Raw genomic sequence first — 137,480 nt, forward strand, 5'->3', positions numbered from 1 at the left:
GACAGGGGTCAGAGTGCAGCATGAATAAGATGGCTCATTAAGATTTGTTCTCCTGGTGACCCACCTGTGTTATATTGATAGTGGTCTCTGGATAATTAGCTTTAAGGATAAAAATGCTATGATGCAAAAATTCAGTCATTAATAAGTGATTTAGATCATTTTCAACCCCATCAAAAAGTACAAATAGTACAAATTGTACTTTGCTAAAACACTGATCACAAAAGAAACATTCAAAAGGTGCAAGATGAATATATTTAAGTTTTGTATGTTCCCTATTATACATTTGCATGAACCATGAACTTATTTTTCCTGAGCTGAACTTCAATACTCAATTAGACTCAACACTAATTTCTTGCAGCTCCTGGTGAGGCTCATCCTGTTGTTTTGTAATCAGATAATGAGAGTCTTCAACACATATGCACATCCCGTCACTGAAACATAATCTACTTTTGAGGAAACCAGCCATGAAAAGGCTCCAGATAGACGGCCAGCCAAACACACCGTCTTTAATTCTCAACTGATACTATTAAGGAATACATGACATCGATGAATCATTGCGCAAGGTCTTATTTCTGGGGTTCGTGTCAGACATGTCTGAGTGTGTTAGAGCCGCACCGGGGCCAGTCTGTCCCAGTTCTGTTCACTTCAATCAGAGGGATTTACTCGCAGTGTCTGAGCATCAAGCTGCAAGAGATCTCCCTGGCTAATCCCACCCTTGGCACGATGAAACTGCCCAGCATGAGCATTAGATGTATTAGAGCTTAAAAGTGCGCTACATCTCACTGTTTGGAAGATAAGCAATACTAAAGTACAAGGATAACATTTTGTATTCTGCACGGGGAGGTCAGATGTCACAGTGTCACTGAGAGGAATTTTGCTCAAAAATACATCAGCATGGTCCGATGCCTCCTGTGACCGCACATACTGCGTCTCTAATTTACACATACGGGCCTGAAGTAACAAATTACATTCACATTTCTTCGTGTATTAGTTTTCAAATCGGTTTAATATACAACAGTTACACATACACAGCACTGCAACACACCAAAGAGTTGTGGCCTTAAAATAAAAAAAAAAAAAAAAAAGTTATTTTGTTCAAGGTCCAATACTTACTTTTTAGTAGGAAGAAAAAACACATGTTGTTTTGACTAAGCGGGCTGTTTGCAGGAGGAACATGTAACTTGGTGAGAACCTGTTAAATGAGAAAAAAAAATCATCAGGATTAACTTTAGACTTGTGTTTTTTGTTATTCAGTGTACAAATTAGTGAAATACATTTGTTTTTAGAAGAACACATAATGTTGCAATTGATGTCATTTCTGTTGCTTTTGTAAATGTGTTATCAAAAGATGCAGATATTAAAATGATGTCCAGCCTTGCCTTGTAATCTTGTTTGGGATGGGCCAAAATGTCTGGCAGGAATCTAAAATTAAAAAACAACTGAACTAATATAGCATAGAACTATATATATATAAACTGGTTTAAGTATATTACTTCAGTACAGTCCAATTTCACCTGTTGTAGGTACAGATTTTGTACCAAAAGCAGAGCAATTCTAAACTTAAATAGGGTCAAATCAATTACAGAAATTTGTTTGTACATGTCCTTAATAAAAAGTCTGAGTGACACTTTTTAAAGTATATTCACTTGTATTTCATAGAAAATATCATATGTGTGTGTATATTTGAAATAATTTTTGAGTTTAGGTTTTATATCTCCTGCAGTGGATATAAAATAAGAAGTGGTTCTACTTCAGTAGGATGTCTGGCCTCCCTTTCCACCCCCCAAACCAGTGTTTGAATTTCCAGAAGTTCAAGGTCTTCTAAAAGCACTTCATCAATAGAATTCCAGTTATTCCCCCGATCCCGGAGCCTTGTTTGAACAACTAACTAATCAGAACAGTGAATGGCCTGCTTGTGCACACTTCCTGTGGCAGGACCACCTCTCTTTAATTAGCTTCAATTCTTTCAATGCAGAACAAACAGCAACATATGCCACTTGGTGACAGGCGTCAGTGTGCACAAGAACAGGAGAGCGCTGCACCCATAAACACCTGCCGCATCCAAAATAGACGTGTTACACTGTACACAATGTAAAAAAAAACAAAACATGACTATAGTATCATGAATATCCTTCTGAAACCTTTTTGAACAAGTTCTGATTATTTATTAGTTTACCTGATCATTTTAGAATACATCTGCATATGTTGCACTTGGTGTACTATTCCAATATGTTGTATCTCCAAATACCACATTAAAAAATAAAGGAAGCTATTTTACACAGGAGTTCTTTAAAAAAAAAAAACTAATTCATTTATTTAGTATTATTGTTTTTGTTAAACTATTAAATAGTAATCCTTCCACGACTGGGTTTTGTGTAATGCCTTCATATATAAAAGAGACATTTCATAGGTTATCTACCTAACAGGAAGCACTTCACATACAATAGACATTAAAGTATATTTATTCATTTTATATCATATATATATGTTTTATTACTAGTATTTTCTGTCTGTGGCCCTTTGTTACATTTGCTCTGTGAAAGGTGCTATAGGCTACTAAATGAACTTTAAATACTTACTCAAAAACAAATAAATATAAATCTATATTTAGCTATCCAGCCTTTGAAACATTGTTTAGAGGAAAAACTACATGCATTTGTGTAGATAAAATTCTGACTTTTAGATGTTGTTAAAGAAGTGACACTGTACATGTCTCATTGAACAAGTTTCTTGATGATTCACAACCTTTCTGCCTCTACATAAATGAGCTTGTGTTGGTGACATTGTGAAAAAAAATATGATTTCACTGCCATTGACGTAGACCACACAATGCATAGCATCCGTGCACTTTATCATGATGATATCCTCACAGAGAAGCTTGTTAAAGACGCACAGCAAGCTGTGAAGGCAAATGCAAATATCAGTGTCACCACATCATTTTTTGCGAGCAGGAGAAATGTCAGTGTCTTTGATATTTGCGGGATCATGTAAGGGGAACATTGTGATTCTGTTGACAGGAGATAGAAAGCCAGGGAACTCAGGAAATGAATTGAAGGGGGCTTTGATTGCACCCACGAGCATCATGTGTCCTTATTAACACGCCTTGACCAGGTGCTTGTGAATAGGCCGGGCCTTGGAATCAAAGGAGGGAGAACGTGACGCTGCACACGCATTCTTCATCCCTTCATTATCGCTCCTGCTCGCCCGGTAACAACCAGGCCTACTGCAGCGGGGTCGGGGCCATTTCGCACATTCACAGGGGCTTAATTTTGATAATCCAGGTTTGCCATTATTCTACATGTAAACAACGTTTGTTGTGTTTTAAACCCAATATAAAAGGTCGGTCCACATCTTGCGCCATAACGCAGGAACACATCAGAGCAAATAATGTGATTTCTGCTGATGTTGAATGGCAGACTCCTAGAAGGGGAGTTCAGCCTCCTGTTTCCGTTCACTGAGGTAAAATGCCTTTTGATCCAATTTAGCCACAGTATTCTTTTTTTAGAAGATACAATCACCTTATGAACCTTAAGAAAAAGTTCAAATGTAATTTTTTTTTAATTAACCTTGGTGGTGTGTCATGGGAAAAGTACTTTTTTTTTTTTTTTTTCCTTCCAAGGTTATTAAAGGACTTTAATTGGATGTTATTTTTACACAAATGTGTGACAAAAATAGAACCCACTTCCTGCTGGGGCAAAATGTCAGGTCATTTAAAAGAAGAGCAAATTGTGTGGGCAGTTAAACAGAAAAATAAATGACATCCAGCATCAGCATCATACAGACCTGACGTGCCTCGGCGCCAGTGATGTGTATAATCCACCGACCACAGAGCGAACAGCCTGCTGTGTTGTGTTCATGGAGTCAGATCATATCAAGCGGCTGTGAAGACTGGCAGACTGACAATTAAGTTTGGCAGGGCAGCAGGAAACATCTGGGCTTCACCCTCATCTCTGTGACATGACACGCCTGGCAGCGGCGCCTGCGGACAGAGCAGCCAGCAAAGTGCAAGTCACTGGCCACAAGCGATCTTGAAAGGCCAAGCATGATTACGATGTAGCCATTTTGCAACATAAACAAGACACGATTCGCAGATCAAGGCATCGGTCATCTATGTGCATACTGTGTCCCGGCGAGGCTCACATTGTGTCTCGAGATAGCACGCTTTGGAAGACAGCATTTTATTCCCATAGGGTGATCTCTGTCTCGCGTACACTCTGACCGTCTCGGGATTTCCATTAGAAAGAGTGTTCTACATATCAATCCAAGCTTTAATTAAAAAGCTGCTATATTCACAGAGCCTTCCTAGGCTTTCTGGAAATGCGCAGGTTGTCCTGCTCTTCTCCATGAGTGGGCGAAATGCCGCATTTGGAAACCAAATGAGTTCATTGTTGCCAGGCTCAGGCCTTTCATCTAATTTTATTGTCCTTACCGAGTGACTGTCACCCTCTGGTAAACACTTGATGTTGTCATCAGCATTAGCATCATTACTCATATGCTTGAAAAGGTGACTCAATACACACTTTGTGCATTTTTTTTTATTATGCAGAAACAAATCAGGGAATTAATAATAAAAAAATTACCTTGAGTGTGTTTAATGTGGTAACAAATAAACATGCAAACAGCTTTGTTAACTTTTGGTTATAAATGGCTTTTTTTTTTTTTTTTCTGGATACACGTATGAGACACTTGCCCACACGTGGCCAAAAAGTTAAAAAAAAAAAAAATTACAGCCAAAGCCAATGTAATTTCACAAGACAACAGAATTAAAGCTTTTTTTGTCCCACAAATTAAAACACATGGACCATTTACACCGAATTAAAATCTGTTTTTAAAATTTTGCTAGTGACATGCTAGTGCATGTTACTTATTCATAAATGTAGCACCCTGCTAATTTGTTTACATGTCATTTCTTGTTAATTCTGTAAAACAATGCATTTGCATTTGAATTCACAAGTAGAAAGATATAGTTTGGAAAGTTCTGAAGTGTACTTCGGTTTTCAGTTGCCCACGAACGTCTCGTTTCCTTACTGTATGTATATCGGTTAGTCAGGGGTCAATGAGCCAATCAGGACAAGCAGAGAGAACTTCTGCAACCTACCGGGTTTTCGCAGGAGCGGGACAAAGCGGAAAGGAGCGCGCAAAGCAGAGAAAGAAGCAAAAGGGGCCGATGGAAAGCGAGTGAAAATACAGAAATATATAGCGATAGTAGTAAGTTCCAGAAAAGTGTGTTTTATTATTGTTTTTCGGTCAAGTTAGAACTGGAGTATTTTGTACCGGTGCATGGTCCAAAAATACGAGAAGGTGAGGCGCGTTGGAAGCAGTTTCGGTCGGTCATTGCCACCTGTGGACTTTTTCTGCTAATAAGCCAGCGGCTTTGCTCCCCGGCCAGCCGGAGTGCCTGTGGCTTTGTTTTGCGTTTCTGAGTGAGTGTGGTAAATAAAAATGTAGTGACATGAGCATTTATAGTAACAACATAAGAAACTCGTAAGTGTTTCTGAATTTCTGGCTAGTGTGTGTTGAGTGATGCCACAAGCTGCTGCAGTAGATGTGCTCAGGACTGCGCTGCATGCTGAGGGACAGAGGGACAGAGGGACAGATACTCAGGACGGTTTTCCTCTTATCGCACAGCCGACCGCTGGGCACAGGGTTGGTAAAGACTTACCTACAGCTTTCTGAGTAACCGAGGAATATTGACTACCGACCGCATCTTTCCCTGAGGATTTCATTGAGCTCCAACAAGCGCGCCAACATTATGGTATCACCAAACTGACTAATTAAATCTACATAAATGAGGCTGTTGTTACACTTAAAATATGTAGACACTTCTCAAAATGTACAAGTGTATGAATTTCACCTCTATTTAGCCTGAGGGACATCCCTCTTTATCGTCCAGCAGATGTCTACCAACGCAGAGGAGCTTTCCTTGGAACGACTTATCCGGGTCCACTTAAGTGTACTGGAACAAAAAGACTATGAGAGATTGGAAAATTCTGAAAACATATTCGGATTCAGTGTGCACAAAATATGTAACAAACAGGTATGTTTTGTTTGTATGAGAGAAAAAAAATCTTTAACCAGGGTTATCAAAAGGAATGTATATATTAAACTGTAATAAGTTCAATAGAAAAAAAAATCCTCATAGTACCTGAATTGTATTTACCTAAAAAGAAATTGTTACATATTATTGAGTTTTGTGTTAATGCGAATGCCAAGACAGATGAAGATCATTAATACCGTGTTTTCTGTCCAGAGTTTTTCCGTCTGAATATGTAAATCACCTCCTTATGAATTGTTTGACATCAGTGTGTCTAACGAGGACATTAATGATTCAATATAGCCTTAAAAAGGACAAATAATTTTTTTAATAAAAGTCTGTCAATCACTAAATACAAAAATAGTCTTCTGGGAACAATTACAAACCTTAAACATCAGCACAACTTTAATGTTACACACTTTAGTTAAGAGTGGCTCACAGTATCAAAAAAAACAAAGGGTACAGTCTGAGATTAGTGATGCTCTGCAGTGGAAAGACAAACAGTCTAACTTGAAGCAGGAACTTTGGAGAGGAAACACTGACCGCTATAAAAAGCAGTGGTGAGTCTGATTGAGAGGCCGACCACGGATCTGCAGGGTGCCTCAGACAGTAAACTGTCTCTTCACCACATCTGCCAGTTGGGGATCAGTCTCGGACAACACGGCCTGCAGGTGCTGAAACTGCACAAGAGGAGGAAGAGTGGGGTGGAAAAATCTTGTTTATTTTCCACAGAAGCTGGTGGTGTGTGGCAGCAGTCCATCACACTTTCTCATTGGACGCAAGCTCTAAAATAAATCCTCAACACTTTGCTGTATCAACAGCATCACTGGCAGCAGTTTCCATACATGACAATTACACTACTCATAAAACCCGGACAATAAATTTAGAGACAATTCAAGGTTTGATGAAATTGAATCTATACAAAAACATACATGACATTTTAAAATGGGTAATTCTGTCCAAAAAAAAACCCAGGTATTGCACTTTACACATTTTTTTTTAAACTTAGAAAAGCTGCAAAATTTAAGAAGTGTTACCAACCATCTCTTATTTATACCCAATGAAGAACTTGAATCAACTACAATCGTATTATTTGCTGTAAATAAAGTTTTTTTTCCCTCAACTAATAATTTCAAAAGGTAAAAATAAAAATAATAAAGTAGCATTTGTTTTCAGATGAGAAGTGGAAACTATTAGCATTTGACAATGAACTTTGATTTTACAGTAAAAAGCAGATAGGATGAAGTTCAATCATTTTAAATCTCAGTTGTCATTAGACTGTGGTTGTACCATTTTGGCCACAATAAAAGATGACTTACGTAACATATATTACACTTTTACACTAGTCCTGTTTGGAGAGTCAACCACAGAGTCCTCATCATTGAAGCCTATTCTCTTAACTTTTCTATCAGTCGTATACTAAACGCTCGTCAGGCTCTTGAAGCAGTCAGAGAGATTTACTCCTTCACTTTTCAGACTGTTTGAGCTCCTGATTAGAACATTCAGTCAGTAATTCTTGGTGGGTTGACAAATGATTTTTGTTTGTTTGTGACCATCAGACACTCCTCTAGGTTAAACTTGGCTTCCTAAAAAAAAATAGAGGTCAATATTGTAGTTGCACCTTCTTTGACAAGCACCGACTCAGTAAATCGTCTGCTTATGTGTTTGTGTGTGTGTGATTTATTAAGTGTAGGTGATTACAGACTATAAAAGGAAAGGGATTAAAGCCTCACTCATCCGGCTCATACATATAAGTCTTTGATTCCATAGTTGAGCAATGTTTCACAATACTGAAACCATTTTGGAGAGAGCACTCACCGAAGTCTTAAATTTGGGAAGTAAACTGGCTCCAGCTGTGACGCAGGATTTCTCTGTGAGGTAACCTTTCTTTACCAAATCTGCAACTGTATCCTACAATGAAAAAAGTACATAATTATAATGCTATACAAGTTTCATGAAGGAAATCTGATGAAACAATCTGACTGGTCTGTGAAAAGTGTGAGGCAATTCTCTAAAAACGTTACCTTGGGAATGTTTGTGAAAAGGTCAGCTAGAAACTCAGCTGTGATCTCTGCAAGAGTCTGGAGCTGTTCATCGTTTCTGTCTTTTTTGTCTGTACTGCCATCTTTGCACTCGCTGTGGTACTGGCACACCCGCAAGATGCTACCAATCAGGGGCAGACCTACAGACAAAGACACGGGGTATTTAAACACACTATTTTTTAAATGGCAAAATCAAAATCAAAATTGATGACTGCACAGTCTGAGCAGGTTGTGTCCTTGTGTGTTTTGTTTTATTCTTGCATCCATGTGTAATGCAGCTGCACAGTAAACATATGTCCAACAGGTCTGCATTAAGAACTTCTCTATCGACGACACTCGTCTGCGCTCCATCTATTTGAACAGCCTCTCTTCAAGTATTCAACCAACAGCAGCTCTTTAGCTCTGCAAAACACTGATGAAATGGCTATCATTTTATATACAAGTGTCTCTGGCTGCATCATTTGCTGGGTGGAATTAATGAGGGCTGATAAGGGACATTCAGTGACCACAGCCATCTCTGAGGTCAAATGTGGACCCGAGTAACAGTGGAGCCTTAAGAGAACTTACTTATGTCACTTCTACTGCACCACTGATCCTGGCATCTGTAAAGTGCCTGCAGCACAGCAAATGCTTGAACCAAAATGCTCTTCTGCTCGTGCAGGACCACGGGAGGATCATTTGGCTGGCAGAGGTCCTCACAGACAATGTCACCGACAAAGTCCCAAATCGATTTGCCCGGTCCATTAGGGGCAGCTAGAAGAAACAAATGCTACTTGTTATGAACTCACTTCTTCCTCCTCTCATCTTGTGTCACACTTTATTGAGTTCACAACTGTGGTAAGCTTCTTTAAATACTGTAAAGATGAGCCAACAGCTAATAACTGAGACTGTAATGACCGTCTCTTACCAAAAACCTGAATGCCGTCATCTGTAGTGGTGAGGAGTTGGAGGATGTGAAGGTAAACCTCTACGCCATTCAGATTCTCTGATCTGTGAAGATAATTCAATACTGTTGAATGCTTAGGGACATATCATTCTCATCATCATCATCCTAAGTACCATGTATTTAGTAAACATAAACAACAGGTCTGTTAATATCATCATTGTGTATCATTCTCTCTCATTCAGTTTCAGATTCTCACCTCAGCTGCTTGGCTGCCTCAAGAACACACGATGTCACCTCCATACTGCTTTCATCTTCATCATCATCATCATCCCCCTTCTCCCCACTTGGCTGCGCTGTTATCCAACTCTTCATCAGCTCTTCATCGAGGTCAAACAGTTTGTCCACCAGCTCTCCCACCTTCTCAAGCAGGTCCGCTGTAAAACACGTTAAGTATTTACTTACAATGACAATTGTATAATGCAGGCATGTTGCTGAGAGTTGAACTAAGCAGCAAAGGGGCTTTGAGTAAATCTAAGTAATCTAGGAATGTCAAACAGTCATTTCGTATGCATTTAATCAGCTTATTATTGGAAAGAAATGAGTAAAAGCAAAGTACTGTTGGTGGAGCTGCACATGATGAAACAAAGGTTGGCGCACACGGATGTCTGCTGTCGTATTCGCTGAAGCCACAGAGAACAGACATCTTTCTGAGATACGCAGGTCAGCAGCAATCTGCAAACATCATCACAAAAGATGAATATTTCTCTCTCAGGCTCACCCCCTCACACGTCTGCAGGAAATGCAAATGTCACCTGCTTGTTTCCAGAAGGGTTGGAGAATCTGTATCTCCGAGAAGAAGCAACAGCACAGCACTGTGGACAGCAGGGATTTGCATTAATAAGATGGAATCAATCATGTATAAGATCAATTAAAGAATAATTACAGATGGTGAGTTTTACCCACCCCAAGTCTTCATTTTGGCTGAGAGTCATACAAGTGTCAGGAAAACAAGCAATGTTCCCGAGGATTCCTACACCGATTTCCTAGAGTTAAAGAAAAGCATGAAAATTCTCAAAGCTCACAAATATTGTCTCAAAAGTTAAACATAAAGGACTATATACTGGCACAGAATACATGAACTTAAAAGGATTTCACTCACCGTGAGACGTGGACAACGAGATTTGGCAATCACTCCAAGAAGGATATCTGTAGCTTTGAATTCCTGCAGAAAACCTGCCACATCCTACACACAATTGGGAAATGAAAAGTCAGTTAGTAAATATGTACGGCAATAAGTGGTTTAATTAATTAGAAAAAGTAATATGAATATAAGACAGGAAGAGAACAGCACCTTACTTCCTCATACATGGTTAAATATCCTAAATCTAAAGGAGGTAGTGCTTCTTCTTCTGCCTGTATCGTGTTTACTTTCCAATTTCTTGATGTAAATTTTGTAAAGGTTTACTACAAAGTAAACAACCAAGTATCAGAATACAGAATGCACATTTTATCATTATTTTCCAACAGTATTTTGACTATACAGCTCGACTCCAAACTGACAAATTTGTCTTTTTTGTTGGCAAGTAGTTATTTTCATGGATGTCATTCATTTAATGGAAACTATTCACCTTTAACAGGGAAAACACAGCAGAGCAGGGCCAAATAAACAATGTGGCGCCTGTGTGATACACATGAGAAACTCTACCTTATCCATTGCCATATCCCAGACTCTGCACAGAGCCTCCTCATCATCGTCAGAGAGCTGCATCGGACCTTCAGAGCTCTCTTCCGAATGCTCCGTCACCATCTGCAAGACAAGACGATTTTACAGACGTTAAGAAATGTCAGCTGTAACCGTGTGCAGCAGAGGATAGTGTGTACTCCAGCAGGAACGCTCCCAGCAACTGAGCAACAACTGGGTTTGAAAGACGTTTCATTCCAGTTGACTTATATACACATATATATATATATATATGTGCTGCTCAGAAAAGGCTGTTGTCAAGTAGGTCAAGAAAACTGAGTCGACTCAGATTGTGATGTCACTGCTTCATCTCCACAAAATCTGCATTTGAAACAGTTTAAGCAGCAAATGTCTCCGTTTAGAATTTGCACACTTCACACTGTTTTTCCAAACAGTTCAAATTATACGTAGCTGTTATTTTCCCATTGAATCTATGAACTACGAATGACTGAAGTTGAAATTTGACGTCAGCATAGATCGACTGCCTACGTGGATGAGACGAGTCAGGGTGTTGAAAAGCCAGTGCTTGCTGTAAACGGTGTCCCCTATGGCATCCACATCTCCATCCTCCGCTCCATCAGCTGTGTCTGGGGGTGGTGATGGGTTACGGTCCATCACAGGAGAAGGTGGACCAGCTGGAGATGAGGATGTCTCTTTCTCCACTTGCTCAGCACCATCAATACCACCGTCTGGGGGAATAAACAGAGGCACACTTTAGAGTTAGACCAGGAGATGATAAGAGATTGTCAGCAAAAAGAAAGTTTGCTACATTGTAGGTCCGGGTGAAATTTTATCCTGATATTTCATCATTTTGTGAAAAAAAAGACTATATATATATCGTCTCAGATTTTGGATATCGTAATATGATGATATGGCACAAGTCTGGGCTTTTCCTGGTTTTAAAAGCTGCATCATGGTAAAGTTATGTAATTGTCTTAACTTACCAGACTTTTCAAGCTACGCCTGTAACACTCAGTCGTTTGCTCAAAAATATTGACATTTGATGTTGTCCACATCGCCCTGCCCTACTGCATTGTTTCTATGAGAGTAGCCAACATTTCTGATAGCGCTAGACCATCGATGAGCAGGATTAATTTATGGAAGCATTTGATGGATTTAGACAATAACAGGTGTTTAAATCACTCGACTGGCATTGGCAGAAATCCTATCCATCTGTTCTTTTATCATCGGGGTAGCTTTAAATTAGGACCAGTAAATGTACAGTACCAGGGTTTTGCATTCAGTTGCCAGCTTGTTACACATATATGAAACCAACAGCAACAAATCTCACCTTCACGAGGGTTATAATATTCAGGTATTGTTGCAGCAGTTTTAGGAAGGGGCTGAGTAAACTTCATTGTCACCGTTCAATTGTAAACAGTTATACCGAGTGATATTCCGTTAACTCCATTCACACTATATCGATAAGGGTGAGCTACAAATGAGAACCAACTGTTTAAGGTGTAAATTGTTCGATATCAAGATCTGTCAGGTCAGAACTTCTTTCAGAACAGAAAACTGGGCTTTCTAAAAAACTAAAGAAGCCCCGAAAATTTAGCACACAAGATAGATAGATAGATAGATAGATAGATAGATAGATAGATAGATAGATAGATAGATAGATAATTAGATAGTTAGTTAGATAGACAGTTAGTTAGATAGACAGTTAGTTAGATAATTAGATAGATAGTTAGATAATTAGATATATAGTTAGTTAGATAATTAGCTAGATAGTAAGATAGATAATTAGATAGTTAGTTAGATAATTAGCTAGATAGATAGTTAGATAATTAGATAGATAGTTAGTTAGATAATTAGATAGATAGTTAGTTAGATAATTAGATAGATAGTTAGTTAGATAATTAGATAGATAGTTAGTTAGATAATTAGATAGTTAGTTAGATAGATAATTAGATAGTTAGTTAGTTAGATAATTAGATAGATAGTTAGATAGATAATTAGATAGATAGTTAGTTAGATAGATAATTAGATAGTTAGTTAGTTAGATAGTTAGTTAGATAGATAATTAGATAGATAGTTAGTTAGATAGATAGTTAGTTAGATAATTAGACAGATAGTTAGTTAGATAATTAGATAGATAGTTAGTTAGATAATTAGATAGTTAGTTAGATAGATAATTAGATAGTTAGTTAGTTAGATAATTAGATAGATAGTTAGATAGATAATTAGATAGATAGTTAGTTAGATAATTAGATAGTTAGTTAGATAGATAATTAGATAGTTAGTTAGTTAGTTAGATAATTAGATAGATAGTTAGTTAGTTAGATAATTAGATAGATAGTTAGTTAAACAGACAGACAGACAGACAGAAAGACAGACAGACATGTGTATAACTACGATCCCAACTGTAGCATCGTCAGTTCAACACTTTAGCTAGCAGCTGCACATCGCTGTGTCACCAACTCGCATTAGCTGTCAGACATCTTGTTATAAATCAACTCACCCATCGTGACCGCCCTCGACAAACGTAACGACCTTGTAAATTCCAAACGCAATAACGTGGACTGCTTTTAACTTTTTAACCACAGCCACAGCAGAGCTACAATTCAAACAGCCTCCATTTAGAATAAGTGTTTGGCTGCGCATGCGCGAACCGAATACACGCTGTTCAGTCTCTCTCTCGTGCGGTCGACCAACTGAAGTCAAAATGAACACCGCCATCTGCAGGGCGCAGGCAGGTTGACAGGTTTATCCGACAAATGAATGAAGCATACATCTAATCTATGACAAAAACCATAACAATTATTTAACTGTGTTTATGTGGAATATCTTAATCTGGAGTCTTGCTAGTAAACATCAATCCAGAATCAGAACCATAGTTTTACTTTAATCTATTAGTCAATCCACAGAAATTTAATCTACAACAATTCTGATAATTAACTGTCAAGGCATTTTTTTTCAGTAAAAATGTCAAAAATTCACTCTTTACAGCTCAATGGTATGTAAATAGTAGGGAGGCTGTGGCTCAGTTGGTAGAGTGGGATGTACACTCATCAGAAGGTTGGTGGTCCAATCCCCAGCTCCTCCTATCCACATGCCCAAGTGTCCTTGAGCAAGACACTGAACCCTAAGTTGCTCCTGATGGTGAACCATCAGTGTGTGAATGTGCTCCTGATGGCCGCACCTTGCATGGTGATCTGTCTCGTGAATGGGAAAACCATGTTAAAGCGCTTTGAGACCGAAAGGTGATAAAGCACTATACACGTACAGACCATTTAAATAAATTTATATTTTGGACTGTTAGTCACCATGAGCTTTGGGAATTTAGACTAAATATTCACAAATGTGTGACACTTTAAAAAGACCATTGTGCTTACTGTTTAATTTAGAAGACTCATTTAGTTGGCCCTGTGATAGACTGGCAACCTGTCCAGGGTGTACCCTGCCTTCGCCTAATGTGAGCTGGAGAGATTCCAGCCCCCCTATGACCCTGTTCAGGATAAAGCGGGTATAGATAATGGATGGGTGGATCGGACAATCATTCAATTAATTCAATAATGTTTGTAGTTGCAAGCAAGTTGTTTGGCTTGTCTTTGTATTTATGTTTTACGGGAAATGATTACAAGTGTCGTTAAATAAACGTTAAATAGTATCATGTCAAACAGGATTAAAACCTTTTGAATTGTCCCACCTCTAATCAAAATTGTCTTGAAATCATTTGTAGAGTGTGCTGTCCTCCCTGAATCAACACAGTGTGCAGTCCTGGACAGGAATAACCTTCCTCATCATGCAGCTGTTCTCCTGTGGGAGTGGTACAAAGCCCTGTTTGCACTTGGAGGAGTTTCGACTGTATAGCTGAGAATGTACATATGAACTTTATATTTGTTTCTAAGATCTACCTGATATTACAAATGAGTAAACAGCTTTCATCAGGCTGAACGAGTGCATGGGACATGAAAGGATGACTCTTCCAGCTCTAGTAATTCATAATCCCTGAACCCCTGTTGTGTAACTGCAGTTTAAAGGGCTTCTAACTGTTCCATAGGACTTAAATACCCATGGGCACAACACATACCTGCTGTCACGACTGTGGGCTGGGAAGTTCCTCTCGTGTATGTTAACGTGACGCTACAGGTAGAGCATGACAGTAATTAAGGGCGTAGCACAGTTACTCAAGTGCACATCCTGTGCTATTCATAATACAGATGCAATTTAGATAATGCAGCATACACTCATACCACATTAAAACAAATATTAACCGTGAGGCATATCATTTTATGATATTCTTTAAGACGTTTAATTATTTGTTGAGCGTTTCCACTTTTATTATTGTTGCAATTTAGGCGATATACTTTTTTATAAGATTTTAGATTTTCAACATATGAACATAACAAAAAAAATTACTATCACTGACAATGACAACAAATAAACAAAATGAAACAAAACCAGAGCTCAAAAACAGCTTTAAGTATGGTCAGAAGTCTTGTGCCAATCTCTAGCCTATATTATATAATGTCCCACTTTCAAAAAACCCACTAAAACGCCCCCAAAACCTCAAATTAGAAAAAAACACACGCAACAAACAAGTTCAGCATTAGTATCTTGTTTGCATCTAAAACACATTAACATTTGTTCAACCTAAATCTTCTCGTGCAGTTCATGTCTATTGAGTGGATATCAATTTCAATTTCAATATTTTGATCAGGGCAAAATGATTGTGGCCTTCATATTAAACATGCGCTGTAGATTCTGGACTCATTATCATTATCTTGTAATTCATCCTAAAGATTTACATTTCTAGTTTACAATCTGGGATTTTAAGTACTCCAACCTTCTAAAATATATGGTCTTGAATTTGGTCAGCTTATTTATATCTATTTTATATTCAAGAGTGATAGTTTCCTTCTTCCAGTATTTTTTTCACAATTATTCCTAATGTCACATGGTTTGTTCATTTTTGGTGTTTCAAGTTACATTTCTAAAACAGTTGATGTTTTCATCCAAAACAAACAGAAAAAAAAATGTCCTACCTTACTGTATCGCACAGGCTCTGAAATCTATAAACTCATGGATTTTTCATCATCAAAATCTACATTATTATGACCAGTTTTCAATGTCAAACTGAATATTTTTCCTCAGGAACCAGTAAAGCTGGTTTAATTGCCCTTTGCGAGTACTCCAGTTTGTTTCCTGGGGATCATCAAGATATCAAGTAGCCTGAATGATAAAGACTGTTGCCCCAAAGTTACAAAGGATTCACAAAACACGTTTAGACTGATTCTGTTATTCATCAGGTTGCTTGTTAATTTGCAACATTCCTCACAATGAGCTATAAGAGACCGACATATGAAGAGACTAGTAAAAAGCTTCCCTGATAGAAATTATTTGACAAAACTTATATCAGTAAACACATAATTATCAGTTCACAGTATTATCACACTGTCTAGCTCTCTTGGACTGAATTGCCCTGAAAAGAATAAGATCCCTCGTATAAACTCTGATGTTTGTTAATGATCTACCTGTCTGCCAGATGTAAAGCAGCTGGCAGACAAGGTGACGCAGGTTTTGTGTAAAGCATTGCTTCTGAACACGCAAGTTTGAGGTCACTGTTGGATGACACCTGTGTTAACGTCATACTCACTCATGAGATTTTTAATTTCCGTGGAGTTTTGTAACTTCAACATCATGATCCCGGTGCCTTAAGTTTTTGTATTTATGCTGAACAATTGTGTTAGTCGCATCAGCATTTCTAAAGTAATGTAAATGCAACATTGAGTCATTTTGTATTGTAGATATGACTGCATATATCAACAATCTATGCCTAATTATCCAGTTTCTCCCTGTGACACTGATTCAGAAGACGTTTCATTCAGATGTTACCACTAATTAGTAAATAAAAGTTTCGAACTGAGGTGCAGGAGAACTGTTTTATTGTTGCAGACTCTTCCAGAAATAAAATTATTCATTGAAGTGCAAACATATTTGTTCAATCAAGAGATAAGGAGGATGTGAGAATAATTTATATGGGACTTGTGGAAGGCGTCGGACATCCATTAAACACATGTTTGCCATGTCTTGGCACGAAAATGTCAGGTCCCCTTCTGAAAGAGGGTGTGAGCAAAAACTTGTGCAATCTGAATATAAGGGGCTGTCAAGTGCAGTGTGACTAGTATACCTGCTTTGGTGACCACAAGGCCACAGTGGCAAAGATGAGTTGGAGATCTACATGGTTGTGTTTTCTCGCTTTGTCTATTGCCAGTGTCATTGAGGTCCAAGGCAGACTGGGTGAGGCTCAGATAGTAACCTTAATGCTATAAATGGATTATTCTGCTTAATTAATGCATTAGAATGAAAAATGTGCAGCATACATTGATCATTTACTGACTCAAATTTTTCTTTTCCAGTTCGCAACCATGTCAGCAGCATCTGTAGCACATGGGGCAGAGAGCACTTCAAGACGTTTGATGGTGATGTGTACCAGTTTTCTGGTATGTGCGAGTACAACCTGGCCTCCGACTGCCACGAGACCTACCAGGAGTTCGCCGTGCACATGAAGAGGGAGGACGATGATGGAAACCCTACAGTCAGCTATGTGGTGGTCAACATCAACGACCTTTCATTCCACCTCAGCAAGAGTCTGGTCACTGTGAACGATGTCCCGTAAGTAAAAAAACCAAAACAACAACAACAACAACAACAAAACATAAAAGCCTGAGAAATAAACTCTGATATTTGAACATTATAATAAAAAAACCATTATTGTTTCTAGTGTCACAATGCCATACTACCAGGCAGGAGTAACAGTGGAGAAAAATGCTGTTTACATCAAGCTCCAGTCCAAAGTCGGCATCACTGTTATGTGGAACAGTGATGATGCAGTCATGGTAAAAACTGAAAGGCACCTCCAATGGATGTTATGATACAGAGAAAATTTTGACTTCTTTCAAATTATTTTCACTTGAATCGAAGATTTTAACATTTTTTTTTTTAAATTAATGTGGTACAGACTAATACAGTTACAGTATAGACATATTTTTTTGTATTGTCGATGATATTTGAATAGATTCTCATAAATAAATAGCTTTTCAGTCAATTTTCTGTTTTGATAAAGAACAAACAGAACAATGGTTATTAGATTAGGTCACCATTATGCCTATTTTATGTATTGTGTTTTTCTTTTATATACTGTATTTTGAAAAGTGTTAAAAATACTTTCAAAATAGTTGTAAAAATTGTTTTAACCTTTTATTGTGCGTTTTAAGGTGGAAATTGATAATGAATATGCTAATCGTACTTGTGGACTTTGTGGAGACTTCAATGGTGTTCCAGTCTACAATGAGTTCATTCTTCATGGTATTTAATGTTAATCACTTTGTATTAATTTATTTCATCAGTAATCTGCTAAACTATAGTGACACTATGAATGTAATTATATGTAGGTCGCAAAATCAACCCCATTGAGTTTGGCAACAAACAGAAAGTCCATCGACCTAATGATGACTGTGAGGACCCCTATGAAGAGGAAGAGGGATCCCTGGAGGCTGTGAATGTGCCAGATTCATGCAAGGAGTTTGTGAGTTTATTATCCAGCTAGCTTTAACAAATAGAGATGATACTTTGTACCAGAGTAACTTTTTCACTGTTATCCTTCTCTTTTGTCCTTTTTAGCAAACCACCTGTAATCAGATGCTGCGTTCAGAGTCCTGGAGCTCCTGCACCAAACTGATTAATCCAGAGCCTTACATCCAGGCCTGTGTGCAGGACATGTGTGGCTGCACCAACAGTACAAATGACTTCTGTATCTGCAGCACGCTGTCTGAGTTTTCTCGACAGTGTTCCCACGCAGGAGGAAATCCTCCCAGCTGGAGGACACCTCAGTTCTGTGGTAAAGTTTTGTGTTTTCTTTCCGTTTGGTTATCATTTCTATATTTTATATATTATGGAGTGGAGAGGGAACCAAAGCCCTGAAATCAGTTCAGTGAAAACCAACTCAATTGTTCTTTTAATAAAAAATAGTTTTTCATCAAAATTGTTACTGAAATGGAAAAGAAGACATTTAAAATTGCATAACAAAATGCCACAAATGTGTATCTGTCAGTGTCGCTCGTGATTTAAAATGTAGCATAGAAAAATTGTGAATAAAATAAATACAGAAAAAAAATCTACAATTGTTACATTCAGAGAAAAAAAAATCAAATTACTTCCTCACTTGATTTACCATTAAATAGTTCATTTAAATTCCCACCTCTTCCTCCTTCCATCAATCCAAACTGTACTTTATATCTCCACAGCTAAACAGTGCCCGTTCAACATGGTTTATGAAGAGAGTGGTTCCCCTTGCTTGGATAGTTGCACACATCAAGACACGAGTTCACTGTGTGAGGACCACACGATAGACGGCTGCTTCTGTCCTCCTGGTTAGTGCTCTTCATATTTGAGTTTCCGTCTACACACAACACTATTTATAGTTTCACTTCTAATGACCCTCGAATGTGACTTGTCTACTTCAGGAACTGTGTTTGATGATATTTCCATGAGGGGGTGTGTTGCTCAGTCCGATTGTCAGTGCAAGCATGACAAAATTTATAACTCTGGAGAGATTTACAGACAGGAACGAGAGGAATGGTGAGTCACACATTGAATAGCAGAATGTTCTATTGCAGTGCAGTGATTTGTTCTGTTGTTGTAAATTATATGTTTTTTTTTTCAGTACATGTTTCAAAGGTAGATGGGCTTGTGAAAGTCTTCAAACACCGGCTACATGTGCAGTTGAAGAAGGTTCACATGTAACTACCTTTGATGCGAAAACCTACACCTTCCATGGAGACTGTTACTACACCCTGGTGAAGGTGGAGAGCAAGGTGAATGAGTTGTAGCTTTGTACGATTGAATAGCAAAACACATACAGTATAATTATCTGATTTAAGAAAATAAATCTAGTATCTATTATTAATCCATTAATCTATTATTATTACTCACACTGTTTATATTTCAGGATGATGCAAGCCCAAAGTTTACCATCCTGGCCCAGTTGGTGCCGTGTGCAAACCAAGAGCTAGACACTTGTCTGAAGACCCTTAAAATTCTGCTGAACAATGACAGAAACAATGTGAGTTGAATACTGCAATTACCTTTTAGACTTCACACAGATATCTGCAACACTAATGGCCACTTCTAATTCTATTCAGGTGTTAATGTTCACCTCTGATGGCACAGTAAAGCAGAACACGCAGACCATCAGTTTGCCTTACTACTCAGGTGAGTTGCTCAATAAGAAACTCTGAATGAAACATGTTACTATTAACTTTCTTTTATGTTATAACATCAGAAGATCTTACTGATTTTGTGTTCCTCTTCATTCAAAGGAGACATCAGCATATTCCATGCTTCATCCTTTCACATTTTGCTCCAGACCAGTTTTGGTTTGCGAATTCAGATTCAGCATGTTCCAATCATGCAAGTCTACATCAGCCTGGAGCAGAGCTACAGAGCAAAGACACGAGGTAAATTTTACTTTTGTCTTAACATTTGGCTTTGACATAAATAATGTGTCAGGATTAATATGTATACATTGAATTACTAGTCACTGTAAGTCCTAAATGATGAAGATGATCACAGTGATTTTTACTTCAAATGAAACAAATGAACAGATTATGTAGAAAATGCTCAAAACTGCAGGAAAATTCATAAATGCTGTCTTCCTTGTTCAACGATGAAAAACCTTAAGGCTTGCTGGCCTTGATTTTTGGGAATACTTTTTATTGTCAGTCTTTGATTCCAACAACTGACAACTGACTCAGACAACTGAAGGGATGTCAGAGCAGCATTGCTGCTCTTTTAGATTAAAAGCAACCAGTTAAGGTGTTTTGTGCATCTCATCAGGATGGGTGACTTCCATTGTAGATTCTCCTGGCATATCCAACCGGAGTAAATCCAGAACATGTTTGAGAGATTAAATGTTTAATCTGAACTAGGAATGGCTCCTCCATGAGGCTGCTGCAAAATGTAGCTGTGGAGAGCGTCATCTGGACTAAGTTGGTTAGCCTTCTGCTGATACTTAACTGGACTTTTTAGTTAATAGGCATTTACTGATTACGGTAATTACTGCCCATCAAAAAATTTACCCCCATCATCTTTGCTCACCCCTGAATCCCACTCAGTAAACAAATAGAAAACAAATCTATTTGTGGTTTCAGCCGTATTTGGTATTTCCGTTAGTACTGTCATAATTACTCCAATTTTAAACTTTTAACTTAATTTTGAAGTATTTGGTGTCTTCAGGTTTATGTGGGAACTACAACATGGTTCTGTCTGATGACATGAAGACTCCTCAGGGTATCGTGGAGGGAACTTCTGCCACTTTTAGTAACTCCTGGAAGGCTAACCTCATGTGCCAAAACAGAGAAGAAAGACTTGATGACCCATGTTCTCTCAGTGTGGAAAATGGTAAACAGCAGTGGTTGCTTTCTTTGATTTAAACACTTATTTATATTGCTGAAGTGTTGTATTTAAGGCAACTGGATATAAATGGCTTGCTGTTTCTTATTTCTCAGAGAGGTACGCCAAACACTGGTGCGCCTTGCTGTTAAGTCCAAACAGTACCTTCACGCAGTGCCGTTCAGTGGTGGATCCTGAACTCTACTACAAGGTACAGTAAAACCTCTCTGTTTGTCTGTTAGTAAATTTTATGGGACTGTAATTCTCAAAAAGTGTCTGCTGTCCTCTGCAGCGATGTACTTATGCCAGCTGTAACTGTGAGAAGAGCGAGGCCTGCCTGTGTGCTGTCTTCTCCTCCTACGCACGAGCTTGTGCATCAAAGGGAGTGTTTTTGACTGACTGGAGAGAAAATGTGTGCGGTAATGGTCTCTTTCATTATGTTTTGCTACAGTTTAATAATGATTTCTGGAGTTTGATTAACATCATCCCTTTAATATATTATAAAACTATTAAGTATCGATCTTCACATTGTGCACAATACAGATAAATACACCAAGAACTGCCCAGCCTCTCAGACCTTCTCTTACAAGCACCAGAGATGCCAGTTAACTTGCGGATCACTGGGCTCAAAGCAGCAGAGCTGTACCTCTGATTTCTTGCCTGTGGATGGCTGCTCCTGCTCTGAAGGCCTCTACCTAAATGAAAAAGGCACCTGTGTCTCCATGGCAAAATGTCCCTGTTACCATAACGAAGTTTACATTAAGCCTGGAAAGTCCATCAACATCAAAGACGAGCACTGGTGAGTCAGTTCAGGACTTAAATGAGTCCTGAAGACCAAGGATTAACCATAATTACAACGCATGCAGCATTTAAGATTTACAGAAACTACATGTCTAAATAATTTTGTGTTGCATTGTATATCTTTGGTGTCATTTTCTAGTGTATGCACTAATGGAGTGCTTCACTGCCATTCTTGGAGATCCCGCTCATCAGGTCAGTTTTTTTATTGTCTCATCCTTTTCCACAACACAAGCCTTTGGCTGACAAAATGCATATTAAAGCAGTTTCAACTTTTGTTGCAGCATGCCCTTTTCCAAAAGTATTCTTCGACTGCTCCACTGCGGGCACAGGAGAGCTCGGACTGCAGTGTGCTCGAACTTGTTTAAATCTGGACAGCGATGATTGTGTGAGCTGATTTTGCTGCTGTGTCATAATTGGCCTTTTAGTTTCAAATAACTGGGTCTAATTATTTTTTTTCTGAATTTAATGGTGGCAGTTTGTTACACTGATGACAAAACACACAGTACACATTCATACAGTAGTTTCTAGTCTGTTTTGGACAGTAATTAATGACACTTTCAGAAATGATATCTCTTCTTCTAACCTTCCCAGGACTCCACAGAGTGTGAATCTGGCTGCCGGTGTCCTAATGGCCTCCTTGATGATGGCAAAGGTTCCTGTGTGAAAGAAAATGAATGTCCATGTCAGCACGGCGGCCATGTCTTTGCCCCCGGAACACAAATTCCCAACCAGTGCAACACCTGGTAAAACCGTATTTTAATCAATGATTATTATATTTTCCTGCATATGTTCAACCTGCAGAATTCAAAAAGCTGTATTAAATTGAACCATTTCTGATTTAGTACCTGCAAAAGTGGAAAATGGAAGTGCACAGAAAAAACATGTCCAGGAACTTGCATTATTTATGGAAGTGGTCACTACAATACATTTGACCAGCAAAGATACGGGTTTCAAGGACATTGTGCCTACGTTGCTGTCCAGGTAAATACTGTCAAAGTCATATAAATTACAGGCTGTGACAAAAATCAGCCTTTCACTCATCCACTACCCCCTTTTAAAATGGAAGATCATGACTTCACAGTGAGCAGTAAACTGAGATTTTGGACTTGACTAATCATTATCAGTTTGTGTCATCACTGACAGCGATTGAGTCACGCATCTGTAATTTTCTTATCTATAAAAGGTGGCACATTGCATTGTGGGATTGTTGAAAGTAAGCATAAATGAAACGGCAAACAGTGAATGTAGTGCATGATATTGAAAATAGTGGAATGATTTCAGACACAGTGGACATGTGTGATTAACTTTTGTTTTGTCAGGGTCCATCTCAGAAATGAATATGGTCAAGGTTAAAACACTATAGTCAATATATTGTATGATGCTTGAAAAATGTCACTTCAAGATGACTAATTGTTATAGTGAAGAATATAAATGGCACATGCAGATAACTACATGATCTTTACACGTTTATTTATGTTATAGCTTTTCTGCAACAGTCCTAAAATATTAGTAATGGTCAAGCTTAAGTTTGATTTGATTGATGGTCTTTACGATAGAACATACACACAAAATGTTTAATGAATTTATCTCTTTTAAGAACAAATGTGGCAACAAAACCGTACAGGACAACTTTGGAGTTTCCACAGAAAATGTACCATGTGGATCTACTGGCACCACATGCTCCAAGTCAGTCAGAATTCAGCTTGGGGTAAGACCTCACTTGAACATCTGAAAAGTTTTCAGTGCCTAAAATATTCAATATATTTCTTAGTTTTTTAACATTGCAATGCAAACCACAGAAATCTCATTTACATTACAGAAAATGGAAATTAAACTGTCAAAGGGTACATATAACGTAGAGGATCTGGGAGATGGCCCTGAGATTCAGTACAAAATAAGGAAGGTTGGCTTGTATGTGGTCGTAGAGTCTGCCATTGGTCTGGCAGTGATGTGGGATCGCAAAACAACTGTTCGCATCCTTCTGGAACCACAACACAGCGTGAGTCATAGATGAATGAAATTTTTTACATTGAGAGTTAGAGAGAGTGTATGATTTTGTCTCATCTGTTCTCGACAGTTGTCTCTTCTGATCCTTTTCTTATACCACATATAAATATATTCAGACAAGAATGTACAGTAACATTGCAACAAAAAAAAAGTATTTGAGGCACTTACAATACTCATAAAATATGGAGTTCATTTAATATAATAATGTGTTTATTGACATGATGAGAGTTGTGCCACTGACTGAGTGACTCTTTTGTGTGGCTGTAAAGGGAGAGGTATGTGGCCTGTGTGGAAATTTTGATGGTGATGGGCAAAATGACTTCACCACACGGAGTCAGCTAGTAGTGAGCAGCCCATTAGAATTCGCAAACAGCTGGAAAGTCTCCAGTACTTGCCCAGATGTGGAGACGAATGTTGACCCCTGTGAAGCAACACCCAATCGACATCACTGGGCAAAAATGATGTGTAGCATCATAACTGGACATACGTTCCAAGAGTGCCACAGTAAGGTAATGACAGTAGTTTTTGATTTCAAGTCCCGTGGCTGAAAGTATAAAACACATTGTTAAAACTCTGTCATCAACTTTGAATGACTAAACAGGTTGACCCACGTCCATTTCATGAAAACTGCGTGAAAGACTCGTGTGCCTGTGACACAGGAGGAGACTGCGAGTGTTTCTGCACAGCAGTGGCAGCTTATGCTCAAGCTTGTAATGAGGCCGGTGTCTGTGTTGCATGGAGAACTCCAGAAATCTGTCGTAAGTAAACTATTTTACTCTAATTAGAATTTGCTTTTTTATTTAAATTTTAAACTTGGAGAGTGCAAACCTCTATGTAGGCCAGTGGTCCACTCTTCTATGATATGAAAATCTGCACCCATAGTATGTCTGGATATATTTCCAAAACTATTCAAACACAAGTAATCTCATGGCACTTTACATACAAAGGTCAAAACCTCACAATATATTGGAGAAAGGCCCAACAGCTGAACAGTTCTCTTTTGAACAGCATTTGGCGTCAGAGAGAGGAAAAACTCCCTTTTAACAGGAATAAGCCATCTGCCTTGTCCAGTTCCTACAGGTTTCTGTTTAGGTATGGGCGTGGAAGGCCTGGGGCTAGAAAGAGAAACTGGGGAATTGTTGTTGGTTGAGGGAGTGACATAGGGAAGAATGAATAACTGAAAAGTAGAAAGAATGACTGTGACAATGACAAGCATCTGTAAACGGCCATCTTTGGCCATCTTCAGCTCCCTCCACAAATTTCCATGGTTTGGAGTCTGTTTGGACAATAACAAAGACTTGTCCTGAGGCCAGTCCAGTGTTGACTTGGTTGTATGCTTCAGGTCATTGTCATGGTGAAATGTGAGTCATCAACCCAGTGTCAGGTCATTGTACTTTGGAGCAGGTTTTCTTCAAGGACTTCTCTTTATTTGACTTCAGTCATTCTCCGTTAATTTTGACCAGACTCCCTTCTGCTTAGAAGTGCCCACATAGCATGAAACTGCCATCACCGTAGCCATGGTAATAACCAGGTGGTAAGCAGTGTCTGCGGTTTATCAGGAAACTTTAATGCTTGGTCTTTCATTCATCAGATCAGAGAATCTTTTTCCTCATGCTCTTGGAATCCTTTAAATACTGTTTAGCAAACTCCAAGTAGGCTGTCATACATCTTTTACTCAGAGTGGCTTTCATTTAGCTGTTCTAAAGGCCTGATTGCTGCAGAGCTACTTCTGGCACTTTCTCCTATTTCTGCAGAGGATTTCTGAAGCTCTCTGTTAAAGAGACCGGTGGCTTCTTGGTCATCTCCCTGACCAAGTCACTTGTTGCTTGGTTACTCAATTTGGCTGAACAGCCTACTATATCAGTTCTTGCGGTTTCAAACTTTTTCTGTTTCATTATTATTGAGTCCAGTGTGAGTGAGTGTTTCCAGGAGCACAGTATAATATTTAGAGTTTTGTACCCTTGCCCTAACCTATGCCTAACCTCAGTTATAACATCAACGTTTACAGAGACTTCATTCATTAATCCATTCAGATTGCCATATGTAGGCTCAAATCAAGTTTTAGTCACAACAAGGATTCATATAGCAAAAGAATTCTCCTGACAATGGTTCAGAGTGCCACATGCAATATGTTTTCATTTTGTCAATATGAGTTATTAGGTGTACACTGATAAGGAACATTGCCAATTTTCCATTTGAAATTAAATTTACAGTGCAATAAAATGTGCAATAATTAAAGTTATCTATATATGTGTAGTTTACATATAATGTATAATGTGTAATGTAAATGTACACACTGTCATTATAATTATTTTTACACAGACTCTCATCAATGCATTCATTTAGATATTAGTTCAACATACTTAATTCTTCAAAAAACTTGAATTTATCTTATATACTTATAAACATTTTTTAAATTAAAATGTATTTCCCTTTATAATTATCGATAAATGTTTTCAGTCAAGTTATTAATTTCCAAAAATAGGGAAAACTAAATGTTCAGTCAGGCCTGTGAGAATGCATTGGGGTTTGAGTTTGAGTTCACATTATACAGAGAATATTGTCAATATCTAAATATATGATATATTTTAAATCATTTCTTCCTAGCTGTCTTTTGTGATTACTACAACAGCCCAGATGAATGTGACTGGCATTACAACCCTTGCCACACACCTTGCTACAAGACCTGTTTGAATCCACTGGGAATTTGTAGCAACCCTTTACCTACCCTGGAAGGTAAGAGGTTCATTCATGGCAGACAGCTCTGTTTGACTATACATCTGAGGAATGTGCAGTCAAAAACGTTGTATAATATTTAATGTGGTTTTTACAGGATGTTATCCTATATGCCCAGAAGATAAGCCCATATTTGATGAGCGGAACAACACATGTGTGGAGATATGTGATGGTTGCTTATACAACGGGACTTTATATAATGAATATGATGTTATTTACAATGTGACTGACAACTTGGGAATGTGCTACTATGCAATCTGCATTAATGCAACAGTAATAAATGGAAATGAACCTTGCTCCGTGACAACCACCCCATCACCGACACCAACAACTGCAGAGCCAACCACAACAACAAAGATTACAACGCCAACACCTAGGCCTCCCACCACAACTGCAGAGCCAACCACAACGCCAACACCTCCTCAGCCTCCCACTACAACTGCAGAGCCAACCACAACCACCAAAGTTACAACGCCAACAACTAAGCCTCCCACTACAACTGCAGAGCCAACGACAACTCCAACACCTGAGCCTCCCACTACAACTACAGAGCCAACCACAACCACCAAAGTTACAACGCCAACACCTCAGCCTCCCACTACAACTGCAGAGCCAACCACAACTCCAACACCTGAGCCTCCTACTACAACTGCAGAGCCAACCACAACCACAAAGGTTCCAACACCAACAACTAAGCCTCCCACTACAACTGCAGTGCCAACCGCAACCACAAAGGTTACAACACCAACAACTAAGCCGTCTCATACAACTGCAGAGCCAAGCACAACTCCAACACCTGAGCCTCCTACTACAACTGCAGAACCAACCACAACCACAAAGGTTACAACACCAACAACTATGCCGTCTCATACAACTGCAGAGCCAACCACAACCACTAAGGTTACAACACCAACAACTAAGCCTCCCACTACAACTGCAGAGCCAACCACAACCACAAAGGTTACAACACCAACAACTAAGCCTCCCACTACAACTGCAGAGCCAACCACAACTCCAACACCTGAGCCTCCTACTACAACTGCAGAGCCAACCACAACCACAAAGGTTACAACACCAACAACTAAGCCTCCCACTACAACTGCAGAGCCAACCACAACTCCAACACCTGAGCCTCCTACTACAACTGCAGAGCCAACCACAACCACAAAGGTTACAACACCAACAACTATGCCGTCTCATACAACTGCAGAGCCAACCACAACCACAAAGGTTACAACACCAACAACTAAGCCTCCCACTACAACTGCAGAGCCAACCACAACCACAAAGGTTACAACACCAACAACTAAGCCTCCCACTACAACTGCAGAGCCAACCACAACTCCAACACCTGAGCCTCCTACTACAACTGCAGAGCCAACCACAACCACAAAGGTTACAACACTATCAACTAAGCCTCCTATTACAACTGCAGAGCCAACCACAACCACAAAGGTTACAACACCAACAACTAAGCCTCCCACTACAACTGCAGAGCCAACCACAACCACAAAGGTTACAACACCAACAACTAAGCCTCCCACTACAACTGCAGAGCCAACCACAACTCCAACACCTGAGCCTCCTACTACAACTGCAGAGCCAACCACAACCACAAAGGTTACAACACTATCAACTAAGCCTCCTATTACAACTGCAGAGCTAACCACAACCACAAAGGTTACAACACCAACAACTAAGCCTCCCACTACAACTGCAGAGTCAACCACAACTCCAACACCTGAGCCTCCAACTACAACTGCAGAGCCAACCACAACCACAAAGGTTACAACACTATCAACTAAGCCTCCTATTACAACTGCAGAGCCAACCACAACCACAAAGGTTACAACACCAACAACTATGCCGTCTCATACAACTGCAGAGCCAACCACAACCACAAAGGTTACAACACCAACAACTAAGCCTCCCACTACAACTGCAGAGCCAACCACAACTCCAACGCCTAAGCCTCCCACTACAACTGCAGAGCCAACCACAACCACAAAAGCTATGACCACAACAACTTCTGTTACCACTCCATGTATTCCAACGTGTGAGTGGTCAGATTGGTATGATGTGCATGATCCAAAAAAAGACCAAAATGACTGGGAAACATATAAGAACATCACGAACAGTGGTAAAGAAATATGTGAAAATCCTCTGGAGATTGATTGTAGATCAGCCGATTATCCGAACAAAACCTTAAATGACTTTGTGAGTGAAACCGGCCAAGTTGTGACTTGTGATGTGGAATATGGTTTCATATGTAAAAAAGAGGATCAGTTAAGACCTCCAAAAAAGTGCTTCAATTACAAGATCCGAGTATGTTGTGACATATGTTCACCAACAACCCCAACAACATCTCCCACTACAACTGCAGAGCCAACCACAACTCCAACACCTAAGCCTCCCACCACAACTGCAGAGCCAACCACAACCACCAAAGTTACAACGCCAACAACTAAGCCTCCCACCACAACTGCAGAGCCAACCACAACCACTAAGGTTACAACACCAACAACTAAGCCTCCCACTACAACTGCAGAGCCAACCACAACTCCAACATCTGAGCCTCCTACTACAACTGCAGAGCCAACCACAACCACAAAGGTTACAACACCAACAACTAAGGCTCCCACTACAACTGCAGAGCCAACCACAACTCCAACACCTGAGCCTCCTACTACAACTGCAGAGCCAACCACAACCACAAAGGTTACAACTCCAACACCTGAGCCTCCTACTACAACTGCAGAGCCAACCACAACCACAAAGGTTACAACACCAACAAACACTACAACTGCAGAGCCAACCACAACAAAGGTTACAACACCAACAACTAAGCCTCCCACTACAACTGCAGAGCCAACCACAACTCCAACACCTGAGCCTCCTACTACAACTGCAGAGCCAACCACAACCACAAAGGTTACAACACAACATCCATTACAACTGCAGAGCCAACCACAACTCCAACACCTGAGTCTCCACTACAACTGCAGAGCCAACCACAACCACAAAGGTTACAACACCAACAACTAAGCCAACCACAACTCCAACAACTAAGCCTCCCACTACAACTGCAGAGCCAACCACCCACTACAACTGCAGAGCCAACCACAACTCCAACACCTGAGCCTCCTACTACAACTGCAGAGCCAACCACAACCACAAAGGTTACAACACCAACAACTAAGCCTCCCACTACAACTGCAGAGCCAACCACAACTCCAACACCTGAGCCTCCTACTACAACTGCAGAGCCAACCACAACCACCAACCACAACCACAAAGGTTACAACACCAACAACTAAGCCAGAGCCAACCACAACTCCAACAACTAAGCCTCCCACTACAACTGCAGAGCCAACCACAACTCCAACACCTGAGCCTCCTACTACAACTGCAGAACCAACCACAACCACAAAGGTTACAACACCAACAACTATGCCGTCTCATACAACTGCAGAGCCAACCACAACCACAAAGGTTACAACACCAACAACTAAGCCTCCCACTACAACTGCAAAGCCAACCACAACTCCAACACCTGAGCCTCCTACTACAACTACAACTGCAGAGCCAACTGCAGAGCACAACTAGCCTCCACTGCCTCCTATTACAACCACAACCAACAAAAGGTTACAACACCAACAACTAAGCCTCCCACTACAACTGCATTGCCAACCACAACCACAAAGGTTACAACACCAACAACTAAGTCGTCTCATACAACTGCAGAGCCAACCACTAAGGTTACAACACCAACAACTAAGCCTCCCACTACAACTGCAGAGCCAACCACAACCACAAAGTTTACAACACCAACAACTAAACCTCCCACTACAACCGCAGAGCCAACCACAACTCCAACACCTGAGCCTCCTACTACAACTGCGGAGCCAACCACAACCACAAAGGTTACAACACCAACAACTAAGCCTCCTATTACAACTGCAGAGCCAACCACAACCACAAAGGTTACAACACCAACAACTAAGCCTCCCACTACAACTGCAGAGCCAACCACAACTCCAACACCTGAGCCTCCTACTACAACTGCAGAACCAACCACAACCACAAAGGTTACAACACCAACAACTATGCCGTCTCATACAACTGCAGAGCCAACCACAACCACAAAGGTTACAACACCAACAACTAAGCCTCCCACTACAACTGCAGTGCCAACCACAACCACAAAGGTTACAGCACCAACAACTGAACCTAGTATCACTGGTCACACAGTACCTCCAGTCTCTGAAGCAACTGGCCCCCAAATAAGCGTAACATCTAAATCACCATTAACAACGCCAGCTGCCACTACAGAATGCATCTGTTACGTTAATGGCACTCATTATAAACCAGGTAAGCAACAACATACAGCAATTTTGTCTATAGTTGTGGTATAATATGATGTCCTGATGTAAAAAAAAAATGCATTACTCTTCACGTATTCTTTGTTTTATTTCATTCATCAAGGGGATGTAATATTTGATATGCACTACATTGGAGCAGGCGTATGTCTCACAATGATATGTTCTGATATTTGTGAAATTCAAAACAAGACTGAAACTTGCCCGACCACGCCCACGCCTAAACCCACACCTAAACCCACACCTCCTGTACCTACTTGCCCTGAATGGGATGTCTCGGTAAGACTTTTACTGTATCTAACACATTAAAATCAGTACCATTTACACTGTGTAACACTTACAGAGTTACATGCATATGATCGATAATAATGTACATTTGCACTTCAATTACAATCTTTCTTGTTTTGCAAAAAATCTCAATATCCTACTAATTTTTTCTCTTTTTTTCCCTTTTCTTTTTCTTTAAGGCAAATGAGACCTTCTTCTTGTGCAACTGCACCATGGCCAGATGCATTGAGAACAATACAATTGAAATAGTTCCATATGAATGTCCACCCATTCAGAATATAACTTGCACTAATGGAAAGAAACCAGTTCTTGTGTATGATGAGTATTACTGCTGCCAACATTATGCTTGTGACTGTAAGTGTTTCTGTAGATATTTGATATTTGTATTGACTTGTATACTTCTCTTCCAAATACATTTGAGATTTTTAACCTTTTTTGTTTCTTTTCAGGTGTATGTGAAGGATGGGGAGATCCTCATTACATCACTTTTGATGGATTCTACTACAGTTATCAAGGGAACTGCACTTATGTGTTGATGGAAGAGATTACAACAACACATAACTTGAAGATTTATATTGACAATGTCTTTTGCGATCCTACTGAGGATGTTTCATGTCCACGATCAATAATAATATCATACAACTCGCAAGTTGTCACACTCAAGAATCATAACCTTATTGGAGCTGCACAGTTGGAGGTAAAACTACACTTACAATATGCTGTCTGAAAATACTGTATGTTCTGAGAAACTCACCAAACTCACACAGATTACCACTAGCGTCGATAGAATAGCAATACTGGATCCTTTTTGCATGGTACCTTTCTTTATGTTCCTTGTCAAATGGTGTTTTTTTCTTGTAGGCATTGAAAGGTGGAGTAAGTCTGAAACTACCTTATTCACAACAAGGTGTTAAGATCATTAATTCTGGCCTTAACTTGGTTTTGGAGATCCTTCGCTTGGAAGTGGTCATTACATTTGGAATAACTGGCTTTAGTGTCACCCTTCCATTTCAATACTTTGGCAGAAACACACAGGGTCATTGTGGTAAGAACTCTCCCTCTCTCTGCTGAAAACATTGGTAAATCCTTTGTTAGACTGCAATATGAACTGTTGTGTGACCACTGTCAGGAACATGCAACAATAACCAGGCTGATGACTGCATGTTGCCTGGAGGCGAGCTGGTGGAAAGTTGTGCAGTGATGGCTGACTACTGGCCTGCAAACGACATTTCCCAACCCAACTGCCCGATACCACCTGTACTACCCACCAATGTACCTGAACCACCACCAACCTTAACTCCCTGCAACCCAGATTCCTTATGCAGCCTGCTGTATAGCAGGTACACATTCTCTGATAAAATATAGAAGTTCACATTCACCCCCATGATGGTGACATAGTGCAGTTAAAAAACAATATCTTGAACTTTGGTTTTGCTTTTTTTCACAGTCTCTTTGCAGTGTGTCATCCCTTTGTCTCTCCGGAAAATTTCTACAAAGGCTGTGCTTTTGATAGCTGCCATGTTTCCAACCCAGCAGTAGAGTGCACGAGTTTGCAGACTTACGCTGCTGCCTGTGCTCAGGCTGGAGTTTGCATTCATTGGAGGAACCACACCACACTTTGTGGTAAGCAACTTGTCATTATTCTATTGTAAATGCTGGGATTGTTGGAATCAGGAGAGGCAATTTGTTTTCTGTTTCTTTTGAGGCATTTAGCCCAAACTGAACAAACTGCTGTACCTTTTATTAAATAGAGTATAGGTTGGCAGTATGTATTTATAAAGAACTAATTGAGGTCTTTTCTTCACCAACAGCAAGTGAGTGCCCATCAAACAAAGTTTACAAACCTTGTGGTCCTACAGACCAGGCAACCTGTGAAGACAAGTAAGTTTCCATTAAAAATTAAGCATGTTAATTTTGCATTTTATTGTGCAAGTTAGCATTTTCCAAGATTATGATCATAACGGAAAGTGGCAATAAAAATGCGTTGGAAACACCATTGTGAAAATAAGAGACAAAAGCAGTGTATCAAATTAAATGTGTTTTAGAGCTCTGAAGGAAATTAAGTACACAACACGTTCTTTCTTTGTGATTTTATTTTACAGTCCAAACGATCCAACTATGAACTTCACCACAGAGGGCTGCTTCTGTCCTGATGGAATGAAACTCTTTAACAAAGACTCTGAAATATGTGTTGAAAAGTGCGGTAAGTGTAGTGTATATCCTCAAGTGTGACAATTGAACTGAATATATCATGTCAATCCTAAAGTCCTTCTGGATTATTACTTTTCCAACAGGATGTCTGGATCCTGAGGGCATTCCTCGTGAGGTGAGCCAAGTAATTTATTCATGATTCAAACCTAACCTGTATTGTTTACTTGCTAGAGACAATTAAATTAATTAATTCACTGTGGTTTATTCTTTTAGTTTAATGAGAGGTTTGAGTACAAATGCCAGGACTGCATCTGTGACAAGTCCACCAAGACTGTGATTTGCAAACCTAGAGTGTGCCCGGCACCACCTATAGCAAACTGCACTGGTGACGGGTTTGTCCTTGTCAACCAAAGTAATCCATCGGATCCCTGCTGTTCTGCCTTTGTTTGCCGTAAGACGCACAGCATCTATGCACATTTGTGGTTTAACATTTTCTGATTTGTATTTGCAGATGGCAATTCATCAACGTGACCCTGAATAATAACTATTTTATTATCTCTGCAGAATGTCAAATCAGCAGTTGCCCAGTCTTTAACATGAACTGTCCAGTTGGATATAAGTCAGTTATCCGAGTTCCTGAGGGAAAATGTTGTCCAGAACATACATGTGGTGAGCTCATGAATTCAATTTGAATTTCTATAAACCCTAATAACCACAGTAACACTTTAAATCATTTGACTTTGCTCCTGTCTTACTCTTTCCTAGAGCCCAAAAGAGTTTGTGTCCACAAAAATGTTGAATACCAGGTAAATAGGAAATGGATGATTTATCACATCATTTGTTATTACATCATCTTTTACTTCTAATGATTTCTTCTAAATGTGGCTAAAAGCACAAGTATTAACACATTTCCTCTTTATTTGCTAGCCCGCTTCTTCAGTTCCTGTTCAGGAATGTCAGGAGTGTACCTGCACCAATGAGGTTGACCCAAAATCTGGTCTGTTCAAAATAACTTGCCAGTTCCAGCAATGTGACGAAAATTGTGAAATGGTAAGACAAACGACAGCAACTATGCTCACATACACAACACACTGCAACTTGATTTTCTCAAGTGTGCTCAGTGTCACTTCTAAGATTTAACTTGGCAGCCTAACTTCCCCTCTCTCTCTCTCAGGGATATGAATATGTGGAAGGTGATTATGATGAATGCTGTGGGAAGTGTGTGCAGACACATTGTGTCCTCAATGTTAACGGTACCAAGCAGCTCTTGATGGTAAGTTGGATCATATCCATCGGCTGTTAGTCCACGTTAATGTTCTTTCACCTAAAGAGACTTGGTGTTTTAATATCTGTATGTACTCCTACTGTTGTGTGTGTGTGTGTGTGTGTGTGTGTGTGTGTGTGTGTGTGTGTGTGTGTGTGTACATCCAATTCACTGCTCTCCAGCAAGGAGAAACCTGGTCACCGCCTGGGAATAAGTGTGAGCATTACTCCTGTGTTAAGAGTGGTGAGACTTTAACAATGGCCAGTTCACAGATTGTCTGCCCACCATTCCAACAGAGCAACTGTCAACGTGTAAGTATTACTTTCAATTAATTAATTTTGATTGATTGTGTCTGTGTGAACAGAAGTGTAAAGACATTATATTGAAGTTGTGTATTTTCCTCTTTAGGATACAATTCAGACTGCAGCAAATGGCTGCTGTAAAATTTGTGAGTATGACTTTTTCATTTCTTTTGAGTAGAAGGTACACAAATGAAAAGCTAATTGTGTGTATTCTTTGAAAAGGTGTGGAGAAGGAGAAGGCATGCAAGTTAGTGCCCATGAAAACCCACGTGATATACAAAACCTGTCAGTCTGACCGTGAGGTAGATATGCCATATTGTGAAGGATCCTGCAACACTTTCACCAAGTAAGGATAATATTGCAACTATTTCTCATTCTTCTGGAAAGTTACGAAAATATTTTGCTGTGGTTCTGCCGATTTTGTGTTTACCAATAAACCCTGCCTCTGCTTTCAGGTACTCCCAAGTAGCAGCTGCCATGCAGCATTCTTGCTCCTGCTGCAAAGAGACACGCTTCACCAATCGCACCGTTGAATTGCTCTGCCTGAATGGAGACCTGGTGCCCTACACATACATGCATGTGGAGGAGTGTGGATGTGGCCACACAGACTGCACCAGAGATCCTGGTCAACCTGCTCGCAGGAAGCGAAGCTTCAAACTGCTGTGATAAAACAATCATTATAAAACAACATTAAGGGATGTGTGATGCAAATGTCTCCTCCTGTATTCTTCTAACAATCATACCATCTCTTACAAAGTAATTGACATTACAGAGAGAGTATTTATCAACTGATCAAATAAAAAGATGCAACTCAGTTTAGGTCTCATCTCTTTAAATGTCCTGTTTGTGCTAATACAACTTTTATAAAAAAAAAATAATAATAACAATTTGACTTATGAAGACTTTCACAAAAACCCAAAAGATGATTTTGTTTTTTTTGTGGTCCTTTACAGTGGAAGTAAGGTATATTTTCAATTTTGGTGGGAATCAGGTCGTACACATATTGTCAAACTACAATAAGAACACTTACAGTAAAGTGCTACTGTAGACACTGCAAATTTGATAGATTCTGGACTTTTCATTTCTATCGTCCCATTACAGTTCAAGCCTTACTTACACAATTTGTATCACTGAATATAGAGAAAAAATTTTGAAAAATATTTCTATGCTCTGCTACCACTGACTAAGTATCTTCTCGCAAATAACCCAGTGACTCTGGGGGCTTTTAAGACATTGCACCTGAGGTTTCATTTTAATTCAAGACAAGCCTTTAACGGGGCAACCTGTCTAATTCAATGCTCTGTTTCCTGCCGAAACACACCCAGACAGGGTTTGGCTTCTGTGAGGGGACTTTTCCAAAAAGCTATTCGTATTTCCGTCTGACATTTAGAAACTGAATTTCATATCCCTCAATCTAATTCGTATTGATACTTGCAAATACAAAGGTTTGCCAAAACAGATTTTTTTTTTTTTTTTGCAGTCTGTTTAGACCCACAGAGCAGTTGGATAGAGGAAAGTCTGAGCGTTGCAGCTATTAGAAATAGGAGCACTGTCTATGTTATAAGAGACAGTACATGTAGCAGCATATGTGTCATGGACTATGGATAAACTGAGGATCACTTTTAATTGCTTTGACACATTCAGTGACACCATCTTTCAACTGTTACTCAAACTCAACCGCCACCAAAACTAAGTGTATTAACAGTGACATGAAGTTAAAGGTATACAGCACAATCTATGAAACGGAGAAATGCCTGTGGTTTAATGTTGATAAATACTTCAAAGACAATGTTGATACACATGGTACTTCTCATTGTTTTAGGTCATTGTGTAATGTGAGACAAATTTACTGTTGGTAGACCCTGAGATGTGTATCAAATGTTATGGTTTCGTGAGTACATTTTTAATGTAAGATTAACTGTTGCCCTGTCCAAGTCCCAAAGTTATCAGGATAAAGCAGTTATATATATAATGGTATATAACGGTAATTAACTACACTGAGCTGCATATCAGTGAGACCTGTCTGAACAGTTATTAAAAAGTAAAGCTTTTTTCAATTCAACTTTATATATATCTCTCTCAAGTACAAACTACAGGAAGAAGACAAGTTAATAAGATCCAATCTTATGGCATAAAAATGCATAGAGAATGAAAGAGAGAAGAGGAGAGAGGTGCTAGGTGCATAATGGGGGGCCACCCAGCAGCCTAGACTTCTTGCGTAACTAAGGGATGACTCAAGGTCACCTGTGTCAGCCCTAACTATGAGCGTTATCCAAAAGCAAAGTTTCAAGCCTTATCTTAAAAGTAGAGAGAGTTTCTGCGTCCTGAACCAAAACTAGGAGCTTTGGAGAGAGACTTGAGAACTGAAGGTCCTGCCTCTAATTCTACTTTTTGAAACTGTAGGAACCACAAGTATACATTCTGAGAGCGGAGTGCTCTATTAGAATAATACGGTACAAGATATGATTTGATTAGTAAGATATGATGGAGCTTATTCATTCTGGGCTTTTTATGTAAGGAGAAGGGTTGTAAATTGATTTTAAAAGGAGCCAATGAAAAGAATCTCATAATAGAAGAAATAAGATATCTCTTGTCGGTACTCTCACAGCAGAATTTTGGATGAACTGAAGGCTTTTTTCAGAGAGTAACTGGGACATCCTGATGATAAGGAATTACAATAGTCCAGAAGTAACAGGTGCATGAACTGCTCAACTCAGTGAAGAAGACAAATGTGTGACCAAATGGCAGATATATAGTACTGATGTATAATAGAGGTATAAATCTCTCAGTACAGCAATAAAACAACAAACTGAAGGCAGATAAATATACCACTCACATTTTGCAAATTTAACCTACGTTGTACTTATCTCCTCACTCTGAGGAGGTGCCACACACTTGAAACTCCAACTTAGCAGGAACCAACCTTAGAAATGTTTGAAAGATCCCCTCCCTCCCCATCTCCACCCGAAAAAGTTTGTCTACAATACTGATATTTAATTAGAGGACTCAGTCAAAAACAGCAGTGAAACAGTTTCGGAGGTTCATAATCACTCGAACTGGTGGGATGATCATATTGCCTGTCTTCACGGTACAGTTAGCTCTATTAAAGCTTGAAATGCTGTTTTCTTCTTATTATTAATAACTATTATTATAGTAATTTTACTAGTTCTCAAATAGTTGCTTAGGTGGGAGCTCCTCCAAAGGCAAACATGCTTTATGATGAGGAAGGAAGATCTATTTATCAGTAAGAGCATGCAATGTGTTTATTCAGGGAGGACAGATGGTTTAGCCAAATTAGCGAGACAGTTTTGATTAGAGGCAGGATGGACTGTTCAAAATGTAATCTCTATTGACATAATACTATTTGTCTTCCAACACCTGCTATCATTTCACAAATAAACTTTAGGACTGTCACTGAGGACGTTGAACAGCAGTGTGTCAGAATGCAGCCCAGGTTTTAGGATTAAAGCTCAACAGAAATGTGACAAAAGGCCAAACAAGCTTTGGTTAAATACATGCCTAAATATTCCCAAAGTATGACTTCATACTCCATCGTCAAGCAAAAATTCAAAGACTAAAACAACCTTTGCATTGGAATATATTTTAATCAACACCTAGAGGTTTTATAGTGTTTATGTGGAATAACTAGTACTGAGTTATGATGCTACAGCCCCAAAACCTAACAGTTTATCTGTTTTAAACAGTGCAGGGAAAAGTATTTAACCCCCTCTTAATTTCTTCTGTTTTTGTAGATACATCATACTAAGTTGTGTCAATGTGGTTTGGATGAGGCCAATCCTAAACTTAAAATTTAGTCATTTTGAGGTGGACTTTATCTGTTGTACCCTATGTGTTTATATACAGGGAAATGGTCCCTCCAGATGCATGTGGAGAAATATACCATGTCTAAACAGGCAAAGCTGTCCGCTTGTGATCGGTTCACCCAGGTTGCATGTTAATGCCAGGTATGAGACAGTGTTAACAAGCCTTTCTGTTTGCTATGTGGGGTTTCTGTTTGCATTAAAGTATGCAAAGACAACACTGCATGTGCTGTTGTAACCCAGGTCAATTTACCCTTCACCTAAATATTAAATAAATTAATCTAGAAAGGTAAATAACATAACATTAAATATTAGGATAATAAAGTATATGAAAGTATTTCTGTCTTTATTATGCAAGCAAAAAAAAAATGTTTTAAAAGCAAATTTCTACTAGTTTATATATTTTTACTTACAAACTGGATTTCTTTTTAAAAAATTTTTTATTGCAGTACAAGAAATTTGCTTTTAAAACTTTTTTTTTCTTTGCTTGCATAATAAAGAGACAAAAACACCTTTATAAATTAACAGCCATAATATTAATTCTGTTTAACTTTTGGTGCTGTTCCTTTCATGAGTACAGCACTGCTGTAAACGACTGTCTCATGTTTACTGTTTGCATTAGAGATGTGTCCCCTCAGGGTTGCCGTAGAGGTCAAGAGCGGAGAAAGAAAAATAAAGACAGAAGCCGTGGGCTGAACGATGTCTCCTCTCGGACTCCACTTATTATATTGTCGTAATTGCCCCGTTAAGCGAACCCAGGCCGCTCGGTTACATCGGTGGCAGCCGTGTTTCTTATTCACCGACTATCTGTGAGTGTGCACTTTCTTAGCTTAGCTCGCAGGCTAACTCCGCAGCACTTCAGCGAGACACGCGCCGCCGGTTCAAGTACGACACGTGGTTTGGAGACGAAGGAAAAAAACAACAACAACAAAAAGCGAGGGAGAGAAGGAGCAGGAGATCGTTAAGCAATAGAAACTTCACGAGTCAGAGAAGAAAGAAAAACAGGAGAAAAGCAGTAAGTTTTGGATAGTTTAACAATTGTTTTTCCAAAATTCTTGAGTGAAGCTCAGTTTATGTCGCTGGATTCGCTTTTTTATTTTTTTGTGGTTAATTTGAACGAGTGTTTCGCCAGGTTTTTGTCTTTGGTTAGAAAAGTCTTTGGTGTTTGCAAACCTGAGACCCTGGAGTGGAGATGGCAAGCAAGACATCTCCTTTGATGAAGGACACAGATTCACACCTCTAAGCCGCGGTCGGATAAGTTCATACTCACCCGGTGTTTGCTGCAACACGCAGAGGAACTCACTTGGACTTTTGAGCACCCTAACTCGAGGACTGATTATATACCGAGCTGGAAAATATATATTTTGATCTGTGAAAACTGTTTTTTGTTTCGATACTGTGATTCAATTGTCTTTTTTCTTTCTGAATTGGTAATGCAATTTGATGTATTACTGTGAATTACTAATTCACTGGTTAAAATACTGGTTATTTAGCTAAGAAAAGTGAACACAACTCATAAATAGAATAAGAGAGAATCTAAACTTCAATTTAAGAGATAGGAGTAACTAAACTAAAATTTAAAGGAACCTAGTTTGAGAAAAAATAGTTTAACTCAAATAGGGTGAAACAAACTTTAGAAAAGAAGTGAACCAGACAAAAGGGAAATTGTCACTGGGTTAAAAGGTAATTTTCATTTCCTTTAAAGAAATTTGGTATTTACATTTTATGTGTGTTATGTGAATTTTGGTACCAGCTTTTGTATATAGTTTCTAACTTTCTACATAAATAAGACAGCAAGTTTACATCATCTGTGGTCTTTTACTTTAAAGTTCCTAGTTATTAACAGCTCCTCTGAACCTAGTCTCTGGTCCGAGCTATCTGCTATTAGCTGCAGGCGTTACACTGTTACAACACACAAAAGCCGGTGTATACTTTGACATGTTTTGTGGGAAGGTTTTGTATACAAAGCTAACATCTCATTTGTTCTGCTACTACTTGCAGCTGACATCACAGTATCCAAAAGGTACAATTTTTCTTCACTCGCCCACTTGGCCAGTAGGTCAGAGGTTTACTACAATTTACTCATGTTCCCCAAATGCCTCACATGCTTGTTATACATAATCTATGCTCACATGCAAGCTACCGGTGGATGTTACAATTTACTGGTGTTCCCTGAGCGCCTCACATGCAGGCTGTAGATGGACAAGCCGGCTGTGCGAAGAAAAGTACTCCAATCCCCAGGCAATCCTCGAATCCCAAGTTAATGCAGCACACACAACGCAGACAGGTATGCGGCCAAAGATGAGTTTTAAAAAGTGAAACTTAAGGTGTTCTAATAAAGATTAACCCTGGCTGAAACGTAGTATTTTTTTTCTTTACGGGCAAGCAGATACCACAACAAATGGCGTTTAGCAAGAATAGTGTGCTTTCAAGCACCTTCATGGAAGATAGCTGGATGAAAATCTCCTTTAAAAGATTTTAAAATCTGTGACAAGCAGTGAATATCGCTAATCTATTTGGTCATTGCAAATAATGATACCTGCAAACAGAAACTGCTGCAAGTGTTGACCAGTAATAGTTTGGTGACGAGGGGTCAACATGACTGATTTTGGTGTAAAACAAACTTTAGAGACACTAGATGTGTCAGACACTGCCAGTATAGTTCGATTCCAGTTATCCTGCATTGGCACTTATTAAAGAAAAAAAAAATAATAATCAACTTTGTGTTAATGATAAATGAGGTGCTTTACTGATGAAAAACCTGGATTTCGCAGATGCGAATTTATCGAGAAAGTTATAAAAGGGATGAGAGTTACGGCGCATGATGTGTCTGAGCAGCATCCTTCTCTCCAATACCTGTGATCCTGTTGGTGGATTGAAAAGGATAAAATACAAAAGAGTGATAACATTTCCTATTATATTCTGACGTTTGTTCAGCTTGTTGGTGTTTGCTCAGCTCAGTTTGGGAATTTCCCTGATACCTTGTGCGTAAGATGTTACGCACAAGACGAGGAAAAACTTTAGTGCTCCACCTTGATTTTATCAAGGTGCATTCAAGCTCATCACTCAAACTCTGGAGCTCCTTAACACTGAAAAATATAAAATGCAAAGTCATCCTCAAGTTTTTCCTTCCTCCTTAAAATATACCTTCATAGATAAGATTATACAATTTGTTTATAAACCTGGTCGTATAATGGTCAGATGACTGAATTCAGGAAGAATTTATTTTATTTATTAACACATTATCAATACCCATTGTTGATCTTTGAGCGAAGGCAGGGTACACCCAGTCTATCACAGAGCCAACATAGAGAGGCGGAAGCCGTAGTAGCCGGAGAGAACCCATGCAGGCACAGAGAGAACATGCAAACTGTCTTGAAAAAAAATTCACCATTTTTTTTATCAAGTCAAAAATTGTATAGTAATTTATGTCATAGAAATGCAGGCAGGAGAGAGGAAGCATCTATAAACATGACAGACTCTGCATCCATGCAGATATCTTTGAGAGGCTCTTTACAGAGGTGCATTGAGCTAACTGCTAACGTTAGCCTGCTAACATGCTCCCAATGGTAATATTAACATGCAAACATTTAGTATGTATACAGACACCACAGTTCTGTCAATCAAACAGACACGCCCCAAAAATTAGGCTTTTCGAGGCCTAATGTGTAATTAATGATGGTATTATTTTTAGACCACCAGATAACTAATAAGGACTTTATCAAATTACACTATAATGACTAGTGGAAAACAATTTTGATGCTGTATTTCATGAGAAAAGTTGATTGGGAGTCGATAAAGCCAGAACCTTTTTGGAGCCAACCCCTTGCGGCCTTTGGTGACATTGCGCTTTAAGGGACTTCCGCACTGTCATATTTTTTTCTGACCCAGAAACTATGTCAACATTTATATACAATCTCTGGTATACACATCATAATGGAAAGCAAGCCTCAAAAATGACATGAGTCTGACCAACCCCACTTTTCCACTCCGTGTTGTAAGTTTATGAAGACGGTCTAATCCAAAAGACACATCGTTACATTAGATCATCTGTATTGGCAAATATTAAGGTTCACTGTGCATAAACAATGCTGTCTGGTCAGGAAAAGCAGACATGCTAGATTCCGAAACATCTCAGGTCTGTGAGTCTTTAGCAAATGTTTGGTCAATGTTCGGTCTAATTATTTTTGGATTTACTTTACATTATCTCGTGTCCTTAGTACATATGGAGGCACAACCCACAGCTCAAAACGCTCTGCTTCAGTGAGAAAAGTAAGCAATTCATGTTTGAATAGGCATCTTCCTCTCATAAAAACCAGGACCTGAATAAAAGTATCCAATAATTAAAACATGCCATAAAATTACTCATCAACTGCAACTGTATTGCAGTTCAATTAAAAAAAGACATTCTTGATGTTTAAAAGATTAACATGAAAATGGATGGAGCTTTGAAACCTGAGAGAGAGAGGGAGAGTAACAGGAAGCTTCATGACAGAGACACTGATAAATTGTAAATTAAGTGTTGTCATAAGAACCCTTATCATGGGTGTGATCTTCATGGAGACAAAAATTACAAAGGTTGACACCCAGAATGACACTTTTGCTCCTCCTAAACTGCAAACATCCAGCACACTATATTACATGATGTTGATTCTGTGATACCAGTTGGCTCAACTAACCCCCTCAGGGACTACTCAAGGATCATGGAAGCAGTCAGGATGCTGCTTGGACGGGTGATACCATGGCTCATCCTCTGTCTTGGACTATCTGCAGCTTCAATTGGTACGTACATTAATGGGACACAATGAGAGCTGCAGACATGACAGTGCTAAGACTGTAATCCCTGAAACAACATTTAATCAAATTAATGAAGTCTTTGCTTTTTCTTTGTGAAATATTGGTTTCTTACTGGGTACAACATTGTCTGCTTTTGTCTAACATTATGTTCAGTTCTAATGTAAATGCTTTTCTTCTTTTTTTAAGTCATGTCCAAAATGCCAGTAATTACAGGTAATAATTTGTTTTTTTTTCAGACATGAAAGACAACAATCTAAACATCATTTACAATTTGAACTTTGAGTAATGAATGTTTCTTTCTCCACAAACTACAAGTGAGATCCTCTCACAACAACCAGTTCTGCAGCACATGGGGAAACTACCACTTCAAGACTTTTGATGGAGATTTCTTCAATCTTCCCTCCCCTTGCAACTTCGTCCTTACATCCCAGTGTAAGAGCAGCTACGAGGATTTTAATATCCAGCTGCAGCGACAGGAGATAGATGGAGTTACCACCATTAAGAAAATCATGATGAAACTGGAGGGAGTTGTGTTGGAGTTAGCCAACACTTCCATCAAAGTCAGTGATCAACTGTGAGTCTGTTTTGATAATGGGAGTTTTCATTACCAGCTGATGTACTGTTTACACTGATGGTTAATGTTATCTGTGGTGATTTATTTGTTCCCTATAGTGTCACTTTACCATTCAGCCAGGCTGGCATTTCTATAGAAAGAACTGTGTCCCATGTTAAAATCGAGGCAAAGCTCGGTTTGGTCATCATGTGGAATGAAGAAGACTCCCTCTGGGTATGTGTGTTCACATTTTCTTTGTTATATACTATGTATGACCTGAAAGAACTTATCTATAATAAATAAATTATATTGACCACCGTGTGAGATAAAAAAAAAAACAACAACAAAAAAAAACCCATATATTGGCAACATGATGTTGAAACCTATCCTGATGCATTGTGCCATTGAAATTTCAATAAAGTATCAGTACCAGTGAAACGCTGGTGTGTTAAGCAATGCCTTTCGTATGCTAGAAATGTAAAAATGTTACTGAGAAGAATTTCCTCAATTCTCTGACTCACAAAAGTCCAGTTGCTCGAAACTGAAACAAATCATCAGATGATGTTTGCCAAGTTGTGTTGTGGATGTTCAAACTTTTTGTTCTCGTCCAACATAGTTGAACACAAAAGGAGAGGCAGTTTCACCAGACTACTGTGCTCAAGTGGTGCCGGGCAAAATTGTACACGTCATTTTTATTTCTACAAATGATTAAAACCCAGTTTTTTTTCTGGTTTTAAGGTTGAGCTGGATGCAAAATTCAAGAATCAAACCTGTGGCCTGTGTGGCGACTTCAATGAAATCCAAATGTATGATGAGTTCATCCAATCAGGTAAATACGCGAGGCTAAAGCTTAAAATAATTTGAAGTGCACAAATCGGCCTTCAAACTGGCTGCAATATCCGTTTTCTCTTGAAACAGGAAATTCTGTGAGTCCTGAAGAATATGCGGAGGAATGGAAGATCAATGGTCTCACTGAAAATTGTGAAGCAGTTTCCTCTCCAGCCACGCAGACTTGTGTAAACCAGGTGTGTGGAAATGGCAATATTAAGAAGGATTTGAAATGACATTATAATTTAAACACAGGACATTGAATACTGTGCCCCACAGGTGGAGATGTGTGAGAACCTGCTGACTGGACCTGCATTCCTCAGCTGTCAAGACCTGATTGATACCGACTCCTTCATTAAAGCCTGTGTGAAAGACCTGTGTTACTGTAACAGCAGCAGTACTTGCTTATGTTCAACCATATCAGAGTACTCCCGTCAGTGTGCTCATGTAGGCGGCACACCACAGCAATGGAAGACCAACCAACTCTGTGGTAAGAACAGGAACAAGGATTGTGCATTTTCAATGCTTTTTGTTGTAGATACATCAGAAAACGTGTTTCTAATTTAAATTGCGATTTTTGTGTTTTGAATAGCAAAAACGTGCCCTTTTAACATGGAGTATAAGGAATGTGGTAGTCCCTGCACGGACACCTGCAGCGATCTCCAGAGAAGCCAAATATGCGATGAGCACTGCATAGATGGATGCTTCTGTCCATTTGGTGAGTGTCTGGGTTTTAAAACATACACCAGTAATTTGTGCTATTAAAATACAGTTTAAGGAATAGTTTCACATTCCTTCACATTCAATAACATTATATTTTTACAGGGAATTATGTGCTGAAATTAATTATTGGCAAAGCCCCTGCTTTTGGGGTTATTATGTAATGGCTATATAATCAATATACTGAGGTCATTTTACCATGTTAACATTGTTAGATTAGCACTTTTATACATGCATCATTGTTGTCTCGACTTGACACTCTTTGTTGTACATTATAGTTTCAGTAATTATGGGCAGCTTTAGCCACAATCAGGTGCACATTTTCCAATGATCTGTGCAAATGAATAATGAAAGTTGTTAGGTAACTGATAATGAAATCTGACCAAAATCCTTGAATTTAATGCAGTTTTGATTTTGGGCAGTAATAAGTAGATATATTCAAGAGTTTGCCTGTTGAGTTATATATATTTTTATGACATCCAGTGAAGTAGCCTCTTGGAGGCTACCTTTAATGTCTAGGTTCGCACGTGCACACGTATGTCTTGTGAGCAATGAAGAACGATTTTCTGATTCATGAAGGGGGAGGAGGGAGGGTTCTACTAAAGTTACCAACACTACACCACTATAAAACTTTGACTAGCCTATTTGCGTCATAACAGTAGTGTGTGGATAAAAATTTCCCCTCGGGGATTAATAAAGTATATACCTACCTACCTACCTACCTACCTTAAGGCTGAAATCTTCTATTTTCACAATTTTATTTTCAAGATAAAAGATTAAGATTAAAAAAAAAGAATAAAATCATACCAATAAATGTATGCACAATGTGTACAGGTATCACCGATCCCATACACATTGAATAATGCATCAAAAACATTGTTAGAAATGATCTGTTAATTTGTGTGTACTCTGCACCACCCACACATGTATGACTCTTACAGGGTTTGCGTTGTGTGTATTTACTGTTGGCCAAAGACTAATTACATCATTACATTTCCTCCCAGGAACTGTCTTTGATGACATCACTCAAAGTGGGTGTGTTGCTGTTGACCGGTGCTCCTGCTTACACAATGGCAAGACCTACAACCCTGGGGAATCATATTCAAGTCCATGTCGAGAATGGTAATTTTTTTATATCATGTTCACATTCACAACATGTGTTTTAATAAAGTTTGTCCAGTTGAACTGACTGACCTCTCTTGATAGCAACTGTACCCTGGGTCAGTGGAGCTGTAAGGCTAACGACTGTCCTGGTGTCTGCTCCATCCTGGGTGGCTCTCACATCTCCACCTACGACGATAAAGTGTATACTTTCCACGGAGACTGTTCATATGTTCTCTCCAAGGTGAGCCATTCAGACTTAAATTAATTCATTCTTTAATTCAAAAGCAAAATTACAATAAATGTAAGAAAATAGTTTGTAATTAGGTGTATTTGTCTTCTCTTGGCTTTAGGAAACTAATGGGACTTTCAGTGTCCTTGGCGACTTGGTCAAATGTGAAAAATCGGATAAATCAACTTGCCTGACTGCACTCACTCTACTACTGCCGAAACACATGGTAAAATACATGAATGAAAGCATATTTACATTGTTCTCTCCATGTAATATCTGCAGGAAAGGGTTCACAATTTTGAGTTCATATACCAACTCACTTTGTCCTGCAGATGATTGTCATTGAAGCCAATGGACACATCTTTTACAACAAAATGGTCTCCCAGCTTCCGCTTTTCATGGGTGAGTGGTTGTTTCTTTTTGGTATGTCTTCTTTTTTAAAATCACAAAGTATACTGTCAGTTAGTTTGCTCAAATCGCTTTGGATAAAAACGTCAGCTAAATGAAATGTAATGTAATATAAAAATTAAAACTCTTTAGTCTTGTTAATGTGAATTTTCTTTCATTACAGATGACGTCACAATCTTCAGCCCATCTACGTTCTTTATTGTAATCCAAACCACATACGGGCTTGAGCTTGAGATTCAGCTGACGCCTATTATGCAGGTCTACATCAAAGCCAGTGTTTCCAATAAAGGAAAGCTCAGCGGTACGTTTTAAATCTTGAGAGGTTTTGATTAAAGTGTAAGGTATAAACCTTTTGCAGTATTTTAACGACAATTGAGTCAACATATCAAAATCTTTACGCAGGTCTTTGTGGAGATTTTAATGATGTTGAAGTTGATGACTTCAGAACCACAAATGGATTGGTTGAGGGAACGGCTGGGACTTTTGCCAACACATGGAAGACCAAAACAAACTGCCCTGATGTGACAAACATACTAAGTGACCCTTGTGCTTCAAGTGTAGACAAGGGTAGGTCACAGACTTCGTGCTGTATATTTTAATATCACTCCTCACAAAGCCCTAACATCAAACATGTTTATTTCTTTTTGTAGAGAAATATGCCAATCACTGGTGCTCCTTGGTATCAGACCCAAAAGGGATTTTTGCACAGTGCCATCCTGAAATAAACCCAGAAATCTATGAAACTGTAAGCAATCTTCTTCACGCTCTAATCTGTGTGTATATATTTATTTTAATTTACATATTCATCAAGTGCGTAATTCATCTATTTGTTTATCTTGTTGCTGTTTCTGTCTGCAGTCTTGTATTTATGACACCTGCACCTGTGAAAACAGTGAGGAGTGTATGTGTGCTGCCATATCCGCCTATGTCCATGCATGTGCCGCTGAAGGTGTTTTCCTGAATGGATGGAGGAACAACATGTGCCGTAAATTTAACCCAAATTAACAAATTTCTTTATACATTCAATTTGTATTTATTTGATTGTGTTGATTCACCGGGTGATCCTTACTTCTTTCAACAGAGAAATACACAACTGGCTGCCCTTCTACTTTTGTGTATGACTACCAGATGACAAGCTGCGGTCGCACTTGCCGATCTCTTAGTCAGTCAGACTTAACATGTGAGGCTAACTTTACCCCGCTTGATGGCTGCGGCTGTGCTGAAGGAACCTATCTCAATGAGAAGGGAGAGTGTGTGTCAGCCTCACAATGCTCCTGTCATGTAGGAGACAGTCTGGCGCACTCTGGGCAGAGGATCAAGGTCCATGGACAAACTTGGTGAGGATTTCAATATTTCCAGTAAAATTAAACCAGAACAATGTTTTTATGATTATTGTTGGACATTTTAAACTGCTTAACAAAGGTACCACAAAGAATACTAATTGTGGTTTTATGTCAAATTAGGAATAACTAGAAAATGCTATTATGCACTAAAATATTGCTTTAAGTTTAGCTGGTAAACAACTTTATTGTAGTGATAGTTGTGAAACTATATGCAAGAAATAAATTTGTACATAAAGCCGGAAATGTGCAAAGAAATTTAATTTTGTAAGAGATGTGTAAAAGGATCCACAAATATTTGTACACTCCCCACTAAAAGTATGTTAACAGTGGTGAAATTGTTTTTGCTACAGTTTGTAAGCAAATAGTGTATATATTTATCTATATCTAATGGGAAAAAAAAACCTGCAATGATGAAATTCATATCTCTTCTCTGTCTTGTGTGTCTTTCTATGCACCTCAGCTTCTGCCATGGTGGAAAATTAAGCTGTACAGGAAACCACATAAGTGAATGTAGGTACAAAGCGCTCAGTTCATCTTACTGTTTACTCTGAAGTAAAGCATATTATTAGTAAGACCAATCATACATTGGTGTAACATTCTGTCTTTGTTATTAGCATGTACCCATCCAATGGTTTTCTTCAACTGCTCAAGTGCAAAGCCAAGTGACAAGGGATCCGAATGCCAAAACAGCTGCCAGACACTGAACACAGAATGTGTAAGACTGAGACACTGGCTCATGACTGCTGTTAAATACTCTACACATTTATACTAAAGCTACAGAATTACATGTTAAATAAATTGCTATTATGCTGCATAGGGGAGTAAACACTGCATCTCAGGCTGTGTGTGTCCTGATGGGCTGCTGTCAGATGGTAAAGGAGGCTGTATAAAGGAGGAGGACTGCCCCTGCCCATATAATGGAGAATCCTACAGTCCTGGAGAATCTGTCACTGTGGACTGCAATACATGGTGAGCTTTCTTATGATGTGTTATAGCACTGTGTCGTTCACATTTTGCAGGGACCTTTTGATATTGGGAACATCTAACTTAAAATAACTTTATTATTTCAAATCTCAGCACATGCAAGAGCAGAAAATGGAAGTGTACAAATCACGACTGTGATGGAACCTGTACTATATATGGAGAAGGGCATTACATCACTTTTGATGAAAAGAAATTTGCATTTAATGGGGGCTGTGGCTACATCTTCACTCAGGTATCGTCTCAAGTTCTATTGAGTCTTTTTGACTTGTCAAAGTCAATCTTGTGATACTGACATCCGAGTCTTGCAGGATTACTGTGGGGATGATATGGAGGGCACCTTCAGGGTCCTGACTGAGAGCATCCCCTGTGGAACATCTGAAAACATCTGCTCCACTGCGATCAAGCTCTACTTAGGGGTACATAAGTATGGTAGCACAATACATTCACAATAGATGAAAAAAACAAGAGACCTTTTCACATGATTATGAGTTATTCCTTAGTTATGAGAAAAGACTAAGGGTGGTCAGAAAGGTGGAGAACAGGGGTGATGGCGCCGCTGTTTCAATGTACTCATTATGAGCTTAAACGTCAATATAAGAGTTTTGTTATTCAACAAATTATTATTTGGAAATGTCTTTTTACAAACAGGACATATAATGTGGCCATGGATACAGTGAGCTGCACTGAGTGCCGCAACATGAAGCCCTGTTTTAGATTTGTTTTAGAAAATTAAGTACGCCACATTAGCTATTAACGGTTACCTTTGGCTGTGGACCATTGAAAGTAATAGCAACTATCAGTGAACAACTTTGATACTGAATAAATCTTATAAACTTGAGGATTCCCAGGCAGTTTCTGAGGCATTTCTGTTCCCGTCCCAGTAAACAGTGAGTAGCACTGCCTTGTCGTTTTTTTTGGCCTATATTTGTTTGCATTTTGGAAAGTAAAGTTTGGCTCGTAACCTGTTAATAGTAACAGTCATATAAAATCCTGATCTTGTAATTATGAGATAATAAGTCACAAGATATGGTCTAATTTTTATTTTCTGTGAATGTAATGTACTTCCGCACATACACTATTTTGTTCAATTAAGGTCATCTTTAAATGACTATGCAAGATGACAAATGAGCCTGTTTTGCTTCTTCCAGAACAATGAAATAGTTCTGTCAGAGGAAAATGTCAAAGTCATCAAACAGAAAAAAGGGGTGGACATCCCCTATCAAGTCCACACTATGGGTATATATGTTGTCATTGAGGCAAAGAATGGTCTCGTTCTGATTTGGAATAAGAAGACAACACTCAAGATCAAACTCAGCTCCAAATTCAAGGTGGGTGAGCACATATTTATTTGTTGAATAAATCTTAATGCGGTTGTCATTTTACAAATAACTTAGTTCTCATTTTATCCCAGGGCAAGGTCTGTGGTCTATGTGGGAATTATGATGGGAACATCAAGAACGATTTCACCACCAGAAACAAGGAAGTTGTGGTCAAAGCCGTGGAGTTTGGAAATAGCTGGAAAGTGTCATCTACCTGCCCAAATGCCGACAGTCAAAAGAATCTTTGCAGTCTGTACTCACACAGGCAGGCATGGGCATTAAAACACTGCAGCATAATCAACAGTAAAGTATTTGCTGCCTGCCATTCAAAGGTAAGAAAATTGTCAAACAATGTGACATGACATACAAACAAAGTCATTCCTAAACCTGTGATTTTCTGTACAATTAGCTATAGAATAACAATCCTCCCTAAAACTTTTTACGATGACAATGACTTGTTTCTACAAGGTGAATCCCCAAAACTATCATGACGCTTGTGTGAGCGACACGTGTGCCTGCAATACAGGAGGAGATTGTGAGTGTTTCTGCTCAGCTGTGGCAGCCTATGCAGCAGCCTGTAATGAGGCTGGAGCCTGTGTGAAATGGAGAACTCCCACCATTTGCCGTGAGTGCTTTTGTCTTTCTGAGACCTTCACAAAAAATACATAATCCACATATATAATCATTATCATTATCTGTTTACAAATAAAGAATGACTCACATTTTCTTATGCAACTTGCATACAAGACTGCGTAGTCTTTGTCTTAATAATATTCCTTTTTTTTCCTTCATTAGCTCTATTCTGTGATTTTTACAACCCTGATGGAGAGTGTGAATGGCACTATGAGCCTTGTGGAAGATCATGCATGAAGACATGCAGGAATCCCTCTGGATTATGCTACAATCAACTTCCAGCATTAGAAGGTATAGATGACAAAAAAAAGGGACAGTGTATGCATTGTTAAGACTAAAGTTATGAATGTTTTTTTCAAGTGAAGCCCATGATGCAATCAGGATTGTGTTTTCAGGTCGACTGTATTGACTGACATACTATTGAATTTTCATTGACCCTCAAAGTTACTCACAGGCTTTAAACTCTATTTCCTGCCTGCACTTCTTCTGTGCCAGTTTTGAAATTTACAATAATATTACATTTTTTAAGGTTGCTATCCAACTTGCCCACCTGAACGATCTTATTTGGAAGAAATTACCATGAAATGTGTGTCAAAGGAGGAATGTGGCTGCAATGATAATGACGGGAAGTATTATAAAGAAGGAGAAGTTATGCCGCGAAAGAAAAACTGCCACAACTGGTAGGACACTTACTGTGATACTGATTTTGCAGTTGGTCTGAAAGAAAGCAATAACTTTGATTTTGTTTCTTAAAAAACAAATTTACTTTCCTCAATTGCCTTTCAGTTATTGTTCATCAACAAAGATGGAGTGCAGCTATAATGTCAAAGGTAAGTAGGACAAACATTATCATGCAGTTGCTGTGATTGGTTGTTGTGAATGAGAAAATAAAAGATAGAGATTAACTGTAGAGACAGTACAAAAATATTAAACCAAAGATTTTTAAAGGGCACTATCTTTTTTTTCCAGCTTGCACTTGTACATATAAAGGTCAAATATATGAGTATGGACAAAAAGTCTATGAAACACACGATGGAGATGGAACCTGTATTACTGGTTATTGTGGAGTAAATGGAACTATTACTGTAATCCTGAAGGCTTGTACAACTACACCCACTCCGACAACAACAACACCCTTCACTTTTAAGCCTGGTAAGAATAAGACTAAGTGAGAAAGATTTCTTCATATCCAATGTTCTGATCCTTGTGAAAGAAGCTAAAAGCTTTACTCTTGTATTGTTTTGACGGTCACAGAAACAACAACAACCCCAGAAACACCCACCACAACAACAACCACAGAAAAAACCATCTCAACAACCACCACAGAACAACCTACCACAACAACCACAGAAAAAACCATCCCAACAACCACCACAGAAAAACCCACCACAACAACAACCACAGAAAAACCCACCACAACCACCACACCAACAACAACTGTTGATTGTTGTAAATGGTCAGGTTGGATCAACAATCATTACCCTAGCTTTACAAATGGTGGAGATTATGAAACCATAGAAAACATCACTGATATAGACATGAGTGTTTGCAGAAAACCTCTGGAAGTACAATGTAGAGCCAAATATTTCAAAGATTTATCTTTGAAGGAAGTTGGTCAAAAAGTAGAATGTAGCGCACAAAATGGACTGATCTGTAATAACAAAGACCAGGGTTTACCTCCTATTTGTTATGACTATGAAATACAAGTCAAGTGCTGCCAAAACAATTGTGAAATTACCACAACAACCACAGAACAACCTACCACAACAACCACAGAAAAAACCATCCCAATAACAACCACAGAAAAACCTACCACAACAACAACCACAGAAGAACACACCACAACCACCACAGAGGAACCTACCACAACAACAACCACAGAAAAAACCACCCCAACAATCACCACAGAACAACCTACCACAACAACCACAGAAAAACCCACCACAACAACAACCACAGAAAAACCCACCACAACAACAACCACAGAAAAATACACCACAACAACCACAGAACAACCTACCACAACAACAACCACAGAAAAAACCATCCCAACAACCACCACAGAACAACCTACCACAACAACCACAGAAAAAACCATCCCAACAACCACCACAGAAAAACCCACCACAACAACAACCACAGAAAAACCTACCACAACAACAACCACAGAAAAAACCACCCCAACAATCACCACAGAACAACCTACCACAACAACCACAGAAAAACCCACCACAACAACAACCACAGAAAAACCCACCACAACAACAACCACAGAAGAATACACCACAACATCCACAGAACAACCTACCACAACAACAACCACAGAAAAAACCATCCCAACAACCACCACAGAACAACCTACCACAACAACCACAGAAAAAACCATCCCAACAACCACCACAGAAAAACCCACCACAACAACAACCACAGAAAAACCCACCACAACAACAACCACAGAAAAACCTACCACAACAACAACCACAGAAGAACACACCACAACCACCACAGAGGAACCTACCACAACAACAACCACAGAAAAAACCATCCCAACAACCACCACAGAACAACCTACCACAACAACCACAGAACAACCTACCACAACAACAACCACACCACAACAACCACAGAGAAATCCTACACAAATACCATTACAAGTACAGCAGTATCAACACAATCGCATGCAGTTATTACAAACACAACAACCACAGAAAAACCCACAACAGCAACCACAGAGAAACCCACCACAACAACAACCACAGAAAAACACAAAACAACAACCACAGAAAAACCCACCACAACAAGCACCTCAGAAAAACCTACCACAACAACAACCACAGAAAAAACCATCCCAACAACCACCACAGAACAACCTACCACAACAACCACAGAAAAAACCATCCCAACAACCACCACAGAAAAACCCACCACAACAACAACCACAGAAAAACCTACCACAACAACCACCACAGAAACACACACCACAACCACCACACCAACAACAACTGTTGGTTGTTGTAAATGGTCAGGTTGGATCAACAATTATTACCCTAGCTTTACAAATGGTGGAGATTATGAAACCATAGAAAACATCACTGATATAGACATGAGTGGTTGCAGAAAACCTCTGGAAGTACAATGTAGAGCCAAATATTTCAAAGATTTATCTTTGAAGGAAGTTGGTCAAAAAGTAGAATGTAGCGCACAAAATGGACTGATCTGTAATAACAAAGACCAGGGTTCACCTCCTATTTGTTATGACTATGAAATACGAGTCAAGTGCTGCCAAAACTATTGTGAAATTACCACAACAACCACAGAACAACCTACCACAACAACCACAGAAAAAACCATCCCAACAACCACCACAGAAAAACCCACCACAACAACAACCACAGAAAAACCTACCACAACAACCACCACAGAACACACCACAACCACCACACCAACCACAACAACTGTTGGTTGTTGTAAATGGTCAACCATCAACAATTATTACCCAGCTTTACAACCACCACAGATTATGAAACCATAGAAAACATCACTGATATAGACAACAGCCAAATATTTCAAAGATTTATCTTTGAAGGAACCACAGATCTGTAATAAAACCAGGGTTCACTCCTATTTGTTATGACTATGAACAACAAGTGCTGCCAAAACTATTGTGAAATTACCACAACAACCACAGAACAACCTACCACAACAACCACAGAAAAAACCATCCCAACAACAACCACAGAAAAACCCACCACAACAACAACCACAGAAAAACACCACAGAAAAACCCACAACAACCACCACAGAAAAACCCACCACAACAACCACCACAGAAAAACCTACCACAACAACAACCACAGAAAAAACCATCCCAACAACCACCACAGAACAATCTACCACAACAACCACAGAAAAAACCATCCCAACAACCACCACAGAAAAACACAAGACAACAACCACAGAAAAATCCACCACAACAACAACCACAGAAAAACCCACAACAACAACCACAGAAAAACACACCACAACAACCACAGAACAACCTACCACAACAACAACCACAGAAAAAACTACCACAACAACAACCACAGAAAAATCCCCCACAACAACCCCAGAAAAACCCACCACAACAACAACCACAGAAAAATACACCACAACAACCACAGAACAACCTACCACAACAACAACCACAGAAAAAACCATCCCAACAACCACCACAGAACAACCTACCACAACAACCACAGAAAAAACCATCCCAACAACCACCACAGAAAAACCCACCACAACAACAACCACAGAAAAACCCACCACAACAACCACAGGAAAACCCACCACAACAACCACCACAGAAAAACCTACCACAACAACAACCACAGAAGAACACACCACAACCACCACAGAGGAACCTACCACAACAACAACCACAGAAAAAACCATCCCAACAACCACCACAGAACAACCTACCACAACAACCACAGAAAAAACCATCCCAACAACAACCACAGAAAAACACACCACAACAACCACAGAAAAACCCACCACAACAACAACCACAGAAAAACACACCACAACAACAACCACAGAAACACACAAAACAACAACCAAAGAAAAACCTACCACAACAACAACCACAGAAAAACACACCACAACAACCACCACAGAAAAACCTACCACAACAACAACCACAGAAAAACCCACCACAACAACAACCACAGAAAAAACCATCCCAACAACCACCACAGAAAAACCCACCACAACAACAACCACAGAAAAACCCACCACAACAACCACCAGAGAAACACACAAAACAACAACCACAGAAAAACCCACAACAACCACCACAGAAAAACCCACCACAATAACCACCACAGAAGAAACCACAGAAAAACCCACAACAACACACCAATACCACCACAAAAACCCACCACAACAACCACCACAAACACAACCACCACAGAAAAACCCACCACAACAACCACCACAGAGAAACCCACCACAACAACAACCACAGGAAAACTCATCTCAACAACAACCACAGGAAAACCCATTTCAACAACAACCACAGAACAACCCACCACAACAACAACAACCAAAAAGTCTACTCTTGAAACTACTACTGTGACATCATCTCTACAGTCTTCAACATCTGGGAGAACAACTTTATGTTCCTGCAAATACATGAATCAGATTTTCTATCCTGGTAAGCAATGTGCTCTTGTTATCAAATGCTGTTCATCCTTTCACTGTTTTATTTTAGTCATAGTTACACCATTTTTAACAATGCAACCTGGCAAATCTTAACATAAAAGAGCAGAGCTTTGAAACTATAAGGTGTTGATGCATTCAAGTCCTGTTTATATTCAGAATTTGCCCTTTAAGGTAGCTTGTATTTCTTTTAGATCTACGACCAGGCAAAATGTAGTCCACCAACAAACACAATTGGCTTTATTTAGTGCAGGAAATATCTTTTATCCACATTCATGTTGTCGTGACTTACTGGCTGGCTGGCTGGATCAATTGAATTATAATGTAAGTGACCACAGGCAAAGTTGGTCATCACCATATCCCTATTGGGACTATAGCCGAAACAAAACAGCACTCAGAGTGCTATTTATTCTGGGTTTATTTTGTATACAGTAGAGTAATGTCAAGTTGTCATTAAATAACACCCCAATTATAAACCTTTATATTTATGACAGGTGTCATGTCAGTGTTATTTACACCCTTTTAAATAAATTGTTACCAAAGACACTGTAACTGGCTGCAATGTTGTTATGTCAGTTGTTGTTTTTTGTAATTGAACTGCTTTGGATTTATTCTCATGTAGGTAGCTTCATTTACAACAAGACTGATGGAGCGGGCTCGTGTTTCACTGCATATTGCAATTCAGCTTGCAATGTTGAAAAGCATGCCAGACCATGTCACTCTACTCCTCCACCTCACATAACGACGACTCCTCCACTGAAACCTCCCCCAGACTGCTCGTATCTCAATCCACCTAGAAAGGTATTTGAATTTATATGTATACTTTCAAGAAAAGAAAATCAATAGGAATATAGAAGGAGAAAATGTTTGAAGTGTTGTCTTCCCTAGTTTATTTCAAGGCTGAAACAAGGTCTGTTAAATGCCTTGAACAAAGTGAATGTACTTTTAATGCTTGTTTTGCATAATATCATTGGTCTTTTGAGTTGTCGGTAATAAGATCTATCAATGGTAAAGTTCAACAACACTAAATTCAATATACAATTTCTGTGAAATCAGTCATTTTTGCAAGCTAAACATTAATCCTTTGAATTTTGGGCAACATGAATCGGTCTTCTGTAGCTTGCCTAGAATGGCTCTGATTCTCATCAGAGCTACAGAAAGTTTATACAAAAACAATTCTTCAAACAGCTTGTGCAAACCTTGTGGTCAAAGAAGTACTTAATGTGTTCTATAAATTTGATAAAGTTATACATGTATATGCTTTAAAATTTGCCTGTATGCACCTTGGGGGCTTACATATAAAAGGGTAAAACTATCCTTAACAGAACAGATGCCTAAAAGTACTACTATGCCCTTTACAGAATGGTGAAACCTGGACTTCAAATAACTGCTCCACAGAAACATGTGACGAGGGTAAGGTGATCAAAGAACATGTACCATGTAAATCAGTACTGATCCCTACCTGTGAAAATGGGCTTCCACCAGTGAAGGTCTATGATGAAACGGGTTGCTGTTTCCACTACGACTGCAAATGTAAGTTCAAATGAAAGCATTTTAAAATTTCACAAAACTGTTGCACATATCGGCAAAATACAAAATATACAGTGTTTTTCCTTGATGTTATACTTAATGCAATCTCAATCTGATATTTGCAGGTGTTTGTTCTGGATGGGGAGATCCACATTATTTAACATTTGATGGGCAATATTACAGCTTCCAAGAAAACTGCACATATGTCCTGATCAAAGAGATTAATCCCCGACACAATTTTCGTGTTCTGATCGACAATGTAAACTGCGACGCGTCTGGACTTGTGACCTGTGTTAAAGCCTTGATCGTGTATTATAAAGACTACGAAATCATTCTTACACAGGAGAGAACACCAAAGACTGTGAACTTGGTAAATATTGCTTTAAAAAACTTTACCTGAATTACTTAAATATATTAAATAATATGTCAAGACAATGGCTATTAAGATGTTTCACTAACAGTAAATAATGTTACAATTGTTTAGGTGTACATTAATGGCAAGCGAGTCCTCCCAACATACTCTAACAAAGACTTCATTATCACAAGTACAGCAATTGAGATGCTTTTGAAAATCCCGGAAATCGAAGCTGTGGTGATGTTCAAAGGGCTTTTATTCAGCATTGATTTGCCGTTTTCACTTTTCCACCACAACACCGAGGGACAGTGTGGTAAGATGATAATCAATTACCTGTTAACCCTCCCGCTGTCCTCGGGTCAAATTGACCTGCAGCTGTGTTCAACCAAGTTCTATTTTATTTTTATATTTTTTGGGATCATTGATGACAAGTATATATATAAAATATAAAAATAAAATAGAACTTAGTTGAACACAGCTGCGAGTCAATTTGACCCGAGGACAGCGGGAGGGTTAAAATGATCATGTTGAAAGAAACATGGGATTCCATGTTGCTTTCATAAATTAATCTCACCTCCATAATTTCTGATTCAGTATGTTTAACAGCCACATGTCTGGTCAGAGACCAGGAAATAAATTATGTGCTGGTACTATTATTGAATAATGTCACTACATCATTCAACAAACAACACAAGACAAGAATATTCAAGTCTACGTAAATAAACACATTCTCTCATCTACACAGGTGGTTTGATATACTGTACATTATCACCAGCAAAACAACTTACATTTTTCACTTTTCAACATGTGATGGCTCAAACCTGCTCTTCAACACATACTTCACACAAATAACTTATTTAAACTAAGTAACTAAACTGGAAGTGATAGTCTGCATAGCATTTAAAGCCCACTAAAAACTATCAAGAAAACATATTGCTAATAGAAATCTTTGGCACTTACAAATAGCTGCACACACACACACACACACACACACACACACACACACACACACACACACACACACACACACACACACACACACACACACACACACACACACACACACACACATCAGGAACAGCAAAACCCCATCACAACCGTTTCTCCAACTGCAGAACCAGAGCAACTAAAAGACCTCCACTAAGTGAGCTGAGAGTCCATAAATACTCCAGCCTGATTTATTATCACTGACTGAGAGAGGCTCGTGGCCAGTAAATGTTCATATCAGTGTGTTCAGGAGCTTTTTCCACTTGTAAGCTTGTAATATCTGTCATTTTAATATCTTCCTTTCACAAGGTACATGTGACAACAACAGGAAAAATGACTGCAGATTACCAAATGGTGAGATTCATCCATCATGCTCTGAAATGGGATATGATTGGCATGTATCTGACAAGAATAAGACAGATTGTAAGAAGCTGCCTACTTCACCGCCACCAACGGCAACAACCACAGAAACACCGTCTCCTATTTGTGAGATTTTGATCAGCGAGTAAGAATTTACAAAATAAACATGAACACAATATGTCATCATTTCACAGTATCACTGGAGTAACCTACTTTCTTTTAATTTATGTGTGAAGGGTGTTTAAGAAATGCCACTCAGTACTCCCACCACATCCGTTTTATGAGGCCTGTAAATATGATGATCGCAACATGCAAAATTCCACCGTGGGCTGTTCCAGTCTGGAGGTGTACAACACAATGTGTGCTGAATCATCTATCTGTGTGGACTGGAGGGGTGCTACAAATGGACTGTGTGGTAGGAGAGATTTATTTTAGTAAAAGACAACCTATTGTTTTCTTAACATTAAAATGTTAAATCCATTTTCTCTTTTGTAGAATATAAATGTCCAGAAAGTAACGTCTACAACCCTTGTGGGCCAACTGTTGTAACAACCTGCAATGCAAGGTACTCAATCATTTCTATTTATACAGTAAAGAAAATTGAATAATGCCAGGAGGTTTTAATGTAACAAGTATACAGCCATGCAAGTGAGAGGATGTACTTTTTGTTCAGTTGAATGCAGATGTTTTCATATTAACAAGCTCTGTCTCACTCACATTAAATTGTTACCATTTAATTTGTTTAACTAGCACTAAACACAAAGTCTTGGTAAAGGTAATGGCAATATAATTATTTCTATTGTTATTTGGTATTTCTTTAGACAAGTAGACATTTCTACATTCTGATGGCACTATAAATGAAAATGAAAAGTCATAAAATGACTGAAGTAGTTACAGTCTATCCTGAGGGGGATATTAATGTTTGTTGCAATTGTCATAACATCCTTAAAACTAGAAATGTCCCTTTTATTTGTTCTAAAAAAATTAAAGAGGATCTCCAAAGTCATTCAAATTCATTATCTGGTATCCATAAATATCAGTAAAAAATGTCATGACCAATGACCCAACTTTATGAGAATCCATCAGATAGTTCCTGAGATTTTTCAATCTGAACCAACAAGGTGGACTGACCATAACTGCTATCTCTAGAGTCATGTCGCTGGTATGGGCAAAAGAAAAGGCCTATATATTAGCTACTCTAGCCTGCAGTACATTGTGTCTGTGTTGCATAAACACAATTTATCATTTTATTTCTGAAATAATAATACCTGTTTATTATCATTTGTCTTCATATTTAGAGCCAATGAAAAGAACACACAGCTGTGCCAGAGAAAAGGAGAGGACCAGTCCTCGCCTTGTGATGGAATCATAGAGGGATGTTTCTGTCCAGAGGGAACGATTTTGTTCAGTTTAACCTCTACCATCTGTGTCTCCTCTTGTAAGACTGTCTTCAGGTCTCTGTTGTTGAATCTAATGTTTATGATTGAGTGAATATAAAAATAAACTGTGTGTTCTTATTGTTTAAGGTTGCACTGGACCTGATGGCCAACCTATAGAGGTCAATTCTACAATACATACCGTGCACAGTTTTCATTATTCATTGTATTTGTTGCTTTTATGACATTCATTCTTTTCCATCAAACAGCCTGGTGTTCCGTGGCAGAGTGGCTGTCAGCAGTGTGTTTGTAATGAGGACACTGTTACGTGTGAGCCTCTCGCGTGCCCCACTCAAGAACCAATAACCTGTACCGAGGAAGGTGAAGTGTTGGTGAACCGCACAGTGGACTGCTGTCAGAAACTGACATGTGGTGAGTGATTTTAGGTACCGCTCCTACATCTGCAACACAATGTTCAGGGTTTTCCCTACCATTATAATTATATATATTTTCACAGTACCTAAGGCACTAAAGCTTCACTTTAAGCTTTGTTTTACCAATGTTTGGTAACGAATGTTTTTCAAAACTATGTAAAAATGCAAAGTTTTTAGTCAAATAACTGCCCCCCACCTGCTACAACAGCACCTAATCCCTCCACAAACCTAAGGAAACCCAGATGATTTAACAGATACAGGTATGGTAGAAATGCCAATAGTACTTAAAATAATGATTAAAGGGTCACTCCTCTGATTTTAAAATCAAATATCAGTTTACTCATTCCGGCGTGTGTTACTCTGCATCATGGGAAGTGTAGGGTCTAGCAGTTTTGGAACCTGACCTGTGTTATGGCTTAAAAGGAGGGACATCTTGGCCTGTACTATAACAGTTTTCAATTGGTTTGAAGTTTTTATTTTCTTAAATTAGTAAGTCCCCAACTCAGCAGCAGACAGATACTAAATTTGAACAAATAAAAATCAAGTGCTTAACCTGTGATGAAGAAATATCACCATCAAATGACAATCTATTAAGCCCGAGTTTTATAACTGGTAAAAGCAGCAACGTGTGGCTCTTTATAAAGTCAAAAGACTTAGAGATGGGTTTTATCAAGTTTTTTTTTTTTTTTTTTTTTTTTTAAATCTACTTTTAAAATAAAAGTAATTTTTTTACATTTTAGAAATCACCTTTTATCAAGTGTTGCCTGTTGTCTAGTTTAATTTACTCCACCTGACAATTTTTGGTCTTCTTGGTTTGGTTAATGTTATACTCACTGACTTTTCAACCCACAGAATGTGATAAGAACAGATGTCCACCGCTAACACAGAAGTGCAAACTTGGATTTGAGTTGGAGACCCACATTTCCAATGATAGTTGCTGCCTTGTTCACCGCTGTGGTAAGCTCAGCGTATAGGTATCATTTATTTATTGTATGTATGTAAAAGACTTGAAAACTAAACTCAACCTGAATGTGATTTTATCCGTCAACATTATTTTTCTAGTGCCCAAAGGCGTCTGTGTCTTCAATGACACTGAGTACAAGGTAAGGCTTAACATACTTTGTATATTTTAGATATGTGTGACATGGAGATTATACTCATATTTCATATGAACTTGGCTCAGACTTTGCATTTTATTGTATACAGCCCGGTACAGATTTCTCCAAAAAACCCTGTGAGTCATGCAGCTGCACTGAAACTCAGGATCCCAGCAGCATGCTGAACAAGATTGAGTGTAATCGGATAGTGTGTTCTGATTACTGTGCAGAGGTACTTCTACATAAAATATTTACATTTTTGAATTTTGAAGCCATTAAAGTTATGTATTGCACAGAAATAGTTCAAATGACAGATCGTGCTAAATCTACATCACTTCATCACATACTTTATTTTCAGAAACGTAAATGTATATATTTAATTGTTTGAAGATCCTATTGATTTTTGCATTTTTCAAATACAGGGCTATGTGCTTGTACATCAACCTGAACAATGTTGTGGATCATGTATTCAAAAAAGTTGTATTTTGGAGATCCCAGACTTTACTTCTTCGATAATTATTGAGGTAAGTGCAAAGTAATGGAACCGCCCTAAGAATCAAATTGTATTATTGGTGAGAATGTATCTTCACTAATTGACCTACCTCTCCTCTACACTTCTGACAGCCATCTCAGTCCTGGTCCCCACCAAATGACAACTGTACAAAGTATAATTGCCATAAGGTCAAAGATGACTTTATTGTCTATATAAACCAAACAACATGTCCTGAATTTGATTCAGAAAACTGCGTTCCAGTGAGTATGATCCAGTCCTGAAAGGAGCATGAGATTGTATTTCTGACAGCTAAATATCTATTAATAAGACTCAGAATTTGTATTGAATGACAAGAATGAGGGGTTAGTTTTTTTCTGTCAAAATGTTGTTTTAGGGTAATTGCAATTACAACGCCTTTCCGAAATGTGACTTTTAGTTGATGGGAAAGGGGGCACTCTGAGGTTTTAAAATAGAGGCCAAAAACAGGAAGTGCAAGGCAAAATTTAAATAAACAGTTCTGTAAATGGGATCAAATTATAAATACTCTGGTTTAATGTATATGGTTAAATAACAATAAGGGAAACACCAACACACAAAATAAATTGTGAAGTCAAAATAGCTTTGTATTGCATTTATTTATCCATTTATTAATTGTAATGTAATGAGATTTAACGTTGTCTTTTTGCATATTTTTAATCCATATCATCTGTATTACAGGGAACTGAGAAAAACGACAAGAATGGTTGTTGCAAAACTTGTAAGTATAAGTCTATAAAATACATTCAGATTACATAATTACATAATTTCTTTTTTTTTAAACGCAGTTATGCATATAGACCATAAATCTAATCCACACCTTTTAAAAGTAACATTTTGTTTTTTAATTTCCGAGTCAGAAACTATGTGTTCAAGTTTTTACTTCAAACGACAGCATTCAACAACAAAAAAAGAGATACAAATACATTTTCCATCAACCCACCAAGCAACTAATGCTTTCAGCACTAAATGTGTTAAAGTCTGAGTCTTACAAAATCTACCCATCCAGTCACTCAGTGGTCAAGGTGGCCACTGAAATGATGATTTACCAGCAGCTGTGTTCTCCATGTAAAGATATTAATATGTCATTCACAGGTACTCCTCGTTACAACTGTCAAATGAACAGGAACACCACATATCTGCAGACCAAGAACTGCAAGTCGGTTGAGTCAGTGGAGCTCACAGCCTGTGCGGGATCCTGTGGAGCGTCTTCATCAATGTGAGATTTATGACAACATATCTGAGGAATATGCTGTACAAACTACTTACTCAATCATGCTAAGAATCACCTGTACAATTTGAATGTGAAGACCAATTTTTAAATATGTGTTTGCTTTTTAACAGCAACTGTCTGACTTTTTATTTGCAGGTACTCGGCCGAGAGCAACAGTTTGATGCATTCGTGTTCCTGCTGTCAAGAAATGGCCACCAGTAAGAAGGAAGTGGAGATGCTCTGCAAGGATGGCTCCAGAAAAAAACACACCTACATTTCAGTTGACAAATGTGGATGCCAAGTTGCTAAATGTACAAAGTACTAGAAAGGCAAAAAAAAAAAAGGCATGAAAGGCTAAATTTAAAACCAAGCTTTATTAAAGGGAAAATCTGACCCATATATCTTTAAAAAAATCCTCTCCAAAAACTGTTAGACAAACAAAACTTCATATGTGCTGACCACCAAAGACACACCTCTGTGCTCAAGCTTTTAAACAGAGGCAGCTCTACATGATGTCAAATGATGACAGCACGTATTTGTGTGAATGTGGGTCTTTTAATTTTTGAAGAAAAGTAACTGCATGGTGTGGTGTTTCAGGCTTAGAAGGTGTTCTTTCCTCCTTTTACTGTAAATGGTAGACAGATAGGAATTCAGATATTCATTACACTGTAGCAAAAATTAAAAAAATACATTAAACTTGACTAAATGTGAAAAATGTAAAACATGGATTTTAATTTTAAATTGTTGTTAGCCATTTTTCCTAACAAAACACTTACGTAATAATCCGTTAGATATATAAAAAGAAGAGCATGATGAATGTCGAAACTATCTTTGTCTAATATCTGATTTTTCAAACTTTTGTCTTCAGTTTCATTAAAACTCAGGTTTACTGATGATTGTGTGTTGTCTGTTTTTATTTCCTGGGTGTTTTTTCTGTGGATTTGAATTTGCATGATGCATCATTGGTAGGGATAAGATTATTTTTCATTTTTTGCCTTTGACAAAAAATGATCTACACATTATTCCATAGATGTTATGAAGTATTACTTGATATGTATAGGCTATCGTCAATTGTTGACAATCATATATATATATATATATATATACAGTATACACTGTATATTGAGTCCACTTCCACAATTTATCTACTCTAAAATCAACACACTATTAATTCATTGTTTGTCTTTGTTAAAGTATAGAGGTGCTTATAGCTTCTGACTACCATGTGGCCCCACCAACCATATCGTCCAAACCTTTCAGCATTATGTAGCCAGTTGCCTTTTCACAAAGTAGAGACAGAAATGACCAGTAATTGGAAAGTGTAGCCACAATTGAATTAATAATTGAAGGCAATAAAACAAGCTTTTAACGAAGTGTCACACCTCAACTTACTAATTGATATTATAGCCTTCGTTGTGCAAACTACTCAGCATTTGCAAATAATTACATCGCCATAAAACATCTAGCAAGCTGGCTGTTTGGGCATCTGGGGATCTGAGGCCTTGAAGCAGTTATGGACTTTGACGGGTTGCTAATTAAGCCTTGATCTGATTATCTAGATATACATTTGATTTAAAATATGAAGTAAAACTCCATCATCATTTAGCTTTTAAGAGACTTAAAAAAAATACCCTCTTCAGCAACACTGGCTGATGGTGATAGGAAATCTTTGGAAGTGTCCATGAGAGAGTAAGAAGATTCAGTGCACCTGATATGTACTTTAAGCATCTGTGAAGCAGTAAAGGTGGTAAACAAATTACAGCCCGGTACAGATTTGCAGATTTGAGATCATTTGCAGGCTTTGAACACCTGGAGTTCTTACAGTTATGTATATTTATCTAATATCATCTGATGTTGATGTTCCCATGAGTTTATGTCCGTCGTGTTGAGTGACAGAATGACAAAACCTTTTGATTGTTTCCACTGTGCATACATGTCCGATGTCCAAGATTCCAGCCATAAACCAATACACAACTTTACAGCACGACATACAAACTTTAGTGTCACAGCGGTGAAAATCCCTTTACTTTTCTGGTGTCAAACACTTGACAACAACAGTGACCTTCCTGCCTGTATTCACCTGAGCGCAAGAGATTAGGCTATTACAGCGACACCCAATGTACCCATTGTAAATAAAAAAAAAAGTGTATTTTGGGCTTCTACAGTCACCTTATTCAACCTTATTATTAGTAGTATTATTGCTCACCTCCAAAATAAATAAATAAGTAAATATGAATTCATCAAATATATAATGTATAAATTAAATAATATTTTCAAAACACTAAATCTGAAAATGAATACATTATTAAATGTTTAAATAAAATTCAAAACAGTGTCAATTTTTACCACATAAAGTGCAAAATTTGACAAAATGTGCTGCTTCATTAACTTATAATATCGTTATCAATAATGTTATCATTAGCAGCAGCTGACCTGATAATTTGGTTAAGTTGTGGTGTAATATCTTTTGTATCCTCCTGTATTTAAAGAGTTCATCGGCTCTGAGAGGAACTTTTCATCGCCTTATCCCACCGGAACGCTTTTAGTGTAACGCACCGCTTGGCAGTCATGTCGGCGCTGAAGTCAGATCGCACACTGTTAGAGTAGTCCAAATTCAGTAAAACAAAAAAATAATAATAAGTCATTCTGCAGTTCCTATGTTCAAAAATACACGATTTCGAGATTATGTTTTGAGGGGGAAGCGAGGCGTTCGCTGCGGAGCTGATTTATTTTGAGGTAAAGTAAGTTTCCTGCCGACTTCTCTCTCTGAGGCTTTTTCTCCTCTTGACTGTCAACGTTAGCTAACGTCAGGCTGGTTAGCTAAGTTGATTTGATTAAACCGGCAACACAGCAGCGACCTGCGTGCGTTTTGTTTACATTAACGTTACGTTGCAGAATTGCAGGAAGCAGAGCATTTGTTCAGGGCGTTGTGGTGTCGTGAACTGAAATTATTGATGCTTGCACCTCATACAAAGAGCTTCATAGCTTCGAGTAGTCAACTATGTTAATGTTAATTGTGTCACTGCAGGTCATGAAACGGCTGGGCTTTTGTGTCACGGCGTTACATGAGTGTTTGTGAGCTTTTACACATTTCATACTAATCCACTGTTAATCCTTTTTATTTGTGACATTTTTTTACCAGGGCGTGAATGTTATTCATGATAGGATTATAAATGATAATCAATGAGAGTTTATCTTGTTTTCTCAGTTGTTCGTTTGAGCCATGGCATCACTATCGGAGGAGGTGCTGCTGGTGGTGAAAAAGGTTCGTCAGCGGAAGCAGGACGGCACACTATATCTGATGGCTGAACGTATAGCCTGGGGTCCAGAGGGCAAAGACCGCTTCACAGTCAGCCACCTGTATGCAGATATTCGTTGTGAGTACTGGAACCCCTGAAATTACAAGTAGAGCTGAGATACTAATGTGTAACAACACATTGTGGTCTCAAGCTGCGCTTTACTGCTGCTCTGTGCAGGTCAGAAGATCAGCCCGGATGGTAAAGCCAAAATTCAGCTGCAGCTGGTCCTTCACACCGGCGAGAGCACCACATTCCACTTCTCCAACGATAGCACTGCACTCAAAGACCGAGATGCTGCCAAGGAACTGCTGCAGCAGCTACTACCCAAGTTCAAGAAGAAAGCCAACAAGGAACTGGAGGAGAAAAACAGGTGAGACTATCGGCTATTTTCTCAAAATTGTACCAAGAGGATAGTCTATAGTTTAATCTGTTGTCAGTAAAATGCATGAAAAGACCAAAATCAACTGTGACTTTATCCAGCCAGGTGTTGTCTGTGTTGCTTATATCTCTTCGGTATAATGCAAATCAAACTTGCTCCGCTGTATGTAAAACTCACTATTGCATCAAATCCATTGACATCCATCCATTAACAAAAAATGCAATTTATGCTTGTTTGAGTACTATAAAAAGGTAGTGAAATGCCTACAGTCGTTTAGTAGGCAATCATTTAATCTCTAGTCAACATTTCAAGTCAGTGTTCTTGATTTATTTGGTGATAAAGTCATCATACCATAAAATGTGACAATATTTACATTGTAATGCTTTTCAAGAGTAAAACATTCAAAAGAAAATGGTTAAAGAAATAATTACACAGGGGATCAATGTGAAACTGTAAACTTTTGAACAAGCCATGATGCTATTTGAATATGATCTAATAAAAGTAAAGTCAGTGAACATAATGACACTGATCTCTGGCACTTGTCAAATCAGAGGCTGCAGATTTATCAACATATGTTTCTGATTTAAGGAGCTGACGGGTAAACCACTCACACAGTATAAAGAAGGCCAGATATTCCTAACTGCCTTGTATCGGTGTATGTGAATGTGCTCTTACAATGTTACATTTCTGTTTTCTCCTGCAGGATGCTTCAAGAAGATCCTGTTCTTTTCCAGTTATATAAAGACCTTGTGGTGAGCCAAGTGATCAGTGCTGAGGAATTCTGGGCCAACCGGTTAGGAGGCATAAACAACACAGACCCCACAGTGAACAACAACAAACAGGAAGTTGGTATATCTGGAGCTTTTCTGGTGAGTAGAGCTATTCTGATACACAATCACACCTATATTTTCTAATCTCTATTCAATTTTTGACTGAGCATTTTGAACAACATCCAGCTAAACATTAACGGACCTCTTTTTTTTTTTTTTTTTTACCTTACAGGCAGACATTAGACCTCAGACAGATGGCTGCAATGGTTTACGATATAATCTGACAGCTGACATCATTGAATCCATCTTCAGAACATACCCTGCAGGTAAACAATTATATTATATCTCAGCTTTAAAGAGAGCCCATCCAGTCCAACGGTATTGACAGGCTACCACGAGCTTAGATTTGTATTTCAACCAAAGACTACGACAATCATTTTACTGATTAACAGAAGAAATGCTTTGTGAAATCAGTTGTCTGTAGTTAGAAGAAAACTGCACAGTCTAGTGCATGTTTTTCTCATCTCAGTCACTGATATAAAATGTATAACTGATATTCCTCATCAGGTATACAAAATATTGGAGTAAATATATTTATTTGAACTTGCATTGTACTTGCAGTGAAGCAGAAGTATAGTGAAAATGTGCCTCATAACCTGACGGAGAAGGAGTTCTGGACCCGCTTTTTCCAGTCCCATTATTTTCACAGAGACCGCATCAACACAGGAACACAGGACATCTTCTCAGAGTGTGCCAAGCAGGATGAGAAGGGTAGGAGTTCTGAACCTTTTCTTGCGGTCTCAGGACACGGATTATTTCATTAATGCAAAGTAAACCATCTGTAAAACAAGTCTGTTTAAAAATCTTGTCTCGTGCAGGGTTAAAGTCTCTGGTGATTCAAGGAGTAAAGAATCCTTTGGTTGACCTCTTGTCATTGGAGGATAAAACATTGGAAGAGGTGAGTTTCATTGAGATGATTAGTGAGCCTCAGCCACATCTTTCTACTCATTAATCATTTACTTGTCAAACTTTTTTCCATTTTCCCCCTCAGTCTCAAAACTTGTTGTTTTTTGTGACACAGGGTTATGGACTTAGCACAACACTACCCTCAACTTCCAACGCAAACAGGACGGTGAAGGAGAGCAGCAACTCTGCCATCATCAAGCGATTCAACCATCACAGTGCCATGGTGCTGGCAGCAGGCTCACGCAAAGGGTAAAGAATTTTTTTTTTTAAAGACTACAAAGACGCTGCTCTGTATCTTTGTCTCTCTGCTAACTGCATCATGTGTTTAAAGGGAAGCACCAGCTGATCAAGTCAGTGAGACGAGCAGCACGGATGGAAACTCCAGGGATTCTGACTTCTTTCAGCCTCCTGTTAAGAAGGTACGATGGCTCTGTAGCTTTGTAATGGAGTTGTTGTTGTTTTTTAGTTGTCACTCTGTAACAGTACTTTATTCTGTAAACTCTTTTAGGTTAAATTGCAAGAAGCCATTGAATACGAGGATCTGCAAAGGGAAAAAAGACCAAAAACAGTCGCATTAAACCTGAAGAAGTCTGACAGGTATGGTTTGTTCGCATTTGATTTGTTATTTTTGTGTTTGTTCTCTACCTAGCAGGTGGCTGATGCCTTGAAAATTCATATTGTTCAATATATAGTGTGGAGGGAAAAAAATTTTTTTTTTTTTTTTATTTATTGTTTTTCTTACCTTTCAGAATCTGTAACTAACACCTAATTAGAATTTTAACTAACTAACTTTGATTTTGAAATCAAACCTTATTCAGTCATTTCGTGGTGGATTATTCGTGGTGGCAGCTGTAGCAAAGCCTGTACAGTTTTTAAAGACAAGTTTAAGAGGAGGGTTAGTTATTTTCTGAGTCTCTCTCTCAGGTCAGGGCTCTCACTGCCTGTTTCATAATAGACTGATGATAGAAGGTCAGATTAATTACACTGGTAAAGATCCTTTCAGTGTCTAACTCAACATCACAATCTCACTTCAGCATATAAAGTGAATCTACCTGAGTAAATAAGTCTTCGGTATTCACGGTATAGTCTTGTAAAACAGGCACATTTTAACCTGTAAACATATTCTAATATAACGTTTGTCACTCCTCTTCCTCTTTTTATTGTTCAAGGTATGCTCATGGCCCTGTGCCACTTCAGTCCCAACAGTATACAACCAGCCAGGATATCATCAACTCTGTCAACTACATCCAGCATGAGATGACCAACTACAAACCCAACCTCCCTCAGGTTAGACCAAACACTGTATTTCTGTGTCTTTGTCATGGATTGTTTTGGTTAAAAAGGTGTTTTAACTCCCTCAAGAGTCACTTTTTTACCACATTGTTATCAGGTCTGCTCACACTTAAGAACAGCCTCTGTTGTGATTGAACAATCCTTGACCTTTGGACAAATATCATCTTTGTTGTTTGAGCTGTTCAAACACAGCACAAGATTGAATAACGACAAAATTTTATTTTCTGACAATGAATTAATCATTACAGATTTATTGAATTGTAAACATTAAAGTTTTTAAAATATTATCATACTCTTTGCAGGTGTTGTCCAGCACAGCAGCTAGTTCTGCCATTGCAGCGCTTTCTCCAGGCGGCGTCCTCATGAACGCTGGCGCACAGCAAGCCATAAGTCGTAAGTGTGTTGTACAAATGAGATTCTTGTCATTTTACTTTCTTTTAATAACTTTCTTTTCACTTTTGATCTTTTTTTTTTTTTTTTCCAGAGATGGTACCCAGTGAGGTTCAAGGAGAATTGAAGCATCTTTATGTAGCTGCTGGAGAGTTATTGAGACACTTCTGGTCCTGTTTTCCTGTAAACTCACCATTTTTAGAGGAGAAGGTGACTAATTTTCAGTTTATGTAAAAGTTATTTCCTGATCCTCTTTATTTTAGCAACACAAGAAAATCAAGTATTTTGACAATCACATTTACTATTTTATATGCACTTATATTTAATTATAATGTTAATTTGACATTATTAAATATTTATTCTTGATCAGTGGGAAAAAAAATCGAGCTTGCACCCACTGTGAAACTGAACTTTTTGTCTATAAGCTACACCACATAAAGTAGATAACTGTAAATTTGTCCAATGTCTGTCATCCGATATGTTTCTTATAGGTGATGAAAATGAAGTCAAACCTTGAGAGATTTCAGATGACCAAGCTTTGTCCTTTTCAAGAGAAAATCCAGCGTCAGTACTTGAGTGCAAATGTAAGTGTCCAAGGTATTTCTAATGACTCAATAGCTGTCACGAGGTGGCTCTCGTCTTAAATCTCTGTGATGTTCCCACAGCTCACCGGACACTTGGAGGAGATGTTGCAGACTGCCTATAGCAAGTTCCATGTTTGGCAAACCCGCCGGATGATGAGGAAAACCTGAGCTCTGATGGTTTTGTCAAAGAGAAGACAAGAGAGACATTGAAGTACATGGACAAATGACTTGTGAAGGTCCTCTGGACTGCCATGAGGAGACCACAGAGCACAGCCTAATGGAACGTAGCTCACAAGGGCTTAATGAGGAAGATATAGAGGGATGCTGCTACAACCCCAAATGTTCAACAGAGACTAACTGCATCTCAGTCACAAATAACTGTAATTAGTTTCTCTTTTCTTTGTGTTTTCTCAGTGGCTGAGAGATTGGTGCCGGTAATGGTTAAATGGGACTTTTAAAATGGTGTAAAATGACCAAATTTCAGATGGAAATCAGAGAAAAATGCTCTCAGGACAACGAGGCTGAGGTGTGAGATGCAAGCAGAGGACTGCCAATGTGCTTCATCAGTGCACCGAGCAGAGACAGAGCGCTCTGACATACAAGGAGCCCCTTTGAACACGGGAGCGAATTGTGGAACTCTGTTCCAGAAAACCTGAAGCAAGAGGGGAAGTGAATATAGCAATAGTGAAAAGACATTTCACACTGGAGTGCATTAGGGTTTGTGACTTAAATCACACGGTCACTTGGTTTGTAATGTCTGCACTGAAGACAGAAACGTAATTCTGAATTAAAGTGAAGCATAACGCTTTTGTTGATGCCGCTGTCTAATCAGATCACAGTGCTTCCTTCATGTCCTTGCACTGCAGCTTATGTTTCTGGTGCTATTGATGTGGTCAATAATTTAATTTGTTAAATTTTAGGTTTAAAATCCCAGAGAGATTGTTTGTCTGCTGTGGTGAACTATAAACTACAGTATGCAGAGCTGTAGATGTGTGTGTGTGTGTTGCCTTCCTGTTTGCGGAGCTGCTTTTCGGTAAAATATGGAAATGGTTTCAGTTTTCGTTGAGACAAACTAACGCGTCCAGAGTGGCTGCTTTCAGGAAGCGTCCTCACATTAGTTGAGCGGAGCTGTCACGCCGGCTGCTAGATTGGATCCGCGGGAGGAAGCGTCTGCCTGTGATTGGCTGTGGGAGGCTCGTGGCTAAAGCCTTGTGATCGGGATAGGCTGACGGACCGGTTGCTTAACAGCGAAACAACCAATCACAGCAACGAGCCTACGGCCGATCCAATCTAGCACCGGCGAGCTATCACGGGTGGACTGGTTACAGTCCGACCGCTGTGTTGCTCCAAAACGCCACCAAAAAAAAAATAATCAGAGATGTTAAAGAGAGGTTTGGTGTGGTTTTACAGGCGGTAACGCCGGAGTGTCCGTCCGTCCGTCCGGTGAGTTGAACTGACAAAACTACGAGTGAATGGCAACGTCGGTGTTTTAAGCTTAGCGTGCTTGCTAACTTGTTATCGCAAACAGAGTAAGTCTGGAGTGTACCGGGAAAAAAAGTACTCGGGTTTATCTCAAGTGTAATAAACCGTCACACGTATAATTTCACATCGCGGAGCTGTGAAATGTTCAAACTTTCAGGCCTCCCAAATGCTGCCGTTAGTTAGCATCAGTGTCATCAGACGGGTCTCGTGATTCAGGCTGGTCGAGTCGCCTCTAATCAATACTCCCGTTCACCGCGTCATCAATACTCCCGTTCACCGCGTCATCAATACTCCCGTTCACCGCGTCATCAATACTCCCGTCCGTTCACCGCATCATCAATACTCCCGTTCACGGCGTCATCAATACTCCCGTCCGTTCACCGCGTCATCAATACTCCCGTTCACCGCGTCATCAATACTCCCGTTCACCGCGTCATCAATACTCCCGTTCACCGCGTCATCAATACTCCTGTTCACCGCGTCATCAATACTCCCGTCCGTTCACCGCATCATCAATACTCCCGTTCACCGCGTCATCAATTAAAACTAACGTAAACCAGCAGCCCGGTTGTTCATTAGATCCGGTGACACTTACGTGTAATCTTTAGTTGAACTAACAGAACACGAAATCTCGACAGAGGTACTAGTACTTTCACTACCAGTACTTTCACTACCAGTACTCACTACTTTAGTATTTATCATTCATGCGCGTTTATATTGTAATTCCGCTCCCGACGGACCTTCTGTGCAGCTTCTATCACTTTAGGAGATGCTGCTTACAAAACAAAACAAAACGAGCTTCTAAAATACGATTCGTGATTGTGGTTTACACTTTGAATGAGCTCCAGCAAATCTGCATATTCCCTTTAGCAGTTTTCAGTGAACCTAAGCGACTTTAGTTCAGTGAATAACCTCACATTGAAATACACCTCGGTCACAGTAGAGCTTTAAAGAGAATAGAAATGAGTAGGTCAGAGCCGACTGCTGCTTTTCTCTTTCGTCTGAATTGCTTGTGTCGACTATAATGCAAAGCATTTATATTACACATAGAAATGTTTCTCATTACAGTATATGGTTGCTCTGGTGATTTATTATATACAGTGAATCTGTGTAAAACCAGATGTTAATCAAAGTCACACTATACTGTCACAGCGGTTTTTGCACTATCAAAACGGTCTTTCTGCCAATATTGACTGCTGACTCCAGGTCAAAGGACAATTATAGAGATCATAGCATGTTTTTATCTTAGAAAACTAAGCCTGAAACAGAATTTAGTTCATGCATCTGTAAAATTAAGCAACTGTCACCCATTTTTAGGAAGTTCAATTTCTATTCATTTAGTAACGGCAGTTTCACTTCATGCTGGTAATAACTAGAAACAGTAGTAAATTTGAGAATGATCTGTTTGGGGTTTTTTGGGTTTTTTTCCACAACAAGTTTACACGAGTTAAAGTCTGATGATGAGGAGTTTATTCTGGGCTGCAGTGTGTCATGACTGGTCAATTTAAGAGAGAAGGTACGCCACTGAAAGCCATGTGATGCCACATAGCCGAGGGCCGTGGTATGCAAGGAAGCTCTCTTGAGGTCCCTCGCATTTATTTCCTTCACTTCTCTGACTCACTCTTTCTCTCTCAGCTCTGTCGGATCACCAGGGACGATGCCTCTGATACCAGTCGTGCCAGAGAACCACAATCATGCACTGGCAGAGTTTGACTGCCTCGACCCTCTTCTGTCTGCTCTCCGTTTAGACTCCGGCAGGCTCAGGGTAGGTTTTGCTCACACCGGCAACGGGGAATGACGAAGAAAGTACAAAGCTGTACTTCCAATTCACTGAGCCTCGCCTCCAACGCGGCAAATAATCGACACGTGTACCATTAGCGGTAAAGAGCACGAGACAAGAGGAGGGAGAGAGAGAGAAGCCAATGGTAACTCATAAATTTAAGATGGGTTTTCATCTGCAGATGTGGTTGTTTACCAACGATGACAACAGCTATGATACCATTCCACATCACGATTTTGTCAAACTCCTTTTTTTTTGAGTGAAAGACAACTAGAAATGATACAGTGTGCGTTTATCTTTTAAAGTTACTAGAAAGTTTAAAAAAAAAATGCCCAATAGTATGTAGACGTAATCTCCTGCAGCTACAGTGGACGTAATGTGGGCAGTACACCTAAGAAGTAAATTATGCTATCACAAAAAAAATTCATCTAGATTTATCTTTTTTTTTTTTTTTTTTTCCAACAACTGATGAGTTAACTCTTTTTAAATGTGACTGTGTTACAGTGTACCTGTTTGGCCGTGTCCAGGAAGTGGCTTGCGTTAGGAACATCTGCAGGAGGGTTGCACCTCATTCAGAGGGAGGGCTGGAAACAAAGGCTCATTCTCACTCACAAGGTAAATATTGTTCTGCTGGTAGCTGATACTGCAACACATAAACAGGAATGCAGTGTTTGTAGGTTTGCATGTGTCCATAGATAAAATTCTTATTCACTCTTCACCAAATGTGGGCTCTTTTTTTTTTCAGGAGGGATCTATCACTCAGGTGGTATGTTGCCCTCATGATGAAGACTTTATTGCTGTTGCAACAAGGTTAGAGTCTCTCCATGATGTTTTGTACTTCTATGTTTTTAAGCAAGAGTCATCCTCTTCCTCTTTTTCTTAGTCTTTTTTGTATCTCTGTGTTTGGTTGTGTTTCCTGTATGGTTCACGGTGTCTTGTCTGTCGTACAGTCAGGGCCTGGTGGTGGTGTGGGAGCTACAGCTGGAGCGGCGTGGTCGTCCAGACAGAGTCAGTGTGTCCTGGGAGCACAGAGGTCACACCGTCACTGCACTCTGCTGGGACACCAGCGCGCTCCGAGTTTTTGCCGGGGATTCTGGAGGGAAGGTGACTTTTCTCCGTGCAGGATCCTCTAAACTGGGCAAGGTAATGATTCACTGCCGATTAACAGTGAAAGTTGTTCGTAGTTAAGAAGGTTAAAACATGCAAATGTATAGTCCCTTTTAAATACGTTGGGTGATTTAATTATTTTACCATAAGCCCTTTCACATAGTTTACATTAGTTGTGTGACAACTGAAATAATGGGTGTTTGTATTCTTGCTTCTTATGTTTTTCTTGGTCCAGCAAACTCCTACTTGCTGTGATTCAGCCCTCTATATTTACTATATTTTATTGTATCAGTCTTCATATCCATGTCATGTGTGATTAATTATGTAATATTCTTTTTGTCTCTAGGGGTCAGCATTTGTCATCTTCCCTGTCCAGACTGTCACCATTGTTGACTCTAAAGTGGTTCAGCTCGGGTACCAAGATGGCCGCCTGCTCGTGTCTTCCCTGAGCCGCTGCTACCTCTGCGACACAGACAAGTGAGTTCCAGCATGGCTCTGTCTGCCTTGTGTCCCATAGCCAATCTTGAGGGAGATATTCCTAGATATACTAGTTTTGTGACGTTTTGTGAAGAATTCTTTACAAATCTTTCAATCATTGGCCTCTTATGTTTTCTTAATCAAAGGCTACAACTAGTTTCTCTGGCCACCTTAAATATTTCTGTTGTTGTGTATTTTTCTGTCTGGGACTGCCTTCAGGGAGAAGTTCTGGCGTGTTGGAAATAAGGAGCGTGACGGAGAGTATGGAGCCTGTTTTTTCCCTCAGAACAGGGGTTTGTTAGTGGGTCAGCCTCCGCTGCTCTACAGTGCCCGGCCGGGGTCCCGAATATGGGAGGTTAGTTTTAATGGCGAGGTCCTGAGCACCCATCAGTTCAAACAGCTACTGGGATGTCCTCCTCTTCCTCTCATCACTTATAGGTAATGTAAGTTCCCACTTATGGACCTGCTGTTTAAGAAAGGCCAGATTCTTAATTTATTTGTTCTACGTCTTCCTGCAGAGATGAGCCAAATTACAATCCAGTGCAGAAGAGTCCGCAGTCAATCGCCTTCACTAAACTGCTTTATTTTGGGTAATATTATTAGAAATATTTTATCATCCGATTTGCTCGACTGTCAGTACATTTTATCATATGCACATTAATGAGCACAAAGTAAATATTTTAAATATATAGGACAGCATCAAAGACAAGCGTGACGTCTTTATTAAAATAGTCTACAGATGAGCCTGCCACTCGAGTAACTGTACACTTTTATTTGTGTAGAGACCAGAACCTGTTGACCTGGACTGATTCAGCCATTTATATCTTCACACCTCAGAATGGACAAGTCCTCCTGTGGACCGAAGTTAAAGGTGCGTTCACTGCTTTCTTCAAGAATACCTGCAGCAACCTGATCCAAAAGATCCAAAAAGTTATTCTTAATCATGTAATTATCAGGACAGGTAATTATTATCAATCCCAGTGTTCATGACATGTGGGTGGATCATGGAAGTTGTAGTTTTTAGCAATGATCCTCTAGACTTTTTTTTTTTTTTTTTTTTCTGTACTAATTTATTAATCCCAACCTGTTTTTTTTTGTTGTTGTTGTTGTTTCTTAGATTTGGTTGAAGTTGCAGTATACCGCAGCGAGCTCTTCTGTCTCCATGGCAGCGGGCGTCTGTCCCACCTCTCCCTGTTATCCGCAGAGCGCTGTGTTGAGCGTCTGCTGCGCAGGGAGTCCTGGCTTCCAGCTGCTGCCGTCTGCTGTATGTTCCAGCACGCGATCACCACCAGCAGGGTGAGATGGCTGCTGCTGCCAGACTAACTGGTCTCACCTCTGTAGACGGTGTAACTAGACTCCAGTCTTATCTGGCCTAAGCCGTTCATTTGAATTCTTGATATCCTGTGTTACCAAGGATAAAGCAAAGAATGTAACTGTTCACCTGAAAGGAAACACGTGTGGTGTTTAATTTGAGTCCTACTATTGACTAAGAAACCGTATTATACTATTAATATGTAGGTATTAAGGGATCATCTCGGTACAGTCTAATGTATTAAAGTTATCAACAATATGGGTTTGTGCAGATGGTGAAAGACAAATGTGAAATTAGCTCCAGGTTAAAGTGCATCAAGGATTTTAAATCCGGTTTCTTAACCACATTTTTCATTCATAATCTAAATATTAATAAATTATTCCTGTTTAATTTAGGCCAGGAAATCAATTCCCATCGACCGCCTTGAACACCTGAGGTCTCAGCTCAGTTCCAGCACACACCTGGAGCTGATTGGCCAGCTGGAAGAAGTCATCACAAAGCTCGAGCCTCTGGACTCCGCCTCCAGCAGCCGCAGAAGCAGCATCTCCTCACATGTAAGAATGGATGTTCTCATGTCTTTAAATGATTTTCAGTGTAAAGAGTTTGCCAGATAATACGAAAACTGTAGGCGATGAGAACCCAACTTTCAATTCATTCAGCTGTGAAACCAATTTAATCATTTTACTATCGGGACAAGGGACAGATATCTCTATTGCATTACTTTGCAGTTTGTTGAGGATTAGCAGCCTTCATTGGTGGAACTAAATTTGTACGTACAAATATAGCTGAAAATATCCATTTAAATATCTCCATCATGACTTGTCTCTCTCTCTCTCTCTGACTGGTCATAAGGTCCATGGAGCTGCTAATTTCATACGAAAAATATTCATTATAATGTAGTTTGAGTACAAGAAGCAGAGCACTGTTGTAAAAAGAAATCTCCATTCAGTACATTTTATGTCAATGAGCTTATTGTAACTGAAACGGGAAGCTTCTGTCTTTCTGCGTACATACATAATGAAAGAGTACAGTGATGTCAAATTCATCGTTATCCAGGAGAGCTTCAACGTCCTGGACTGTGGAATCTATCGTGTGATCAGCCGCAGAGGAAGCCAGTCAGATGAGGAGACGGGCTCCCTCATCAATCCCTCCACGTCAGAGGAGGAGCGGCTCAAAGAGTTCAGTTTTGTGCAGGAAGACGATCAGGTGGATCATGGTAAGAGGCACATTTTCCAAAATTGTATATTTAAATTCAGTTAAGATCCTTTGAATGGTGGTGGACATATTTTCAGGTTTTAATGATGAATAAAAAACACTGTATTATTGTATTCTTTATTACTGTATCATAGTTGTTTTCTGATTTACAGTCACTTTCTGTTTAATCGACACACTCTGGCACAAATGCAAATGAGGAAAAACTTGAATAGTCCCTGTGATGAAAAATTCGGTGCCCCTAGCTGGATTTAGTAAATACTAGTAGTGCCAAGTGAGGTGGACACAGAACAGACATAGAGGTGATGCTGTTTTCATCGGCTCTCAGTCAAAGTATACTCTCTGAAAAGATGTCAGCAGAACTAATGAAACGACTAATACTAAAACACTGATCACAGCAAACCAGAAATAAGCAAATAAGTAACTCCCTCACACACCTTTCCTTCTTCTTTTCTTCACGCTGTCTTTTTCTGTGGTTGTCTCTCTCTCTCTCTCTCTCTCTCTCTCTCTCTGTGTGTGTGTGTGTGTGTGTGTGTGTGTGTGTGTGTGTGTGTGTGTGTGTGTGTGTGTGTGTGTGTTTTGTAGCAGGAGCAAACTTCTGTGCCTCGCTTGATTTTAATGTTAAAAGAGAGTAGAGTTGTTTTCAGTTTTACATCAAACACTCCAGTAAAACATCTGAAAAAAAAAAAAAAACTTTTAAGGTTAAAAAAAAAAAAAAAAAAAAAGCCAAATATTTTGGATTTGGAACATTTCTGGCTGCTGGTAGATTTATCAGTGTAAAAGTGACTGATCATAATTTGACTCTTGGACTTTCTGTCTGTTATAATGATCATATGTATCTGTTCCTAATACCTTCCTGTGTTTTTTGCCTCTAAAATGAATGTGTTTGTAATGTAAGTTGAAAAAACAACTATTAATCATAAATGTTGCACTGCTGCTGCTCGACTGGATTTGCTTTGAAAGCTGACCAATTTCTGTGATGATTTACACGCGTTACAAATACAATCTTCACTTCACGAAACTGTTCATTTCATGTTTCTTATCCGTTCCATTGTATCACACGTGTATCATCATTTAGGTTCTGTTTTGTTTTTGTGTGCGTGTTGTGCAGCATTTGATTTATGTCGTCTCGACGGTGGTGTCTGGCACATTTACTCCATCCGCTTGCATTATGTCCACCACATCTCATCGTTCCCTCCCCTACTCCATCTACCTGTGTTTGTCCTCCGACTCTCGCCCCCACCTTTGTTCAGATCCGCAGAGCAGTGAGCGCATGGAGGCTGAGCGATCTGAGCAAGGCCTGCAGTTCCACCTCCCACTCTCATTCCGTCCCAAACCCCCCCGCATCGCACTGCAGGCCGTCAAAGACAGGTGAACGAACATCCAGAGAAATAAAGGGCCGACATGCTGATGGCTTTAAACAGAAGAGTGTGTCACAGCAGCTCGCGACACACAAGACATGCAGTTACAGTGTGTGGCTTTAAGATATATATTAACACCAGTTAAATTAATTGTGGTTTGTACTTCCTTAGTCTGTATTTCCCTTGAGGAGTGAAACTCCTGCTTTAAACTTTTACTAAAGCACAGCTGTGCTTTCAGACAGCAAACTTCCTCTTTCCATTGAAGACCCACATCTATGTTTTACTATTGACATGTTCATCTGTGTGTTTCATTTCTAAGCATCACATTCATTTGTCATCAAAATGAAACGGTTCAGTGTTTGTTGTTCTGCTCATCTTTCTGATGGTTACATTGTTAAACCACGCAAACAAAAAAAACGTATTTGTGAAGGATTGTTTTATTCTTCAATTTTCTTTTCATCAGTGTTTCTAGTTTCGTGAAGAAGACAACGGAGAAGATCAACACCCTCCAGAACTCTGAGCTCTGGCAGCGGCCTGAATTCAGAGAAGGCGGACACGCTGAAATATTAGCTGGCACGAACCCGTTCTCAGAGGAAATGGAAAATGAGTAAGTACAGACCTCCAAAAAGTGAAATAAAACCATTGTAGAACGATTTCTACTGACAACAAATATGTATGTGTGGTGGTGTTTCGTTAAAAACAAAACGGAAATAAGTCCACACTCATTTCTTTTTCTTTTTTTTTTACTTCTGCTTTTGTGGTAAAAAAAAAATACCAGTGAAACTAAATCAGATCAGACCAGTAAATTGTATTTGTCGCCACAGAGTTTATGATGACATATCGAACACAGAGGCCGACATGCAGGAGCTTCGATTAGCTACAGAGCGAGCTATGTAAGTACTGCATGGCATTTATTTAGAATCCTGATGGCAGTATTTTATAACCTTTTTGGTTTCCAGTTTTCAATAGAAACTGAATAGACCTCTGGTATTCAAATGTTGCATATATTCTCCCAACATCAGCTCCCTGATTCAAGATCCTTTGGTGCTGCTGGATCCGGTCGGCCTGAGAGAAGCTCTGCTGGAGTGGCTGCCAGTGCTGGAGCGAATCCTCGAGCCTGCAGAGCTCGTCTCAGCCACTGCAGATGATTCAAACATGGATGGATCAGGAGAGGAGAGATGGGATAGAGATGATCTAAACACCTGCTCAGAACAACAGGAGGAGTCTGCCTGCTCATCGGGAGAACCAGCAGAGATCGTTACAGAGGACAAGAAAGAGTCCCTCGAGCTCGGAGAAAAAGAGGCCCGGTGTGGGAAACGGCTGATGTTAGACTCAACCGAGAGTCCTCCGGAGCCTGTCCGAGTGGTGGCCCCGATACCTGTGCCATCAGATCTCCTGGTTAATCTCACCGAGCTGGCCACACTATACACAGAGCTGAGCTGCTTTAGAAACCAGACTGACCAGGCGCCGGCGTGCAGAATGTTCCTGCGCCGCTACTTCTTTCTGTTGGATCAAGAGCGTGTGAGAAGGATGTGTCTGCTGTGTTACCAGGATCAGCCAGAGATACAGAGCTCTTTCACCGAGGCCATGCTAGGTGAGGAGTTTATCCTTCAATTTCAAACACCTACTTTGGTTTATTTGATTTTTTTTTTTTTCTTCAGATTAAAATTCATAAATCAAGAAAGAGAAAATATTTCAAAAGAAACAAAAGAGCAGGGCTGTAGTGCACCTATTTGAAATGAAAAATATGCTAAAAATAATTGCACTTAAATGAATAATGAAGTTAAACATGAATTAGTAAAAGATATTGTATCATGTGCCCACTGAGTAATCAAAAAAAAAGGTTCTTAGATATCCACATTACTTTCCCGTTTCATAAATAAATCAATCTAGCTGCTCCTTTTGAGTTATAAAAACCCTTTACTCGTCATTTTAAAAATCTTAAAACCGAGAATCTGATGACTTCCAGTCCGAGCTGCTTTTTTTCCCTGTGAACATGCCAAACATTAATGCTTGTTGGCAGCTACACAAAAACAATCCAACTAATACCCAAATAGTTATAAATGTAAATCTGATCAAAATACATATTGCAAATAATCACATTGAGCAATTTATTTATATTTTTTTAAACATGACAGTTGATACCTCTTAGTTCACCGTTGTCACATACTGTGGTCATAATACTGAAGAATACTTTCATTACTTTAGTTGAAATTAATGAATTCCCAGGGAGAACTTCAAACTCTATTCATTTGTATCTCCATCTCCTCTTGTAATGTCACTTTTAAATCTGCAACCTAAAGTCTTCAGTGGTTACATTTGGAATCATTCGCTAAATTTGAGAAGTCTTGTTTTCCTCTAGAGTTCACTCAGTCCAGTAAGGTGGTGGAAGTCTTTCAGAGAGGCGATCTGCTCCGATCTCTGCGAAGTCTGAGAGAGCTGCAGCCCTGGAGTGCACCTCCTCTCCTCGCTCACCTGTACAGGTCAGCACCCGCATGTTTCTTGAACAGTTGATCTTCAAGAAGGAACAGAAAGAAAAGTGTGTTCAGACTTTGACATTGGGATTCAAAATATCTGAGTTTAAGACATCAGCTGGATCAGAACTAGCTGTTGCTTAATAGCGCGTCGGCATGTGAAAACTTTAGACCTGCGCTGCGCGTACATTGAGAATAGTCTTTCCCTGATGTAGGAAACGTATTGTATCCACATTTTGAAACTTTTATAATGTAATAGTGAACTAAGATCACCATGCTACTATGCAGGCTGTATGAGAAGCACGGGGAGGCAGCTGTACGCTCCTTTTCCCAGTTCTATCCTACCGTGACTCCTGCTGACGTGATGACCATGGCTCAGCCAAGCCACTTCCTGGCATACCTGGATAATCTGGTCCAATTACAAACTGAGGAGCACAGGTACATCTTCAAGTTCATCTTTTGGTCAAATTACAGAAGAATAAAGACATCCCCTCGTTGCAGAATGTAGCATTTCTTTCTTTCGTTAGGTTGTCCTTTTTGCAGTCCCTCCTTGAACCAGAATCACTGAGGCAGGATTGGCTGGAGCTGGCACTTACCCATGATGCTCCTCAACGCTGTGATACCCTGACTCCTGATGGACAGCCCAGGTCTCGTACTGTTCATATCTGAAAAATGCAAAATAACACTTTACTTTCATCATTCCTACCAAATGTATGCACACTTGGTAAGAATACAAGTATTATTTTAACCTATAAGTGCTCAGTAAATGAAATAGTCTAAATTTGAAGCTCGACATCAACCAGGTAAACGTGAACTAAAATCAACACGGCTTGAAAGATGCGAACGAAGCTGCCGTCATGGTTATATTTCACTGCTGGATTCTATTTAAGCCACAACAGGGTTAGATACTGAAGTGAAAGTGAAGGGCAAGAATAAATGTGCCCAAATTGACTGTGTGTCTTCTGCTGCAGGTGGCATTCCCATCGTTTCAGCTGGGGTTATGGACGTCTCCTGTCCCTGCTCATTAGTCTTCCTGCAGACTTGTCCTCGAAGCAGAGGATGGCAGAGATTTGCCACAGTCACGGGTATTTATTATTTTCTTCATTTTGAAAAAGAGTCATTTTATGTTTTTGATATTTGGGAGTGAGTTATAGTCATATACTGTGTGTGTGTGTGTGTGTGTGTGCACACAGGTACTGGACCGGCTACCTCCACCTCTGCAAGGAGCTGCAACGTCGCACAGAAGCCTTCTCCACCATCTGTCAGCTGGACGACATCAGTCTGCTGGAAGAACCTGATGGTAAAACTGTTTTCTCTCGGACAGAAGACGAATTCAGTCGATTCGATTTCTAATGGTTGACAGGAGAGTCGGTCATTGTATCCCTCAGCTTAAAGCCAAAAATACAGCTACGTAAAAATACTCCACTTAAAGTAAAAGTCCTGCACGAAAAATAATTCTGAGACAAAAGTGTTCAAGTAAAAGTCCTGGTTTAGAGGGAAAAAAATCACTATTTGATGGAACTAAATTGTAGACCTGTGAGATGTGACCCCGACTACGAACTGCTTTTTGTAAAACATCAGAAGATAAGACATTTATAGATGATGGATGGATGCATTTTAACAGACTGTTATATTATCCATCGTGTCAAATATTCATCTTAAAAGTACTTAATATTTCCCTCTGAAAAGCAGTGCACTGGAGAAGTGCTGTAGTTGCATGAGAAGCCAGAAATACAACATTTTAAGTGGCAGCTACTGAACATCGAAGAAGATAGTCTCAATAAAGTTGACAAGCTGTAGCTTCAAGCTGAAATCTGCTGAACAGCAAAATTAATGAAATGTTGATTATTGATTTGACACTGACCGTTGTGACAGTGACCTTACTTAAGGCTGACTGGGTTAACGTGAGTAAACCGTGGCAACCTGCTACTTGTCCCATTTTAACTCTGGCGTTTAGAGTTTGTTGGCCAATTGAATCATTGTCCTGGTGATAAACCTGGAAATATTTGACTTTAAAAGTTTGTGTCTGTTTTAGGGGAGACTGTCTTATGTCGGGATGAGGTTCAGGTTCGACCAGTACTTAAGCACATTTATGCATCACTTCCTTCGGATAACCCAACCATTTATGTTCCTCTCTTTTATTGCCTCATCTTGTCATTGTTGAGAAATAGGCAAGATTTATAACTGTGAATTGTTTTTCGCATGCAAGGTTGTTAGAGATCAGGAAATGTGCAGGTAATTCATAATTTACCTCGGTGATACTGTCTGCACTCACTGTAGTGACTTCACGGACAATCACCCAGATTAAACACCGACAGGTTAAACCACCGTCGTAGACTCACGTCTAAACGGGTTATTTTCCAGGTGTTGAGCTGCAGACCTTGGACGAGTGGAAGCTCCTGATCCAGCTGTCTCAGCAGTGCAGCAGAGTGGTGGACTCCGATCAGGTCACGGGTGTGAACGGGAGCAGCTGGGCCAACGGCTCGGCAGACTGCGGAGGAAAGATCAGCCCGGAGAATCTGACCCTCATGCTGGCTCGGACGGCTGGGCCTGACCGAGCTCTGTCGGTCCTGGAGGATTGTGGGATGCAACTGGTCCTCTCGGACCACTCCAAACTAGTCTGTGAGCTGCTGAGAGTTGCTGAGAAGAGGCAGAGGTGGGTCAGGCTGAGGATTACCGAGCTATCAAACTCTTACTAGCCCAAATGAATGGGAAGCAGGTCATTTAATTTTTGTCAACAGCAATAAAAAAAAAATCGGTGAAACACAATAACCAGACTTTCTCATCAAATAACATGTTGGGATGTGGACACACTACCATGAGGAAAAATACTGTTTTTAACCCATCAACTTTATTGGATTTGCCTCGTGTAGAGAGCAGAATAAAATGTTTAAGGATGTTAATCAGCGGTTTGGAGAGTTTGACAGTTATCTTAGTTGTCTGAAAAGTATCTTTTTAACAGGTAAATGTTTAACCAAAATATGTGGAAGAAGTTTTTCTTGGTTTTTCATTGTCATATTTAAAAAAAATAAACCTCTAGAAACAAAGGGTGTTTTTTTTCCTTTTTCAGAGCGATGATCCAGACGATGCTCGAGCGCTGCGATCGCTTCCTGTGGTCTCAGCATGCCTGACTCCAGATCAGCAGCTCCTCTGAAAACAAACAACTGAACTAACACTCGTTGTAAGTCTTCCCACTAACTGCTGTTGAAGCTGTGACTTCATTTATACACTGTGATAATTATCAAAGCTTCTGAGATCAGATGGAGGTATTTCTCCTCTAGTGAAAACGGTATTATCTGTTTGACTATAACTCGTCTTCATTCCATTTACTTACAGATTTGATCAATATTAAAGTGTATGAACACATTCATGTTTTTTTAAATTATTAAGGTTAATGCTTTTTGCATGTGCAATTAATCAAGCATCTCTGTATGATTGCTATTAAAAAAAACAAAAAGTGAACTGGTAATAATTATCGTATAATGTTCTAACCTTGTAATATCATGTGAATAAAAACTGTCTATACAAAGCCTCTTGTTATAGCCATTGATTTTTTTGTTTTGTTTTGTTTCGCTTTTAAGATCAAAAGCTTTCATTCAGCAGTAAGATGATCAGGACTGGGGACTGGATTTTTCTCCTGTGTCGGAACCATCAGGGGGAAAATCCACAAAAACAGCAGTGGAGAAACACAAGAGTGTAAAAATTTAATCCAATTTGCAGATGAACTAATAATCTGCTTTTGTTTATTCCTGCAGTGTGAAAACTGAAAGCTTTGGGGGTTGTTTTTTTCACTTTAAAGTGTTGTTTTATTCCAGTTAAAGTTACTAAAAATAAAATACAATTATCGTCAGTTGGTGTCTATTTGAGGTTTTGAGGTCAGCAAAAAATCATTAGGAAATGAGGTTGAACTGGCCCTTTATCTGTAGGTCAAATATTTGGTTGCACTTTTGAGAACAGACTATTTCTCCCAACATTAGCTCTTCTTCCAGCACACACAGTAGATGATGGGTCACGTGATTCAACAGAGATAATACTAATAACAGTGTAATGAAATGGGACTGATGACTCGCTCGATGGTATCACACACCTGGAGCATCAAAGAGCGGCCGTAGTGAATCCCGCTGCTTCTCATTCGAGTTTTAAAGGCTCACATTGGACACAACAACTCTTTATGAGTCACGTCCTCAGCGCTGATTTAACTGAGAGCTTTCTGTCTGATCCTTTATGGCTTTTTTTTTTTTTTTTTTTTTTTCCTTTTCATCCTCGTGCTCGGTTTATCGTCATTTCCCCAAATCCCTGCGTCCCTCATGTTGCAGCTCCCCCACCCGTCTGGGTCACTGGCACTGCGACCATCAGATTGAAGGTTTTGGCATGAGGCAAAGACACAGATACATTTGTAATAAAAAAAATTAAAAATCCCCCAAAACTGAACTTACTTTGTCATTGTGAAATACTGTTTGGCTAAAAAAAAAAAAAAAAAAAAATACAAACCTGTCATTTTAATCTGCTCCTAAAGTTACTTGGACATCTAATATTTCAACCGCCTCTGTCTGGTTGGTTGGTCCACCACAACAAAGTCATACATCCTCTGCTCCTCCGAGGGACGGCTCAAATTATTTAATTTATTTGAAATACTGATTTGACAGAGGGTTTTCATCAGGGGCGAGAGGACAGAAGTAAATTTGATTTTTAAAGGTTATTTGGTCGAGGCGGTGAGTCCATCGTTTGATGTTGCCTCGCTGTCACCAGAAGGACAGATAAGGGGATTCTGCACATACCAGTTGGCCCCGCTGCCAGTGTATACATAGCAACCTGCACACTTGGAGGCAGACACGAGCACCAACACCTGCTGCCTCTCAAGATGAGTCAAAGTGAGCACAGTGGGAAAATACTGCCACTGTGATTTGTTTTCTCAACCTGAAGGGAGTCCTTTACAGGATCTAGATGGAAACAGCACTCATGGTGAGTTTAGTTCCTTCAGATGTGTCTCACGCGTCGGTTTGCCTCGTTCTAGTTAAGATATTCAGTTAAATGTCTTTTGGTTTCAGGTGTCTGTGCTTGGACTGGCTCTCTTCCTGCTCTCGTTCCCTCAACATGCCTCACTGAACAAAGTATTTGACAACACCTCAGGTAGGATTTCTCTTTGATTACTACTGAAAGGAGTTGGCACTTAAGAGCCTTTCTAACTGCACCCATGTTCTCCATGTTTGTGGTAATCTCAGCAACGGTGTTTCTGGGGTCTGCGTATGTTGACGAGGCTCTTCAGAGGGCAATCCAGCTGACTGATGCTGCTTACGCCCGCACAAGTGAAAGGTAAATATCCTTTATTATTTGATCTAAAAATGGATCTGGAAATACTTCACACCATGCTGAACCACAACAAAATCACCTTTTTAAATCTGTGAGGCACTAAAGACTAAAGCTGTCGCCGTTGGCAGGGTGAAGAAGTCTTTGTCTGAAGGCGCTCTGAAACCCAGTGACCTGCTGGCTCAGTTTAAACAGATCGAAACCAGAACCAGGATTCAGATCCGGGCTGCTGAGCTGCTGGACAACACGGTGGAGCTGATCAGAGAGATGGTCTACACCACCACCATGACGCAGCCCAACCCTTACGGTACTGCACAGCGCTGTAACACGACACAGAGACGTCCCTGCACCTGCAGGTCAGACTGTTTATCCCATTCAAAATAGTTTTTTTCTGATGAACAATTAAACAGGAAGTTAATTATAGACCTTACACACTCTCGGTTTGTTTCAGGGTACAGTTTAACACGTTAAACCTCTTCTAAAACTCTGTCACTTGTTTTATTCTCAACTCTTGAGAGCCACTGAGAAAAGCTGTAATTCATTCTCCCCCCCCTCGGTGTCCACTCAGCTACGTCACTTTTACAAAAAAAAAATCAAAAAAGCTGCAAGAACTGTGGAAACTTGCAGCATTTGTGCACATTGTTAATATTCAGTCACACAGTTTTCTTGTGAATTTGCAGTTTTCAGTTACATTTATTTTCCGATTCTGTTGGTAACTGAAACTTGATAGAGGGTATGAAAACTCCTGGAGTCCAATGGAGGTCCCAGCCACCTCCATAGGTGACATACAAATACATAACCAAAATTTTAGGAGGTTACCTTAAACAAAATATCTCTCTCTCTTACTAAGTATCATTTATATCTCTTGGGTTTTTACTGGGTTTACTGTTTTTCTCCCTCAGAGCTCCTAAGTGAAGGAGATGTGGAGAATCTGCTGCAGGTGACCGGCTGCTCCGCTGAGCTGCAGACGCCCACCTGTCAGACTGACTGTCTGTCCGAGCGCTACAGATCCATCACAGGCGAGTGCAACAACAGGTCAGAGCTGACATTAAGAAAATGCGGGGACATAGTAGCGCTGACTGTTGCTGTTTGAAGGTAACCGCCTCTCTGTTGTGTTTGTCGTCCTGTTCAGACAACATCCCAGATGGGGGGCTGCTAACATCCCGTACTCCCGCTGGTTGCCTCCAGAGTACGAGGACGTGTGGGGGTCGCCCAGAGGCTGGGACCCGAAACGCACCTACCACAACGTCAGCCTGCCTCCAGTAAGTCTCCCTCCGTCCCGTCGGCTGCTGTAACCCCACCACTCCTCACCTTTGTTTGTTGTCCAGGTAAGGCTCGTGTCGCAGGACGTGCTGTTCACTCACAATGATAACATCTCCGTGGACTCCACTCTGTCCCACCTGCTGGTGGACTGGGGTCAGTGGATAGACCACGACATGGTGCTAACGCCTCAGAGCCCGAGTACAGCCGCCTTCAAGACCGGAGCTGACTGCACTCACACCTGCAACCGGGACACGCCCTGCTACCCCATACAGGTGTGCTTCACTGTCGGTGTTCCGTGGTTTTTAATTCAATGTGTGTACTTTTAACTAAAGCTGTGAACATGACCTGCAAACTCTATCAGTCGTTGGCTGTTACCCTCTAAGACAATGGTTCCATTATTACACCTTAAAGCAAATCAATGTTTTCCTGCGACCTGTCGTAGGACTCGCAACTGTTATAAAATGATTTTATGCTTTGAAAAGGAAAGAAAACATCCCAATGTTAAGTTGTTTTTTTTTAAGTATATTTCAAATAAGTTTTATTTAGAAAGAATTCTTGTTTATTGTCAGCCAGAAAGTCATAGTAAGGACGGAGCCAGAATAAAGGCAGTTGTAATCCTTTTTAACATACCTCATTACAACATCTCTCAAGATAGTAGTGTGTATTTTAGAATAAAACAGATGAACCTCTTTTCAGATTGGGGAAACAACAACTTAGATGCTTTTTGCTCTTTTAAGATATTTTATAAATAGTTGACGTGATTGTTTCACACTGTCGTTTGCTCAATGAAATCACTTCGAAAGAAAAGGTCAATACTTTCATGACAGTTTCTTCTTTCTTTAATTCCCGTCCAGTATTACTGTAAAAAAAAAAAAATAATAACTGGTTGAAATGTGAGCATCTCTTTTTCCACATCAGCAGCTGTGTAAAACACCTGACTCCGTTTCCCAGATCCCCCTGTCCGACCCTCGTTACGGCGTCCAGAGCTGCATGCCTTTCTTCCGCTCTGCTCCCAGCTGCGGTGCTGGAGTTCTGCCTCATCGCCACCGCGAGCAGCTCAACGCCATCACCTCCTTCGTAGATGGCAGCATGGTGTACGGCAGCTCCTCCAGCCTGGCCTCCGCTCTCAGAAACGGCTCCTCTCCTCTGGGCTCCATGTCCCTCAACCTGCAGCACTCAGACCAAGAGCTGGCCTACATGCCCTTCCTGCCTCGCCTGCAGGCTCACCTGGACCCCTGCGGCCCCCGCAACTCCACCACCTCAGGGGAATCAGACCGATCGACGCGCAGGGAGAACGCAACATCCTGCTTTCGAGCTGGTGAGTGCAGTGAACCCCTCTCCTCTCCTGTCCTCTCCTCTCCTCTCGACAGGCCCTAAGTGCAGCTGCCTTTGCTCATGATTCACGTTTCCCAGGTGACTCGAGAGCCAACGAACATCTGGGACTGATCGCGCTGCACACGCTCTTTCTGAGAGAGCACAACCGACTGGTCAAAGAGCTGCACCTGCTCAACCTCCACTGGAGCCCCGACACCCTCTATCAGGAGGCCCGCAAGATCATAGGAGCCGTTCACCAGGTATCAGCTGCACCTTCGGCCGGACGGTCGTCACATCTGCCTCTGTCGGCGTCCTCATCGCTCCGACCCGTGTTCTTTATCTTTCCAGATCCTGACGTGGGACCACTACCTGCCGCGGGTCCTCGGTGAGAGCACCACGTCTCGTCTGGTGCCCCCCTACCAGGGTTATGATCAAGACGCGGATCCCAGCATTGCTAACATATTTGCAACTGCTGCGTTTCGTTTTGCTCACGTCACGGTGCAGCCCGTGGTGAACAGGCTGGGACCGGGATACACCACCGACTCCCAGTATCCGCCGCTTCCGCTGCATCACTCGCTGTTTGCCTCGTGGAGGGTTGTGCAGGAAGGTAAAGAAGGACGCTGTGATAGCATGTGTTACCTTGTGTTTGTGTATTTCATTTCCTCGCGGCGTTTCAGGCGGTATCGACCCCGTGCTGCGCGGCCTGTTGCTGTCTCCAGCCAAGCTGCAGACTCCAGGTCAGATGATGGTGGAGGAGCTGACAGAGAGGCTGTTTCAGGCACAGGGAGGGATGCCTCTGGACCTCGGGGCCCTTAACCTCCAGAGGGGCCGGGACCACGGCCTGCCCGGTAGCGAGCCTTCTTCTATTAAAATGCTCTTCTTTTAGTATCAGCAGTTCCTTCACCGGACCTTTAACACCCCACCCCCCCCCACCCCGGTTCATCTCATGCCAACAGGATACAGCTCGTGGCGAAGGTTCTGTGGCCTCTCTGTTCCCAACACTACGTCAGAACTGGCCAACGTTCTCAGTAACTTCAGTTTGGCACACAAATTCCAGCTCTTATACGGGACCCCGCACAACATCGATGTGTGGATGGGGGCCATCTCTGAGCCCGCTCTGCCTGGAGGCCGAGTGGGACCGCTGCTGTCCTGCCTGCTGGCCAGACAGTTCAGAGCGCTGCGAGACGGGGACAGGTGAAGCTGAAATAATGATTAAATCAAAGTTATGACTATTATGACTCGCGCAGCTCAGAAATCTGAATCTGACTTTGCCTCCAAAGGTTTTGGTGGGAGAGGGAAGGAGTGTTCACCAGCGACCAGAGGAGAAATCTGCACACCGTCTCCCTGTCCCGCATCATCTGTGACAACAGCCACATCATCCACGTCCCCGCTGACCCGTTCTCACGCACTGAGAGCCCCGAGGACATGCTGGCCTGTTCCCACCCGCTCATCCCCCACCTCGACCTCAGCCCCTGGAAAGAACCGGACGCAGGTGAGGAGGTGGAAAAGATGCCGAGTATGAAATCAGGGTTGTCGGTTGTTGTTGTTTTTTTTTTTCCTTCACTGACCTCTCTACCTCAGATCCCAGCTGCGGCCCGATACCCAGGATTCAATCCGGCTACTCTTTGCTCTGTAACTCCATGGTTGTCTATCAGTGTCACTCTGGCTTCAAGCTGCTGGGCTCTTCATCTATCAGCTGTGATCCAAACAGCCAGCAGTGGAGCCCCGCACCCCCAACATGTCAAGGTACTGAGGCTAAACAGAGGCCTGGTGCCATGACTTGAACACATACCGTGATGTTTCTCAGTATTTCTCACGGTGTGATTTCAAAGGTGAATTTCTTCTGGATATCGTCTTGTGCTGATATTGAAAATGTGATGAGACTCAAAACTCTTCAAATGTCAGTTGTCAAGTTGAAAGTTCTTTCTTGAACTTGGAAACAGCAGCTTCAGTCACACAAGATCCATTTCAATACTATCGCGTGATTTCTCCGTCATGGAATTCACCACTTACTACCAAATAAACGTTGTGATGTAATTGTCTTGTCTTCCATTTCTCAAACATTTTTCACTGTTTACTTTAATCAATTATATTAATAGGTATGCATATATATTGGATTTCCGTAAAACAACTGTAAAAAAAACCCCGTATGGATGCAAACTTTATTTCTCATTCATATGTTTTGTTTTTGGCTGACTGTTGCAGATATCAATGAATGTGAAGACCTGATTTCTCCTTGTCCAAAACACCTGGAGTGTCTCAACATACCAGGGTCCTTTATTTGCTCAGGTTGGTTCATATCTATTGAAAACCCATGTTACCTTGTTGTTTCATACATTTTGACATGTGCGACGTATCATACAGACTGTTATGTCTCGGTTCTGAGCTCTAATATCTCTTCCCGTGATCCAGAGCCCTCCTCGCTGTCCGCCGTCTCCATCGTCACCGCAGTGATCGTGGTGATTGGCGGCACGGCCATGCTGGGGATGATCATGATCTGTTATCGAAGGTGAGCCACTGAAGGCAGAAATCAATATCCACATACAATATACAAACACGACATGACTGATGTCGCGACAGCCTAAAAGTAAGACAAACACATATTTATAAGTGCCTAGTAGAGCTATGCATATTTAGGGGAATAACACGTAAAATGCATATTGTAGAAAGTGTTCATCCCTGAACAATAAAAACACGACTCAATAAGAATAAGTGTTGTTGTTTTTTTTTGTTCCTTGCAGGTATTTCTCCAAGACAGAAGAGTTGGTCACTGCCAGATGTTGCCAGGAGAAAAGTTAATCAAACCTTTGGTCAGTTTTTGTTCTGATATTCCTCTGATAAATATCTTAATGTCCTCCGAGCTGTCTTAACTCACTACGGTAGCAGAATGTTTTGTCTGTTTAATTTATAACAGCCACGCATCCGAACACACCCATGTTTCATTCATAAGTATTGCTGTTGTTGACCTCTGATGTAGATACCAGGGCCGTGTTTACCTATGACATCATCTTCTGTCCTCTGACTACACATTACAACACTGCTCAGTCTGACGGGGCTCCAAGTCAAACTGTTTATTAAGGTCTATTAAATCTGTACTAGGCCAGAAAAACAGAGGCTTACAGAACTCTTTTCAATCCGGAAACTAGAAATCTTACTGGAATGTCTGCTCCAAAAACAGATTTTCAGACCGTAAAGCCCCTCTGAGCGGGACGTGGTCTCAGTATTTCCTAGGTATCACTGTGCCCGTTTCCTGCTTAAAAAAACCTGTTGGGCAACTGCCGAACAGATCAGCAGCATGGCCTGAGTGAAACACAGCCGTGTCATCTGGTTGTACGGGGTTTAAACTAATTACAGCGATGACTCATCTGATTTTGTACAATCAGGACCTGTAAATGACACACAGTACAAAGGTTGAGAGTTGGGCTACAATGCCTTGTGTTTATTGGAGTGTTTACAGTTAATCATCAGTATACCGAGGTTAGGAACCTCAAAGCCCTTCTTAAGGCTAAGAAACAGTTATTGCACTTTCTCACATGATATTCTTCATTTTTTTTTTTTACTTGCAGAAGATTTTTCTGTAAAAAAGAAAAAAAAAAGCTTTTAAAAATAAATCTATACTATGAGGTACAACCAGCATACATTGTGTAATATGGCTAAGTTCTGCATTCATGCAAATTCATTTATGGCTTTTAACTGTATGTACATACTGTTTTGCTGCATACGTGCAAAACTACAGTTGAAACATATTACAATCACCTGTATCAAAGCTCTTATTTTCTGTGTACACTGTAAAGCTCTCATTATTTTGAGTGAGGAGGTGTAATCATTAATTTATTAATAATACATGTGATTATTAGGTACAGGCCTAACATGAAGCTGTTTATTGCAAGAGGCTGAAGGTGACTGCTTTGTGTTTTTATACAAGGCATCCAGAACAGGAAGTGCAAGAGTGCATCAATAAAACCGAGGCCATGCTAAGACTCAAAGGTCTTGGGTGTGGTGTTTGAGCTAATGACTGAAAGTAGCTCAGAAATGCGAGACAACATTGTATTCATGTAAAAGTAAAGAAATGCAAATCATTGCTCTGTGAAAACAATACAACTATTACATCACATAGCTGTAATACTTGAGGTAAAAAAACAACAACTAAAGACTGTATCTGCTTCCATTCTACTCATGATTTCAACAGACTAATACCTGAAACATGGCACGCATAGCAAGGCAAGTGAAATGTGACCTGATTACCAAAAGGGATAAAGATAAAGGTGACATATTTCTTTAATACGTCAAAGAAAGTTAACTTGTTTTTTTAATTTTTTAATTTTTTATTATCTTTGACAGTTTCAACAACAAAAAAGTTTGGGCACCCAGATATGGTCAGAACTTAATAATAGGGACGGTCATTTCAAGCAATAATACTTTGGTATTCACTGAGAACTGGTATTCACTGAGAACTATTAAACTATTATTTCACTGTTAATCTGCCAAACCTCAGTGTGACTTCCATGCTTCCTGTTAACTGCCATTTCTAAAAAATTATTACAAACTGAAGACTACCTGTCCTCTAGCTACCTGTAAATGCTTTGCTATATTTTATATTCGTCTTCTGCTTTGTGGGCAACCTTCATTTTACATTTCAGAGAGCTAGGCAGCTGCTCAGGAGGAGGTGGGACAAGGTTTGAGTATTTATGAAGAGTTCAGATTTGCCTCCCTACCAACATCGGTGAACAATCCATAGGCCTAATAATCTTATTAAGATTATCTCAGTGCTCAAATCTCTTTGGGTGCCCAAACATTTACATGGTGACCCCTTCTTTTTTTTTTACTTGGAAACTAGAATAATTTTCCTTAAAATGTTGCAAAGAATTTTTCAATCTTTAACTTCATGCCGTTTGGAGATCAGTTCATCATCTAATCAAGGGGAACAAAAATCATGAGCAGGGGTGCCCAAACTTTTGTGTGGTACTGTAATTTTCTGGCATGTGGTACAATAGAAAAACACATTCAACATTTCTGGGAGTAACACGATCTTCACCACCATGTTGTTTTTATGTTTTTCCTGCTGGTTTTATTCTAATTGTCTCATTGCATTTCATAAAGTGGCACATGAACACTTTCTGTTTCCCTTGTTGGTTGACCTCTGCTGCTGCAGCACTACTGCTGTACAACCTGATCAAAAACTGATCTGAGACCTGTGTGTGACCACAGTTACCCCAGACTTCTCTTGAGTAATCAAGGTCCTGGGATCATGGCACCCTGTTGGCTGGTTCAGTGCACTGTCGGGTCCTCTAGCCCTGGTCGGTGTGGTAGAAACCCAACTTGGCCACGGTCATCTCTCTGCGAAGGCGCAACACCTCCCAGAACATCTGCTCCGCTGGACGAGGACAACAAAAGAACAAAATGTCAGCTGCCGAGGAAAACATCCCCGCTGGCAAGCAAGAACCAAAAGAGACAACGAAGACCTAAAATAAATTCACAAGTTTTCAAATGCAAACGTGCAGTTTGTCCGTGTTAACTTACCATCATGTCTCACCAGGCCCTGCTGGATGTACCGGATGTAAGTAAAGAAGTTGCAGACAGCTGTGATCTAGAAAGGTGAAACAAGGACAAGGCCACATGTAGCAGCGCTAAACAGCAGCAACAAAAGTGTTTCTAATGAAGGTTACAGAAGAAAAGTGACCGTTACCCGCGCTCGGCTGGATGGAGAGATGTAATAGTAGCTCCCCTTGTCGCCGAGTTTAATGCGATGTCGGCAGAGCCGTGACATGCCGCTTAACGCACATTTTCTGCAAGAGAAGAAGATCAGTGGTAAAAAATACACATGAATACACTCAATCATCAGACAGCAAACATTAAACGAGTTACAGATCTTCATGTATTCAGCAAAGAAACCTAAATATCTGAACTTTGAATGAAGCAGAGCACGTTCCAGGTGGAAACACACTTTAGGATAGAAGAGGTGCACGATCAGAGAGAGTTAGTCACAGAAAGACGAGGCAAGAGGAAATGGTTGGAGGGTGCAATAATGTAAACCCAGGACACATGCAGGATCTTATTTAGCACATTCATTTGCAGATTTGTTTCCAACTCTCCACACATCTGGATAGACAGACTTCACTCCATGCCACAGTAATGAGTTAGTGAAAAGCTGAATGGATGATTGGCTCCTGAGAGGACTTACGTCTCTATTGCAGCCCTAAAGCCACTGAAAAAAAAAGATTTTAGATCAGACAGTGATTAGAAATGTGCCCATGAATTAAACCACTCTCAGATACAAGGTAAGGCAGTGAAAAGGCTTCAGCTACGATCATAAATCATCAGTGAAGGAACCAAAACCAAATAAGAGTGACTGTTCAGTGTTGAATTGACCATATTGTGTAGCAGTGAGTGGTGAAACAGAGGACAGGGTGACAGTTAAGTATAGACGTGCTAACTCACTTAGGACCTCCACACTCTACAGCCGAGGCTTTAACCATCGGTAGAGCCGACATGGCCACAGGCTCGATAGTCAGAGAGTTGTTCTCCACTGCGCTCTGAACCAGCTGGGACAACTGTGGACAACAGCAATCACTAAATGAAAACATTACTTCAACACAAATGCATCAGCGTGGTGACTGTACAGAGAAGCAGGGAGAGTCTGACCTCCGATCTGGTGAAGGAGAGGCAGGGTCCGATGTCTTCTCTGTAAATACGACTCAGGAAGACGGAGGAGCGGTCCAGACTCGAATGTTCCTTCCACATCAAAAACTCTGCAAACAGAACCGAGTCCATCTGCGCAGAGAAAACAAACCATCATTCACTCTGTCAGGAAAATGACCAAAAGTAATCCACAAAGACAAGGTGAGCTGGCTGAATTCTGCTCTGGAAGGATAAATTTTTTTAAAAAAAAGTCTGGTACAAGGAGAATCTGACCTCCCAGCAGCTCGACAATATATATTCAAATCTGTGGTATTACCGACCAATAAACTTACAAACAATTAAATATAAAATTTGAATTAGGAACTTCACTATCTACTAGATTCAGGACAGGCATCGCAAATCATGGCTTTAAAAGGCTGTTGTAGAAACATCATTATAAATCCAGAGAGGAGCTGTGCGCACACTTCATGAAAGAAGCATAAAGACACTCTGCATTTGAAAGGAACATCTTGCTGTTCGCATTTCTGGTGGTTAGAATGTCTGTAGCACCTCCTCAAATATTCAAAATAAATATTCTGCCCCCCGCTGTAGACTTTCAGACAATTAAAGAACATGTTTTCAAAGTAAGACTTCCATCCAGGCTGCTCCTTGTGTAAACAGGGATTTGAAGGAAGTATGAAGAAATGCTCGGTATCCAGTAATGATGAGATGGAGTTAAAAGAACCAACTCTCACTACAGCCTACAGACTGACAGATTTTTTTTTTTTTTTTAAAGCTGATATGATGAAGCAGTGTATCATTTTGATTATTAAACACACGATAAACATTTTTGATGAGGCTTTATCCAAGATATGTTTTAAAAATCACAACCATGATATGTACTGAGAAAGACATTTTATGGTTGAAAATTGCCATTTCTGTTCTGCAATTTTTTTTTTTGCCTTTTTGTCAGACACGGACACAAATACAGTTATATCTTTAACAGACTGATATTAGCAGTAATTATTAGTGATGTTTTCAACAGAGATGGCTGGCTAGCTCATCTCATGTTCATCTTACAGCCACACAGAAAAAGATTCAATACTCCTGACTGGTCAATTTGTCTTTGATGAACTGGATTAAGATGCCGTCAGACTGGACTGATCATACTCTGAGGTTCACGGAGACCACTTAGACCTCTGGGGAAGAAAATACGGCCACGGGTGCATAAATACGGATCATTACAGAAAACCGTGCCAGCAGCTGATTATTAAAAGGTTTATGAGGTCAGGTTGAAGGGATGGAAGTTACCTGTCTGCTGTCAGTGCCTCGCCCTTCCCCCTGTCCCTGCCAATAATCAGGGTCATGGGCCGCACTGACAGCCTGGCCAGGAACCAGGCAGAGAATCAGAGAGAGGAGAGCCGGAGCGGCAGGCTGAGAGAGGAAGAGACGCCACACACGGACAGGAAGGTCAAGTCGGGGAGAGGTTAGCAGCGATAGACAGGAAAAACAAAAAGCAAAGAGAAGAGTGACTGGAAAACGCAGTAAGAGCCGCAAGAAGAGGAATCCAGACGTCACAGAAACATACTTGAAGGCTACCAGGTTACCTCTCGGTCCTCTTTGGCCGCAGGCTGAATGGTTACTGATGACGGTTCTGGTTTTCCAGGTGAGGATGGAAAGGCACCGCTGGCGCTCTTGTTGCGGCTGTGGCCCCCGACATGTTTGTACGCTCCCCTGGTGCCTGAAGACTGCAGCTGGGGATGCAGCTGGCGGTTTGGTGAAGAAGGTGTGGACGTCAGCACCAGAGTCTTGAGCGCCGTCACCTCCGCTTGCAGAACATCAATCTGGAAGTCAGACACAGAAAGAAAGAAAAAAAAAAAGAAGGCTATTTATGTCTTTTCATTGTTTGTAGATAACCGTTATACTAAAAATAAAAAATAAAAACCTTTGATTAAAAGCCTTTTTTAAACACAAATCAGAGTAGAATCAGAAATAGCTTAGGTGCCACGCAGGCATTGTTAAAGGACAAAGTGTCCTGAGACTCATTCAGCTGTTTTAACAGAAGTTAAGACGCACAGTCAAACAACTTCACTCACCTTCCCCTGAGCCTCCTTCAGTTGTTTCTCTGCTGTTGCTTGTTTGACATTCGCTTCACGCACCATCTTGTGAGCCTCCTGTTGAAAAGTAGATCAGAACATGGGACATCTGATAAAGCGACTACCTGCTCAGCGCAGAGACAGAGTTAGTGAGTGCCTGGTGAACAAAGGGAAACACTCAACAGTTAAAAACAGAACAAAAAGGGGGTGAATATTCAAGTTATACTCAGGTGAACGGAAACATCCTTTTAATTTAATCTTAATGTTGCTTTATGTTTACTGGATATATACACAGGCATCCATTTTCAGACAAGCTCATGTTGCCTGAAAAGGTTTAATTATATCGAAGTTGTTGCTACAACTTGGTTGTTTTGGCAGTGAGGGAAGGAGACTGAATAAGATTGTGACTTTTGACAGCACAACTTCGCTTCCCTCATCATCATCATCATCATCATCATCTGTCAAAATTATAGTGGACTCAGCAGAGAGTGACAATTACTGCTGACCTCAAACAGACTGGCGGTCAGCTCCTCCATCTCTTGCTCCAGCTGATTCCTGACTTGCGACAGACGCTCACACTCTTTGTCTTTTAGTTTCAGTTCCTGAGATGTGCAGGAGAAAATGTCACAACCACATTAACAAGGAAGAACATTTGCTTCGTCAACTTTTTTCCTTTTTTCTTCCAGGTCACACTATCTTTTGTGTGTCTGTGGGTGTGAGCAGAAAGTAGGTTACAACACCTTCTTTGCAGCGTCCAGTTGTTCCCTGAGGATCTCTGACCCCTTTTCTCTAATTTCTTTCTCTCTGATCTCCAGCGAGGAGCTGCGGAGCCGGGAGAGCTGGCCATGACCTCTGCCTGAGGTGGGCCCCACCTGGCCTCCTCCCTCCACCCTGGACTCTGGATCCAGATCTACCAACCTTCACAGGACGACACAAAAACATATCATCAACACAAACGACAATTTCTGTCAAAACTGTGACAGCGAGAGGCGTCAATTCAGCCGTATGTTGGTTTTGGAGGATGCAGTCAGTGATGCTTTGAGTCACGTTACCTTGACAGGTGTGTCCAGTTAGTAGCCCACCCTGTTTACAAAGCTAATCCACTGGTATCTATTTATAATATACTGTTGTATTCAAGCTTTTCAGTGAAATAGTTTCCATCACAACACCGCTGGATGTTGACGTGATCCGTGTAATTCATACAAAACAACTGGAATCTATACATCTTTTTCACAGCAGACATCCGAGTGGTGACTAGTGCTGCAAATTATGATTCTTTTTTTTATTTTATTTTTTATTAACGATCAATCTGTTTTCTTTCTGTTTCTCAAAGCCCAAGGTGCAGCCTAAAATGTCCCGTTTTCTCCCGACCAAAAGTTAACAACCAAAAGACATTCTGTTTATTATCACGGAGGACTAAAGGAAACCAGAAAATATTAACATTTACCAAAGGAATCAGAGAATTTTTAGCATTAATCATAATTATTTTAGCAACTAAATGATTAATAGATTATGAAAATAGTTGATTCATTTGTGGATCAACTAATGGACTGATAGTGACATTTGTGAGACTAACATTAACAACGGCTCCAATGTAATGAAATGTCCCAATGAGCCATGAAAGTGTAACAGGAAGCCAGCCTGCACAATATCAGACCCCCGACCATGAAGCAGCTCAATGAGATTCAGACTTCATGCGTTTTATTATTTGCATCTGCGCTTTTTCCACTCCGACATGTCAACATAACGTGTTTCCATCTATCTTTCAAGAAAATATTTGCTTATCCTTCATTTTTACACCAGAAGTTACGCCCGACAAATGTTAAAACATCCTCTTTCCAACTCTGGTGTGTCTCACGTGATGTTCACAGCTGTAAAAAAAATATTTAAAAATTTAAAAAAAAAAAAAAACCGCTTCAGACCCCGGAGGGACCCCGGACCGCAGTTTTGTCTCCCTGTGATACTGCATCAACAATCCCAACATTCAAAGCACCAGAGCCCGCATTGTTAGTCGCAGTAACTTCCATCTCCAAGCTGCGGTTAAAGTCCAGGTCAAAGCAGGTAAATTAAAGCAGACATGAGCAGGCTTTTAGCTGCCTGGCCTTGTTAGCTAACCGTTACAACTTTTTTTTAATTTTTTTTTTTTTACCACGGACAGGTCTCGTCTTTTCTATCCGCTCTTACCCTGTCAGCGTCCGGGACAGCGGAGCAGCCTTCCCCTCCTGTCCGTGTGTCCGTCAGCTTCTCCCCCTCCACTTTCCCGCGGCCGCCGCTGCTGTTGTTGTTGTTGTTGTTGTTGTTAAATGTACAAATATTGTACAAACCGAGCAAACGCTGGCGAGTTTCAGTGAAACTAATCCCAGACGTTTTAAATCAGAGCGCAGGAATGCGGACGCTGACGTAGACAAACAACAACAACAACAACAACAACAACAGCAGCAGCAGCAGCCACAAAACGATGACGCTCAGGGGTAACGCCGGTTTAGGTTAATTTTAACAAAAAATATCTGGTCAGTTTCTTCTCATTACTTCCAGGCAAGAAAAACGAGTGTCTCCTCTGCCTCTGCCCTCTTTTCTGCAGGTCACATGACAGCGCATCCACTCCCCGAGAGAGAGAGAGAGAGAGAGAGAGACACACACACACACACACACACACACACACACACACACACACACACACACACACACACACACACACACACACACACACACACACACATATATCCTGTCCGGACACAGAGCCGAGGCAGCATGTAGTCCTACCAGAGCTCAGCCCTGCCTGATGGAGCACCTCTCAAGGCCAGATGTTTAGTTTGTGGCGTTACACATATATATATATATATATATATTTTTAAGCAACCATCAAGTCTGGCGCTTTCAGGGCTGCAGGGCTGCTTTTTTTTTTTTTTTTTTGGAGACACTCTGCTATAAACAGATATTAAAAACACTTGAGTATTGCAATCATACAGGAGATGATAATTTACACTTTACCGAAATGAACATTAATCAAAAAGTAAATGAGTATTAAAATATATTTAATGACATAAAACGTCTTACCTCTAGAATTAGTCGATGTGAACTTGTCCAGGTGTGTGTTGGAGATTCCTCAAACTTTTGTGTTCATATTTTGTGTTTGTGTAAAAATGACTGTCGGTGGACACATGATCTGATTTTTTTTTAATTTTTTTTTGAAACTCTTGAGAAGTCACAGACTCCTCTGGGAACGCTGGTGACTCAGGAGTTTAAGACACCCTGCATATAATCTCAGCATGCCTTGTGTGGGTTCATCTCTACTTCTCCCCTCATTTCCTGTCCGATCTCTGCTGTCGCCTCTATTAGAGACCAAAAGTCAAATCAAAACAAGTCCTGGTCTGACCGCCACACGCCTCCAGCCGCAGCTCTACATCTGCATCTGTGTGCTGGCCTGTGCTGCGGTGACATGCAAAGCGTGCCTAAGATGGTTGGAGTTTACCCAATGAATAAATATAGACATTTGTTTGCCACTTTACATGCCGCAAGACTTTACGCCATGACGTGATGGTTAGAGATGAAAGCATCAACAACCCTGAAAGGGAAACTCCTTTACAAAGAGCAGGAGTTGTGAGAGAGCGGCGAAATACTTCATCGGCCCTGTAAACTTCAGATGATTCTTCATGCAGGTTTCTTAATACTGGAGCTGGACTGAACCAACAGAACCACCTCTTCTCAAGGATTTGTGTTGTTTGATAATATGCTAAATTAAACAAATATCTCCAGAGGATTTGGGCAGAAGAGTCTTTGACAGACTGTTGGGAGTGTAGATACAAACATGTGTCTTCTGTGCAGAAAACAAATATAATGCATTATCTTAATGTCCTTAAAGCTCTGTTTAAGCGTGTAGTATAGTGTTCAATATAAGGCATCTAGCTAATTTCATAAAGTTAACAACACAGCACACCCTCTGGCTGCCTTTTTAAACAACAACACTTTTTGATGTTTGCCCCACTGCAGGGTCAGATCAGACTCATCTTTAACACTTACCGTCCAACAACACAGCCTCCCTCCTCAGTGACTGGGCTGGACTTGTGTGTTACTACAGGCACATTAGGTGTCCCAAAAAACACTGCAGAGGAGTATACTGCTATTCCAGACCTCCCCACCGTGAGGACTTCATATCCCGGGCTCGATGAAGTTGAGGAAGGTGGAGAGGAGGAAATCTGGACACTGTGAATCCCCTCGAAGGCATCCATGTGTGTCTCAGGCAGTGCAGAGACTCATCAGAAGCTGCTGGATATCTTCAGTAAAGATCTAGTTAGTAAAAGTGTGTTCAGTTCCTAAGATACAGAAAAGACAGAGTTACATACTGCAACATAAAATCACACAAAAACTCAAAGTTAATCCAGTCTTCCGCAGGACAAGCCGTGACCTGTGATGAGTTTAAACTATAACTAAAACACGTCTTTCCTCTCTGAATACTGCACAGCTAGATGAGGTCAGGCTCTTTTCTTTGCAGGTTGTCATGCTGAAGGAATTTATGTCTTTGAGCTATTTAGAGTAAACATAACTAAGGAAGAGTATCACACACGTGCAGAGTGTGATAAAGGTATACTCTGGGACGCCTTAAAGGCAAAAAACAAATAGAATACACTCACCACAAAGGACAAAAGTGATTCTCGGTTGTTGCCAGTGCACCAAAAATCTGAAAAAACATCAGAAATTCGGCTTTGATCTTGAGAGCTCAGTTCACCAAACTCTGCACTTCGCCCTGCTGTTGGCCTCCTGGTGAGACAGGAAGGGTTAATCACTAACACCTTCTGACCAGTAACCACTCAGCTGTACACATTCTTTCCAGCAGGGGGCGCCGCACACACCTGACCGGGAGTCTGCAGGATGAAATAGTGAATGCTGCTTCAAATGGAGGAAAAAAAAAAAATCAAATCCAGAGATGGGAATATGTCCAGACGTGTGTGTTTGATACAGGAAGAAGTAGAGAGAAGCATGTGTGTTAAACTTTGAAACGATGAATCAGACTTTCATGAATTTTTTTTTTGGTTCAGTGAATCATATTCCTGATCTTAAGCATTCATGCCTCTAACCAGCCTATTTGTGGCAGTGTGGGTTCTCTTCTGCCCTCAGATTTGCTCAGATTAACAGGACCCGGCCCTCACAATGCAGCTTTGTTGCAGAAACAGATTAACACATCAAGTGACCGGAGGTTTAGGAGTGCCTTGCTCTCTTTTTCTTTTCCTGCTCTCCTTTCTCCAACATTCTCGCTGGACGCTGCCGCCACACATCTCGAGCCACAGAGAGTACGATGGCCAGAACTTTTCAGTGGTAAGTGTGAAATCTTGACCTATTGTGACCTTCAGATTTTTCATTCCTCTGGTTTAGCTGTGCAAAGTTCCCTTCAGAGGTAGTGCCATATTTCATCAATCAATATAATGAGAAAAATGAATAATTCAACTAATATTTAAGTAGAAAATAAATATTAATTTGAGTTGATTTAGTATGGGAACAGTGCTCAACAGGGATGTTTAAATCCTAAATTGTGGGTCATACAATAATGAACTTATCTGAGTTGCACCTCATGTCTTGTTTTACTTGATTATTGTAGATATGTGACCGATGTTGGCCTTATGAGATCCAGACTGATCGCTGAAGCTGAGCTCCGGCAGAGCACAGAAAACAACACCACGCTGGTCTCCTTCATGTCAGGCTACAGTCAGACAGCAAGTTGGCCAGCAAGCAGCAGCAGCGGCAGCAATGACAGTGACATACTCCCGCAGAGTTGCTGATGCAGGTCTGGGGACCTTCTTTCACCTGCTCCTGCGATGGAAAGGCAGCATCTACAAACTGCTCTACAGAGAGCTCCTCATCTTCACTCTGCTCTACTACTTTTTCAGTATTGTTTACAGGTAATCTTTGAACTCCAATAGCAACTATTCAAGTCCGGCAGTCTGCGGACAATAACAGTTTTTCACTGTTTTTATTAGTTTAATACATTGAGGTTTGTGGTCCCCAAACTGGGGTCTGGGGACGGCTGGTTGTCTAGGAGTCATCTTCAGGGGATCAGATAAGGCAATCAGATGTTACTTGAATTTGTATTGGATGTTTGAGAAAAGTGATAGAAAATCACAGTGATCATAGTCTAGAAACTGTGTTCACATTCATGTTTACACAGCCACTCTGAAAAGCGGACCAATCGGCGACCAGTGTGGGTGGTTAAGAGCGATGACGCTGAAGTCAAGTATTTTCTTTCGAAAGGTTGTTGCAGCTGTGTTATTGTTTTGATGCATATGTCAAAGCCGATTGGTTAAAAGCTGCTTCACTAATTTCAAAATGAACCCGAGGTCTACGCCCAGTAGGATGCTAAGACTGGAAACAATTCCCAATGGAGCGTGTCCAGACTCATGTATTCACAAAGTGAATTTGGCTCCAGTAACATCCGGCTTGTCCCAACCTGCATTTTGGGAAGCACAGCTTTGAAGCACCCGTCGGGAAACCAGGACTCAAGTGTGTGAGAAAGCCATGTGGATTTCTTTTAAGAAACCTTTCCTAACCCTCACCAAGGAGTTTTTTTTTTTTTCCCTAAACCTAACCGCATGGTTTGTGGTAGCACCGTACTGTTCACAAGAGGCCAAACATGACACTTACACTGTGTCCCGCGGTGAGCTGACAGGTGTGTCACGCACTTAGGAGTGATACCGGACTCACCAGATGTTTCCTTCGCCAGGTTTTTGTTACATGATGACCAGAAGAGGCTGTTCGAGAAGCTGTCAATATACTGCGACCGCTATGCAGAGCTCATCCCTGTGTCGTTTGTGTTGGGTGAGCTGCACCCGACTGTTTTCCTACTTTTCAGTTTGAAAATTGAATTGAACTTCTTGTGTTTCTGAACACCGTTACTGAAAACTGGCATCTAATTCTACACCGACTTACTTAATAATGATTTTTACTAGGTTTCTATGTGACCTTGGTCGTGTCCCGTTGGTGGGGTCAGTTTGAGAACGTACCCTGGCCAGACCGTTTGGCGGCGCTTGTAGGAGCTCACGTTCGTGGAGCTGACGAGGCCTCCAGGATGACCCGCCGGACTCTGATGCGGTACGCCAACCTCTCAGGAGTGCTCATCTACCGCTCTGTCAGCACAGCCGTCTACAAGAGGTTTCCCACCATGGAGCATCTGGTGCAGGCAGGTACGACGCAGCGATGAAACTCACTGCTGTTGGTCCTGCTAATTTCACACAACCATCCAAAACCTGCTGGCTAAACTATTTGTGCGGCACACGTACTACTTGGTGACATAATGACTGAGATTATGACTGAGAGTTCTGGCTGGTGACCAGGACGAAACACGGCAACAAACATCCTTTGACTGCTTTGATCTCCACGCTGTGTTTGTTCCTCTCAGGTTTGATTACATCAGAAGAGCTGAGGCACCTCGAGGATTTGCCCTCTCCACATAATAAATTCTGGGTGCCCTGCATGTGGTTCGTCAGCCTGGCTCTGAGATCTCGGACTGAGGGTCGCATCAACAACGACGTGGCACTCACAGCCATTCTCACTGTAGGTGTTCATGTCAGCAGGCCTAAAGAGCCTGAACTTCTTTACTTTGAGGGAATTTTGTCCCAGAAACAAGTCCTGGATTTGCATGACATGCTGTTTTCTCTTTGTTCAGGAGCTGAATAGTTTACGGGCAAAGTGTATGAAGCTGTACGGTTATGACTGGATCAGTCTGCCTCTCGTCTATACTCAGGTTTGGTTGATACTGCAGTCTTTCTGTAGCTAAAATATAGCAGATGTCTTGGCAGTAGAACAAACAGACTAAGTAGTTTTTATTCATTGTAAAAAAAAAAAAAAAAGAAAGATTGCGACAGACAAGACGATATTAGGCTCCTAAAAACTATAAAAGAGACCAATAAAACAACTCAGCCACAGACTTTGTGAATGTTACTCAGGTTTCCGTGATACGCTGCCAGACTTGACTAATGTCTTTTAATTTAGGTGGCGACAGTGGCCGTCTACAGCTTCTTCCTGGCTTGTCTGATTGGTCGTCAGTTCTTGGACCCGACTCAGGGATACCCTGGTCATGATCTGGACTTCTACCTGCCTGTATTCACCCTGTTGCAGTTTTTCTTCTATGTTGGTTGGCTGAAGGTGACGCACAGCTGATTGTTTATGTGATTATCACACAGAAACTCTTTTCGGTTGTCCGTTTTCATTGAGGTGGTCTTGTGTTTTCATTGTCTCAGGTGGCTGAGCAACTCATAAATCCTTTTGGTGAAGACGACGATGACTTTGAAACCAACTGGCTTGTCGATCGCAATTTGCAGGTGTGGACCGAAACCAAACTATGAGCTTTTTATTGACCATTGATGGTGGCCGTCTTGTTTGACTGGCAGTGGTTTTCATTGTGTCCCAGGTGTCCTTGCTGTCTGTGGATGAGATGTACGACAGCCTGCCACTGGTTGAGAGGGACATGTACTGGAATGAGTCAGAGCCGCAGCCTCCCTACACTACTGCCAGTGCTGAACATCGCAAACCCTCCTTCATGGGCTCGGCCCTCGATATCAGGTTTAACACATTTATTTTATTTGCTGGCCGACAGTTTTTAAAAAACAGTGCTTAACATGTGGTTAACCTTCTGCTTTATCTGAACTAGTGTTCCTAAGGAGGAGATGGAGTTTCAGTCTAATCTGGGGCAGATCAAAGAACACGAGGAAGCCAACTACTCTACCCCGCTGCTTGGAGGGCTCGGACGTCTTCTCGGTGTCCAGTCCCCTAACTTCCCTCGCTCCTCGCGGGTCTCTCTCCTGCGCCGGCGCCCCGGAACACCAATAAGCCGCTTCCCCTTTTACCTGCACCCAGAGGCACCGTCCAATCCAAGTCAAGCCCGCCAGCCTTTGAACCAGGAGCGAGATCCAGACTACGCCTTCTCCACCATTCCCTTGTATGAGAGACCAGGTTTCTACAGCTGCCCACAAACACCCATCCACTGCGTGCCCCCTGCGGTGCCCCGCCCTCGACCCGCCCGGAGAACACAAAATGAGTGGAATCGCAGCTGTAGCTCTCTAGCACCACCAATGGTGGGCTCACAGTTCCTACCCCCTGACACTCCCAACCACATCCCCCCACCACCGTCCTCTGCTTTCCCCTGGCTGAGTGAGGACGGCGAGATGCAGAGTGCCCCGACCTTCTCCTTCCCCGACCCGCCACCTCAACTGTGTCCAATATCTAAACTCAGACCGGGACAAGGCCTGCTGTCTCGCCGTCCACCCCCTCCCCACCTCACTCTGGACACCCTCCCGTCAACTGACAGCCAGCCAGGACCCCTAAGTGCTCGGACCGCAGGAAGCGGAGGAGAAAGGGTGTTCTCGTTCACTCCTCCCTCTCGCACAACGGCACCAAATCCCGGTAATCCCAGCGGCAGCTCTAGCAGCATTAATGCAACAAGCACTAACAGTGCTGGCACGACAGGAAGTCTCTATAACGGTGCAAGTCACAGTAATTTTAGTAACCACGGGAACTTAAGCACTAACATGAGGGCAAGCAGTGGGGGCACCAACGGCACATTGAGCAACAACATGAACACAGTTTCCACTTCAGCGCCATCGCAGCAAGAAACCAATCAGCAAAACTCACCCAATGATTCAGGAATCTCATTGGCTGAAGGGGACCTGCTGGGCGTTCTGGTGGACGGTGGGGTGAAAAAGGCGGCAGGAGGGAGGGAGCACGACTAATAAAAGAAAGTGTGACACATTTCTTTTTCCTGTGTGGTATTCAAAATAATTCACACAAAGAGGTCCTGGACTGAGTTCCTTCTAAAATGCTTGACGGGCATCTAAACCAGCCTAAACACAAGTGAAATTATTTGTTGCAAACACAGTTATTCAGTACTTCCGGATAAACTCTCCAAGAAGAATTAACCTAGTTGTACTGCACTTTATGAGACTTAAGCGTCAACATGTGAAGGACAAATAAGAAATGCTTGCCAGTTTTCTCTGAAACTCGGCGACAAGAAGCCAAATGTGTATACTTTAAAGCGCTGGTCGTCTTAGCTTTGTTTCCATCAGTGTACTCTATAATTAATATTGCTTATCACATGTTATGCTCCTTACGTCATTATCACGTTTTTTTTCAATAAAAACTGAAACGATTTTTTTTTTTTTTACTACTACTTTATTCTGTTATTATACAAGCAAAACTACAAATATTCCTAAAATGCACATAAAGCAGCTGCAGAGAGAAGCAATCGGTCCACCTGGGAAATAGTTGAAGAAACGTTTGGGTTGGGTCTCACCCTCGCCTGCTTATCCTATAAATTATGGAAAAAAAACAACCAAAAAACAAATCAAAACAGTTATGAAACTATTGATAGCAAAGGTGAGGGTCCTCACAGTTTCAGTGTTCAAAATTACCATTGATCATCATAATGAGGCTAATTTAAGATTGTGATTGATAAATATACCCTTTCCACCATGTGTAAAACACTTATAGTTTTGAGTCATGTATCTTTTATTATCTGTTGTGTTATGTTTTATCAAAAATAAATACACGATTATTACTACCAATTACTTACCCCTATTCAATTTGGTGGGATTATTCTGACAAGTTCCAGGGAAGAAAGCATGCTGGGAAATGCTATTTTGTTTGTCCAATGATCTTTCTCTCTGTCCTTTGTGATAACTTTTGTCGACACTGTGACATTTTTTCTCAACAGTTCAACATTTGAGCAAGAAGCTCTTCAGAAAATGGACAAGAAGTAAGAAGTTAGCAGTACAGGCTAACGGTGTGCGTGCATGAGTGTGCGCTTGTGTTGGGAGTGTTTGGTGAGAGGCCCAAAAAAAAAAAAAGGGTCAGTCGCTGCAGAATCGAACCAAACAAAGGTTCATAAATAGTATAATAATAATAATACATGACAAAAAAAAATCTAACGCCGAATTTTTTGGAATTATATGGTGTAACAAGAATATCCCAGCGTGGTCCTTGGTAGCAGTTTCCAACTTTTGGGCTTTTTAAAAACTTATCCGAAACAATGTCTTTTAAACTAAAGAGCAATGTTCTTTCTTAGGCTGTTTTTAGAGGCAAAAGTATGACTATTTTTTACAAGAAAAACCAAACAGAGTGGTCAGAAAACCCCTTTTTGTGTAACATATTTACTTTTCTTTAAGATTATTACAAATAGTCACTATAATTTAACTCATTTTAAAACTGTACTTTAAGAACGTTCCACCAGCATCGTCCCGCTTCTATAAACTTGTTCCTCAAAGAGATGCAAATATTTATTTAAACCCTGAAACGATCAGGGAAATATGAACACAAAATTAGCCTGAATTAAAAGGTGTTTATTTCTATAAAACATCTTGCGATTATTTCGCACTCATACATTTGAAGTCTGCAGTCAGATATTATCAAGAGCGATCGATGGCTTTTGCAAACAGCTAACAAACATAAATAAAGCAGCGTCATTTGTATCACATGAAGTACGTGTCAGGCTGGCATGCAGCGCCCAGCAGAGCAGAGTTTAACTTCCCTCTCCAGCCATGGTGTGTTTGTCAAAGAGGTACTCGGCCATGCCGCTCTGAGGCGCTCCCATGCGACGCAGGTTTGAGATCCAGTCAGCGAGCTCTTTGATGGATTTCACCTGCTCATCCAGAAAATGCGTTTCTATGACGTCACACAACTGCGGAAAAAAACAACAACAAAAAAAGGACCAAATGTTGCATCTTATTAGACTGTCAAAGATAATGGCGGATAAGTGTTCGTTGTCCAGGTCTGCTTCTTACGTGAGGATCATTGTGGTCAGTCGCCATTTTCTGCAGGTCCAGCAGGGATTGGTTTACATGTTTCTCCAGCTGCAGGGCACACTCCAAAGCCTCCATGCCGCTCCCCCACTCATCTCTATCAGGTTTCTAACACAAATAATTCATGACAATACAACGCTGGTCTGTTTAAAGTAAAAAATAAAAAAAATAAAGCATTTCTGACACATTAAAACTGCAGTTTTGGTTCTAGAAAATATGGAGACTTCCCTTTGGACTGCAGACTGAGAATGGACATATGCCCCTTTCCCTTTGTGCTCTTTGTATAGAAGAGGGGCATGAAACTAGTTTACTACCCCACTGAGATTTTTTTTAATTGGTGGAAGTAGCTTTACATACCCTGATGTCCTGCAGAAAAATTCTGCCCCCCGCTTGTTCTGCAGGCTCAACAGCTTCTCCGCATGCTGACGCTCCTCTTTGGACTGTGTGTGAAAGAACTTTGCAAAATTTGGGAGGGAATTATCATCCCTCTCAAAATAATAGGCCTAAAAGACAAAATAAATAATTAGTTGTCACCGCAGGCTGTACGGCTGTCACAGAAATACCTTTGACGTGACATCACGACACTGCTGGCTTGAAAGCTTTTCTCACCATTGAGAGATAAACATAGGAGGCATACAGCTCCAAGTTTATCTGTCTGTTAATGGCGGCCTCGCAGTCCTGGTGGAAGTTTTGTCGGATTTGTGAACTCATTTCTGTACAGATTAAACCAATAAATAAATGAGTGAGTGAACAGATGTCAGGCAGCACATAAGTGGAGAGGCATTTTATGCAAGTATAAGCAGACCTACATGGGTGCTTGAACTCAGCTGATGCAAAACTTGGGCCACCACCCAGGACACAAAGAGAAATGCACTACAGACTGACGGTGACCGCTGACAGTAAATGAACAGTGTGAAACACCTGCTAAAATGATTAAATGGCTTTCCAAACAGCAGACCAATGAATTAAATCAATCCGCTGCCACTCAAAAGGTCACTTGCCTCAAATTGCAAAAAATAAATAAAATAAAAAGTCCTCACTTTACCTAGCTGTAATCTAGCAACACAAAGACCTACATGCATTCAGGTTTTGATTGTTTCCTTGAGATTTCTGCCTGATGAATAGACTTGGAGAAAGATCATTTAACAAGTACATTTACCTGCATCAAGTCCTCTGGATAATCTACTTCACTGCCAGCAGTCTTCAGAGGACCTACTGACTCCACGGTCTGTGGGTGTGTACTGAAGAGGGTGCACCGGCTCTTTGAGGGCATGACTGCATTCATATCGATCCAGATGACCTTCATGCAGTCTATGATTTCATCTCACAATAACCGACTAACAAGCCAGTCAACTATTCAAGCCGGATGACTATTTATCAGAGTTAAATGGTAAACTAATTTAACTCAATTTGTCTTCTATTTACTGATTTTTATTATTATTTTATTTTTTTGGCAGAGGAGAAGGTCAAAAAGATTTTATATTTATTAAGTCAGCTAAATAAGAAAACAAACGTTTGAGTTGTTCATTAGTTTCTCAACGCGACACTGATAATTGTCCAAGTAATAAAGATTGTTTACCTGTTTATGTAAAGAAACGTCGGGTTAAAGTCATGAATGATGCCAACATGGTGCCCAACACAACATGAGAGGGTAAATGATGATGTTAACTTTACTGATGGATCCTGCCTGCTGTAGTGAAGAAATTTCCCCTCGGGGATTAATAAAGTGTATAAAATCAAAATCAAATAATAAAATAAAAAAATGTGGAGATAACGAAGCTCCAAGTTACCGAAACCTCCTGACGCTTGCTGGTTACTGCTAACGATCACATCTCCATCACTTTCATCACAAACAACACGACAGGGTGACAGCAAACAAGATAAGTGGGATGCTGAGCAGCGACATGTCACGTAAACCTACCTGGTTTTTGAGTTCTCACGTTTCACAGGAGGATCTGATCGCCGTAGTGGTCACACACACACACACACACACCGATATCTACGACCTGCAAGATAAACGTTATTTGGCCGGTAACGCAGTACGCGCGCAGTGTGCGTAATGACGTCACGAGGTCGCGCCGACGTTCACGTTCGCGGTTAAAGGTATGCGACGGGAGAAAATGCCAGTTAATAAATGGTCTAATTTTAAACAAGTGACGGGAGGACAGATTTTTTTTATGAAATGTCAGCTGTTGCGTTAAATGTATATTTCGCCTCTGATTTCACACTAGTAAGGATGTAACGTTATTTCCGTCCATGTCAACAACAGTGAACAAAACAACCTCACCAGATTCATTTTAGTGGCTTGGACCTCAGCATCCCTCCTCAGCGGACGAGGTCGGCTCAGCTGTCATGTCTTTTAAATGTAGATATGCAAATTTATGTTTCTGAGCTGTAAAAAAAAAAAAAAAAAAAAAAACTTTCAACAAAGCACTTTACATTTTGTGAAGACATCCCACAGAGCTGTGTGCTCAGCCCCCTGCTGTACTCTTTGTTCACTCCAGTGGAAGACACACAGCAGTAGGGACCACAGGTACGCAGCATGTTGCCCTCCTTACAGGATTATGGCTGCACACACCAGAAAGGCTTCCCCTGTAAACTTACCATATTGGATATTTTTACCCCCCAGTTTGTCTGCATCATCTCATGTCAAACTCACTGTTCACTACTCGGTTTACATAAATTGGGACTATCGACAATGACGACTGCTATTAAACAAGTTCTTCACCATAACCAATGTACAGCCACTTGCATATACTTGTCACTTCATTTTACACACTAATCCTCATATATGTGAAGTATTACATCAGATTTTCTTTATTTTATTATTAATCATACATTAAACAAACAGTGCTCTTTTTGCTGAGATGACCTACGTTTCACATCAAACAAATTATATTGCACCGTTTACTACCTACATGACTAATGAAACAGAACTGAAAGTCATATTGCTGGGTGTAGCTGTGTGAGAAAATCATTTTAAAGCACAAACCTTTAATATGGCAGACTGCACGACATTGAAGAACATAAAAATGCATCCACAAATATTATAAACGGCAATATTCCCAAGCATTGCACACGCTGCATTCCTGTCCTGGTACAACAAAATCAGACTGCACTATCGTTAAGGTTATTGGTTTCACCCGCTTACTTACAATAGAAAGTCATAATCTCCACACAAAGTAAACATTCAACTCAAAATGAATGCCATGAAAATAAAAGTCTACTTCGATATGAAGATGTGGACGTTTGTTATCAATTCCCCAATACCACTACATCAGTTTCCTCGCTTATTAATCAACTGAGTCAAAGATATTTTACACACTAGTGACAATATTCAAAACAAATTTGCTCTAAAATCTAAAAAGTAAATGTAATTTTATAAAAACAAAAAAAACAAAACAAAACAAAACCCTGAACAAAACACATTACTTTATTTGAATCAGACCTTCAAAAATGAATCTTTATACAGCAGTGTATACATCTGTATTAGTGTACAGACGTTATTTGGTTCCAGCAGGAGGTGAGTGCCACACTGCAGAGCTGGTGCGTTTAAAATATCGAGGCTTGCTCTTGTAAAAGATGTTTTCCAGTTTCGGTGGCTCGACTATTCCAAAGAAAGAGTCTAAATCAGGCGGGTTGAAGTATTGCTTCATAATGATCTGCTGCAGATTGTGACCTGGAAGGGAAACGATCCGTTTAAAAACAGCAAACAGGCATGTGACTTGCAAACGGGATTAACTCAATATGGTATAAATTACATTATAACTGACTATTTTCCAGGACTGAATTAATGAGCAACTACATTACAGCAGTTTGGATATACTAAAGAATTTGAACATCACAACCGCACTGATTCACGTACCTTCTGCCCAGGACGGGATAGGTTTCCTCGGAGCAGACTCATCATCAGTGGAGTCGTCACTGTTTTGGTCCATCCCATAATCCTCTGCAGTTTTGGACATAACCGGAGGTTTGTTCCCACCCTTTGGAGTGATGTCGTACGACTGAGGTGAGGATAGCTGCAGGAGAAGGATACAGCACACTATGAGGCTTTACGCTAATGTGAAATTATTTACGTCATGTTTGTAAATAGAGAAATTTATTAAATTTATACACACACACACAAAAAAAAAATGCATCACTGAAATATACCTCGATATCGTGAGTCACATTGAGGCCGCCACCCCCTTTTCCTACAGGCGTGCTCATTACTGAGCGCTGAAAGGATCAAGAGGAAAGGTGGAAAATGTGTCAAACCAGCTGAGACAAACACGGAGTCCTTTTAACATTCAGATTTCAACACGGTCACTGAACAATAATTTATAGATATTTCCCAGTGGCTAATTAATTGGTGAATACCAAACCATAATTGCTGTCGTCTTAAATTTAAAAGGCAAAGAACACTTGATCTTTAATTCCAGTGTGCGCACATGTTCATCCAAGGATTAAGGAGAAATGTGACCATCTATGATTAGATTCTTACCTCCATATCCACAGTCACATTGAGGACAGCAGCCGTCTTCATTACAAACAGGGAGGGAGAACAAAAAATAAACACTTAGTTATTACATTACTAATAAGATGCCCTCAGAAAGTACACTTTTGAGATAATTGATTAAGTGGTGAAATTGTTGTTTTTATATCTCCCCAAAAAAATGCAATGTGTGGTTACAGTTGTAAATAATACTGTTGATGGGTTTATGGGTAAAAAAAAGAAAAAAAAGAACATCAAGACGATAAATAAGTTCAGTTTCATAGGAGCTTTATGTTTTAGGCTGCAAAAGTATTACGCACTCTAATAAGTTTGTTCGCCCAAAGTACTGTGGATAATCCACAGGACACGCCAACAACAGTTTTAACACTTCAAATAGTCTCTATAAAGATAAGGTTATAAAGATCAATTATAGATAAGGACAAATAAATAAAACCAAAACTTTCTGCCCGTGTCAGTGAGGAAAATCTTTCCATAATTTGGGTGAACCTTTAAACTGATAATATCTGAGCTTTGATTCAGCTTTCATTAATGTTTAACTGTGCAAGTGAAGTATTATATCCTACTGTCAGTGTACCTGTGTGTTAGCAGCCCCTCTCTGCTGAGCAGCCTCTAGCTCTTTAACAGCTTTCTCTTTTGCAGCCAGCCTCTGCCGCTCCTCCTGGTGGAACGAAAATCTCATGAACAACCAGACAGCTGAGCAGCTGGAATAACAAACTCTGAAAACTTTAAAATGCATGAAAGAAATACCAATTTACTTCAATATATATTCTCATCTGAAACTGTGACATTAATCAACATGATCTCTAGACTGTGTCAACATGTTTCAAGAATGCTTGTTATGTTCCCCTGAAACAATGCAGGTGTAAGTAAGTATCTGTATGAAAGGTGGAGGAGTAGATGATACCTAAATCACCTTTACATCCCTCTGGACCCAACATCAAACAAATAGAAGCCACAGACAGACTTGGGTGTCTGTGTTCTCGCAATGTAGGTGTTTAAACTTGATATGTTGATGACATGATGTTCCTGCGCTTTAAAACTGCTAAAATATCACCACTCGGACGCTTGTTTAAGACATGTGGGTTCAAAATTGTATTTTCTTACCAGTTTTCTTTTTTCCTCCAACGCCCTCCTCCCCTCCTCCAGCTCTCTCATCTCTTTCCCTCTCGCTGCCCTCTCCAGCTCACGTTGCAGAGCGAGAGCCTTTTCTTTTTCCACTCGCTCCCTGCAAAAACACGCATCAAGTCGTGAAAACAAACTCTGGAATGAATGCATATCTTACGGTCTTCACCGATCTGCGTTTCAGTTCAATAAACAGGAACATTTCAGAGCAGAGAGTCACTGAATATTAACAGAAGAGGACGACGACGTCACTAGAGCCAGCAGCACCAAGTTAATGTTGGTGCTTCGACTTTCACTGGCGCTGCAACTTGTAACTGTTAATAACCCTGGGGTCAGATAATAAGTGTAAAACTGACTTGAGTCAACTGTTTGCATTAATCTGGGCAGTGGAGAGCTTCCCAACAACCTGGGAGGATGAACTGGCTGCAGAACCACCGGAGGACCAAGACAAAACACCACAAATATACACTGCAGCATATCGTCCCATTAGTTTGGAGGCTCTTTCACCAGCACACACACAAGCTGTGGGGGTTTCTCCGAGCTTTGTTAAAGTGATCCCCGCTAGCATTTGGACCTGTCCAGTGTCCAAAGAACGCAAACACAATGGCGACAGCAGCACGACACTAATGAGGCCGTCATCATCAGTGGATGATTAAATGCGGGGCAAACGACGATGCTGAATGTTATTCGAGCTTAAAAAAAACCAAATGACGTTCAAATAGCGACGGCAGTATTGAATGCTCCTGGTGTATTCAGTATCTATTTGAAACCGTGTGTGTCCTCGGTGTCCATCCCCATTGTTTGGGCTATGAGAAACAACGGATGACCTTTCAGCAGCAGCTTGTCGTTCTCTCTCCAGCTCCCTCTCGCGCTCCTGCTCCCTCTTTAGCTCCAGCGCTTTGCGAGCTTCAGCCAGCTTACGAGCTCGCTGCTCCTCTTCCTCAGCCTTCTTCTTGGCCTGAAGCTCCTGCTGCCGCTTTTCTTCCTCCTGGAAGTTAAAAACCACACAACATAAGGAAAGAGGAGTTGCAATGTGTAACGGCAAACACCGTAAAGTTACTAAATAACTCTCCTGCAAATTTATCATTGAGGTTTCCTGGTTTCTCAGGTTGCTAGCCTTCTGGCAGCGGTTTGGGTAAACGTTAAGCTCCGTGCTGTATGCAGCCGTCATCTAATCATTATATTAGCAACATAATTCTTTGCAAAGGATTGATTTGCATAATGACATCCCCAGTGTGCACCAAAGGGAAAAAAAAAGAAAAAACGTTGGTGACAAAAAAGTCAAACTCGACAAATAAACTAGAAGAGCGTTGTCTCACTGCTTGCTGAATCTTCTTTTTGGCGTCTTCCTCCAACTTTTTCTTCTGCTCCAGCTCCTCTTGACGCTTTATGGCCACCTTCTTCTTGACCTTCTCCTCTGCCAGACGCTGTGTGGAGATTCACAGCATCAAGAGATCAGACAAAATGGTTCAGTCTAAATATACAGATCTAGAGCCACCACACCAGCTGCACACCTTATCATTTTTCTCATCCATCTGAGCCATTTTTTGCTCAATCTTCTTTTTCTTTTCCTCCTCTCTCAGCTCTTCTTTTACTTTGGCGTCATAGACTCGTTTTAACCTCTCATCCTTCTTCCTGGAACATACATTTTAAAAGTTAATTTAAAAGATAAGGATGAATAAGGTACCGAATTGTTTCAGTCAGAATGGCTTAACTCTGAAAGATGTTGCATGGTTGGTTACCTTTTAGCTTCATCCTGTTTCTTCCTCTTTTCCTCATCCATCTTCCTCTTTCTTTCGTCCTCTACCTCCTGCTTCTTTTTAAATGCCTCCAGTTTGAGACGCTCTTTTGTCTGAGAAAATATAGAAAACAAGAAAAAAAAAAAAGAAGAAAAAAAAGGTACCAAAAACTGTAAGACACTCATGTCAGAAAAGTTAATATAAAGATACTGTGATGTGAAAGGGAGCGAACATCAAAATAATCCAAAGTGTAGTGTAATAATGAAGAAAAACACCGCTTCAAACAAACACAGAAGCAGAAATCCATCTAAAAACTTATTTTCAAGGTCTTTAAGGTTCAATCAAATTTATGTTCAAATTATTAAACGGCAGAGACAGATCGGCACAGTGAAGCAAACGACTTCATTACTTATATAAGTGCTTTCGGTCTGCCTGACCAGGATCTACAAATAGTTACACGTTACATCTGGTACAATATATCTCTTTTCATTATGTGAGATTTATGGTTTTTGTACATGCTGCCTGACAAATAATTATAAAAAAAACAAAAACATTTCCAGCCACCTTTTGACAGCATAAAACAAGTGATTTCATTGGAAAGTTATGCTCTATAGATGCTGTGTTGTTTTAAACGAGCTGTGTCAGCACGTAAAGCTCAACTACAGTTGTATACATGATATTAAATACAAAAACAAGAAACCAACGCACCACCACAGTGTCTAAAGACCAAGAGTAGCTAAATTTGATTTCCCTGAAAGAGAACAAGGACTCAACCTCCTGTGTCGCCTCACCCAGTTCATCTTAAGTCACCAACAGTGAGACCAGGTTTGTATACAACTGACTTGACACTCAGAGCTTCAGGTTAAGATGGATTTTTACATCTGGTCACAATGTTTCAAAGTCAACACACAATGATGTTACACAGCCAGTTCAGGTGGTTGACAGTTTGTTAGATTATAAGACTACAAGGAATGATCATTAGTGACACTCGGGGTCACAAACACCATCAACTAACAAGCACGGTTTGGGTTGATGGTTAAATGACTATATAGTCGCCCCTTCCACACATGGACTCTGTACAATTGCATTATTCAATCACTGTAATATGGTTTTAGTTGGTTGTTTTCTGTACCTGAAAAGTGACGCACACAGTCTACTTAGCATTTCACTGTTTCAGTAATTTTATACAGGTGTTTTGCTCGAGCCTGAATTTCAGCTCTGCTGTAGACTAGAGCACAAAAGTGTAAACTGTGACGGTGGGAAAGGGGCTTATCTCGAGTGTGCCACATGAGGAGACATTCAAGTTTCACAGCGGGGTATTACACACCAGCAAGTGCCCACAAACAGTGTTTCAACATTACACTTACCACTACACCGATGCTCAACTGAGAAGGGGAGAAAAGATATCCAAATAAGAGAACCACATGATGTCATAACTCAACAAAAATAAGACCCACAATATTTTTTTTTAAATGAAAAAACACTCACATCATCAAATACTAAAGTTTGAATTCAATTTTTGTCACGGCACTAAAATGTTCTTAAAAATTCTGTTTTTAGAGACACTCACTGGTAAAAAGTACACAACATGATTTGTCATAATAAGCCTGAATAATTATTAAAGATCATTTTCAATTCACTGCAATACCACGTATGTGCTAGTAAGGGGCATTTTAAGCAAACATACTATTCAATATTCACTGGGAAGTATTTTTATTTCTAACAACTGAAGCCGACTTTGAAAATTTACAAGAATATCATTACTTTACAATGTATTAGGGGTATAACGTACCTTAGCATCAACCTTAAGAGGAGTGGTGTGTTTGATGAAGGACTTGATCATACCGGTCCGGCCGAGGGAACTCGGAGTCATCATCAGCATCTGATTCTTCTGGACGGTGTGGAGAAATGATCTCATGTTGGGCCTGATGGTCTGTGCATCAAGAACAAAGAAATTCCAAACATGACCATTTCATCAAAAATACCACATATCAGAAATGAAAAAAAATATACATGTCCTCTAATATTCTTTTTTTTCTTATTTGCATCTTACACTTTGGCTTTTCTTGGGAGGAGAGAACCTCTTGGTGGGACTTCCCTCTGCAGTACCTGGAGCTTTGCGTTTAGTGCTGTGACGTGGCCTAAAGACAGAGGAAAAACATTTGTAAGTCCTTTGACATCACTGCAGACATAATTTTTTTTAATAAATACCACCATCCCTCCTCTGTCCCACACAGCACTCACCTCTGGGAAGTAAGTCGCTTCTCAGGGACAACTGAAAGACAAATGGAAACGTGAATTTAGCACACACAAGTTGAATTTTAGTCCAAAACTTGATTAAAAAGGAACCAGTTAAAAACATGAAGAGTTCCCATACCTGCCCGATTGTTAGGAGTGCTCACTTTCAGCTCAGAAGTGAACAATGCTGGGGGCGCCAGTTTGGGAGAGTTTGCAGCCACAGAACGAGTAACGCGCTCAACAGCTGAGTGAGTCTGTGTTTTATAAAAAAAAAAAAAAAAAACACACACAAAAAAACCCAACAGCTGATCAGAAACCAAAACAATATATTCAATTTCAAAGTAAGCCCCTTTTAATTAGACAAAGGAAAATGTTCATACCTTTGGAGTTTCATTAGACTTTTCAAGTGCAGCATTATCAACTGTGTCTGCTGGAACAGCTTCTGACATGCTATAGCAATGAATGAATAAAAAAACACAGGTAAGAGACACTTTAAAATAAATACAGATCAGTGAATTCAAGGGCAGTAATGTGTAGCTCAGGAGAGGTTATGTAGATAAATCTACCAGCCAGAAAATTAGGGTGTGCGAATGTCAAAAAAGTATGTGGGCCTATTAAGTCCTGACAATCGATGTCTCCCCGAACCCTACATTACCAAAAACCAAGAGCATTTTTAAAGATAACTCTGGTGATCATCTGTATTTTGATGACCGTCAACAAATCTCATGAGACCAAAACAACAGAATGTACCCTATAAACAACAACACCTGCTTATTTTATTGCTTGGTGCCATTCCTGTCCAAAAACTATTAAAAACAAATCATTGAGCCACACTTTTGCACTGACTGATGTTTCTTTGTTTAAAAAAAAAATATGGGCACTATAGTTCATTAGGAAATAGCTCCACAGATTAATAACAACATCACTAAGGTTTCCCATAACTAGGCAGATTTAATACTGTATTTAGATTTGATAAATCTCCAACCCTTAAAGAAATGATCAGACTAAGCTGTTTGAAAGGCATTCATGAAGCAGAAGGCATTCCCGTCCTTCGTTAAGTCCCCACTACAAAATCATTATGCATTTCATTATTAAGACAATTTCTTATGTATATGGTGTGTTAGGGTTAAATGTTATAAAAAAAAAAAAAAAAAGGCATGTGATTATGTTTGCTGTAAAATAAGCTCCCTTAATTTTTGTCAATGACCCTATATTGTTAGAAAAAGACATTCATAAAGACGAGAACACTCACACTTCTCCATCCTGCTCCATCTTCTCCTCCTCCTCCTCCTCTGTAGAGTCCTTGCAAGAGTCCTCTACAATATGAAAGAAGCAGCCGGATATCATACAGAGCTCGAAGAGAATCAAAGTGAGGAAGAACTTGGAAAAATGTTGCATCTGTGAAGTTATAAAGAAAATACGGTTAGCTTCTCACCACTGATGTTGCTGCTACATGTGGAGTTGCCCATGCGAGTCACCCTCTTCTTCAGCATCGAACGACGTGAGGTACGGCGGACAGATTCCTGCGTCCTACTGTGCCGCAGGCCAGCCAGCGAGTGACGCAGCTTGAGGGAGCATCGTGCAGCGCTTCGCCTGGAGCTCTGGGCAGCTCCAGCTATTGCGACCTTGGCAGCTGTACGGCCAGGAGAGGGCTTCGGCTCTTTAGCCAGCTCGGCAGACAAGCGGTCTGCGGAGGAAATCCTGACAACAATCTCTGGTGAAGGTATCGTAGGTGGAGTCAGGGCTGCGTTACAAGTGTCATCGGGTTTGGCTTCAGCACCATTCACCTTATTACTTTTGTCCTCCTCTTCTTCCTCAGCCAGCTCTGGCTTCTTGTTCTGCACCTCTTCAGTTTGACTGCCGCCACGAGGTGACAGGCTCGCATCCTCTTCCACTTCAGGCGTTGTCTGTTTTTTCTTGCGAGTGGTGCGTTTGGGCTGTGTGGTGCGACTGGTTTCAGAGGTGGAAGCCTGAGGAAGTGGCTCCTCTTCAGCGATGAAGTTCAGTGATTGGATGGAGGAGTCACGAAGGTTACTGCGCTTTCCCCTTGAAAATCTAGACGGGAAAGGAAAACTCGTTTAGATTTACAAGGACAACACGTGTTAAATTGCTCCACTTTGAAGAAATTGAAAAGAAGATTTGGCCTTTAGTAAAACTAATAAAATCAACAAACCTTCGCCTTGTTTGGTTTTCCTCCTGACGCCCTAAAGATACACGCTTCCTGCGACTATTCTTTTTCTGTGACGGCGTCTTCGGCATCAATTCTGGTTCTGCATTAAAATCTCTGAAATAAAATAGAAACAGCTTCATCAGAATTTTTTTTTTAAAGACAATTACTGTGAAAGGAGAAAGATAAGTAAAATTGGATCTAATATTTCACTAATATTACTTCGAGCCTACCTTGAGAACATGCGATTGGCTTCTTGCTGGATCTCTTCGAGCCAAACATTGTGGACATTATCAATCTCACTGATGAAGTCTTGGGCCTTGCTGTCAAACATTTGCAAGAGGGAACGCACAGATGATAATACGGAGTTCATGGTGACGGCCTGAGGGAGAAATTGCACAATTAAGATCAGGAAAGGATGGGCCAGACATGTGATGACACGCAAGATGAAAGTCATACATCTATTTAGCCTTTTAGCCTGACTATACCAACCAACTTCAATTTAACCCCCTAGACAGTAGTTCGGAAAAGTCAACAAAAGCCACTTATTCATCAATAACTACAGAATCTCAAACTTCGTCTGCAACCCACCTACAAACCTTGACAGCCAAGGACACCAGTAACAAATAAACTGGTATCTTCAAAGTGGAAAATGGAAAGAGGTGCAGTTTATTTTAATCTGAACTGACAACAAAACATAATGTTTATAATTGGTGCTTTACGTAGATGATATTTATTACGCATTTAATATCACACCATCTTTTGTTGTGGTGAAAAAAAGGTCCCTGCAGTATAAGTATATATCATTTCATGTCCCCCACACAAAAACAAACAACTTTACTAAACTATTCGCAGCCTATTCTGGGTTCACAGCTCGACAACTTTACATAATATTAAGACTTTGTACAAGCCATGTAGACTGAGAATATTAAATAGTAATTGTATGAAAGCACAATTTGCAAAGCAACGTTATCCTTCCATAAAGTTTTGATTGTCATCTTATATTTTAGTGTTTCATTGTCAGACCCTGTTTTTAAACTTTTACGTGCGCATGCGCAGTGTCAATTTCCGCGGACGGATGTAGGAGAAGTACGGAGCCTATTTAACAACAATGTGGTCGGAGATGAAAAACCTGTTTGTTGTCCTTAAGCTACAGCAGCAATGACACATTGTTTACAATGAAATATTTTTTTTTTTAAAAAGGCAACAACTTCACGTTATCTTTGTGTTGTGAGAGTTCAGGGCAGCAGACGTTTCCAAAGTAACATGCTAGCTTAGCCAACATTAAACAACCGATATCGACGCGGAAACAACAATAAAACAGTCAAATAATGATAGAAACTACCGCAAGACAGGAGTGACAGTTACTCCGAGACACAATCAGTTTAGTTAACGGAGTTAGTTGAGCGTTTTAGCCGCTCGTTACGACGTTATCCGGCTAACGTTGATCACGTAAACTAACTTTAAACTTCAAAACATTTACCTTCGATGTCCACGTTTCAGACAAATAAACGCGATGCACGTTGCTCCGCTGGTTTTAAAAGCTACGTTATCGCATACTTGAGCGAAAATACGTAAAGTAAAATGAGGGCCGAGTCTTCGCAACCTGATCGTCCCGCACGACAGCAGCAGTCCGACCCGCTGAAACCGTTTATAACGCGTTCAAACCTCTCCAGCCAATCCGGACGCTCGGTGACGAATACAGCTGTTCGATTCGAGGACCGCGATATCCGGGAGGGCGGCGCTAACCTCGGAGATCAATACCGGGACACGGTGCGGAGCTGGAGGCGGGCAACGGGGACAAAACAAATCGTGCGAACCCGAAGGTAATTTAGGGCGGGGTTTCAGCGCTTCTCAGATTTAAATGGACCAATCGGTGTTGTGGCAGGATTTCTTCAGCTCCGCCCACGGCACTCAGTCACGTGCACGTCTGTGTACGTGTGTAGAGTCAGTGAAACGCAAAAAACATATATTTTAAATCCCTAAGTATATCCACCCTGGGCCCATTTGAGAGGCATTAGCTTTTTTCTCTTAAATGTAGATAAACGTGTTGATCTCTCTTTGCTTTGGTGTCCCATCCTCTTCTGCAGACTGAAAATGTAGCTGTGTCCCCTCAGGAAACACCTCCACAGGATGTTTGAAGCCATGTATCACACAACAAAGGCGGAGGTGGGGGTCCAGTTCATCAGAGTAAGGTAGACAAGTCTGTACTGTGCTGTTTTTAGACCTGTAATAAAGCCACAAACTATTATCTACTACCTATTTATATAGTATCATAAAGCGGGTTTATGATTTCGTGATGTGGCATATTATTGTACCACAGTTCTTGTGTTTTATATAATTTTTTCCCTATAATGCAAAAAAATTTAAACAAAGTGCAAGAGATGTTTGTATTTCACTGTTTAAAAATGAAAAGGATTAAACCTTCTCCTTTTAGATTTTACCTTTACTTTCTCTATAAAAAAAAAAAATTTAAAAAGGGGAAAAAACAGGCAACACATGTTGGTATTATATCCCATTTAATGTGGTCTTTTATGAGCCTGCCAGCCAGAGGCAAGTTCCATTGTGTTAACAAATAAGTAGAGCAAGCACTCGTGAATTTTCTTTTGGAATTTTTCTGTTTATTAAATCAAAACAAACAGTGCACTCATATTTTTTAAATCATTGTATGGTTATTTGTGGTCCTGCTCTGTGGTCCTGCTTATAGTCAATATAAAGTTAAATTCATATTGTCCTTTTTTATTGATTTTGATACATTTTGAGGTCGTTCAATGTCAAATCACAAAACATGTTTTTAATTCTCTGCAAATGGGATGTTTAGAACGGTCATTGCTCCAGTTTCAGAAAGGCCAGCAGGAAGATGTCGACATCAGTTTACAAACACGCCCGGGCTCTCGAGGAAAAGTTACTGGCTGCCCTGAAAATAAAAATGTTTTCAAGTGAGGTTGGATTGGGGTCAGGTTTGCATAAAAGTATATTTATTAATAGCAAACTTAAATCATATTGTTGAGAGACTAAATTCCTCTGGGTAACAATTGTTTTTTCAAACCAGCAGCTTTATATTTTCCATAACTGTTGCCATTGCATACATATACAGTATAGGCTATGCTGAAGAGTGTATCTTTCACCATCTTTCAATGCTTTGATTGCAGCTATTCCCCAATCTTCTCTGAATGGAACATGTGGCCACTGTAATGAATGGTCACTGCAATCAGCAATGAAAATAATTGCCGGTTTCATTGTTTCGGTCGTTATGCAACTGTGACATTTATTCTTCTGCAACCCTTCTATTAATGCTACAGTCTGGTACTTTTTGCACTTTCTAACAGTTGTATATCTAAACATATGTACATTAGATAATTTCTCTGTTTATATTTCATTATATTCCTTTTAAAAATACATTTCTATGTTTATACTTTGTTTGTTTATCCCTTATGTAAGCTGCTGGAACCCTCTAGTTTCCCCACCGGGGTTAATTAAGTATCTTATTTTTCTTTATTATTAATACATTATATAACTTTCATTTTTAAATGTTCAGCAGAACAGGAATCGAAAGTTAGAATTTCATGTCCTAGCTTGTGCGTTACCTGGTGTGAGGGGGATTTTAGTTCCTGATGCCTTGAGGACAACTTGTAGATCACAGGGCTTAGTGTTGCCATCACTGCTTGCCTGTTCCCTCAAGATGATGCAAACTTCGTCTTCCCTCAGCAACCAGTCCATCTGGCTGCCCAGGTAGTTCACGCCTCGAACACATAGCTCACTAATGTCATTAGGAAGAAGTGGGGAAAAGGCCAGGCATTCCTTCTGAACCCTGGAACATAAACACAGGATGTGAAGGTTTTCATCGCTGCGTGCATGCTGCAGTGTTTCTTTGCTGTGTGGTGGGAGGAATAATGACTGACCTGAAACCAGTATAACCAAACAGAACAGCTTGCAGGAAACCTCCCATGCCTGTGAGAAAGTTTACTGCACCTGAGCCATCTGATGATTCACTCCATACCTGTGAGGAGAGGCAATCACTCATTTACTGATTACATGTTACTGTTATGTTTGTGTGGGAGTCACAAGGATACCTGGAACGGTCCCTGGATGTTTTTGAAGCACTTTTCAAGTAAATGTTGAGCTTTCTCAGCCTCTCCCAGCTCCAGCCAGCCGATAGCAAACATACCCTGACAAATGAAAGCATAAGCATTGGTGCAAATGTAAAGTAACAAAACAACCGGCACAATGCAATGAAACACTACAGAACATAAGTAAGTGAACAACAAGCAGGTCTTTATTTTTATGCCCATTTGAATAATGATATCTGTATTTTTAATCAGAAGTCACAGTTTTATTGGTGGACTTTATTCAAGTACTGTATATAAACGACTTTATGTTACTCAATACTTATAATACTTAATATTTCATCAGTAAATATTGTACTTATTACTTTGCAACACTTGTCCAACAACTGTAGTAGACAATGCATATAAAACTAGCGATGAACTTATTCAAACACCCGGCCAACATAGAGTAGATAGAAATTAGCTCTACCGACTTACAACTAATGCATTTTTACTTTTGACATTTTAAAGCAGGACTATGTAACTTTTGCTTAACTGTAACCACAAATGGCAATAATAGTATAGTGCCTAATGCTAAAAATGAGTACAAAAAGGAAAAACATGAATTAATTCAGTAATATCAGTTCAATATCTGGCTAACTTGCAAATGCTACACACAATAAGCTACGAGTCAGACCAGCCCATTTAAAGCTGTAGAGATCACATCTCTGACAGTAATGAACAGTGAGGGTGCAATTTGCATTCATTGCATACTTTATTGCTTCTATTTGAACAAGGATGAATGAGTTAATTCAGCAGTACTAAGTATCTTTCTTACCCATGTCATGGCCGGACCTTGAGGGTCTGTTACCGGCTCATAAGCCTCAAGGTCATTCCTCCTGACCTCTAGGGACATTGGCAGTCCAAGAGGATAGCCCAGCATCACTGCGTCCGCCTGCTTCACTGGATGACCTGTGTGACAAACCGAAGACATTCTACCGTCATGTTACAAATGTTTGATTTTCTTATGTAGGTCGGTGTCAGAAAGGTACAAACATTAACCTTTAATATAGCCATCAAACTCAGGATGGTACTGGGATTCTTGGTCAAAAGGTATCTTGATGTGTTCAGCCACTTCTTGCCATTCCTTTGGTGCTGGATGTTGGAGGAGATCGGCTAACTCTACAGCAAACTGGAGACTGACAAATGAGAGATGATTTGTATTACCTGTATTCATATACTGACATGTCATCTAGTGATAGTAGAGTTAATTCAAATTTACTGTGATTGTGCAGAGTACAGACATAAAGCCAATGAAATGCAGTCAGTATGTAACCAGAAGTAGAAAATGTAGTATTATTTACAGATATGTGGAGGAAAAGTGAAAGCACAAGTGATGCTACACCTTACAAGATGTACATTAATGGACAGTGTAGCTTACGGTGCTCAAAAGTTATGCATGTGAAAATTTGAAATCCAAGAGAAGTAGACAGACTTGGAGAATAATGAGTGCAAATGTAAGGTCGCATGTACGGGATAAGCAGCATATATAAAGTCAATCGTATGTACAGTAACATTATTTGAGCAGTGTGAGCACTATTGAGTGCAGTGATGCTGATTTGATATGTTTACACTAATACGAGTACCTGAATTTGGCCACTGTGTTTGTGAACACAGAGTTGTTGACATTGTAGTAATACTCATCAGGTGGCATGACACCTGAATGCAACAAAAGTGAAGTATTTGGTAATAATTATCAAATATAATATAAATCACACCATACAATAATTGCATGCATGTAATAAGACATTTGAACAGCTACAACAAAGATATAAATTGTGTGAATTCAATATGTTTAATCCCACTGGTCCGCTATTGTGACGGTGTGTTTCTGGAAGTGTTGTTGTTGGGTTTTAGTCAACAAATTAAACTTTTAAATAAAAAATTAAAAAAAATCCTGATTCATATTTTTAATTGTCATGTGACTAGTTGGAAAGGTCACATGACCAGATCAATTTATTTCCTCTTGCTTACCTGGAAGATGTTTTCCTCAGACAGACAAAAGTAACTAAAACACCTTAATTAACAGAACTATGATATTGTGTACCTGTATTAAAGGGTCTACCAGTGATATATTTAGAGAAATTATACTTCTGTATAAGTATTTTGCTCATAATAAGAGGTACAAATTTGTTAACGATCACTATTATAACTGGGAATAAAACCTAATTGTTTTATGAACTTCACCAACACACATCAAAGGATACAGTGTTTGTGCATCAGGGAGGTCTAATGAGTAAAATGCATGGACTCAAACTGGAAGGAAAAATAAAGGATTAGACAGGTTAAATAAAATAAAGGACTCAAGATGCTTACATTTTTTTTTTTCTGGTAGTAGACAAATGAAAGTCAGATGCTTCCATTAAAGATTTCATTTGAAGCTAAATAAATTCAGTATAATAATGGTCTTTACCCAGGAGGTGATATTTCTGGTCATCAGGGTGCCATGTTACCCTGGAAACCCAGTAATCAGCCACACCGTAGATCACCTCACTGCCCTGTCCCTCTCTGAACATGGACAGATCCTGCAACAAAGGGCTTCGTTAACACCACCAAAAGGGTCAGACAGTGTGATGGTGGGATTAACGAGCGTACCTCGGTGAGGTAGAGATAGTGTTGGAAGGCCAGAGTGACATCGCCATTGATGTGAATTTCTTGTTGTCCATAAATGTCCTCTGGACACACCTCTCTGCCCGACACAGCACTTTCCCATGGGAACTTTAGTCCCTGTAAAGATAGCATCTTTTCTTTAGAAGACTCAGACACTGTCTCATTCTTATTATAAATACTAGACCCACACAATTTCTAACACAGTATCAGGCTGAAATATGTCCTCTATAACACTGCTGTTATTTCTTACCTGCAGGTGGTTCAGTTGAACATTTGGTTGCTACCAGCAACCCATCCTGCAGTTTTACAGAAATCATTACAACCACAAGTTTGACCACTAAACAGACCATGCAAAAAAAAAAAAAAAAAAAATGCTGTTTTTGGAACATTATCTGCAAGTTTTCTGTTTGGGGAAGTTATTATCTTGAATTGTTTGTTGGAGAAAAGAAAAACTGCACAAAAAAAGCAAAAATGTACAACAAAAACAGTACAAACAATATAAACGAGAAACCCTCTTCTCAGGTTCCACTTCACTTTAAATGCACCAAGACTAACAAAAACTATTAAGATTATGATCACTATCCAAATAAGGGAGGAAGGAATACCAGGTTTCACTAGTTATCCAGTATATCATAATTTTCCTCCTTCACTGTTGGAACCACAGTTTGTTTTACACAATCACAATGAGTTCTATCAGTTCAAATGGATCAAGAAGAAATTAATTTGTTGAAATTAATTAACATGTATCATATTCTCAGAAAGTTACAATATTACAAAGATTTGCTCTGATCCTCGGTGCTTATTTAAGGTCTGATATTGCAAAAATATGTCTCTCCACAAATGTTGCTCAAACAGCAACCTTCTATGTAATTGTTAAATGAATGTAATAGATGTTAGTAGTATAAACTCTTTATGTATCCTACCTTTATGTTTACTAAGATTATTTTGTGTTGATGAAGATATAAAGGAACAGTCCAACATTTCAGAAAATATGCCTGTTCACTTTCTAGCCAACCAATTTCACATTTGTATGCTAAATATGGGGTTAGAGCCAGAAGATAATTAGTCTACCACCTTGATCTGTACAAAAGGTAACAATATCCTCTAATTTAGGCCATCTTTGTTTGTTTAGTCCATACACAAACAGAATATATACGCTGTGCATTCCCATATATACTGTAAATGTAAATGTACATTGTAAATGACAATTACTGGTTTTATTACATGCTGCAACCTCTTGGCTGGGTCCAGCAAGTTCATCCCCACTGGTGATGTGGCAACAAGAAATGGTCTAGCTTTCTTTTTCTGATTGGTCACCATTATCAAGAAGTGTGTAGTGTTTAACCCCACACTGCTTTCACTGCTTCAGAGTTGAAGAGAAGAAAAGAACTAAGATGGTGACACCGGGGTGCCCCTGTGGACCATCATACCTTGAAGCCCTGCTTTTGGGCGTTGTCTTTAGCACCATCTACGGTCCCCACCCTGTACTCCAGCACTGCTCGGGCTAGCTTCGGGTAGAAGAGGGCTATCCCAGGATACATCCAAATATCCTGTCACAGGGAGGGAGGGTCATTATGTGATACATCATACAACACAAACAACATAGGTTACAATCAGCTGCCACCAGCCTCACCTGGTCCCAGAAAACATGTCCCCAGTAGTCCTGACCATCCCCACCATTGGACAGCCCACCTGGACTGACTCCACCAAAAGAGTTGGAGGTGTCATGTATGGAGGAGAAGGCGCTGAGGAGGTAGAACATGCAACCAATCAGGGCCTTGCAGAGGCTCTCTGACCCCACTACCTCCACCTGGCTCTGCAGCCACAGCTCTTTCCAGGCCTTCTCGTGAGATGGACGCAGGTTACCCGTCGCCATCAGATTCAGGCCCTCATCAAAGTTGGCCTCAGCTGAGTCTAAACTGTTGGCCACAACCAGGATGAAGCCCCAGCGAGCCTGGCTCTGCTCTGGTAGCAACGTCAGAGTCAAGGGTACAGTGGTCCAGATAAGGTGCACTGTGGGACAGGAACCTCCTGGGATCTCAGCAGCGGTCGTCTCTCCTTGGATGTGGCTGAGGGAGAGATGGTAATGTAGACTTTAATAGTCTGTACTTGAAATGTATAGTGATTTTTTTTTTTTTGTTAACCTCACCTTCCTCCTTTGTAATCAGGACCAGACTTGAAAACGATGTCTTTGCTGTGAGGTGTGAATGAACTGACCAGTTTAACTGTGATTGGCTCCTGTGAAGTCACCTGACGCGTCAACATAATCTCCATCACCATCAGGTTGGAGTGGTACCGGTGAGAGTACAAAGACTGTGAGGCAGTTACACTAGCTGAGCTCAGAGTGTGGGTGAAGATGCCTGGATGGGAAGAGAAGACAGTTAGATGTGATGATTTTTCCCATAAGATAAAATGAGACAGCAGGTCGGCCAATCGAAAGGTCGCCTGCCCTGCAGAGACTACCTGTGTGGGTGTTCAGGCTGTAGGTGTGTCGGGCAGGTTCTTCTACCTCAATCTTCACGGCTAGAGGACAGGGGACATCTGCTCTGTGGCAACGCCCACCCTCACCGTTATAAACACCCCCCATGTGCATGATGTTGTTGTACACCGTCCAGCCCAGAAGCCCATTGGCGAGAGGAGGGAGGAAGCGGAGGTCACTTGGTAGAGTGTCAGAGGTGAAGATGTAAGGGTCCGAGTCACAGGACATGGCGAGGAGGTGATCTTCACTTAAAAAGGATCAAATCAAACCAAGAAGTGCATTTTTAGTGTAGTCAGCGCGTTGGGGGCAGAGGAGGTCATCAGCTGAATGAAGAATTATTTTACTCATATGATGTGAAAACATATTCTGACAGCAGAACTAAAATATATCACACTTACAATTCAATACTTTTTTTTTTTTTTTTTACAGTGAAACTCTTCACAGGTTCGTGTAAGTCAAGGCTATTTGTAGACTGTGGACTTTGACGCATTTGTGTCACAAGATGTGTCCAAATGTAACGTTAAGATGTCATGCAGGCAGCTAAACTAAATCTATAAAAAGTAAGACATTCAAAAACAAAAGCAGTATGGAATCTATACTTTTCCTCATTAAGCCTGTCTGAAATCATGAATTAGTTTGACGTTATTCATACAATGCAAGTGATCGAACTAGCGGTCTGCACAGACATCCTGCATAACTCCTTTAAACACAGTACCACAGTTGGAATGTTTCAGTCTCACGTGAACAGGAAGAAGAAGCATCTGTTTCTGCAACAAAGAGGAATGCGGGAAAAAACCAGTGCAGGAAAAACTTAGAGAAGCTCCCAAACCGCTTCTTCTTTACGGCTTAACTTGTTAAAAACAGCTCATGAGCTCGAATTGTGTATCTAGTGACGGCAAAGAAGTAAAAAATGGTTGGTAAAGTGGATCCAAGTCAGTTGTATCAACTACCTCATTTGTAGGGGGAGGCCTTTCAGCTCTTTGTGCTCCATAGAAAAGCTGGACTTGGTTTTGGTCTTATAAAAAACCTGGCATGGATTTAATGTGGAGGATAAATTTGTGTAAAACTCCAGCTGCACAGTGGGTCAATAGGTGGGGGCGCATGCTCACTGGATTTTATTGAAATGTTAAGTGCAGTTTTCGTATTGTGCAAAACAACATCAATTTGAGAGTCTTGTCAAGGACCTAAATGGCTTCCATCTGATGCTCACATATTCACAATTAAAACAGCAGGAGCACTTGGTCGAGGCAGTAAAAATACCCTCCAGGTCACTGTCAGCATATTTGCTTCCTATCTCTTTCCAGAAATATCACGTCACTCTCTCCAAACTAAATCATGTCGCCATAAAAGTTTCCTGTTTTCACCTTCATGCCAACAGCAAAGGTTTTGCAATGGGGCTTCAAAACAACCAGAAATGAGGCAGACATCCTCTTTCAAATCCCTTCCTGAACTTTATTGTTGAGTTTTGAATTTGACCTCACCTCTGTTGTATTTTGTGATATTTTTTTGTTGATGTTGCTTTACCAAAGTTTGACTTTTATTTTTTTCCCGGGCGAGTTAATAATTTTCCACTTTTTTTTTTTTTAAAACATTTTTTTTTTATTTTGCTGGTTTTTCAAGGTTTCAAGGTTGTAACCCATTTTCAAAAAACAAACAACAAACAAATAAATATTGTTGTATTTTTTGTTCATATAATCAAAGAAGGATTCCAAGCCGGGCCGCCCATGTCCCACTGCGGGCAAAGAGGTGCCACCACCAACAACAGCCACAGACACCCTAATAGATAAAAGGTTCCCTGTGGAGTTTTTGAGCACAAGTAGAGCTTTGGGGCAATATTTATAAGCGCACAGGGATGTCCTAGCAAGCAGGCAGCACAGTTCACATCCCGCTGTTGGTTTCAATCAGTTCCACTGATCCACAGATGGTGGAAAAAAAATTAAAGGAATGTGCCAACCAAGGCAGTGAAGAAGAATAAGACTGCTTGGAAGTAAACATGGATCAAAATAATGCAGGATTTCAGATGTTTTACAATGTGGCTGCAAATATTTTAGATTAAGGAAATGCATTCAACACCGTAGGTAGATGATGTGTTTCGGTGACAAACACTGCCTGTAAACATGACTTGAGTTTGTTACTTAAAAGGTGGAAAGGCCTCAGGTCAACCATGTTTTCTCTGTGCCAGTTTGTTTTTTCATAATTCTTTTACACACAGCTTTGTTAAACTGCATCAGTTTTATCCAGCGAAGTCAGTTGACTCGTCCCAAACAGAAGAACTGGAACAGCTTTATGTCTTTTGTGGTCCTGACTGACCTTTTAAAAATGTCTTTGATGATGTCGGGCTTCAGATTTTTGACAAAGAGTCTGTTATATAGGCCTTTAATGATGGTGTGTTTCATTACATAAGTTACATTACTGGGAACTTGTGGGACTGAAAGAATAATACAAAATCACTGAATCTTTCAAGTGCAAAACCCTTAGCTAGATTTCCATTACATCTGTTATGTGATTGTACAACCAAATGGGATCTAATGGGACAGATTAGGTAAAAAAAAAAAGGGATCATAACCAGTCTAAGGCTATTACCTATTCAGGTATCATGGTGCACACTACCAGAATGTCCAATGAATCAAAATACTGCAACAAAAACAACCTGCCATCTTCCAGGACCCTGAAGGTCTGCAGCTGTGGGTCAGTTTTGTGTGGATGTTGATCTTAGCTTTATTTTTCTACCCGTGAATATAGTTTTGTTTTTGTTTTTGTTGTAATTGGTCCTGGAAAACTAGTTGTCAAAACAAATTGAAATTTATAATCAACAATATACTGTAAATGTTTTCAGCCTCACCATCAGCTCAGCTGTAGCATTACATTAGTTGCATCTCTTGGTGGCGCCAGGGAGCCGTTTGTGTAGCGTCTGGCATCATGCCGGGGGTCAGAGCCACAAACCCTGGGAAAAGCAGTGCTTTGTCCATATAAGGCTGCAATCCATCCGCTTCCCTATTCCTCCCCAGCTCCCTTCCTCTGCCTTTCTCAGACCTGAGAGATATTTACAGAGAGAGTGCCTCGGCCAGCCTGCCCTTCCTTATTAGGAGCTCAGCTTGTTGTCAGTACTTCTACTCTGCAGGACAGTGGTCCATCTCCCTGCTCTCAGATGGGACAAACAGACAGATTACTCGTGTAAACTACACATTAGGTACAAATGGACAGGAGCTCAAAAGACACCAGGACTCTCACAGCTTTACCCAGATGTCTGAGCATTCATACAACAGTAATGACACTAAAGTCTATGATATCAGTAAAGCCACTCATGATGAAGTGTCCACCCGGGAGCAGCAACAAATCAATGTAACAGTGCAAACATACTGTAAATACATCTGTGTAGCTCGGTTTCCTCTGTTAGGCACATGGTGTGTGAGCCTGCACTCTTGCAGCTGTTCTGTTCCTCTTTGTGTCTCCCCAGTGATGTAGGACATCTGGCTGCCAGTGAACAGACAAACTGACACTATACGGATGGATGATACAAGTACAGAAACAGCAAAAGGCAAATAAACAGGTGACCAAGAAAAAGTGAGCAACTTGTTGCTGAGAAGCCAAGCAAGAACTGAGTGTTGTGGATGTGCACTGTCAAGATATATCTCAGTTTAGTGCTTTTTTTTTTTTACTTGATCCAAAAAAAATCCACTATCGACAATGGATAAAAACTACACTCAACTATTGTTGATAATAAACAAGCAGCTGCTACAAACACACTTTTTTTTATTATTATTATTAGGGTGCAGACATCCATTTAATATATTAGAAAACCAACATGTGAAGAAAGGCTACATGGAATTTTACTTCAAAAGGGTATTATTCAAGACTAACATTTATACACATATACAAAACCATGCTCCTCTATAAGAGAGGAATTGACAATGAAAAACTATGAAAATAATATCTTAATCAATGGTAACAATTAAAACCATTCATAGCATAATAGGCTTTGACAGAACAACAATTTCTGTAATGATGCAATGACCTTTGATCTTCAGCTATGGGTCACCTCTCCGTCTGCTTGCTCAGAGACAAGTAGTCGTGAGAAGGTGCTGCTCCGACCTGAAGTTGTCTGTCTGGCGTAAAGTGCTGTGGTCGAACTGACCTGGTTCTGCGGTCTTTTTTTTTTTTCTAAGAGCATGGAGTGTGTTTGTGGTCACAAAAATAAAAACTATGTGGGGGAAGTGCATAGGTGGAGAGGTAGGTGGGTTCAAACACTTACATGTGGACACAAAACAACCCAACAGAGCTTCATGGACTTCTCCTGTTGTCAGGACGTTGATGAATGGAAAAGGCAGAGCCTCGAATGTGCTTCAGAGTTTGTAAAGAAGAATACAACAAAACCATTACTGCTTGACAACACACTGGATTTGGAC

At 40.2% G+C, this 137,480-nt stretch overlaps 11 protein-coding genes and 1 long non-coding RNA gene across 17 annotated transcripts; 6 read left to right on the forward strand and 6 right to left on the reverse strand.

The window, feature by feature from the left end:
- Positions 1-6,346: 6,346 nt before the first annotated feature.
- Positions 6,347-13,290, reverse strand: saal1 (serum amyloid A-like 1). The gene is made up of 13 exons (XM_069708239.1): positions 13,168-13,290; positions 11,193-11,392; positions 10,668-10,769; positions 10,122-10,205; positions 9,926-10,005; positions 9,775-9,834; positions 9,579-9,694; positions 9,219-9,396; positions 8,984-9,066; positions 8,644-8,829; positions 8,059-8,216; positions 7,853-7,945; positions 6,347-6,714 (listed from the first exon to the last, which is right to left on the reverse strand). The coding sequence occupies exons 1-13, from the start codon at positions 13,169-13,171 to the stop codon at positions 6,637-6,639; spliced, it is 1,422 nt and encodes a 473-aa protein (XP_069564340.1). The 5' UTR covers positions 13,172-13,290; the 3' UTR covers positions 6,347-6,636.
- A 3,583-nt stretch (positions 13,291-16,873) lies between these two features.
- On the forward strand, positions 16,874-35,812 carry LOC138626444 (mucin-2-like). Its single transcript, XM_069708091.1, has 40 exons — positions 16,874-16,949; positions 17,069-17,324; positions 17,434-17,548; positions 17,927-18,017; positions 18,104-18,237; positions 18,333-18,549; positions 18,956-19,081; positions 19,175-19,289; positions 19,375-19,513; positions 19,660-19,773; positions 19,853-19,922; positions 20,030-20,167; positions 20,946-21,110; positions 21,218-21,312; positions 21,394-21,520; positions 21,645-21,900; positions 22,494-22,560; positions 23,500-23,610; positions 23,722-23,901; positions 24,179-24,418; positions 24,511-24,667; positions 26,743-29,576; positions 31,217-31,303; positions 31,492-31,666; positions 31,762-32,009; positions 32,174-32,357; positions 32,442-32,652; positions 32,760-32,935; positions 33,124-33,193; positions 33,415-33,515; positions 33,607-33,638; positions 33,737-33,914; positions 34,028-34,132; positions 34,229-34,269; positions 34,391-34,513; positions 34,638-34,736; positions 34,910-35,038; positions 35,136-35,175; positions 35,252-35,375; positions 35,485-35,812. Exons 1-40 carry the CDS (start codon positions 16,874-16,876, stop codon positions 35,693-35,695), a joined length of 8,157 nt encoding a protein of 2,718 aa, XP_069564192.1. The 3' UTR covers positions 35,696-35,812.
- Positions 35,813-43,536: 7,724 nt separating this feature from the next.
- Positions 43,537-65,745, forward strand: LOC138626535 (mucin-5B-like). Its single transcript, XM_069708238.1, is given in 54 exon segments — positions 43,537-43,632; positions 43,834-43,860; positions 43,963-44,221; positions 44,320-44,434; positions 44,939-45,029; positions 45,119-45,225; positions 45,308-45,518; positions 45,621-45,746; positions 46,753-46,870; positions 46,955-47,093; positions 47,203-47,307; positions 47,414-47,483; positions 47,653-47,790; positions 47,892-48,056; positions 48,140-48,234; positions 48,348-48,474; positions 48,571-48,826; positions 49,293-49,342; positions 49,447-49,547; positions 49,650-49,801; positions 49,910-50,048; positions 50,125-50,232; positions 50,965-51,144; positions 51,228-51,467; positions 51,604-51,760; positions 51,931-52,059; positions 52,298-52,448; positions 52,555-52,598; positions 52,738-52,920; positions 53,023-53,838; positions 54,073-54,336; positions 54,585-55,169; positions 55,578-55,658; positions 55,938-56,225; positions 56,460-56,681; positions 56,684-56,965; positions 57,593-57,771; positions 58,332-58,503; positions 58,626-58,870; positions 58,985-59,168; positions 60,152-60,347; positions 60,439-60,617; positions 60,698-60,767; positions 61,501-61,640; positions 61,729-61,760; positions 61,848-62,010; positions 62,865-62,969; positions 63,075-63,115; positions 63,219-63,341; positions 63,532-63,633; positions 63,734-63,862; positions 64,320-64,359; positions 64,734-64,857; positions 65,008-65,745. Coding segments are annotated over 54 exon segments (8,826 nt in total). The 5' UTR covers positions 43,537-43,553; the 3' UTR covers positions 65,210-65,745.
- Positions 55,079-56,635, reverse strand: LOC138626537 (uncharacterized). 3 transcript variants are annotated; one of them, XR_011311294.1, is made up of 6 exons: positions 56,568-56,635; positions 56,301-56,432; positions 56,172-56,225; positions 55,938-56,120; positions 55,554-55,658; positions 55,091-55,169 (listed from the first exon to the last, which is right to left on the reverse strand). It is a non-coding gene; the product is annotated as an uncharacterized lncRNA (long non-coding RNA). The 3 variants fall into 3 exon arrangements; XR_011311296.1 differs by having other exon boundaries at positions 55,107-55,169; positions 55,530-55,658; XR_011311295.1 differs by lacking the exon at positions 55,554-55,658 and having other exon boundaries at positions 55,079-55,169; positions 55,785-56,120.
- A 1,680-nt stretch (positions 65,746-67,425) lies between the features above and the next one.
- gtf2h1 (general transcription factor IIH, polypeptide 1) lies at positions 67,426-73,904 on the forward strand. Its single transcript, XM_069708242.1, has 15 exons — positions 67,426-67,587; positions 68,060-68,228; positions 68,328-68,520; positions 69,233-69,398; positions 69,532-69,625; positions 69,921-70,070; positions 70,178-70,257; positions 70,381-70,514; positions 70,597-70,684; positions 70,774-70,862; positions 71,435-71,552; positions 71,861-71,951; positions 72,043-72,158; positions 72,440-72,532; positions 72,614-73,904. The coding sequence occupies exons 2-15, from the start codon at positions 68,075-68,077 to the stop codon at positions 72,698-72,700; spliced, it is 1,653 nt and encodes a 550-aa protein (XP_069564343.1). The 5' UTR covers positions 67,426-67,587; positions 68,060-68,074; the 3' UTR covers positions 72,701-73,904.
- hps5 (HPS5 biogenesis of lysosomal organelles complex 2 subunit 2) lies at positions 73,892-87,260 on the forward strand. Of its 2 annotated transcripts, XM_069708240.1 has the most exons (23): positions 73,892-73,975; positions 75,650-75,779; positions 76,299-76,409; positions 76,540-76,604; positions 76,745-76,937; positions 77,248-77,378; positions 77,598-77,816; positions 77,897-77,968; positions 78,161-78,249; positions 78,496-78,674; positions 79,086-79,244; positions 79,747-79,906; positions 81,156-81,273; positions 81,727-81,870; positions 82,088-82,156; positions 82,286-82,857; positions 83,626-83,746; positions 84,026-84,175; positions 84,265-84,384; positions 84,709-84,822; positions 84,931-85,037; positions 86,102-86,393; positions 86,808-87,260. In XM_069708240.1, exons 2-23 carry the CDS (start codon positions 75,672-75,674, stop codon positions 86,866-86,868), a joined length of 3,354 nt encoding a protein of 1,117 aa, XP_069564341.1. In that variant the 5' UTR covers positions 73,892-73,975; positions 75,650-75,671; the 3' UTR covers positions 86,869-87,260. The 2 variants fall into 2 exon arrangements, with proteins under 2 accessions (XP_069564341.1, XP_069564342.1); XM_069708241.1 differs by lacking the exons at positions 73,892-73,975; positions 75,650-75,779 and adding an exon at positions 75,860-75,939.
- Positions 87,261-88,630: 1,370 nt separating this feature from the next.
- On the forward strand, positions 88,631-94,543 carry epx (eosinophil peroxidase). Its single transcript, XM_069708262.1, has 17 exons — positions 88,631-88,699; positions 88,786-88,867; positions 88,960-89,050; positions 89,176-89,351; positions 89,947-90,079; positions 90,177-90,306; positions 90,373-90,579; positions 91,259-91,625; positions 91,721-91,881; positions 91,970-92,228; positions 92,299-92,469; positions 92,578-92,815; positions 92,902-93,113; positions 93,203-93,367; positions 93,827-93,910; positions 94,034-94,130; positions 94,363-94,543. Exons 1-17 carry the CDS (start codon positions 88,682-88,684, stop codon positions 94,418-94,420), a joined length of 2,649 nt encoding a protein of 882 aa, XP_069564363.1. The 5' UTR covers positions 88,631-88,681; the 3' UTR covers positions 94,421-94,543.
- A 1,522-nt stretch (positions 94,544-96,065) lies between these two features.
- Positions 96,066-101,248, reverse strand: rab3il1 (RAB3A interacting protein (rabin3)-like 1). Its single transcript, XM_069708264.1, has 9 exons — positions 101,076-101,248; positions 100,842-100,937; positions 100,336-100,413; positions 99,847-100,083; positions 98,264-98,392; positions 98,060-98,172; positions 97,308-97,407; positions 97,142-97,208; positions 96,066-96,995 (listed from the first exon to the last, which is right to left on the reverse strand). Exons 2-9 carry the CDS (start codon positions 100,869-100,871, stop codon positions 96,910-96,912), a joined length of 840 nt encoding a protein of 279 aa, XP_069564365.1. The 5' UTR covers positions 100,872-100,937; positions 101,076-101,248; the 3' UTR covers positions 96,066-96,909.
- A 4,829-nt stretch (positions 101,249-106,077) lies between these two features.
- best1 (bestrophin 1) lies at positions 106,078-110,051 on the forward strand. The gene is made up of 9 exons (XM_069708092.1): positions 106,078-106,229; positions 107,048-107,142; positions 107,274-107,507; positions 107,723-107,877; positions 107,990-108,067; positions 108,316-108,468; positions 108,564-108,644; positions 108,734-108,885; positions 108,974-110,051. The coding sequence occupies exons 1-9, from the start codon at positions 106,078-106,080 to the stop codon at positions 110,049-110,051; spliced, it is 2,178 nt and encodes a 725-aa protein (XP_069564193.1).
- Positions 110,052-111,640: 1,589 nt separating this feature from the next.
- fth1b (ferritin, heavy polypeptide 1b) lies at positions 111,641-114,153 on the reverse strand. Its single transcript, XM_069708244.1, is given in 6 exon segments — positions 111,641-111,994; positions 112,098-112,223; positions 112,473-112,504; positions 112,507-112,618; positions 112,725-112,828; positions 114,037-114,153. Coding segments are annotated over 5 exon segments (531 nt in total). The 5' UTR covers positions 112,827-112,828; positions 114,037-114,153; the 3' UTR covers positions 111,641-111,835.
- Positions 114,154-115,092: 939 nt separating this feature from the next.
- On the reverse strand, positions 115,093-125,564 carry incenp (inner centromere protein). Of its 2 annotated transcripts, XM_069708245.1 has the most exons (21): positions 125,363-125,564; positions 124,113-124,261; positions 123,886-123,996; positions 123,148-123,767; positions 122,965-123,028; positions 122,093-122,162; positions 121,852-121,966; positions 121,719-121,749; positions 121,528-121,615; positions 121,267-121,407; positions 120,842-120,859; positions 119,478-119,587; positions 119,250-119,370; positions 119,055-119,162; positions 118,563-118,723; positions 117,718-117,838; positions 117,188-117,271; positions 116,602-116,637; positions 116,271-116,336; positions 115,981-116,137; positions 115,093-115,794 (listed from the first exon to the last, which is right to left on the reverse strand). In XM_069708245.1, exons 2-21 carry the CDS (start codon positions 124,250-124,252, stop codon positions 115,619-115,621), a joined length of 2,538 nt encoding a protein of 845 aa, XP_069564346.1. In that variant the 5' UTR covers positions 124,253-124,261; positions 125,363-125,564; the 3' UTR covers positions 115,093-115,618. The 2 variants fall into 2 exon arrangements, with proteins under 2 accessions (XP_069564346.1, XP_069564347.1); XM_069708246.1 differs by lacking the exon at positions 120,842-120,859.
- Positions 125,565-126,381: 817 nt separating this feature from the next.
- On the reverse strand, positions 126,382-134,069 carry pgghg (protein-glucosylgalactosylhydroxylysine glucosidase). 2 transcript variants are annotated; one of them, XM_069708247.1, is made up of 14 exons: positions 134,025-134,069; positions 133,059-133,321; positions 132,745-132,955; positions 132,229-132,664; positions 132,026-132,145; positions 130,581-130,712; positions 130,399-130,510; positions 129,572-129,644; positions 128,988-129,124; positions 128,764-128,897; positions 127,953-128,048; positions 127,782-127,879; positions 127,467-127,690; positions 126,382-126,796 (listed from the first exon to the last, which is right to left on the reverse strand). In XM_069708247.1, exons 1-14 carry the CDS (start codon positions 134,063-134,065, stop codon positions 126,720-126,722), a joined length of 2,154 nt encoding a protein of 717 aa, XP_069564348.1. In that variant the 5' UTR covers positions 134,066-134,069; the 3' UTR covers positions 126,382-126,719. The 2 variants fall into 2 exon arrangements, with proteins under 2 accessions (XP_069564348.1, XP_069564349.1); XM_069708248.1 differs by lacking the exon at positions 134,025-134,069 and adding an exon at positions 133,815-134,016.
- Between the last annotated feature and the right edge of the window lie 3,411 nt (positions 134,070-137,480).

This window comes from Brachyistius frenatus, unplaced genomic scaffold, assembly GCF_029030835.1.
Source record: "Brachyistius frenatus isolate BFR_SWC_R1_liver_20210118 unplaced genomic scaffold, ASM2903083v1 Contig_74, whole genome shotgun sequence".
NCBI classification, from domain to species: domain Eukaryota; kingdom Metazoa; phylum Chordata; class Actinopteri; family Embiotocidae; genus Brachyistius; species Brachyistius frenatus.

Excerpts from the sequence above, each read along its gene's own strand:
- saal1 (XM_069708239.1), bottom strand. Across the intron at positions 9,695-9,774 it reads ACCCTTCTGGAAACAAGCAG|ATTGCTGCTGACCTGCGTAT; the intron begins GTGACATTTGCA and ends TGATGTTTGCAG. Across the intron at positions 8,217-8,643 it reads GTGCAGTAGAAGTGACATAA|GTCTGCCCCTGATTGGTAGC; the intron begins GTAAGTTCTCTT and ends CTTTGTCTGTAG.
- LOC138626444 (XM_069708091.1), top strand. The coding sequence starts at position 16,874 with ATGAGTTGGAGATCTACATGGTTGTGTTTTCTCGCTTTGTCTATTGCC. Across the intron at positions 22,561-23,499 it reads TGATGATGGCAAAGGTTCCT|AACAAATGTGGCAACAAAAC; the intron begins GTGTGAAAGAAA and ends ATCTCTTTTAAG. Across the intron at positions 32,358-32,441 it reads AAACACACAGGGTCATTGTG|GAACATGCAACAATAACCAG; the intron begins GTAAGAACTCTC and ends GACCACTGTCAG.
- gtf2h1 (XM_069708242.1), top strand. The coding sequence starts at position 68,075 with ATGGCATCACTATCGGAGGAGGTGCTGCTGGTGGTGAAAAAGGTTCGT. Across the intron at positions 68,229-68,327 it reads CCTGTATGCAGATATTCGTT|GTCAGAAGATCAGCCCGGAT; the intron begins GTGAGTACTGGA and ends TGCTCTGTGCAG. Across the intron at positions 70,863-71,434 it reads AACCTGAAGAAGTCTGACAG|GTATGCTCATGGCCCTGTGC; the intron begins GTATGGTTTGTT and ends TTATTGTTCAAG.
- hps5 (XM_069708240.1), top strand. The coding sequence starts at position 75,672 with ATGCCTCTGATACCAGTCGTGCCAGAGAACCACAATCATGCACTGGCA. Across the intron at positions 82,157-82,285 it reads TTAGCTACAGAGCGAGCTAT|CTCCCTGATTCAAGATCCTT; the intron begins GTAAGTACTGCA and ends TCCCAACATCAG. Across the intron at positions 84,176-84,264 it reads TTACAAACTGAGGAGCACAG|GTTGTCCTTTTTGCAGTCCC; the intron begins GTACATCTTCAA and ends TTCTTTCGTTAG.
- epx (XM_069708262.1), top strand. Across the intron at positions 90,580-91,258 it reads CGCCCTGCTACCCCATACAG|ATCCCCCTGTCCGACCCTCG; the intron begins GTGTGCTTCACT and ends TCCGTTTCCCAG. Across the intron at positions 93,368-93,826 it reads CGCACCCCCAACATGTCAAG|ATATCAATGAATGTGAAGAC; the intron begins GTACTGAGGCTA and ends TGACTGTTGCAG.
- rab3il1 (XM_069708264.1), bottom strand. The coding sequence starts at position 100,871 with ATGGAGGAGCTGACCGCCAGTCTGTTTGAG. Across the intron at positions 100,414-100,841 it reads TGACCGCCAGTCTGTTTGAG|GAGGCTCACAAGATGGTGCG; the intron begins GTCAGCAGTAAT and ends ACTTTTCAACAG. Across the intron at positions 97,408-98,059 it reads GTAGAGTGTGGAGGTCCTAA|AAAATGTGCGTTAAGCGGCA; the intron begins GTGAGTTAGCAC and ends CTTCTCTTGCAG.
- best1 (XM_069708092.1), top strand. The coding sequence starts at position 106,078 with ATGACAGTGACATACTCCCGCAGAGTTGCTGATGCAGGTCTGGGGACC. Across the intron at positions 108,469-108,563 it reads TCTATGTTGGTTGGCTGAAG|GTGGCTGAGCAACTCATAAA; the intron begins GTGACGCACAGC and ends TCATTGTCTCAG. Across the intron at positions 108,645-108,733 it reads TTGTCGATCGCAATTTGCAG|GTGTCCTTGCTGTCTGTGGA; the intron begins GTGTGGACCGAA and ends ATTGTGTCCCAG.
- incenp (XM_069708245.1), bottom strand. The coding sequence starts at position 124,252 with ATGAACTCCGTATTATCATCTGTGCGTTCCCTCTTGCAAATGTTTGAC. Across the intron at positions 118,724-119,054 it reads AAAAGAAGATTCAGCAAGCA|GAGGAAGAAAAGCGGCAGCA; the intron begins GTGAGACAACGC and ends TTTAACTTCCAG. Across the intron at positions 116,638-117,187 it reads GAGGGGCTGCTAACACACAG|ACGGCTGCTGTCCTCAATGT; the intron begins GTACACTGACAG and ends TTTGTAATGAAG.
- pgghg (XM_069708247.1), bottom strand. The coding sequence starts at position 134,065 with ATGGAGCACAAAGAGCTGAAAGGCCTCCCCCTACAAATGAG. Across the intron at positions 129,125-129,571 it reads AACACAGTGGCCAAATTCAG|TCTCCAGTTTGCTGTAGAGT; the intron begins GTACTCGTATTA and ends CTCATTTGTCAG. Across the intron at positions 128,049-128,763 it reads AAGGTCCGGCCATGACATGG|GGTATGTTTGCTATCGGCTG; the intron begins GTAAGAAAGATA and ends TTCATTTGTCAG.